Below are 144,179 nucleotides of genomic sequence, written 5' to 3' on the forward strand. Positions count from 1 at the left end.
ATTAGGCATTTATTAATAATTCTATTTACAATCTAATTGCAGGTATGAACATATTTACTTTTGCATGAAGAACACGTAATTAAGGGCTGACTTTGGTAAGTCTTCTGCATTATCAATGTTCAACATTTCCACTAGTCGTGTGCCATGTCTGTGCCTCCTCCGTAAATTCATAGCTGACGTCATTTAATTTAGCAAATATCACGACCCAAACAAAAGCCATTGAATGCAACTGCTGCTTTTGGCTGTCCGGGCATCGCCTTGGACCATAATGAAACAAGAAATGGCAGAGCCGCCTGCCACTGAATCTCGTGTAGGAGACAGCCAGTGATACAGTCTGTGCAGTGGAGAATAGAGATGGTTGTAGAGGTTGTGCAGGAGTAAGAGAGATGCAGTAGGAGACGTGCAAAGCGAGACAAATGGTGCCTGTGCATCTCCTTCAGATCTACGAGTACTTTTGTAGGTATAATTTTTTTGTTTAGGTGGGCAGGTGTCAGGCGCATGAGTCGAACCGAGCCGAGTCGAGTCGAGTCGTAGGCAATGCTGAAGTTTTCGCATAAACAAAGGCAAATATTGCGCACTTGTGCAATTTATATTGCAAAACAATTGTCATTAGAAAATGCCGCACGAACAAAAACGCCGCAGACAAAAGCGCCGGGCGACTCAGCAAAGGACCAAGGACCAAAGTAGAGACCCAGAGCCAGTACCCAAGCCAGTGCCAGAGTCTGGGGCTGCAGCAACTGCAACTGTCACATGTGAAAGCGAGGAGGCAGCTTCCAGTAGCAGCAGCAGCATTTTATGGCGCAGCTTAAGTGCTTCAAAAATTCCACGTAATGCACTCAAAGCAACGTCTGCCGGAGAGCCCTGAGAGACCCCACTGATTCCACCGGCCCTTGCCCTCGATTCCGGGGATAGCAAATAAGAAAACGTGCGGAGAAGCGGCGCAAATTAAAGTCGGATCCGGCTCTCTGACTCTTTGCTTGCTGACAGAGCAACGTGTTTCAGGGACTCCACTCTTCGGTCTATCCCATCCTGCCTCCATGCTGGTGTGTGGCATCCTGCTCTAGCCGAGTGTTGTCATCCTTTTTGCTCCTTTTTTCATCTCCGTGTGCAGTGTGCGGCATTTTCTTCATTTAGGTTTTTGCCAGTGAGATTTTCACACACTTTTTGTTCATTAGTGGATAATGAACAATTGCAGCATTATGACAGCGGCAGCAGTGGCAGTGGCAGTGGCAGCACCGGCAGCTCCAATGTGCAGCTTCAACATTAGCAGAGTCTGCATCTGGGCAGTTTTTCACCTCTTGCTTTCATCCGACACAAGCATTTTTATTAAAATTCCTTGTCGGAACCATTAATTTTACCTCTTTTCGTTTCGTTTTGTTCTCTCTGTAGGTTCTTTTTTTCCTGCCAGAGGCGAGAGATGTGCAGGAGTGTGTGTGTCGCTTTTATTGCAGTTTTTGGACACTTGCAGCAAGTAGAGTTCGCCCGAGTATTTCATCTCTCACTTGTGACAATTCATTCCCTCAAAGAGCACTCATATCGCAACCATTCTCTACTCTGAGCCTATGAGTTGGAAGTGCAGAAAACCCTTTCAGGGATGCCATTTATCGAACTGAATTCCAATTAATTCTGTCAAAAAAGGAATACCAAATCAGTCTCTATTCTTTGGGCTGGCTAGGCTCCCCCTTAATGCCACCTTTTGCCAATTAATTCCGACATGCAGGTAATATCGGATCGGCATCTATTCTTTGGGGCGGGCGAGCGAGCGAGCCATTCAATATGCAAATGGCACGGCGTTGCGTGGCTGCCATATCTCGGTGCGCAATCAGAGTTTTGTTTGGCACATTAAACCACATCTGGCAATTAATTTGGCTTAGTTTAGTTTAGTGCACTTCCGTTGCGCACGGCGGCCATTTTGTCGCACCACCGGATGGACAGCTGCAGCCGCCAGAGGCCAGATGTGGGGCTGCAGCGGAGCGGCAAACGAATTCATGACCGCTCAAAAGCAGCTTTAGTTTTTATTACCATTAAAAGTGGGTGCCGCTGCTGCCCCACAAAACAGAATGTGGCTCATAACTCAAAGGCATAAACACAACGCACAGCGCACAGCAGGCTGGGGCAGGGGTCAGGGTACTGGGACTGAGGCTGAGGCTGAGTGCATAAACGCATGAGGAGCCAACTGGGGGGTGCATCTCTGGGAGCATCTCCTGCTGCGGCGTGTGTCCGTAGCATTGTGCAGACGCCTTTGTTGGTATTGGTGGGCGGGGAGTGTATTTAACAATTTTGGCAATGCTCTTTGCCGGCTGGCATCACCTGAAATCCAGCCCAGCCCTGACCCCATTGTCCCTGGGCTTCGGTGGTGTATGGATGGGGCGTATGGGTCACAGCGCTGGCGGCTTTTGAAAGCCAAAACTGAAATCAACTAACAACATTAACATGGCAACGCAATTTTAACGAACGAGAGCGGCAGCGGCGGGTACGAGAATCGTTTGGATCCGGGTGGGGAGTCCGCAGGTCCGGAGTGTCCGGAGGTCCTCGGTCTGGACTAGGATTTTGCGTTGCTTTGTGTGCGAGTGTGTGTGTGTGTGTGTGTGTGTGTGTTGGCAGACAAAGCAGCAGACAATAAGCGAGCTCTTCCATTTGTGACGGCTTCAATGGTGGTCCTGGTGGTTATTGCATATGCACAAACCAACGTCACCAGCATTACCCCACCAACAGGCATCAGCAGGCAGGCAGCCACCAGAATACTCGTACACAGAGCACAGCCCCGGCAACAGAGTTAAATAGACAAGCACCGCATGCAGAGTGCATGTGCCAAAAAGAGAGAATGTGCGACAGGCAGGACAGGATCCTGGAGCGGCATTTAGGTACTCAAGCGTCGTTGTCATAGTCATTTGCCATGGCCTGGCTATGGGGTTTCGGGATGGTATGGTGCGGTGGGGTGTCGATGCTGCTCCCTGTTCGCTGCCAGCGATAGAACGAGGTTTAGGTGTGCGCTCTAGTCATAGTCCGGTCCTTTTGGCTTTCTATCTAACGGCGTCACATATGCTCCTAACGATAATAGTTTTCTGCGTAATTTGTTCGCAATTTCAGAGGGAAGCTTCGTGGATATCGCGCTAAAAACTTGGCCCACGCATCGCAGCCTCTAGCTCCAGCGCGCGGCGTATAATTTAGTAGCCCCAATGTCAACCCCCCTGCACCAATCCCTGTCCGAAGTGCACCGGCATAGCGGAAGAGGAGATGGCAAAGATAAATAGAAAGAGCGGGTTAGGTATAGCGAACAGGATACTGGGGACACAAGCAGATGAAGCAGACTAAAGGGCCAAACCCACTGACACTTTTCGCTTTGACTCGTTAAAATTCATTTCAATTTGTTGGCAACCACCATAGATGAAGGTAAGGTAAACTACAGCGAAGGACGGAGAGAGTGAGAGCGCGAAGGCTAGTGTTTTCTGTTAAGCTTTGAAGAGAGAGAGACAGCCGCAGAGCTGCTGCCGAAAAGAGACGACGCACGTGTCACCGATGCCGCCGCCGCCGCCGCCGCTGCCGCATCCTGCGTAGCTTTATAAACAATTTTGAATTTTGCGGTTGTGCGAAAATTAATGGATGCCTCGCTTTTGTGCGGTTTTTGGCCGCGTTCCCAGACGCGGAACTCTGCGATCTGCGACCCACGACGACCCCCCGCCGACACGCTCACGGTGCAAGTGTTGGGTAACGGCAAACATTTTGGGTAAATTTTAGCATTTTGTCATTAGCGTTTGCTCTCTGAAAACGAGATTGTTGTTTGTCGTTGTGGCGACGGTGGTAGCACCAGTCGCAGTGGCTGGGAGTGGCTGAAGGTGGTGCAAGTGGTGCTGATGATGCAGCAGCTTAATGGCCAGAGAGACTGCATCAAACATTGTTGCAAGACTATTTAAGAGACAGTGAGCGGCACAATCAATGAATGCAGCAGCCGACGCAGAGAGTCTGTTTGGCCAACACCAAAACAGACATAAAAATGTTGGCAAGAAGTTGTGGTGCAGCTGCATCCTTGTACTCTTGATTGTGTGGCTACCCCACATGTGGGTGGTGTGTGTTATGAATAAGGCAAGAAAGAAAGAAACTTCGGCTCTGGCTGGGGGTGTGCTTCCACAGCTATCGCCTCGCATCGCTTTCCATTGCCAGTTGGCAGCCACGCAGCCAGGCAGCGCCATGGAGTCATGGAGCCAGGCACGGTTAATAAAACAGACAAACACTCAAACTTTTGCCATAAAAATTGTTAGCTCCTGGGGCGGGCTGCCGTGAGAAGAAAGGAGTATTTTTTTTAAGTTGCCGGCGTTGTTTGCCTGCTAAACAAGTGCTATTAAAAGAGCATAAAAAGGTGGAAGGTGAATTGGGATTCCTTCTTTTGGGGTAGCAGTACCAAAAGAAGGAGCAGGAGTAACAGACGTACGCCTGCAGTCATCGTTAAGGCCCCTGGCTGGATAAGAGAATGGCATGGGATGGAATGGGCGATCCTGCCCAGAATAATCTACATGAAAACTCTGAACGACTGGCTCTGAATCTGGGTTTTATATTTAGGAGCTTAGGTGCACTTTTGCAGTTGTCCTTTTATGTTTTTAATGCAAGAAACAACACACAAAAAATAGACAACAACAAAAAGCAGACAAAAAACTAAAGAATACAAAAATATAGTAAAAAACGCTAATGCAGTGGATTTTTATATGCTTAGCTTTTATTGCAGAATATTTTGGTGTACACGCGAGTCAGGTACAGGTAGGAGCCTGTGCCTGTCCATCAAGTCAAGTGTACAAGAAGTACTCGCCGCTGGTTATATGAGACTCTTATGCGGAGAATAGGATGATTCGAGGGTTCTCTTCTGGTGCTCCATCAACAATTTCCGTGTGATTCATGGATTCGTGCCCCACAAAATGGGGCCCACCCCGAGCAATGGGTTTTGGTGCGACCAACCGGGCGTATGGGTAACATGTGCACTTTATGCATTTACAGGGAGTGTGTGATCGAGGGCTGGGACGGGGCCTGAGCCTGGGCTGTATTTGCTTTATTTATATTTCGTTGCTGTGCCATTTTGTGCGCGCATATTAAACAGGTTTGTGGCCATGGCAGGCAGGACCATCATGATTGCCATTCAGGCAGGACGTCAGCATGGGTACACCGAAAGGACAAGCCGGTTTCGGCAGGGCTTCACGCAGTACAGTACCGAGGCGAGGGTCCGGCAAGGATATCATAGCCCCGAGAGCAGACAGTAGCAGTGGCACCCGTCGCAGCGGCAGCGGGGTCGCAAAAGTGCAAAATGCAGTAAAATATTGAAATTGTACAGTTCCCGTTGTGCAATGAGGCACAATGCCAGCGACGTTTTTCGCTACGACCTTCCCCGCCACCCCGCCACTCGTGCAAACAAGCTGTAAAGGTGCAGTCACATATGGGAGAACCTTTTTGGCTTTTACGTGACTGGCATGGGGCTTTTTTATGCGGGGACGCTACCTTCAGTGCAGTGTAAAAAGAGAAGCTAAAAAAACGTATGGGTTGACAGGTCTAAAAACGTTGTTCTTTTCATTCTAAATTAGCCTTGGAAATGGTAAAAATAATCCTAGTATTTTGGGTAATATAAAAGTGGCGTAATTAGAGAATATTTTAGATATTATTAATCGACTTCAACAAGAGATACTTCCCTGATATCTCTCTCTATTCTGTTTTCTACGCTCTGAAGTGCCCTTTCCTTCAGTTTTTCTTAGCTTGTTCCTTAGTAAACCCTTCAGTATCATAGTTCTTCCGCTATATCTGGAGAGCTACCTCGGGTTAGGGCCATACTTCGGCAGCTGCTACCCATTCTCTATCCTCCTTAAAGTTTGAACAAAATTAGTTGACTGCAGTGGTAAAGCATTGAAAAGACTTCCCAAAAGCGCAGCAGGAATCAATTGATAAATATTTATCAATAGCGCTGCGAACTGCATTCCTTTCACACCCGAAACCATTTTGAAAGTAAGCCATTAAATGAAAACACCATGGTAATTGTTTTTTAATGTCATTTTTCGTTTTTTTGATTAACATTTTTCCATTTTATTTGATTATTTCTCTCTGGCTCGACTGCATTTCGCTTTCAGGCTGCAGCGCCTTGTTCTATGCATATATTAACGTGTTTGCTTCTATGTATGCGTTTGCTCATTCTCTGTTCGTGTGAGTGCGTGGGTGTGTGACGGTGTGATGGTGTTTGTTCATAGCTGTGAGCGTGTAAGGGTGTGTGTGTGTGCGGGGGCTTTGTTCAGTTTTGATTGAATTGGATAGGCTTTTGATAGGCGCTTAACATAATTATGGGATTTTGCTTGCACACGTTTCATAATTCTCCACTTCACATATTTTTTTCTCTGCTCGTTTTTATCCCGCTCGCAAATGCAATTATGTCTGTCTATAGCCGTAAATGTGCTTGATGCTGTATGGGGGGTTGGGCTCGGGTTTGGAATTGGATTGTAGGCTGATTCCGCTATTATGATCTAGACATATGTCGTGGCGGGAACTGATGCTGACGCTGATGCTCCCCTGCAGCTTTTGCTTTTTTGTGTGTTCTTGTTTTTCGTTTTTTTTACATTTTTATGCAAATATCAATACAGTTTTCATTTTAGTTTGTTTCCTTTGTTAATGCGCACATGGAATTCTTGTCATTATTTATATGGATTTATATATATATATATATTTATATGTACATACACAACATTGAATCATTTAATTGTATTCCTTTAGCTTACACCGTAACTATGTATACATAATTAAATATAATTATGCTAGTATATGTATATCATAGGGTATTACTGATTTTTCTCTCTCTTCACTTCGTTATCGTTTTCCATAATTTTTTACCATATTTTTTTCCAACGTTTCCAACATATGTTCAGCTACAATTTATTTGATTTTTCCATCATATTTCATTTTTTTTACGCATCCATTTTTTTTTTTGGTTTTATATTTGTAATCATATTTTAATGCATAGCTTGCTCTCGCACACAGTTTTCTTGTCTGCTCAAATAACATTTATAGTATATATATATATATGTATATATATAGGTGTATATATATAGATTTGTATATGTGTGTGTATGTAAAGGGATGCATACGCCGATACACACAGTTTGTCGTTGGCTCTCAAAAAACTCCCCACCTTCGCCGAGTTTGAAAAAATAAATCAGTTTCGTTTGTCCTCAACATCTCTCACATCACAACTTATAGAAATCAGACGCGCTTCCTATCCATCCAATTGAAAGTGTTCTAATTTTTTGATTTTATATTCTTTATATTCTTTATCATCTGAATCGTTTTCATTTTCATTTTAATTTCCATTTGGTTTTCGTTTTCGTTTGCTTGGTTTTTAGTTTCTTTGGTATGTAAAAAATAGTTTACAATTTGTATTCGTTTTTGGGTTTGTTTTTTGTTGTTGTTGTTTTTTCTTTTCATGCTTGGTTTGCCTTTGTAAATACCATAAATAATTGTGTTTAGGTTTACATTTAGTGTATAGTTTTACAGTTACACTTACGATCCTTAGCTAAACATTGACTAAATTTTGTATTTTGCTTTTGCTACACGTTTTCTTCTTCCGCTCTCATAATTCTCTTTCGTTTTTTTTTTTTTTCGCTAAATATTTCGCTAGATTTCTCCGACTGTCGTGACTGTCTGTCTGTCCCTATAGTTAGGTTTTCTCTTAATACATTTACACGTTACACAAACACAGATACATTATGAATATCTCTTATCTGAATACCTTATGAGTGTGTGTGTGTGTCAGTGTGTGCTCTGTGGTAGCCTCTGTTCTATGGATATCGTTTAGGAGTATCTGTATATAGTCATGGGTCCGTCCAAATAATCTATCTCTGCCTCGTATCCTCCTCTGTATGTCATTATGTATTCGGTGCAATTATTCTACTCGATTTGTGTGTCTTGTGGTGTGTGCTTAACTCAGTTACATATTTCTTGATATTTCTCTAGGTAATGCTGGATAAACACTCATAATTTGTGACTCAACTGATCGAAGCTGCCTATGACTACTTGCCTCCTAACCTTACGCTATGCACATCAATCGGAATGATCCTCGGAATGAAATCAATTTGGAAAAGTCAAGTTTTTTCAGGGTAGGGGACCAATATTCAAAAATTAATTTTTCAGTCAACATAACTCTGCTCTCAAAGATCTCTCATTCTACAGACTATATGTGGATTTGGTTTTCTCTGTTCCGCTTAAAGTACACTTAGATTGTAGGTATTCTGTTTTCATTTTGCATTTTGAAACGTAATTCATAGACAGCAAGCCTTTGGTTTTTGTTTTGTTTTGCTTTGGTAAATCATAACCAACGTACGTTATATGTAGCACCCACTCTATTCTTACTCTGGTATATTATGTACATACCTACATACATACATATATGTACTGTTATTTTCTTTCTTTGTTTTCTATACCTACTAAAATACATTTAGAGTTTGTTTTTACTGGATGGGCACCCACCCGCGGCTGGGTCTGTAGCTCCATCAAAAATAGACACAAATAACACACATTCATAACTTTTTATTCTTTTTCTGTATTCTGTATTTTATGGTTTCGGTTTTGGTTTTTGTTTTTTTGCTTTTGTTATCTTTGATTAGATCAATTTTAATTATGACTATTGCACTTTCTGGCCTGTCGTCTGTCTGTGTGTGTTTGTTTTTGCCATTTCAGTGCCTAATCTCTATGCAGCCATCAACAATTTGTTTAGATTTATGTTTTATTTCGGTTGGTTGTTTTGCGACTTGAGTTATGCATTCAATTCTGCTGTAGGCATTTATGGCAATCTCCTTGGGATCGGCCATGAGCAAATTGCAAATATTTTTACACTTCTGGCAGCCCATAGACTTGGGTTACTTGATTTATGCCCCCGCCTGCCGGTGGCTGCTGCTCGTTGTTTTGCACCTGCTGTTGCTGCTGCTGTTGTTGCACCCAGTGCGAGGGATAATACAGTTGGGGGACATAGTGTGGCTGCTGCTGATGGTGCTGCTGCTGCTGCTGTTGCTGTTGCTGCTGGTGATGGTGGTTCTGTGTTGGTTGTTGCTGTAGTGGCTGCATTTGGTGGTGGTGCTGCTGCTGCTGGTAATGTGGCTCCTTCACATATTCGCCGGACGTGGTCAACAGTGGCAGTTGCTGCTGATGCTGCTGCTGCTGCTGCTCTTGTGGCTGCTGTTGCTGCTGCTGTAGCTGCGGCTGCTGCTGCTGTTGTTGTGTGGGATACATGGCCACGCCTCATGGCAGCTACACGAGCAAACTAGGCGCCAGCCACTCATCCTCCGCCAGCTGCAATAGCCACAAGCACAATTCACAATCGTTAGCCATCATCGGGCCATCAATGACCACCACTCACCTGCGGACTGACCTGAAACTGTTGCATGGGATAGGCCACCACTCCGGTGGCCTGTGGCAGCCCACTGCCCACGCTCTGGGTGATCTGCGGTGCCGTGCCAGCTGCGGCGCCCGCCAACTGCGGCTGGGCCGGCACACTCTGCCAGGTGCCCGGCAGCTGTACGCCCATTCTGCAAATAAAAACATCGGAAGACGCGATTGGTTAGCCCAATGCAAAGACTTTCCTTCCCGCAGGAGTAGTCTGTGCGGTGCTCACCCCATGTATCCGGCCTGCTGATAGCCGGCGAATTGACCGTAGGTGAAGCCCTGCATGCCCTGCAGGAACTGGCCCGGCTGCAGGGCGCTGGCCGGGGCCGCTGTGGGATATGTGGGTGCCGGTGGATACCAGTAGCCGGCCACCTGCTGCCCATAGGCAGCCGCTGCAGCTGCCGCCGCTGCGGCGGAGCCAAATGGAAAGCCCTGGGCCAGGGCCTGGCCGGCAATGGCCGACATATGGTTGGGATCGCCGCTCTCCTTGCCCCACGCACACTTCACTGGCTGCTGGTTGATTTCCGTGTTGTTGACGGCCACAATGGCATGGGTGGCCGCCTCCTTGGTGGAGAAACTGCAAATCGAAATCGAAATTGGAGTCTATACTGGGGGTACACATAGTCTGAGGGGGGTTCGGGGGCTGAGTGGATAAGGATAAGGTTGCAGTAAGCAGATTGGCCTGCTTTAATTTCCGTTTAACCCAGAAGCCGAAGAGCCAGAGAGCCGGAGAGCCGCAGTAGGAGCAAAGCACAAAGTTGTGGGGTTGGAGCAGAACAAAAGCGTAAAAGTGGTACAAGCGTCTGTGGAATTGTTTTGTTGCGGGTTCCAGTGGTGGTTGCCGTTGCCGTTGCTGGATTGGTTATAATGATGCAGCAACTGCGACGGGGCAACTCTGATGCAGCAGCTACAGCTGCTGTTGCTGCCGCTGCCCCTGCTGCCGCTGCCGCTGCCCCTGCTGCCTGGGTCCACTTGTAGTCCCCGAGCTCATTATGTTACAAAATGCCAAACAATGCCTCTTCCCCCCCTGCCTCTTTCACTCTCTTTCTCTTACTTTCTCCCCGCACTGCTCGCTCTCGTTTTCTCTTGGTTTTTTGCATCACGTTTTCCAACACACAAATGAGTTTTGGAGCAGGGCACAAAAGGCGCCCATGGACATGGCCCAGCAACTGCAATGCGTTCCAGCTCCCCTGACTGTTGCACCGCCCCCTCGTGCAAGCACCCCCGTACCAGCACTATCTCAACCCCTCTTGTTGCGGTGGGTTGAACTCTGTTCGTCGTGGGCCAACGGCTGCCATTAAAACCCTATCAGCATTCGTGACGGCAGCTGCGATCTGCAAACCACCTCCTCGGCAGCAGCAGCATTTTTTTTTTTGTGGCACCGCTCAATGCAGTTGGAATACTCTGCCAAGGGGTGCTACGATTTGAGCAGAAGTTTCAGAATTAAGGTAGGAAATTAAATGGAACTTTTAAGATCAGTTTTAGGCTGCTGATCGATGTAAACTCAATCCATAGCTGGAGTAGGAATCCTTCCTTGACAAATAAATATTATCTTTCAGCAGTTCTTATACCATTTAATGGATCATCGTACTGCTAGGGTATATTGCCGTGTTGCTGCACCAAAAGTAAGCTATCCTGCACTTTTTGTTCGTCTCTCTCTTTTTTTTGTGCCATCGTTGTCGCTGTTATTGCGGTTCATTGTTCTGTTTGCAACTTCAAATTTGCCTCGTTTCGTTGTTGCTGTTGTTGGGTGTAAAAGTGTTGTTGATTTATTAACGGCGGGTGGCTGGGTTCGGGATTGGGTCTGCTTTTGCCGCTGTGGCTGGGTCTTTGGGGGTTGGGTTGGCTGTGCCACACATTGATATGGCGTGCACTCAGCGACAACGAGAACGACAACGACAATGGGAATACGACGCTGACACCACAGACCGCAATACACGCACACCGAAGAGTCGCTTTAAGTTGGTTGCAGGGAGGTAGACCAGAGGTGGAGGTGGAAAAATCACAAAAATTGTGGGGAACAAAGGGTTAATGTAGTGCACAGTTGGCGCTGCTTCGTTTTAATACCCTGGAAATGGAGGGGTGGGGTAGGTTGAATCAGTCAACAATTGCCTGATCATTGGCGTACCCCCTCTGTAGTGTGAGAAAACTTACCGAACAAATGCGTATCCTTTGTCCTTGAAGACGCGTATCTCCTGTATTGTGCCGTAGGGCGAGAAAGTCTTCTGCAGTATCTCCTCGTTGAGGAAGCCAGAGAGGGCCCCGTTGATGCCGCCACAGTAGACAGTGCAATTGGTGGGGCTGCTCTGGTTGTACACCTCGTCAAAGGTCAGCGGCTTGGCGTTCACTGTGCGGCAAGGGAGGGAAAAGCAAAAGGCGAATTGAGATGACAATGGGTTGGTGGGGTTTGGCATGGGTTGTGTAACGGCGTAATGGGGGTATACTCACTGTCTGCCTTGGTTGCCGGCGGCTTTCGTGTGGCCCAATTTGTGCGTATCGAGCGCGAGCCCAACCACTGCCCATTCATGGCAGTGATGGCGGTTTCCGCTTCCTGCAACGAGCCAAATTAAATGGAGAGCAATTAGCTAAAAGCCCAACGCCATTTGCGGGGGTTTGTCTAGCCGCCTAAGCCGCTTACTTAAGTCTCTCTCACTCTGCCAACTGCAGCAGCAGAAGGAGAAGGAGAAGGAGAAGCACTCCCTCTGACGCTGAGAGGCCAACCAAAAATGTATAAACAAACAGCTCAAAAAGTGTTAAGGAAAAGCAGCAGCCGCAGGAGCAGCAGCAGCAGCAGCAGCAGCAGCAGCAGCAACACAAAAAAATGAATAAATAAACTGAAGAGCGGGCAAAAACAATTGCGATGTTGGCGGAAAAGTTGCTCCTTGGTGGAAAACGCAGGCGACATTGTTGCTGCTGCTCGGTTGCCCTTTGATTTACTCGAAAGAAAGTACCAACTGGGTAGGAGCAGGGGGAGAGGGGAATGCCTTTCTCCGTATACGTACAATTTACAAGGCCGTGCACAAATTATAATTTCAATTTCGCATAAAAGGTAATTCGTGCGTATCAAACGTGATTCATGCCAAAATGATTGCAACTGGCAGAAGGTCCTTGCATGCAGCCAGACTACACACACATTCTAGCGCTCTCTCTCTCTCTCTGGTTGGATGTGTGTAAGTGCAGTATGGTGGGCGTTTCATAGCAATTTACTTGCGGCACACCATCAGACCTCAGACTATACAGAAGCAGAAGCAGAGCCAGAGCCAGACCAAGACCCCCGCCCGCAACGCTGCACCCAAGTCAGTGGCAGAACCGATGCTATAGCTATGCAATAATGGCATTTGCCGAGCTGCAGACGTTGCAGCTGCTCATTGCACGTTCCTTAAATGGCAACGAAGTCGGGGCTCGGAATCGGAATCGGCGTCTGTGGCTGGCAGTAACTGTAACTAGGCACACACACACACACACACACCGCCCGCCCACCTCGGGCTTTTCCGCCTTTTTTCTTTTCATTAATTTTCCTTCGCTTTGTGCACGGTTCGGGTTAGGGGTCGAGTCGGGGTCTCGTTCTGGCTGTGCTTGCTACGTGCCACGCTTGAAATCAGCGTTGACGTGCAGCGGCTGAAAAAACGGTTATGCCCCAAACCGGAAGTAGACTTGGGGGGAGGCAAACTTTTGAAGAGCTCACAAGAGTACGGATCTTGTTTGGCTAATGACTCTGTCTGAGCGGTGCGAGGGAAGGGACAGGTGCAGGGATTTTAGAGCCATAAGTGGAAAGTTTGAACATTGCCAATCTACCGAAGAGTCTGACTCTATGTGGAACTTCCAACAGGTTTTTAAAACACAACAAAACTTATATCTTTGCCGTGTCCAAGCCTCACTCTAGATGTTGTTTTCGAATGGGTTCTTATGCCCATAATTTTGCACCATTATGGCGTAGGATTTCCGACAATCATCCAATTGTTTCAATTGCTTGCCTTTGTCCTTTGTCCTGGATTGCTTGCCTGGTGGCGCCTTTAATTTTAACCACTTGAGCAAAAGTCAACAATCGAGCGGCTGCCACGTCAGCGATAAACCACGCAACTGTCGCCCAACTTTGGCTATAATTTAATGTCTGAGTGTGTGCGTGTCCGTGTGCGAGTGTGTGTGTGTGTGACATGTGGGTATGCTTGAGCCGAGGCAACGGCCATGGCAACCTCGCGTCTCGTCGCGTCAGTTTGCGTGCGTGCGCATTTTTATGCATTGCCAGTTGCAGTTTTCATATTTGCATAAACTATAAATTTTACATTTTTTAAGCGATACGCATCGTTGATTGCAACACACACACACACACACACACACACACGCACAAATAGGGCCACAGACCCCCAGTCAACTCCACACGGGAGAGGCCTCCCCTGCCGCGCACACAAATTTTATTTACATATTATAACTTTAGCTCCAAGTGATGGCACTCATTTTATATATTTCCAACTGGCAGTGCTCGCATTGCGGTTCGCAGCAGGAGACATCATTCAGGACTTAATCGAGGAACTGATGTCCAGTCAAGTGCAGGACCGAGATGTGCAGCTACCCGGATTCCTTAACCACAATTGCAATTGCAATCGCAATTCCATGTGTCAATGAAAATTGTCTTGGCAAATGGTCAGCTCCGAATGGGGTTTTATCTCTTTTCTCTTTTTCTCTCTTTGGGAGGGTTAAGTCCTGGCCAGACAAAAACTTCTTCTTTTCCTCTGCAACTGACAGTTTTGGTCGAGCAATTTTTGTTGCCTTGGACAGTCTCTGAACGTGGCAAACTTTATCAATCATTTTGGTGCTAAATTGCTTGGAAAACAGCTAAGAAGAACACACTTTAAAGGTGGAACTGAGTCCACATTTTGTACATAGCAGAAGCAAGCCAGCTGAAGACTTTATTATATCACAATTGGGAGAGTTCAAGAACCTTTAGAGTCGTTTGCCAATCCATCTTGGTCGAGTGGCAGCTTAAGCACCGCAATATGGCACCCACTACGACTTTGGCAAACTATTTATGAAACTCTTCGAAACTCAGTCCACAAATTTGGGCCCAAAACTTGGCACTGAGAATATGTAAGCTAATTGGAAATTTACTGTGGAAAAGCATTGGGTCAAGCAGCGTCAGCCGCCAGACGACAATGGAAAGCGTCTTGGGGTTTGACTGCTTGTCCTTTCCCCCCACAACCAACTGACGACAAAAGTTCTTTGTGTGTGTGTTTGTGTGTGTGTGGCTAAACTGTTTTGCAGTCGATTGTAGTTCAGGGGGGTTGGGCGGAAATTAATTAATGGTAAATGGCAAATTGGCAGCTAATAGCAGGAGCACAAAACTTGAAGCATTTTCCGCTCTGTCGCTGTGACAACCAGCAAAACAGCTGTAATGGCAGGCAGCTAACAGGCACCGCCTAGTTCCACTTCTAGTTCCAGTGCGAGTTGGTGAAATTAATTCCTCTTTGATTAAAAGTTGTCAGGCTGTTCCTGGTGGACAGTCAAAAGTTTGTTGACTGCGCGCACGACACGCGACGAACGCAATTCACTTGAAAATTTTCTAAATGACAACTTCCGCTTTTGGGATAAGTTAATTAATTTTCATGGACATGGATGGCGGGCAAAAGTTTTTGGCTGCTACACAAAATTTAAGAACATTTCTGCCGTACAGATTCAATTTGGCGGCCAAAAACTTTGAGCCGGAGACTGGGCCTTTGGTAAATATTGATTACTTGATAAGGCGCAGAATCCTTTAATGCTGGAAATAGTCCTCCCACTGCCATGGTCCAAAACGGAAATGAGTCGGGCTTGAGATGGTCATGGTGTGTGGGTGTGGGTGTGCGGGTCAGGGCTAAAGTCTTAAGAAACAAAACCAACAAAAAGGCGAAATACCTTCATTAAGCGAATGAAGAAAAGCAAAAGTAAGTTGAAGAATTTTTAAGTGGTTTAAAAGGGTTTTGTCATACTTTTCATGTGGATCTCTCGCTGGAATCGACCCAAGCAAAACCTTTCCCCAAACCCTGAAAACCCCAAGAACGAAAATTTCGCATGCCACAAAATGGGGGCATGGGATGGGATGGTGCTGGTTGTGGCTGACGTGTATACAGCCGTAAGTCGAGAGCAAGACATTTTCAATGTTTATTAAAACAATAAGGAAATGGTTTTGTGCCTAAGCGAAAAAAGGCCAACCGGAATAGGACAAACTGTAGCGAAAGAAGGTGCAAAAAAAGGACAAACCCCAACCCAAACACTCACACACAGAAAGGGGGATAATCCGACACATTTGGAGAATGTTCTTCCTTTTCTTTTTTGGGGGAGACCGTTTTGTTCTTGAAAAGGTAGCAGGAGACACCAAGCATTTAGTCCCTTTTGGGCCATTCCGACTAAAAGGTTTTTGCCTGGACGAACTGCTAAGCCGGTTTAGCTTTGTTCTTCGGTCAGATTCATTAACGTGGCTATTTAGATAAGCGTGAAAGTCGGTATCAGAGTGTACACTGCACGTCATCCCAGCTCCCCAGTTGAATATTAAAGAGAGATAAGGAAGCGCCTCCTCCTGCCCTGAGCAATTGTACGACTTCTGATGATGATTTTTTGATATTTTGAAAGTAACTCAAGTGGCAAATCGTTTGCACACTCGCATTTGTCGCATTCCAAAGAGCAGGACATTGCTGGAAATGGAGAGGCACAGACAGAGACATCGATGATGATGTGGCCAAGAAAGGCAGCGAGAATCCTGAGTCATCCAACTGACTCTCTGGTCTCTGGTCTCTTTCGGGGGAATCATGTCTGGTGCGGTCCAGTCAACGGTAAAAACTGTTTTCATTTCGCTTAGGCCAAAACGATTTTCGATTTTTGACCATTCCCCCTCTGCCCCTGAACGGTCACACATCAGCGGCACAACCAAAAATGGTGGATGGGCAGCGGCGGGCAGCAAAAATCAGTATTTCACGCTAGAACGCACTTTTGTCAAGACATAATTCCATGGGATTTATTTATGTATGTCAGTTTTTGCCCTTGTTTCCCATTCGGCATCACTCCCTCCCTCCCCCTCCCTCCATCCACTGAATGGTTTTTTATAGCTGTGTGTGGGGTGGTGTGGGTCTGTTCTGTTTTAGGGTTTCCCATGGCTTATGCGTGTGTAGGCAGTTTGTCCCTATGGCCCTAGTCCTCAAATCACTAGTTTCTGAATTATTATGGAAAGCATAAAATGAATGTCCAGGCCATTTATATTTATAACCTAACCGAGTGTTCTGTACGCTTCACAAAATTTATGGCCGGAATGTTAGAAAATAAATAAATTGAAAATCAGGAAGCGCACGGAGAGAGTCACTCTACCTTAAAGCGAAGGTTAAAGTTACGTTTGTGGTTGAGCAATAGGAATTGCCACAATAACTTGAGGAATTAACTTGAAACGAAGGGGAATAAATACATCTAACGATATGGCAAGGGTTAAACAGGGTTAAATATATGATAAATAAATTCTCAGCCAAAGTTTTTATTTGCATCCGCCAGAGGAGCGACCGACCTGAAATACTATCTATAATTTCTTGCTTGTTATCTATTTATGATGCACTTTCGATGCCAATCCAAGGAGAGGGGAGAGGAGTGTGCGCACGGGGAGGAGTGGTTCCAATTTCTCGAACTTTCTCGATTAGTTTCGATGCAAGCCCCCAAAGAGGAAGACAGAAGCACAAACACAGACACACAGACCAAATGGCAAACTCAAATATTTCAAATTAAGTTTCTCGACATGCGTTTTGCAAACACAAACACACACACACACACACACACACCAACACACACACACTTGGCTTGCCTAAGCCGATATGCCACGCCCCTACCCACAACGCCCTGTCGCTTGCAGCTGATTTAATGCAAATTTTATTTATGCGAAAAGTTTTATTAAATTTTTGTGCAAAGTTGATATTTTCTGTGGTTTTGCGGAAATTGAAAAGTTATTTTTCGAATGGCTTACTGCACACACACAAGCACACACGGAGAAAGAGTGGGGATATAATATGTATGTATGTGTGTGTGTGTGTGCGTGTGTGTGTGTGTGTGCATTGGGATTGGTAACTGAACTGCAAGCAGCGGAAAAGGAAGAAACAGTTTTCTTTCATTTTGCACTTCCGCTGCCGGCGCTTATGGCATTTTTGCCAATCGCCAAGGCTTTCCCACAAAGCCCATTCCCCCCCCCAAAATGCCAAAAGCAGCTCAAAAAAGAATCTCCAAAAATATTTAACGCAAATTGTTTGGCAACATGTTTTAAATAAACAGTGGGGCCAAAAGTATCTCTCGCGCATCTTCACATGCCATCCCATACCATCCCATACCATCCCATCCGTATGTTCCAGCAACCGTTGACGACGCATACAAATTGCCATAATTTAATAACCATCAAGGCAAGCCTGAGCTGAGCATTTGCATGAGGAGCTGCCGGCGTGTCATTAGCATCATAAATCACAGGAAAAAAAAACAGAGGAAAACAACGACAAGTACGGGCAAAAATTTGCGCAAACATTAAACGCAATAAACATGTCGATGCCAGAGAAGAGACAGCGGCGACATGAGCAGGAGCAGGAGCAACAGCAGCAGGGAGAGAGAACCAGGAACAAAAGCCTCAAAGGACATGGGAAAAAAAATAGAAGCAGGCCTCAAAGAAGACACAGAAACCACAAGCGAAGGAACTGGAGCAAGGCCCAAGAAAGCCACCGAGGAGCAACATTGGCAGGAGCAGAAACTGTAGCAGGAACGGTAGCAGGAACGGTGTAAGCTCCGCCCAAAATGCTAATGTCCTGCTGTACACACACTCGACTCTCGACTGTCGGCTTCTGCTATTGTCACACTTCCAACGAATATTAACATATTATTGCATGCCACATGCCACGTGGCCACACAGAAAACAACTCAGGCTGTTCCTGCATCTTGAGTGGTGTGGCGCCGTCGCCGCCCATGAAAGGCCCGGCTTTCCTTTCGACACAAAACTGATTTGCCCGCATTATGGAGACAAAGGCAGGCTCAGTAGCAGGACCAGCACCGGCACCAGGGCCTGAGTTGCATTTAATCGCATTACTCTCCCTGTCGCTGCCTTTTTTCCCCGTCCTCCGTTGCACTCTTCTGCCTGCCCAGACATCACACTATTACTTATTTTTCGTTGTATAATGCACTTAAATTTATTTAAAAGTTGCCACGACGCAAGCAAGAAAGAAACAGAAACAACAACAAAAACAACAACAACAGTTGGAACGACAACGAAAACGAATTGACAATGTGTGCAGCGAACAAGATATAATGTCGACTTGGCAGTGCCCCCCACAACCACCTTCAACCAGCAGATGCAGCAGTGGCAGCAGCAGTGGCAGGAGCAGTGCCAGTGGCATTGGCTTACGTACTGCATGCTGCATGCTGCCCCATTCTTTTCATCATCTTCTTGTGCGGTTCATTGTTGCATTATTATCATTTGTTGTTATTGTTGCCGTTGTTACCGTTGTTGTCGCGGCACACACACAATGCCAGTGGTTAACCCACTCGCCCCCCCACGCACACACTTGCCTCAGATGTATCTTTTATGATTCTGGTGCTGTTCCCTTCCCTGTCATGTGCATGTGCACTTAAATTAAAAAGCCTTCCACACACATTGCCCTTAATATACATCATGTTGCAGGTTGCATGGTGCATCATGCTGGTTACCGAAAAATGTATTGCAAATTTCCAACAGCCTCACGAAGTGTTTGCTATAATATTGTCTAGAAATTAATGAAAATACATTTGAAAAAATCTAATAAAAATAGATAATACATTGAGGCACATTTCCTACTCTTAAAACTTTCGATACTGTCTTCGCTGCGTGGATTTTATCTGCTGAAAATCATTAAACCCTCTGCCAGTGATAAGACACACACACATTAAGTATACGCGCCATTGGTCGGGGCTATAATTCCATCAAAAACAAGTCAGTTCCCAAACGGCTTTCGACTTTGACTTTGGCTTGAACATATACATATGCACATATTTGAATGACAGCTGCCAGCGATGGCTGCGTGGGTGTGGGTGTGGCAGCCTACTAGTGTCAGAGATTAGGTTGTATTTGCACACGACCTGGTAGCCGGGCAACCCACACCTCTGATGCTGCTGCTGCGGCTGTAGACGCTGGCACCGCCCACAAAATCCGCGCTTATCGCTGCCATTGGTCTGGCGTACAGTTTGCAGTATTAGCATGAAAATTTAATTAATAATTTTGAACATTTGCCGCCTAATTGACTTGCAGCACCTTTGGCCTTTACGCCTTCTGTCAGAGTCGAAGAGTCGCTGCCACTGACTGCAGCATTGATTTGGCTTAAGTCTTTGGCTTTTACCGCAAAGTATCTCTCAGTTTTGGCCATGTATCTGTGTATCTGTGTATCTGTGTGCGGGTCTAAGCCTTAAGCTTGCGCATTTTTTCTGCTTGACTGGCTGACACGCAATTCGTTTGGCTCTGTCTTTGATGCTGCCTCCCCCACTCACAGTCTGCGCTTTGTCGAATTTTCTACCTATTAAGCACATGAAATTCAATCACATAACACAGATACAACACACGCACAGACACGCGAAGAAAGTCTTGCCAGAGGCGGTTTGGTTTGGTTTGCTTTCCCCATTTGGACCCTTATCAGTTACGGTTTAAACATATTGAATATGATGTGTAAATGTTTACAGAATCTCTCAAGGGTTGCTCCCCGGGCCCGTAACCGTGGGATATGCTGCATCTGCGGTCATAAAAAATCAGTTTCCAATGCGTGACTCCCCTAGAAAATGGCCACAGGATCCATCCATCCTTCGTTAAATATACGAGTGTGTCCATTTGGTAGAAAATAAAATCAAATACTCGCCCGCAGGCAATCCGGGCTTAAGTCTTTTGCAAAGGTAGCAGCAAAAAACAAAAGCCACAGGTGTCTTTTGATATGTTAAGTTGCCAGGAGGCTTGTCATCCTGGCCTTGGCTGCTAGCCAAAGTTTCAGATTGTTTTAATTAAGATTTCATTTCATTGGTAAGCCAGGAGTCGGCGAGCGGAGAGCAGCTGCTTTTGTCTTTCTGGTTACTTAGAAAATTAAACTTGTGCATGTTGCGGGTTGCGGGTGGGCATGGGATGGGTTGGTGGGATTACTAATGCGAGTTTGATTGAAACATTTCTAATTGCTGTTGAAATACGTTATGCTCGGCTTTTGATGTTGCAAGGATTTGACGTTGTCTTACCGATTTCTTGACAAAGCTGACAAAGCCATATCCCTTTGATTTCAACGTCTGCGGATCACGCACCACTCTGCAGTCTCTGTGGATGAAACAGAAATGTGAAAATATATTTAATCTCGTCTCAAGGGTATGCAAAAAACAATTAAAATGCAGCTTACCATAATTTATTAATGCTATTTAAAATTATCTCCTAATGTTGATGGGCAAACATTTTGCACCCAGCCCAAGGATAATGGCCCAGAGAGCACTCCTTGAGCAAATTAAAAAAAAAAGGAAAGAAAACCCCTCCCAGAGCAGAGCGCTGGCCAAAGTAAAAGTCAAGAGGCCAAGTCGATGTGTCGACACAGAGGAAATCCAATAGAATTACGTGTGAGGAAATATGAAGCGTGGAAGAAGACACAAGCAAAAAAGAAACCTACGCTCGAAAGGGAAATCCTACTCGTAATGGAAGTGCAGATAGTGGAGGCAAAGGCAGCGGCAGCGCCTTAAAGGATGTCAGTGTGTATTTGGTGTGGTGGTGGGGCATGGTTAAGGGGATTTACCCCCTGCCAACGACCAACCAAACCACGTGTCGTGTCGTGGACGCTGCACACATTGCCTGCTGCCGGCTGATGGAGAATCGGGGCGTCAGCATTCGGCTTAAATATGTTTTCCCGTCCGGGCTAAGCCACGAAGAAATATTTTAGCCCTCCTCCGGCCAAGCTTTCAGTGTGTGTGTGCCTGTGTGTGTGTGTGTGTGTGTGGGGCAACCGCAACAGCAACAACAGGCGAATAGTGTTGGTAGTGGCTACTGGGGGAAACCAGGCCGAGTCGGGTTCGAGCCAAAGCTGTGGGCTGGGCCTGGGGCTGGGGCTGGGGCAGGCAACCCGCATGTCGACCACGGCATTTAAAAAAGGCCAACTTGATTGTAAATCACGATAAAAGTCAATTTTTAATATGAGTTTTAGTTTAGCCCGTGTCCCAACCTCCCCCCTCCCTATCCCCCTCTCACCATCTTCCCCGCTTTCATGTTAAGTGGTAGAAAAAAAAGTAGAAAAAAAACTGGAAACGTATTTTAATGGCCTTTGGCTCGTTTGGCTTTGGGTGGCGGCGGCAGCAGCAGCGGCGGCGCCTCAAGGTTGAAAATTTATGGAGCCGGCACAGGAGGAGTGTTGACCAGCAGCGAAATTGCATTGCGATTGCATTGGTGGGGATTTGGTGGGGGGTACTTTGTGCCGAGTCGCCCCACAATCGATATGCCCATAAAATGTCGAACAAAAAACATATTTAATTAAACTTTAATATTTATTAGCCAGCAAAAGGAATTGCCACTGCAAATTGCTCGGAGCGGAATGCTCAGCTGGGATTCGTTCTGATCTGGCTTTGATAGGGATTGGGCATGGGCTGACTGGCCGGGACTGGCTTTTGCCTTTGGACATGTCTGGACTGTGCTCTGGTTGAAGTCTGCCGCTGGTCTGGCTTGCACGCAAACAAACATACAAACACGGCATGCAAACACCAAAATAAACACTCGAACAAGCACACAGATACACACACACACACACACTCAAGCATCAGTTGTACGAAAGATCCCTGTCAGCAGCGCCGCCCGGGCTGCCAATGGGATTGTGCTAACAAATTAAAAGCCATGCAACCATGCAGCTGTGTGTGTGTGCTGTGTGTGTGTGTGTGTGTGTGTTGTGGGGGTGTCTCCCTTTGAGACCGACCAACTCCCTGCCCAAATCCCCAGAGCATATCATATTTCACAATCGATAAACATCACAGTTCATATTTTCATAACGTTTTTGTTTGAATATTTTAACATGCAGACGGTCGAGCAGGAGAGGAAGTTGATTGGAAGAGGGGGTGTGGCGGGTGCGGGGGGTGGTGTAGCACAATTTCCTGCTTGCATGTAAATACGAATTCGAGGATGTCTGCAAGTGCTCCAAGCTCCCTCTCTCTGCTGTCTTTTCTCCTGCATGTTGCAATAATATATTTGAACATTTAACAGAAAACAAATATAACCTTTGCCCCAAGCCACAGCCACTGCCGCAGAGCGGGAGCCGAGCGGGAGCCGAGCGGGAGAGGGGAGGGATATCCGGAAGAGCCTTCGCCTGCACTTCGCATCGATGGCTCTCAAACTGTGTGTTGCTACACAAACACACAAGCACTCACACACACACTCACACGGAGTTGTTATCATGCACGAGAAGCTACCAAAAATTTCACTACGACTACTGCTGCAGCTGCAGGAGGCGGTGAAGTGGCAGTGGGCGTGGCGGAGCTATACCCAATGTTTGCCCAAAGAATTGAGCGACGATGTGGATGCAGCCAGAGCCCAGATGCATATGAGAGGGCAGAGGCAAAAGACAAGCGACGAGCAGGAGCAGACATTCAGATATGGAATGGCAAATGCTCTTACGGGGGGCTTACCAATAAAGATTCCCAGATTATAATAGAGCGAAAGACACTCACTTTAAGTAGTTCCTCCATGTAGATTTGTCTAGTTTCCTCCTTGACTCATTCGAAACCTTTAATTCCAACTGAAAATTGGACTTATAATATGGCCCCTGGGGTGTATCTGCCTTAATGCCTGAGTGTTCAAATATACCCTTCTGCTGTGTGTGTGTGTGTGTGTTCTTCACTTCCCCTGCACTTACCCGCGCTCAGCTCAGGCCAATCAATATATTTTTTACAAATATTGGCAAAAGTTTTGCTTTTGGCTTAAGCTCTGTGCCTGATACTCGAAAATAAATTCAACTGGAGGAGTAGGAAAATATTTTGCTATCTTAAGTGCATAAAACTATAAACGTTAAACAAAATATTTTACACACACACACACACACACACACATGACGCACACAAATGCGGTTATTTATACTACGTACTCGTATTTTTTGGCTTTATTCCCAAAGCCTTTGGCCCGGGACTCCGAGTAGCTTTTGGCCCGAAACTGATGATGGTTTCGATGCCGAGGAGCAAGCAAACGAAAGGAATGGAATGGAATGTTTTGCGGCGCGCGTTGAGCGCATTAGTTGTGGAGTCGCCACCAGTTCGGTTTCTACAATTGGTTTATGCTAACAATGCCCCCACATCCCCACTGCACACACCCGCTCCCTGCCTACCCCCGGATGCATGGGTAAATTCTTTTGTATTTGAATTAAAATTGCATAGATGATTTATAGATCGAATCGAAACTTGGGATATACTCGTAAACTTATGCATGAGATTTTTGTGAAATGCATTTGGGGCGGCATTGGAAGTGCAAGCCAGCCAGCCAGTCAGCCAGCCGGCACTGATAAGTGTGCCGAGATATGGGGAGGAAATGGTTGAAAGGATTTCGATTGAGTAAGCTTTTCCCCGGACTGCCACCGAAGTGTGGCCTTTTGCCCGTATCGCACGCGCAAATATAGACATAAGGAAAAGCTAAACTATCATTTCAAATGCCAAAGAAATCAACTCGGAACACATACTTATAGACCATGCAAAGCATGTCTTGGCTAGCAATTTGCAATTTCCTGGGCACTTTAAGCTTGGCCTGGGCCCTATCGGCACTTCCATCGCACGCCTGGCCCTCCATCTATACTGACATACGGAGACATACATATAATTTGCAGAATGGATCACTCCTTGCCGCATGCTAAACACATCAACGGCAATGGCAAACACAAATTACTCAGCAAAGCAAACAAATGAAAGGCGATAACATCGCGCAGCACCATCAAAGGGGGCAGGGAATTCCCTTGATATGCATAGGAGTCAAAATCTATACCACTAAATCAATGAATTGCGGCTTGTCCTTCAATTTCCTTTCGCGTAAGTGTGCCAATGCATTTGCTTGAGCCCGGCACCCGGAACAGAGCTCATCCAGCATTCATCTGCCATCATCGTGTAATCATCATCATCATCGTCATCATCTTCATCATCCTTTGCTCAGCCATTGACTTGCGTGTTCGAAATATTGAAATATTTTTGTTGGCCCTGTTTACACATTGGTCCATTGACTGCGCACATTTTTTTTTTGCTCTTTGCTCTCCCATTTTTACAAACAAATTTTTTGGCCAGAATTTTTATTCGATTTGTGTTTGTGTGAGTGTGTCTCTTCCTCTTCGATGGTGGCCTGGCATTTTATTGGCCTGCTTCTGGTGCTGCTGCTGCTGCTGCTGCTGCTCCTCCGGAACGATGATGATTTCCATTTCTTGTTCGCCGTTGAACGATTGCTATCAGAGGAGGAGCAGGCTACAGCGGGGGCGTGGCAGCTACTTTGATCATCCCGTTCAAATACCAAATACAGTTGTAAATTCAAATGAAATGCAAGCGAGCGCATTGTTTGATTTGAGAGCCACGAAGGGAAGGGAAGGGATGAGTGCAGGAAGGGCTTTCCTGGCTTTCTGGTTAGCCAAATATTTAAAGTGGATTTCTTGAACATTTTATGAGCTTTTCACTGCGGTTTTCGTTCTTTCATTTGATTTGATTTTCCGGCCAGTGGCATCTGCTTCGCCTTGCCCAAAAGAATTAAGTAATAAATTTTCGTTGGGGAAATATGCGGTTTGCGAATCGAAATGGCAAGAAATGGGTTTCGAGACACAGAGACAGAGAGAGAGAGAGAGAGAGAGAGAGAGAGAGAAGTAGGAAGTAGAATGAATTGCTGTGAATTACAAATCCGTAAACGTCGCATCTTTGATGCTGCATGCACTCTGCGAAATGGGGCAGAGTGGAGAGCGGAGCCAATGAAATGGGCGAAAAGGAAATGCTAAAACTGGGGAACTCATCACGTTCTCGTCCTTGTCCCTGTGCCCCCGTCGCAGTCGCTGCCATCGTGACATTTATTTACACTAACATGCAAAAGTCGCATTGAGACAATTTCATGCTCATCTGCATAAAATCAATTCCATTTTGGGAGACAATTTGAAGATTGGAATACAAATTTCGAATTATCAACATGGGACCCCCGAAACAGAGCTGAACTCTATGGCCAAGAACCGGCAACCGGCAACGATCGCAATCAGCATTGAACCTCCTCCTGCCACTCCAAGGAGGGGCCATCTGTCTCCTTTTCTTGTGGCTGCTCTTGCTGCTCCTTGACTTGTGCCGACGCGTTGTCTGTTGTGGGTCCATTTTTTTGCCTCCTCTGTCCAGGCACCATTACCACCACTCATGGATGCGACAGCGCCTGGTCCACTTCCACCATCATGCATACGTAATGCGCCTGGGGATGCCGGCAGCAGCAGCGCAGCAGCGCGTCTACGACAGCCACACTAATTCCGTAGAAGCCATTACGCGTGGCCTCGCTGTCTCCCTCTGTCTGTGTGAGCCTGCGCCTGGGCACACTGCAGCTGGGAAAATTATGTGTGGTGTGTGATTTGCCCTGGACAACAGAGCTTTCAGCTTTCAGCTCTCAGCTCTCAGAGTTTTCCTCGCGTTTTGCTATTGAAATTTGCTCTTAGCCGTGGCAGAGGTGATATTTCAGCAGGGACAAGAAGAGAAACAAAAAGAGTGTACAAAAATTTGCATGCAACTCGTTACGCCTCTGGCACTTGTGTGTTAAGCCCGCTCATCCTCCAGCCACAACACACACGGCTTTCCTTTAGCCCTTTTTCCGACAAAAGGAGAAGCAATGGGAGCAGCAGCAGGAGCGCCACTCACACGTGGAAAAAACCATATCGATTTTGCAGTAAATAAAACATTCAAAGATTGAAGTTGCCGCTTTTGAGCTTAGCCGAATGGTGAGTGTGTTTCACGGTGGCCTCCTTTTTTATGGAGTGAAGTGGAATGGAATGGAATGGAATGGAATGGAACGGAGTGGTGTGGTGTGGAGTGAAGTGAAGCGTCGTGTCCTGTGCCCCACCAGACGGTGGGGAGCGCTTCCTTTTATGGCTTCCGTTTCTATAGCAGCTGCTGCTGTGGTGCGGCTGAAGGGACGCTGCCACCGCTGCCAAATTGTAAATATTTTTGTCGGCCACGTAGCGGCACAGGAGAAAATATTGCATTTCTCGCTTGGCATAATAAACGATGTGCCGACAAAAAAAAAATATACACCATCCAGCAAGGGGAAGAAGAAAAAGTGTATGTGCCACCGAAAAACCACACAAAAATACCAACAGCTGCACCGCACAAAGACCACCGCATGGACACAATGGGCATCGTGCAGTGCGAACAATGCAAGGATCTCCGTAATGGTTTTAGGGGGTAAACAATATAAAAGTCCCCCACCAACACCAACTACAAGAAGGAGGGAAAAATGCACTGACAATGACTGCTAAAAAAGTGTGACAATTGGTGAATCGATCTCAGCGTGATTTGGTGGCCCGCAGGGAAAATTAATATAAAAAAATGAAATTAAATACTCATTAAAAAATAGACATACATATCTACATACTCGTATGTGCATGAAGTAAATCTGTATTTTAATTTATAAAATATCTGACAAGCCGTTCGAGCCTTTTGGGTCTGGTACTTAAAACGTAGCATGCAGACAGTCAAGAAAAAATATAATTCAATGCTTTCTTTTGCCCTTGACACAATCGAATATTATAAAATGTCTTGCCACAGATACGAGTATGTTTTATACAATACTTTCACAATTTCCTCGCCTATATTTGTGTTGGAGTAGCAATTTGTTGGCAATTCCTTTTACTCAATTGGTATTCGCTTGGTTTGGTTTGGTTTGGTCTGGTTTCTCATCAGCTAAAATGCTTAAATGGTCAGCCCGGCTGTCACATATGGCCAGTGCGACGCCAGAGCAGCGGATAGACAAGCCATAGCCGAAATAAAAAAGAACTGGTAAAATCAAATTAAAATGGCGCCATTGCCATCCATACACGCAAATCCACCAACTTTTCTTTGTACTCTCTGGGTGTGTGCTCTGTGTTGGTGCGAGAGTGTGAGTGTGTGTGTTGTACGAGTGTGCGTTGTCCAAACTGTTCAATAAATTATATAAGATATAGCATTACGCTCTTCCTTTCGGCATTGATTTGACATGAATTATTGCTTGCCGTGGACAAAAGCAATTCCTGAAATCTTTCTCGCCCATTTCCCATTGCCCAGAGAGAGAGCTGCTCTGCTGCTGCCGCAAACTTAAAGGCTTTGAAATGTATAAATTCCATTAACTGATGCCGGCCGCAGGCTAAACGTTGAAGTGCATTTCCACCGACCAAACGAAGCGGGCGTTATTTATAACGCAACAGCCCACATCCATGCCAGTACACCCCTTTAGCCATCGCCATCCGAAGCGTCCAGCCCCCCAGTATGACCACGCCCGGACACACGTCAATAAAACTGCTGCAACTTGTCCACATTGAAGTTGGAATACCCTTATGCAGAGGGTGCCATAAATATCAGAATAAAACCCACTTTAACTTTAACCCAAAGATAAAAGCGATGCCGTTTGCAGGTTTAAAATGTCCTAAAATTATTGAATGCCGGCAAGAGTATTTCGAGCTTCGTTATGTTAACTTTCGTGCTGTTGTTGCCGTGGCTGCAGCTGGAACTGGAGCTGCGAGTTGGGAGCTGGGAGCTGATGCCGGAGCGATAAGGCTACTTTAACGCTGTCCCCGATTCCTGCATGATGCCACACACACACACGGTCCGGCCCCTTTCGTGTTTGCCCCCAATAGTGGTTGATGGCCACTGAATGGCAGGGTAGGGCAGTGGTGTAGTGTGGTGTGGTGAGGGGAATGGCGGTTTCAAACATGCAAATTGCTTGCGGTTCGCTTCGGTTCTCCTCACTTTTTCCCTCCCGCTCCACTCGCATTTTTTCGCTTTCATTGAGTGCTCCGCTTACAGTTAACTCGCCAATGCACCAGTGTGTGTGTGAGCTGCGTGATTGTATATGTTTGCTTTATATGCAACAACAAAAATCCATTTAGATTAATTAGTTTTAAAGCGAAACAACCAAGCGGCCCTGCTACTGTCCTCTCAGCTTTAAACGGGTCGCTCTCAAGCGGGTCAAACTCTACCATAATGCAGTGGGCAGTGGCAGCACCAAAGTCGTTGTGGCATAAAATGAAATCATAAAAGTTTCGTCTTTGTAGCTTTATGTTGGTTCTCCCCCTCACTCGCCCCTTCTCTGGCTCAAATGGAGCATCGTCTTTCTGCCCGACTTCACCTGGGAGAGCTCTGCTGGAATCTCAGTGCCAGTTGCAGTCGGTAATGGCAATCCCCCCCCTCCCCTCCGCCACACAAAACGTCGCTTAATGATGCCAAAGATGAGCGACGACCCAACCCGCCGTGTCAATGGACTGGACGGAGCCAGCAGCCGAAACCAAAAAGGATCCCTTACCTTACCGCCTCCTCCATGGCGGACATCTACATAGAGCTAACTAAGCGTGCCGTGTTGGCATCTCCTTTTGGTGTTAAACTTGTCGTACATGGACCACTCAAGCAAGCACAAAGCGAAAAAAAGTATGCTAAAAGTAGTGAACTAAACTTTGCTCAAAAGTTTGTTTATTACACCGACAACGGACACTCACTCACACACAGGGAAATAGAGGGAAAAAATTCGAGTGGCTGTGCCTGAAAAGATGGTGGCAGGTGGAGCTGGAGGACGGCACGGCGGCAACTTTATGTAGTCGTTGAAAATTCATCATCTTTTCAGCAGTTTATGCGCCAGTTTGCGTTTGCTGCCTACTGCCTGCTGCCTGGTGCAGATTCCTTACAGTGTGGCCTGGTCTGGTCTCTGACCAAGTCTGTTTTGGCCTGGTCTGGCCGCCCTTTTGTGTGCGGATCGAGAGTTCTTTGTTTTGCCATCGCCGTTGCCTGTTTTGCTCCATTAAAAACTTGTAACAACTTGGCTCGTTATCCATTTTTGGTATCGAACTGGCTGTCCAACCCACCCTTCCTCTTTCTTTTTGGGTTTTTGGCGAATAATTTCATTTTGGATGTGACATCGTCGGTTCATAGTTTTATTGATAGCTAAGCTCTGCCGGCAATTAAAAATGAGTGCCAAGAAAGCCAAAGACAAATTCCTCAAAAACATTTGCAAAGAGATGCAAAAGTTTGATTGCCACGAGGAAGGGACAACTTTTCTCTCTCGCTCTTAAACTGTAAGTTGTGACCAGTGGGAAAAGATAAATTCACAGAGACTGAGAACAAAAAACAACATTTTACAGCATCATTAAGGATAAGCATCACAGCTGGCGATGAGGAATTTTCTTTTGCGGCCATTTCTGGGCTTTGTGCGATTCCACTTCCTTGAGATAAGTTCCAGGGGGACAAAGCTGCTACTTAAATTTTCCTTGAATAATGTAAATGTAAACTTAAATGTGGAATTCAGCACGAAACGGTTCATTAGACTTGCAGTTGCTGCATTCGACGACTGCCCAGCCAATTAAGAAATAATTTAGAGCGCCAACAAGTTAACAAGTGTGACCTTTCAATGCACTTGCCACCTCTGTGGCAGCTGCTATTGCAGCAGTTGCATGTGAATGGCCCAAAGTTCGTAAATAAAACTTGAGATTCTAAGGCTGACCCATCCAAGCGACTCCGACATTCGAATCCCACCTCTGGCTCTGTACTCTGTGGCTCTGCCTCAGGCTTTGGTTCTGTGTCTGACTCCGGGCCGGGACGGGCACAATGTGAATCCTTGCGAAATCCTTAGAAATGTTTTATTAGCCCTACGTACGCTTGAATAAGCTAGCTTAGCGGAAGCTATCGGATTTTATGCTTTTGACTTTTGCAACGCTGAGCGGTGTCTGGAGTGGCGTGGCATGGTCCGGCATGGAATGGAATCGAGCTGACCTGGCCAGGGGATTGCCATGGGGCTGACTGTCCGTCTGTCCATCTTGACCAACTCCATCGCGGTTTAAGCTGTGTGTGTGCATTGCAGCAGCTTTTACTGAATGCTTTTGTTGCTTTTTCTTTCTTACTTGCGGAATAGTTTTGTTTTTTTTTTTTTTTTGCCGAGTGGAATGGACCTTTCTTTGGTTGCTGATTATCTGCACGTGGCTGATATTTTGGTTTGCTTTTGGCTCTGTTGCACGGCTTAACCCTTTCCTCTCGTTGTCTGCCCAATCAATAAGTTGCAGCTTTAAGGAGCAGCCCAACACCTTCCTACGGCATATGAATGCAGTTTTCCGATGGCAAACATTATTGTAGGTGGGAGAGCGGAGTGCGGAAGCCTGGCAACTGGAGTCTCTGTGCAACATATGCTGTGAAATACACGCATCCTGCCACACAACGCGACGCAAAGAGCCTGTTAATCCAGCAGCAACAATGCCCATACGGCTGCTCAATGCAACTCGAGGCAAGTCTGGGCCTGCCCTGGCTTAGTGTTCTCGTGTCTGGTGTGTCTGGCTGTCTGTCTGTCGGTCTGCTCTGTCTGTTGTCTGGTTTCTGTGTATTAGAAATATTGAACAATTTTTTTTATTGAAACAGGATATATGAATGCCAGCCAGCAGCAGGAACCTGCAAGCGCAATCCCCTGGGTTGGATTGAGCAAAGAAAACAAAACGAAAACTCAAATTCCAAAGCGAGAGGCAGCGGCAAATCAAATTCCTCAGCCCCCAAGTGCGAGTACACGTATCCTGGTGGAAATATTGTGAATATTTTGTTGTTGTTGCCCCAACAGATGTTCCTCGTTCGTAAACACATTTTTTAGAAATTGTCTCTCACATTGATTTACATAATACTCGCGAATGGTGGAACGATCCGGGGATGGAGGAGTGTCGGATGAAGCTCTTCACGCGTTATTGAGATGGGAAGTGATTCCATTTCGTCTTTCGCTTGTTTTTTTTGTCCTACGATTTCATTAAATCTATTTCAAGAGCTTTGTGTTCCCCTGTGTTTTGCATACGGGGTCGCTGCCGGAAGCTGCCATTGTCCTTGGGTCCTGGGGCGCACGATTTAATTATTCAATGGCAGGCCACCCACCATTCAACCGCACACCGCAGCAGAGCAGAGCCAGACATTTGACTGTGCGCGGTGCGGGGTTGCGGGATGTCTTCCCATGCTGCCTCCGCAGATGTTGTTGGGTTTTGTCGATGCCATAATGGAAAACAACATAAAGATACGATGTAGACAAAAATGTAACTTCCGGTGGCCATAATTGATGATGTGCTGTGCAGGACACGCACACACGGATACAGGCGTGCATGTGGGGGCTGTACAGTGGGGCAAAAGCATGCACGAAACTCTCAGAATTCATTGGGGGTTCAATGGCAAACGTTAATGGCATGTCTAGCAGTTGCTTGAGGTCAGTTTGTTCCACTGTCCATCCTCCCTTGTCGGTTGTCTGGGCAACAAAAACAGGAAGCAGCTACTCCATAGACATAAATATTCTGCAGCTAATAGCAGACACACACACAAAAGCATACACTTCCGCCTAACAGATGTAAACGTGCGGGAGAGGAGGGTGAACCTCTGATTCCTCCAGTCGGAAGACATACACACATAATCTCTATCATATTTATAAATTAAACGACATCGATACGTAGCCAGCAGGAGTGGGAGCAAGAAGACTTGCCAGACCAAAACATAAAAATGAAATATTTATCAACCTAACGCCAGAGCTCCAGCTCTCAAATGGGAACGGGAACGTGCGTTGGCATCTGCCGATTGCCGGCAATCAGCGCCCCAGAACGAGAGCTGACAAATATGTTGTTGGTTGAGAGAGAAACAGACATGACGTACCCGACCCCAGGATCGATTCAGTGAGTGGTGTGTGTGTGTTCTCCCTCTTCAAATTTGTCATCATTTTGTCGCTTTATCAGTCTCGCATTTCAGGATTGTGTCACTTTTTGGATGACTTTTACGGAAACGAAACGTGCACGTGTACGTGTACGGGTTTTGGCTTAATTTCTTTTACGATTGCCTGCAATTTGCTCCAAAAAATAAATAAAACGAGGAGGAACGTTGTGAGACGCGTCTTAAGCCGCGTCACAACTCTTATACCCGGTACTCAGTACTACATCTGCAACTTAGCGGTTATTTGTCAAATTTTACATTTTCTCTTCATCTGTCATCTACATCAACAACACTACTCACGCCAATACGCTCCTTTAGCTCGCCACCCTCCCTAGAGACACACACTGCAGAGTCAGGGCAGAGGCAGCGGCAGAGTCGTGGCAGAAGATGAGTCAGAGACGTGTCAGGGGAAGAGGCCTCTGCCACTGCGCGAAGCAGAGTGTGAATGAGAGAATGTGTAAAAGCAACAAAAGCTGCTGGACAGGGTGGGTTTAGCCACTGCAACTTAATTTCTTCATTGTGGCCATAATAATGATCCAATCGGATCCCAATTTGGTGATCAGATAGATATGGTCATTCCCTACGGAATGGCGTTTTTAGTTTTCTTTTATCTTTAAAATTGTAGATTTGGGAGGTTTTCGCCCTTTTTGGGGGCGGAAGAGGGCGTGGCTCATTTTTGAAATACACTTGTAACAGTGTGAGCATACAGAAGTCTGGATGCAAAATTTGGTGGCTCTAGCTTTTATGGTCTCTGAGATCCAGGCGCTCAACAAGACGGACGGACAGACGGACAGACGGACAGACGGACAGACAGACATGGCTCAATCGACTCGGCTATTGATGCTGATCAAGAATATATATACTTTATGGGGTCGGAGACGTTTCCTTCTGTGCGTTACATACAACCGTTATGTGCACAAATACAATATACCCTATTTACTCTTCGAGTACCGGGTATAACAAAACAAGCAAAAAGCTAAAGCCATCTAAAAGCCAGCTCTTGATGGCCATTTAATTTCTGCAACTACAATCGGGTCTGAACAAAGAATAAAATAAAATAAAAAATATAAAAGAAATAAAAAAGGAGGAAAAACATTTAAAAAATTGAAAAGTTTAATGCGAAACAACAAATTTTGCTGAAAATGGTTGGAACTTTTTTTTTAAGGCAATCAATATTACAAAGCTCTGGAGGGAGACTGAGCGACTGATGCGATGGACAAAGCAAAGAAAAAAAAAAAAACAGAACTTGTAGCAATTTGGAGTTTTGTCATAAAAAATTGAAAATGTCAAAAACAACGTGGACGTCGGGGTCGTCCGCCAGTTTGCCAACCAAAATGTATTCCATGTATGGGTGCTGCGTACAAGTCTCTGTGTGTGTGTGTGTGTGTGTGTGTGTGTGTGCGTGGAGTGTGCTTATGTGTATCCGTGCTGCTGTGCGGCTGTGTCGACGGCATGTAGTTGACATCATTGATTGATTTAGCTGTCAATTGCATAATCACTCAAGCGTTATTGTTGGACCGCTCACACGGAGCCCCATGGCTGGAGTCGGAGCCCAGCCTCTTGTGACTTCCCACCACCACCTGCCCCCACTGTTTGTCTGACTCTCGGCTGGCACTGAAGCAAACGAGCGGTGGGCCGAACTGGGCTGGCTGCCACGTCCAGTCCACGTGTGTGACAAATAAACCAGCTGCCCAGTGTCAGGCAATTGTCAGCAAGCCGCTGCCCAGTCTCTGGTCTCTCTCTCACTCTACCTTATAAAGGGTATTGAAAGGTATGAAAGCATTTCTAACACTCTTGATCAACAGTAATGTGTATCCAAGATGCAATTATATTCGAAACTATGCTCTCTGCTTTCTCTTCTTGACTAGAAATTGCAGCATATCTCCGAAAAAAAGATCCAAACTGATCGGTAAAAAGGGTATCCAAAGCTGCCGCTATCCATTTCTCCCTGCTGTACCTCTTGTAGTTGTTTTTGCCATAGTAGTTGTAGCTGCAAACCGCAACAGCGCCAGCTGTCGGTGAGATTGTTACACAAGCGTCTGAGTCCAGAGTCCTCAGCGCTGCTGCTGTCCTGCCTGGGAGAGTGTGTGTGGCTCGTGGGGGGACATTGCGTTCCGTGTTTTGTGCATGCGACTCGCATATTGGCAACAGCAATTGATGTGGCAACAAATTAACATGCCACAAATGGAAGTAATGGCCAAGTGTTAATTGTTGTGTGAGTGCCCCACACACACACACACACACACACACAGACACACACAAATGTTGGTACCCACAAAAATGGCCTCCGTTTATTGCAATTTAATAATGATGTGATTCGAAATTGATTAATTTTTTTTGGGCTGTGTCACATCCCAAAATTGACCCACAAAAAGAGAGAAAATCAAGTCGGAGAAAAATAATAAATTACCTTCAGTGAATGACCCGTGGTGAATGAATGTTGTTTGGCCAATGGCCATTGTTATTCCCATTTTGCCGAGAACCAACATAAGTCCGTGCAAATAGAAAAAGAAATGACCAAACATGCCCGAGGTGGATCTGGGCTTGGGTCTGGGTCTGGGTCTCGGTCTCGGTCGAGTCCAGAGCCCTGTCTAGGCTTGTAAAAAATGGATATGTCAACGTCCGGCATGTCAACAAGATAACTGGACAACGAAAGCGAACCATGCCCACTGCCGTTTGGCCCTCGTCAAAAAAGAAAAAAAGCCACAACAAAAATCTACCCCGAAAAAAGAAAATGCTGAACAAAAGTTCAAATCAACAAAAGCCAAGCAACAATTGTGGGTGGATTTCTGGCCGCTGATGTATTGCTTACCAACAACAACAAAAATCCAACTCAAAGTCAACCGAAAAAGGCTGTTGAAAACATCTTCTTGGCTGCTGAATGAAGTCAAGATTAAGAAGCTTTTCGCAGAGAGAGCGAGAGTTGAACCCATTTCGGATGAATGGTAGTAGATGCCTCGGAGTATCTACAATTCTTTGGCTGCCACACACACACAAGTGACGTGGCATGGCTGCAGTCCAGTGCCAAGTATCCATTTACGGTTTGGCTTGGCCATTGCATTTCGGGCAACTGCCTGCTGCCTGCTGCCGGCTGCCTGCTTGCCTGTTTGCCTGCTGCTTGCTCGTGTCATGCCGGATATCCGCTGTAGTTGCAAGTGCACGGCTAGCGCCATAAATCTTTAAGAATGGAAACAGCAAAGGAGCATGCAGCATAAAGACAAGTGGGACTCATGCAGCTCCCGATCCAGCAATCGGGGGTTGCTTTAATCATGTCACAGCACAACAGTAGCCCGTGGCCTGTCCCGCAGCAACTTTTGCCCAAATTGCAGTGTCATAAAAGTTGTTTTCTCTCTCTCTCCTTTTTTCTTATTCCTGTTCATGGCCAAAACATTTTATCGCCCGCTTTGACGGTTGATGGTCGGTGTCGGTCTCCGGGCACGGCCCGACGGAAGTGCCTAAGCAGCTCGCATTTCTCTGCTGCGCAATTTGGTGCTAAAATGTCCCAAACATTTCGTTTCGTTTGGTGTTATTTTTGTTGCGTTTTTTTCAACATGCAAAATGAGTGAGAGAGAGTTTGGCCAATGAGAGCTTGTTGCAGAAAGAAACGCGTTGCAATTGCACGTCAGTGGCATGTTTGCACTTGACAATTCATTTCATTGTTTGTAGATTGCATTTGTCGCCCACTACCATCAGCGCCCATTGCCCCCCCTCGTCGAATTGGAGGGGGCGTGGCCTTGCAGCAGCAGCTCCGAAAATTGCATTCGCAGCACGCGATGCGCGCATTTCACTTTGGAACCCCCGAAAGTCCACCCGATCCCGGTCCCGTTGCTGGCTCTGGCTCTGGCTCTGGCTCTGGACTATTCCCGACAAACACACAAAACGCTCGAGTTTATTTCTCAGCTGCCTTTTACTTTATTTTGCACTGTCGCCAGTGTCGTAGCTACCTTTTTCATGTTCTTCCGCCACCCCAAACAACCACCGAAAAGGCGAAGGAAAATGCAATTTTCTTGGCATTTTTCGGCAGCGAACTTGAGAGTTTTGTGTGGGGTTTGTGTGCTGGCCTGCAGTATGCACGTGGTCAACAGGTTATCCTGTCCGGGGTACTGGTGGTCCTTGGCTGACTGCCTGAATGCCGCCTGCCGCCTGTGCAACGTTTATTTCCGCTTTTGTACCTTTTTGGCATTTTTGTTTTCCTTGGTCTTCGGCTTGGCTGGCGTTGGGTTGGGTCCTTGGTCTTTCGTCCTTGGTGCCTTTGCCATTTTGTGCATTCTTTTTTTCCCTTTTTTGGGGTTCTGTGTGGGTTTGTTGGCTGTGTTGCATTGTGGTTTTCTCATTTATTTTGTGCTGCACTGAACACCAAAACGGCCGCAACATATTGCTTCAGTTGTTGCTGCTGCTGCAGTTGTTGTTGCTGCTGTTGTTGCAACAGGAAATGACTTCAATTTGCTGTTAACAAGTTTAAAATTTCGAAATTGCAACGGAAATACACAACATGATTTCCACCTGAGCAGGAGCAGAAGGAGCAGAAGGAGGAGCCAGGAGCAGCAGGAGCATTGGCGCACATAATTACTCAGCCGGAAAGGAGTTGAGCTTGAGGTGTGGCTGGCTCGCATTTGTGACTTGATTCAACGAGATTGCTGCTGCCGGACACCGAAAACGAACTAATCCGATGGATGGCCTTATCTTTCCCTTTCATTCGGGGTTGAATCAGCTTTCACACAGCTGCTGCTGCCTGCTCTGCTCTGCTCAGGCGATGAAAGGAACGTAGCAATCAGTTTCGTCTCAGAGCTTAACATCTTGGCCAGCACCTGGGCACTCGCTCATCCGCCTTAGCCTTAGCCACCCTCCCTCACTTGCCAGCTATCCTCTTACAGGACTCCAGAAGCTGCTGCAAGATGCCAATGAACTTTTTTCCCCTCTCATATTATTTGGCAGGGGTTGAAAATAAATTCACGCCAAGTTGGAAAAATCTTGACTACTTCATAAGCTGCACTCCAACTCAAGTTATATATTTACTTACTATATACATAAATATATATTTATGTATACATATTTATATACTGGCGCTGGCTGTGCGCAGCTTGCGTAGGTGTAAGTGCAGCTGTCTGTGATAAATCAACAGATTCATCAGACCAGCACGACAGGCATCATCTGGTGTCGGCTGCCGCTCGAGACGACACTGTTTGACTACAGAATTATACAGTCAAAGTTCTCTGGCATGTGACACCATATGCTGCTGCCACTCGACAAATACTCTAAGCAAATTATAGACGATTCTTTTTTGTGTGTCTTTAGTTATTGAAAAATAATCGAATCAGAAGAATTTCTGTAATTTTTCTCAAAGGAGTTTTTTCTTTTTCTTTTAATCAAATTTCGTGGGACACGTTCTCGTTTGCATTTTAATACTTCAAAATTATCTAATTACGCTAACACTTCGAATTAGTGGCTTTCTTTTGAGCAAATTACTTTTTTGTTGGAAAATCCAGTTATGCCCAATGAGGCTCCGTGTTAATTTTCACCACATGTGGGGTTTTGTACATTTTCGAGAATATGTTTTTCGCGGAAGGCAAACAATTAAATGGGAATCAAATTAACATTTTTAATTTACCTTTATGAAAGCGCTCTGCCTGGCTGTTGTGTGTTTGGGGCTTGTTGCCCATTCTGGGAATTGGCGGAGTTTCCACAGCTCTCCACATTATAAATTGTCAACGTTTTTATTTAATTTGTTGTGGCTTCGCGCTTCACTTTTTCTATTTGGTTTAATTAATTTGAGCGCGACTCACGACGAGTCCGCTCTCCTGATGACAGCTAGACAAGAGGCAGGCAAACACATACGCACACACACTCCCACTCCCACTCCCCACTCCTTTTTCCACTCACACATGCACATTTTTATTACCTATTTTAATCATAAAAAGCGCGTGGCCATGTGGCACAGACAAATTGGCATTATCATGACAAGGGATACACGCCCACTCCTGGCCATGCACGGGCATAGGAATACCCTTTCAGACAGCGGAAATAGTGACTTTTTGTTGTTGTTTGCCACAGCATTTATTTGTTTTTTCTTTCTTTATAATTTCAGGAATGAAAGTGTCTCCTAAAGGGTATCTAAATCTTCGACGCGGTAAGTTGTAATTACCTTATTGTCATTTATATTTCAGTGCAGATGCGTAAGTTGATTATTAGCTGGTGTAGGGGAGGTGTGGGTGCATTGGGTGTGAGTGGGTGCGCTTTATGTTGTTGCTATAATTACGTGCCGTACCCTCAGATCCTTAGAGCCCAAGAGCCGACTTTTGCGCATGGTTCATGCCCAGTTAAATACAGACATTAGGCATGCAGAGCTATTTAGCTGTACAAACACATCTCTGTAGCCCCTACCACATTAGGGGCTACGCTACACCTCCTTGCCCCACGCCCACTGAATGCCATTTGTAACTGGTGATTTCATTAGAGCGCTTGCGCTTGAGGATTTTGCCGCTGCGGCGGCGGCGGCTAAATTATAATTCCGTTTCATGGCAGACCCCGAATCGTCGTAATGTCCTTCGTGCGTTGTGCAATAACAACAAAGAAATGAAATTAGCTCAAAGGACAAATTAAGCGTGTCTCTGTGTGAGTGTCTCTGTGTGTGTGCGTGCGTGTGGAGCGGATAATCTAACGCAATTAATCGACTCGTCACTGTTTCGTCCCCACACCACCCGCACACACACATGTCACTCGCTCTCTGGGCCAACCGTGACAGGCGTCTAATATGCAAATTAATGTGAAATTACAGTGCATCGCATAGGCGGTACAGCCGCGGCCCACCTTTGACCCCAAACCTTTTGTCTAAGGAGCAAAAGGAGTGGCTGCTGTTCATACGTTTTAATTAATTTTAATTGCGAAATGAAACTGCGGCTTTTGAGCCACAAAAAAGATTAATTTGAAATGCATTCAATACAGAGAGAGAGAGAGAGAGAGAGAGAGAGGGTTCCTGTGGTACCCCTCCCGCACCCAAAAACAAAAAGCAAATCAAATAGACATTATGCAAATTGTGCTTGCCCCCAGAAAACACATTAAATTGATATCAATCTACTGGAAAATAATTTAAATATTAAATATGTACGCCACAAGCGATCCCAGGCTACCAGAACTCCATCCAAGGCCCAAAAAGACCAAAGGGAAACCCCACCTAAAGCCCCAGACAAATTCAATCAATCAAACAAGGAGCGAGCCGAAGCGAGCCGACCCGTGCCGAGCAAATGCCAATGCTGCCGTTACGCTGCCCCGTAATGAAGTCCTGTCCAAATTTGCCTTTTTCTAAATTAGCACAAATGTTCTTTTTACGACGATGAAAGCGGACAGGAACAGGGACACAATGGCTTCTGGCCGCTGCTCTGTGGACCTGACTCTGGCCCCGGCCGTAGGTCCGACTTTATCTATGGCTCTGCCTCTCCACGTTCCTGTCCATGCCACTGGCTCTTGGTCTGGCATTGTCTCTAATTTCTCATTAATTTGCAAGCGAAATCAGTGAGCACGGCGCTACCTCGCTGCCAACTGCCACTGAAATGACAACGAGAAAAGCGTACGGCATGGGGCGTCGAGCATTACGGCGGGACAAAAATGTAACGACAAAACGAAGCGAGGCAACAGGGCGTATGAGCACTCAATGTAAACAGCGGTTGTGGATGGGGCGTGAAAGACATAGAGAGAGAGTGAGAAAGAGCAGATGGAAGGCAGGTGGCATTCGACTGAATGCTCGTCAGGTGTTTGCGGTGGTTTTTCGAGTATTTTGCCAGAGACCAGACCAGACCAGACCAGAACGTCCAGCCCGCTGTCCTGTCAGCGCCACTGACAAAGTCAATAGGAGACGAGACGTGGCGTTGTTTCTGGTTCTGCTCCTACTTCTGCTGACGCTCCTTCTCCTACTCCTCCTTCTGCTGCTGCTGCTGCTCCACTTTCGACTTAATTGAAAGGCGTTTATTTGGCTTTAAAAACGTAAATCAAATTCATTTAATTCTCTCTTTCTCTCCCTCTCTCTCTGGCTTTCTACTTTGTCCGGCAATTACATGCCACTCGACACCTGCCAGACTGGAGACTTCAGACAGCCCGCGCAGCACTCGAGTGCGGCAGATCTCCCCCAGCTCGTATCCACATCCGGCAGCTCATTTTATAGCTTGTATTTTAAATAAATGTTACCACTCGCCCAGCCATCCCAGCCATCCCAGCCAGTCCATCCCTCACTGCTCTGGCCAAGCAAATTTCCGCGCTTACGCTACTTTTGGCAAACAAAAGGCGCTTGACATTGCCCGTCATTCGCTTTTGTTGGATTAGCTTTGATTAGATTTCTCTTGTTTGCAGCTCCACTCTGGCCCAGCCACAGCCACAGTGGCAGTGGCAGTGGCAGTGGGGCAAACGGGCAGCCCGCAGAGTGTCACTCAAGGGAGAGCAGCAAGCAGCAAGCACCACCTGACCAGACCAGACCAGAGCAGACCAGCTGCACCGTTGACTTTATTGGTCCCTGATTATATTATTTTGTGCGTCCTCTTTGCGCGCCTCTGCTAATTTTGTTCGACACCAACTTGGGCAGGGGCACCACTCCGCCGAAGAGAGGTCGTTGAGTACTTTAAAATTACATTTCCGTGTGGAAATTGCACCTGTGACAGAGGGCGGAGTGTGGGTAGGGACTATGGGGACCCCATCATAAAATGGGGCCACTCAATCTGTGTGACTCATTTTGTCAAATTATTTTGGGGGATTTATGCGTTGGCAGCCATTTTTTATTCGCTTACTTTAATGGCAGTCAATTTATTGCCAATAAATTTGTAGCCAAAAAGTTTAGAGCAAGGCCGAACCGAACCGCCAAGAGTGGAGTGGAGCGGAGCGGGGAAGCAAATTTTTATTTTCCCAAGTGATAAACTTTCAACATATGTGCGGGTCTGGGTCTGGCCCTGTGCCTCCGCCTGGGTCGGCTCCAAGTTGTTTCTGAGCCGCTTTTTGGCAGCAGCTCAACTTGGAGTGGGGAATGGGCCACAGACCCGAGCCCGAGCCAGAGCCCAAGAAGAGGCCCGAAAAACTGCAGTTAAATTCAATTTGTGCCGCGCTGCCTGCAAATGACAGGCAGCCAAAGTGCCATTTTAAACGGCAGCCAAAAATTGTCGCCCCGAATCCGCGCCACTTTTCCAGGCGCCCCCCTCCGCATCAGCGGCACATCCAAGTCCAGGACTCGACGCTTCGTCGACTCCTTGTCGTTGTCGTCTTCATTGCAGCATAATTTCTGGCGCGGCTTTGTTGGCGCGATAAAAAAAGTTGCCTGTCCCTGTCCCTGTGCCTGGTCCCTGTCTCTGGGCCTTATCCCTGGTTGTCCCTTTTATTTCCGTTGATTTAATTTTAAAAGGCGCCGCCTTGCCCCTGCTCAGAAGAGAAGAGAAGAGAGCACTTTTATTTATATACATTTAGCCACTGCGGGGCGCCGTTTTGCAAATTGTTTGGCTTGCCAACAGAGCGCCGTTTAGTTGGCCCCAAAACGCAGGACATTGTCTGTGAGTCGGCCCAGTCATTCAGTCCAAAAGTTAGCCAGTCCTTCAGGCTGGCAGTCATTCAGTTCCTCATTCAGAGACTAGGGCAGTCATTCAGTCTTGCAGTCTAAGAGTTGGGCAGTCATTTAGCTCAAGAGTCCGGGCATTTAGTCATTCAGTTTGTTCTCTCCAAGACGCTGTCATTCAGTCTCGCCAAGAAGCTGTCATTCAGACACACAGCCAGAGGCAGATTTGTTGCCCAAACGTCAGTGAGTCCAATTGTTTGTCGCTTAGTCGTATCGAGTGTTTGGTCGTCATTGAGTTTCAGAGTCTCAGAGTCTGGAAATCACTCAGTCGAAGAGTCAGTGGCATTTGACAACGCCACTAGCTGCCCCACCAGCCAGGCCTTGCTGGCAGTCCACTTGTGTTTTTGCCTTTTGTCCATTTTAATGAATTAATGCGTATTTTATGTGAAAAGTTGCCGCAGCGCAGCCGTGGCCAAGGTGTCAGGCGGCACCCAAAAAAGTTGCCACCCAGCAGAAAAGTAAATTAAATAAATTTATGCCCAAGGCCTGGCCGCTGCTCCACTGTCTATTATCTAAACATTAAACCTGTGCCTGGGTTATGGTTATTGATACAAAGTCTGTACAAATTGAAAATGAAAATTGTTTACCAATTTAATGATTGTGCAAACTTTGCAGCGCTTCAACCCCCATTAAAATTATATTAGAAAGTCTAAACAGATTCGAGCCATTTACCATTTTGCTTTAATTTGCATGCAGCTGTGTGGAGAGTTTGGCTTTAAAGACGAATTCTTGGCAATGATTTCGATACGCAACTTTCGCCTTGGACAACTTTTGACACTTTGCCACAAATATAAATTGTCGCAGGCGGAATAAGAAACACCAAAAAAAAGAGTGTCGAGGCTCTTGCGGCTGCAAAACCCAAAGCTGGCTGGCAACACTCATTTTTCACACAACCCGGCAGCAGCCAGCAGCCAGAAGGGAAAGGGCGAACAGAAGATGAGGATTAGGAGCAGGCAAGGATTCGATGCAGCCGTGGAGCCGTGGAGATGCTTGACTGATTGTGCCCGCGTTTTGGGGGTAAAAGTTTTTCGCATTAACTTCCGCTGCACGCCGCGTCGCATTTGAATGCGATTTTGATTTGTCATTCGCCGCCTTGCAACAAAAGCCGACGCCTACTTGGAGCTCCAAGCTGCACTCCAACTTTTTCCACCATTTCCGTTGCAGCAGTGAGTCAGGCGCCCACTTGTCGCCGATCATTGGTTTCCGTTGCCACTGCTGCTGCACTTGCTCCAAGTCCCAGTCTCCAAGTCGAAGTCAAAGTCGAACTGGAGACGTGCAGAAGCGCATTTGGAAGTTTATGAAAAGGCCGCGGCAAAAGGGACAGAAGGAGCCGGCACACAGGACTCGGGCCAGAAGCTGAGCCAACTTTCTGAATAGATTAAGTTGAAAGTTTTGCTCATTTTCAGCATCGCCCCAATCGAGGAACAAAATTATATGCCCCTCCATCCGCCAGAAAAATCAACGTAATGATGTCGCCGACAGGGACAGCAGACAGCAGCCAGCAAACCAAAATCAAAACTTTCTCAAGTGTCGTTAAAAGTAAACCCGAAAAAAAGGAGTCGAGAGTGGTATAGGGTTTATTTCCATTCCACTACTTACTATCAACTATTATCTTGTTGATTTGCTTTCGCGCAAATGGACTTTTCTCTCTCTTTCGTACCTAAGTTTCCGCTCAGAGGTTGGGTCAAAGTTAGCTACAAAGGCCTAGTTAATCCTTTTGTTGTGCACAATGTAAAGATGCCAATTACTGAGTGAATGCCACGGCTCATGACTCACATAAATCACATGAATTTGAAGCAAGAATATCATGAGTAACCGCACCAATCATCATATCGAATATTGGCCGAACGTGTCCATGTGCTCTGATGGGGATAGAGCTCGTCGTTGCCATGGCCTTTCCAATCAAATTGCCCATTGTCCGGGTGCTGCTTTGTTTTATCTTTCACTTTATTTATTTATGAATAAGGATACGTAGGATAACGCATAGCTAGCGAGCAGCCAGCACCCCAGCACATTGCATGTAATTAATCAGAGGAGCGGCACTGGAACGAGTCTATTGGGTTTGGTTTGGTGGCAACTGCAGCAACAAACGGACGCAATTGGAGCCGGAGCACCGCAGCCGGCTAATTGAATTTCCATAACCGAGAAGTAGGAGGAGGCACTTGGCCACTCCCTTTATGGTCTCGGTCCTTCTGGGTGCTGCAATCGATGGGCTTCGACGAATTTCACTAATTGGGCCGGCAGACAGAAGAGGTACTGCTGCTGTTAGCATGGTGTCGGGCCCCTTGACTTGGATTTTATGTTGATCCTTTGACCAGCCAAATAATTAATTAGCTGCATTAAAACAAGCACAGAGACCGAGCTCTGGAATCGTAGCCCAGAGGCAAAAGAGACTCGGAGATGTGCCAGTGATTGGGCCATGTGTTTTATGGCCATTACAAGAATGCCAGCTGCAGAGCAGGAGCACGAGGAGCATATCGAATGCCGTCTCATTATATTGCCTAATCGGATTGTGGGCTCACCATTAAACCGAATAGAACTTGGTGTGTGGTGGGCATAGATATTATATGAATGCTCCTCAAAGGGTAAAGCAATATGTGGGAGGGCCAGCCATTCATTGATCCAATCCGCTGATGGGAAATTGTACAAGTGTGTGCCTCCTGGATTCGGTTAGTGGAAGTTGCGGCCCAGCGGGGCAAGATATGATTAAGTAGTCGGCCTCTGCCCCCGTTGAGGTGTTGATTGATTTGGAAACTCAAAGGAACCTCATTATTTTGAGGGGATTATGATTTCTATGGCCAGAGGTATACAATTAATTGAAGGATTACATTTCCTTTTGTTCCATGTGCCACACCCCCACTCATGTTTCGACTTTTATAATGAGTTTCCCCTCGATATGGAACAAAGAAAAACCACACAAACTTTGGGCACACACATACACAGACGTATATTTATATAAATCACAAGATATAACCAAACCACTTGCATTTCATGTAAAACTTTTGTTGTGTTGCTTGAAAAGTTAAGTCGGTTAATTAAAACCGAGAAGGAAGGGAGGCGATCCGAGGCTCAGGGCAAAATTGTTGTATAAATTTATGCTCCTTATGCAGGACTAAATGAAAACTCACCCACGAGAGCTGTTAACCTGATGATGAAAAGTAGGTAAGAGGAGGAAGAGGGAGAGGAAGAGGCGCCAGCAACGACGACGACAACATATTTGCGATTATTTCCCACGCGGGCACTCAAAAAATAAGGAGCAATAAATTAAAAGGCAAAAGACGAGGCAAGACGACGACAAACATCGACGGCGTCCTCCTTCCTTCTTCCTGCTGGCAGAATGGCAATCTTTGAAGCTTCGTTTCGTACCTAAACCCCAAGGCAAAACAGCAAGTAAAGCGGCAGCCACTTCAGGTGTAAATGAAAAATGTAATTATTTCGTAGATTTGCGCTTTGGCCATAAAATAAACATGCGGAAGGAAGGAACATTCCACTATTTGCCCATGGAGAGCCGCAGGGACAAAACGCGCACAAAAATCCGGCGACAGGGAGCAACAGAGAGAGAGGAACATCAAAAGGGCAAGCCCTCGAAAATGTTGAATGTACATTTTGGTCCCCTGCACTCGAATAAATAGTTTCTGGCGAAATGAGTTCAACGTTTTGAGCCAGCTGAAAGTCTCCAAGAAATGAGAGCAAACAACGTTGATGGAGGGAGGATGGCAGGCCTGAAGGTAGAGCCAGAGCCGCGCTCTCAGCGGCAGATGAAGGAAAGCCATGGGAAAAGGCAGAACAGAATCACAGGTAGATACAGTGGGCAGAGGGGGGCGGAGGGAAATGCCAGCTAAAGGTTGGAGCCAGTCGCCCAGTCTGATGCTCATTAATTAAGAAAGTGGCAAATGAAAAGCCTGCGAAACAAGCTCCCAATTCCAGCGACGAGGGGTGGGATGTCTCTTTCGGTTACTGACCTGAGCCGCACATACATACATATAAATATGTACACACATACATACATATATATGTATATACTCGTACAAAATCCGTTTTATTTGCTTTCACTTGTTCTGCTCTAATATTTTTTTGGGGCATTCGTTGGGCGTTTTTGTTTGCCCCCGACAAACCCCTCGTCGACAGCTGCTTGCGGCTTGCCACAGCTCCCCATTGCATTTGAATGTTGTTGGTGGTAGCTCCCCCTGCCCCTGCCCCTGCCCCTACCCCTGCCTTTAGCTCAAACAAAAAAGTCGAAAATTAAATTATTAATTTATTGCCCGTTGCTCAGGGCACCCGGACGGACGCCCGGACTACCCTCCAACCGGTTTCTATGGTCCATTCACTGGTGTATTTTTGGAAAAGCAAAAAAGAAATCATTTTCGTTGCTGTGTTCGCGGTTTCCTTCGACTCGCTAATTATTCATAAATTAAGCGCAGATAGGCTGCTGCTGCCGCTGGGTCAGGCAGGACTTCACTTCTCCATTTGCTTGTTTATTTAACAATTTGCGCTGTTTTGGGGCAGCAGCACAAGTGTGCCAAAATGCTCTTTGATTGAAGTTAATGTGTTAGTGGGAATGCGAATCGATATTGAGGGTGGACAAACGGTAGAGGGAAGCCATAATTAAGTTGAATGTGTGTTAGGGAAGACCAAAAAGTAGGCCTAAACCCATTCCCGATCGTGGCTTGAACTTCTATAAACTACAATGATCCCATCGGATTTGCTTTTCTTGTCATACAAAACTGTACGATTATTTGGAGTTTCATTAGTTCAAAGAATTATTTTTTGTAATTTGATTTTTACCATGCCGCCGCCAGCGAATGAAGAACCCAACCCGGAGGGACCCCCGCGACGTATGCGGTACAAGTGGATTCTGATTATCCGTGTGGCAGCATTGGTTCTGACTGTTCTGACTGCGGCGCTCATCATTGTACACATTTACTTGAGTCACAAATGAAGCAAGCACAAAGGAAAGCAATCCACAGCGGACTTCAATCCAGAATGGAGCTCAGCTCAAAGAATTATTTGTTAATTACTTAACCCCACTTAAAGCCAAAACTTAAACATTAATTATAATAATTGTTGTTGTCTCTACTTACGATATTTCTCCAAATGGGGTGAATGCATCTTTCAATTGCTGTGTCTCAATTTCGGCACTCAAGTCGCCCACGAAAATGTGAAACTGTTCTGTAAAGACAAAAGAAACGAAAAAGATCACAAATTTGCAGGCAATTAAAAAGTGTTTGAAAGCTTAACCCAAAGCCGCTGATGGCTCAGACAGACAGCTACTTGAGATCATGCCCATGTGTGTGCCTGGCTGCCTCAAGAGGCAACTGACTGAAATCGCAACGTGCAATTTCCTTCCCGTTCCGTTCCGCCCCCGCACCAGCCCACGACTCGGTTTGCAGTTGGGTTCGGTCAGCGGCATTTGGCTCGTCGGCGTGGTCGGTGTCTGTTGCTGATTTGGGGCTTGACATTATCAAATGCCGCCTGTCACAGGGCTGCTCCAGTACCAGTACCAGTCCCACTCCTCCCCTTGCCAGTGCCTGTGCCTGGGCCTGTCTGCTTGGCTGTGCTTGTCACTCTCGTTGCCACTTTGGTTGCCGCCGCACTGACGCTGGCTATGGGCTATGACTATTTTCGGAACACCCAACCCAACCCATGCCCTGTGCCCAATACCAATGGCATTCCCTGGCCGGGAATTGGTGCTCCTGCTGCTGCTCCGGCTCAGATTGCAGTGTGACAACAGCTGAGCGCAGGTGGACATGAGTGGGGCATCTATGGCCAGGCACAAGTGCCGGCAACGTGTCATGTTTGTATGCACGCGCTGAGACCAACTATCTATTGCCCACTCATTGCCAGGATGTGTGTCTCTCTGGTGGAAGGTCCTATTCCAGGCGCAGGCCCAGGCCCAGGCCCAGGGAGTGTTGCTGCTTTTCGGCTCGCGTCCGTGCCAAAATGACATAGTTTCGCATTACAAGGAAATTGCACTTGAATGTGCCAGTCGGTGGTGGGCGTGGTTGGTGGCTGTCCATGAACTACCACCTCCCAATCTCCTCCCCCGACCCTGGCCCTGTCCCTATCCCTCATCATGTGTGCAGTGGAAACTGAGTTGACAAATATGCCAAAAAAGAAAAACCCCCCGCTCGGGCAACATGAATTACAATTCTGAAGAGGGATAAGGAGAAGGGTTTTGCAGCTACTTCAGCACTCCCCTGCTCCCATGGCCACGTTTCAGCTGCGCGTCGTCCCGTAGCTGTCCGTGCTGTCCGTTCGTCTGTCTGTCTGTCCTTACGGAGCGACAGGAAGTTGTGCTAAGCGTCATTTCCGTTGTTTTGAGTGATTGCAATTGAGATACGGTTTTTGTGGTTTTCTTTTTCGGTGTAACTCCAGGAGGGATCGAGTACCAGGGCGGGAGGGGAATGGTCTGTGTCCGGCCAGAAGCACGTGTTCTGCTCGCAGCTCGTTTTCTCACTTAAGCGGGTTTAAATTGCGAATGATTTTGATGTGTGGCCTAATGTGCTGTAAATTGTGACCTTAAAGTAAAGGATTACGTGGGGGAAATGCACAAAAAACTAGGTTGGGCCCTCGCGCATGGCCTGCCATGGGAATGTTGCCATTTTGATGTTGACACTCGAATGCCTTTATCGCGGCGGTAATAAATTGTATTGCAAATCCCCCAAATCAATCGTTGGCCAATTTATTTTATGCAATCTCTGCATCTGACAAATTCTCTCTGCCCCCAAACCCACAGCCAAACCCAAAAGCAACAATAACAATTTATTGCCCTAACTAACAAAACTGCAGCTGCAATCGGGAGCTGCATTTACGGAACTCCCCGCAAAAAAGGAAACAAAACCCCACCAAAACCCATTCCATCCACATCCAACAATAGCCCCATTAAATCTGTCCGTTACAAATTGTTGTTGTTTGGTCAGTCGCAAAACAATTTGAACGGAGCATTTTATTTGCCGGCGGCGGCAGATATTTTTTGGTTTATTTTATTTTTGCCAGTTTTGGGGCCAGCTATGAGCTGAAGCCGAACCGGAGTGGGCCGTACCCAATGGTCCGGCCCAATTAAGTTCCAGTCCATAAAATTTGCATCAAAAGGCGACCATTGACCTTTGGGCGTGTCTATAATTAAGAGAGCACCCTCCCCCGCCCCACCCCCCGTGCAGTAGGGAAGCCCCTGCAGCTCAGAGTCCTTGGAGTCTCAGTGGCAAAGGCATTACGCATCGGGGCGCTCCACAATTAAAGAGCCGATCCATTAAAAATTTCGGGCTAACAGCGGGCAGCCAAAAGCTAATGGCCAAAGGAAATTCGCAGCCAAACACCAGGGCTTGAAAATGAGCGAACATCAAAAACAGGAAGAGCAGGAGAGCGGCGGGCGGTGAGGGGAGTTACAGGAGCATAAGCAGGAACTGGAGCTGGGAAATGTAATTCGACATAAAAATATCGTAAATCTTAAATTAGAAATTTCGCACATTAAAAACTTGGAAATTGCATTTGGCTTTCGGATTCAAGTTTTGGTGTGTCGGCGGCGGCCCTCGGTTCTCATTCATGAAATCTGAAGGCAAAAGGCGAAAAATCCCAGAGAAAAACACCAAAGGTGGACCCTCTGTTTTTGTTGGAAGTTGAATGAAGGATCCCCTCCGGCTCTGCTTTTTGGGCTCGTACGGCCTGCATAAAGTCAGTCCATTGGCGCACATTTTTAATGAGTTGGACATAAAAAAGTTTTAGCTTTTCAAAAGCTGGTGCCGAAATGAAGCCAATGAAAGCTTCACAGAAAGAGCGAGCAAAGAATAAAGTAACCAGCGAGAACGAGAGAGTCGACAGCCAGAGACACCGAGAGGAAGACAGATAGAATCTTCGTCTGTGGGCCATTGTCTCTGTGGGGATTTGAGTGTTGTCCTGCTTGTCGTCTGCTGTTTTATTGCATAATCGTGAGTCAATCAGCGACCTCGGGGTAGCCGGGAGCCTCCCTTATTGTGGCACGGAATGGTATTGGGGGGTGGGGGAGTGTGACGAGTTGCGTCGCATTCGTTCGACCTTCATCAATGCACGTCAGCTAATAAATACGTGCTGCATTCCGTCCTGCCTGACCTCCCCCAGAGAGACACACACACACACACCGAGGACACCGAGGGAGTGCCGCTCTGATGCCCCCCATGCAATTAAATTTCACTTCAGCATTTCCAGTTTCGCTTTAATTTGGACAAATTGAATTGAATTTTGAGAGCATCAAAATTGCGCATACGCCATGTCCCGGCCTGTGCCCCCAGCGCTGCCCCTGCCCTTTGCCCCGCGCATACCAAACATAGAAAAATGTGTCCGGAAAATCCAATTGATTTGCGATAAAAATTGTGTGCACTAATTTCGTTGGAAATTATAGATTTGTATGGTAATTCGCATCAATTTGGCGGCATTCCTAATGCACTCGATCATCAAACAAATGCAAATGCTGGCCAGCTATTGAGTGTGTGTTGGGTGGTTGGTTGTTTGGTTGCCGCTCGAATTCCAAAAAGGTTGTAAAATAATTTTGAATGTTGTGGCATTAGCTGCAGCAGTCTGCGTTGGGGCTCTCATTAGAGACCATAAATTAGCGATTGGAGCAGCGATAAAGCATAGCGATAAATACGAGTATATCAATATCGTGACAGTGTGTGTGTGTGTGTGTGAGGAATGTGCGGCATTATAAATAGTTTTCAGCTTGAGTCAGAAGAACCCGACCAGTGTCGCCACTCAACCATGCAACCACTTGAACACTTTTTGTTTGGTTCCTGCCCTTTTTTTTGGCGCTTGTCCAATGCGCGAACTGAAACCGGAGTGACTACAAATGTGGTGGATATGTACGCGAAAAGCGGCAGACCGCAAAAGTAGCTGAACAAACACAAATGTGCCGGGGCCAAATGGACAGACAAAGCGGGGAGCACAAAGCTGAGCTACAAATAATATGCAGACTGTGAGGATACCCTTCAGTCAGAGTGCAGGATGGAGACTACATTTCTAGTGTGGAATTTATTTAAATTTATATTCAAAGAGTAATTCTGATCAGTGGTATCAGAAGCACAACATTCCCCTGAGTACCCCTAGATGTGGGAATAAAAATCATCAGTAAGGTGGCAGCAGGGCACGGGGGTGTTTGTGGAGCAGAGGTAAACACTAATACATGGGCGTCCGACAAATGTGACGGACAGGGACATGTGTGCCCCTCTGTTACACGCTCTCTCTCTCTCACACTCTTATAAATATATATGTATGCACGAGTGTACGTGTGTGTGTGTGGCAGAAAATGCAAAATGCAAATACAAATACAAACACAGATGCTAACTAACCACAGCAACATGGCTGCACTTCTATAAGCACACAGCTGTATGTCTGTGTGTGTGCTGTGTGTGTGTGTGTTGGGGCCACTCATCGTTTAGACTGCTATGCAAACATATGAAAATGGAGATTTTCCAGGATGGTCCATTTTGATGTATTTTGTACGGAAATTATGTTACAATGCCACTCCACTCCACTCACTTTTGCATTGGCCCCAAACAAGCCAGCAATTACGATGCTCTCCCCCTCTCCCCCTCTCTCTCTGTCTCTGTCTCACACACCGCCACTTGTCATGGCAAAGCGATGAAAAAAGATGAAGGATAATAGCGTCGGATTGCCCGAGAATTTTTCACATGAAACACTTGACGGTGAAAAATGCATTGCCTCTTGAATTAAATCAACAGCAACTCGAGCTGAAAATGCCTTGTACAAAAGCACCAAGCACCAAGCACCACCTCATATTCAGCTACGAGTGGCCCAGGCCACATTATTGCCATTGGCAACGCATCCGCTTGGCCAGCAGAGCACTCATTGTTGTCGAAATATAATTCATGGCATGGTCAGATGGGTCTCCCCGGTTGCATCTGCAGGAAAATTGTGTGCAGCTCAGCGCAGGCCAAGCGGACCGATGGACTGTAGAAATACGAGCATAAGTATTTGATTTTCGAAATAAATGTGTTGTGGTGTGGTTAGAGAGATTATTCTGGGTAAAGTAGGTTGAAGAAGGCTTTAAAATTGTGATGGGTATTTTCTAATAAATTGAGAAGAGAGCGAATGAAATAAGAAATCTTCTGTAAGCCATACAGGTATCTGGTATTTAAGTAGTTAACTATTAAAGCTTCGCTCTCACTTTATAGTGGAACTAGTGGGATTGATAAAAATACATGTCATGTAGCCATAAATCTAAACCGAATAGTAGCTATCTTTGTGGGAATTATAATATGCCAAATAGTTTTTAGTAAAACGTTTTTTTTTCCTATTCAAAACACTTCCATAACAACATAGCCAACATGGTTGGGTTTCATAGTTTTTTGGGCGGGGGTCTGTTGAGCTGCTCTTTGTAGTTTAGATTGTCAAATGGATTTTCGGTGACGCCGGCAGCGCCGTTAAAAGCGAAGCGGAAAAGTGCCACAAAGTTAAAAGCGTTGCAGGTGCGCAGGAAAGCGGTGCAGAGCTGGTGGTAGATCCTGAAAGCGAATGGATTAAAACACGTGAAGCACGCGACCTCAAAGCGCATTATTTGTTGTAAAAAAGTATTACACACACACACACACACAGAGAGAGAGAGAGTGCAACCAAATGGCATACGTACAGTGAGCAAAAGGGGGAGAGCTAAAGGGAAAACCTAATAAGCTTTTGTGCAATTGCAAGCCATTGTGTTGCCGCTTTTGCCCCGGCCAACCCACAGAAAGCTAATTCAAACACCTGCCACAAAAGGTATATATAGGGGAAAAAAAACCCTCGCGTTGAGAATATGCAAACGTCGAATGCGGCACGGGGCACAGCCACAGCGCTCGACACAATGCAACAGAGAAAACAGCAGAGGGGAAAAAAAAGCGAAAGGATTTTCCCAGCCGCAAATGCATCCAGCGCGTAACATTTAGCCTGTGGCAGGGCTCTAGAATGTGGTTGTGGCCATGCAGGGTGGGGGTTGTGGTGGTGGTGCATTAACACATGCGCCAATAAGTATGCAATGCGCTGTGACATTTTTAACGCGTCCAACAAAGGCAACACCAACGGAAAACAACAACGCCCTGGCCTGGCTATAGTATCTACCGCTCTGCATCTGTCTCTCTCTCTCTCTCTCTCTCTGAGTCTCTGAGTGACTGCCAGGCTGGATTTTGCCGCATCTCTGACACCGTCTGTTGCACAGGAAATCACGATTACAGTGAGTCAAAAGCACACCACCAGCAAAAGCGCCACAGGGAAGGAGCAACAGCAGCAGCATCAACTGCAGAGGAGTGTTCGCGTAGACATGTCGTTGTTTGTTGGGTGACAAAATTAGATTTAAATACGAGTTTTCCGCGCCTGCTCGCCCAGCGAAACGCTTCCAGCGAAATGTCACCGCATGTCCTGCTGGGGTTGCTGCTGCTGCTGCTGCTGCTGCTGCTGCTGGTGCTGCGGCTCCATGCTCCAGCACCTGCTCTCGGAACGCTTGCCTCCTGCTGTGGATGCTTGCGCCTGATGAGCATGATGAAAATGAGCTGTCGCCTTCTTGTCAGCATTGTATTAGTTGGCATTCGAGTATGTACATACATATGTACACGTCTGACTCGAGCGTTCAAGCATTTGTTTTTTTCTGTAATACGTATGACAGCGTTATAGGAGCATGCCCCGTCAATCTGAATAATATCACAAACGTTCCTTTATGAAAATCAATTTCAAAGCGTATTTTCTTTTATGAGAAGTTTTTGAAGTAGCAAACTGCAGACAATCGAAAGGGATTATAGTTTTATAGCAATCAACTGATAATTCCCATAAATAGTAAGAGTTCCTATGGAGAATATGCAATAATCCTTTTAGCATTTGTTTATTTTCTTTTTTATTTTATTCTGTTTGATTCGTTCGTAAAGCTATCGATCCGATTAAGCGACTACTCTCATTAAAAAACATTTTGTCTCAGTTGCACAGCACAGTTTTGTTGCTGTTCTTCTCTTTTCTGAGAGCTTCGACTTCCATTTCCGCCCATTGTCTGTCAATCGAGAGGGTTCGCTTTCCCTTTTCCTGCTCCCCTTTCCCTTTCCTCTTCCTTTTCAGTTTGAGCTTTCTTCAGTTACACAGTGCCACTGTCTTTGTCATTATGAAACGTAAAACGAAAACGATTTACAGTAATGCCAACACTTTGCCACCCAGGCAGTGTCTGCGCTCTGCCTGTGTGTATGTCTTTGCACCTCCTCTGCGCTGTCGCTGTACCCTACATTGTTGTTAAATGAAGAAAGTATTTTTCAAATGCGAATTTCCGTTATGCTCCTCGCTCCCTGAACATGAAGACATTTTTGACTATTGTCTGTGCGGAGTGGAGCGAGGGCAAACCTGAAGCTGGAGCCGAAGCCAAGAACGGCAACAAAGTCGTGGGCGAAACTATTGCCAATGACAACGAAGACGAAGACGACGAGGATGGGGATGGAGCGCGACGTTGATGATGGCAAGCGTTTCCGCTTTTGCTGTTGTCAATGCTGGCATACACTACCGGGGGGCATAGCGACAATTGCACGATGAAATGTGCCGTGTCCACCTCTATTTCTAGCCAAGCTCAACCTCTTAGTCTTTTAAGGCAATCAAGCTTGAAATAGATCATTCTCTATCATACATTTCGGGCATAAGAATGATCATTAAATAAAGGTTTCTGTCTATAGCCAAAGTCTGTCTGATCTGCAAGGGTATCTGCACCCTCGGCACCCGAATCTTTGCCTTCCATTCTCATTCTCACTGTTGTTGTCATTGTTGCTGTGCGCGCGAGAGACACACAAAACATTGAATGACATTATCCTTTATTGCTTATCCGACGCTTTGCGCTCTATTCTTCGTGTTCTGGTGCTCTGCAGCAAGCGGACCTCGTCAGCAGCTGCGCCTTCGCCACCCAACACATTGGCACGCAAATGGTGGGGTAAGAGCGGTCTCGGGGCTCGGGTCTAGGAGAAAAGTCAAAAGGGCAGACGCGGCGTATGCGTAATATTAACTAGGACCAACGGGACGACAAGTGGTGCGAGGGCACAGGGCACTGTCAGCCGCATTGTGTCCACCAGGACAAACTTTTTCATTTCCCCGCGGAAAAATTTTCAAAAATTTCATTTCTCAACTGAAGGAAAAACTTTGTGCCAAAGACATAGAAACTAGTTAGAAGTGTGGATAGCGGAGAGGGGTATGGGGAGGGGGCGGGGATGTGGAGGACAAGCATTGGGGCCAACAAAGCTGAAAAAGTCATGTCGTTCGTTTTCTAGATGCTCCTCCCTCGCACTCTTTTTTTTCCACCCCGCCTTAGACAATCTTCCACTCTATCTCTATTTTTCCCCTCACCCACTGTCTATGAACCTCTCTTCCACACACACAAACGCATTTTTACGAAATAAAGTATTCAAATAAAATATGCTAAAATCTTTGAAGTACTTCAAATAGCAAAAAGTTGAAAAAAAGGCAACCCAAAAGAAAACGCCACAGAGAAACAGTCAAAAAGTTTTTGCCTCACAGAATGAGAGCGAAAGAGAGAGAGCGAGAGAGAGAGAGCGAGAGAGAGCAATGCTAAAAGCAAAACTCCGCATAAAAGGCATCGAAAGAAATAAAGAAATGGCAGCCGGAATGGCAATAGCAAAGGCAAAGGCACAAAAAAGTAAATATCGTTTATGTTGTCATAACGCGCAATGCCCTGCAACCAGCCAGCGGCAACCAGCCAGCCAGCCAGCCACCAGCCAGTCAGCCCACCAGCCAGCCACCCACACAGATTGCTGGGCAAACTCTTATCATTTGAATTTCCTTCGACGTGTTTGTCGAGCTGGAGCCGATAAAGATGCGATAAAGTGAGAACAAGTTTTCAGGGGACGAGTGAGTCGACGGGCAAAAGTTTTGACCGAATTTTGACTTTTGCGTCGCCCCCGACTTTGACGGACATTATTCGGCAAGCAAAATTGCCAATTTGTGTAAATTATTGCCACAACTTGTCCTTGTCCGTTGTCCCTTGTCCCCTGTCCAGAGTCCCAATGTCCAATATGTCCTGTAGAGTGAAAGGACCAGTCAAACTTTGTCGGTTGCCTGCTTTCCGTTGGCTTTGAGAGAGCGTGAGCGAGAGTGAGAGCGAGAGCGGAAGAGCAGACAGTTGGCGTCTGGCTTTGTGCCTCTTGGTCAAATGAATATGATGTAATTTAATTTAATTTGATTATTCCCATCGTTTCCCGACAATCTCTTTTACTTTTGCATGCGTGGGAGCGTGTATTGCAACACGCCCCCTTTTAGCATACTTAATTAAGCAGAAACATTTCACAGAAGTCGGCAGCGCAGAACAAAAGTTGATCGCAAATTGTATTAAAAATTCATATTTGCCTCGAAAATTGTGTTCTAACCGGAGAGAGAGCGAGAGCGAGAGCAGGACACACATGTAACACTCACAGCTGTTAGATTTAATTTGACTGCAAATAATGTATAAGGCGTTCTGGTTGCTGGTCCCTAGTATTTGTCTTGTGCGGGTATGTTTTGCCATTGTTTGCTTTCGGCTGCCGGGACAAACTCTCGGGCGCAACTCAAACACTCGACACTTTCGTGTTTGGCCCAGAAAATTGTTAACGAAAATTGTGTAATGCCCGGCAGGCAGCAGGCGGCCACAATTTATGCATTTTAAATGATATGTGAACATTTTGAGTGCAGCTACAGCTACAGCAACATACACATAGAAATATTCATATGTAGAAATATTTGCCATTCGTGGAGGATGTTTGCATTTTGCCAGCCAACTTTTTAGGCGCAAATTGTCGCCAGATTATATTGTCGGTTATAAATGTTGATGTGCGCGGCGCTAATGCTGCGGCAGAGTCTGCAGGAAATTATCCACATGCCAGACGAGTTTCCCTCTGCCATTCCGCACCCTCTCTGACAGATCCTGATAGTTGGTTTTAATATATATTTGCTGTGCTTTTTTTCCCCGCTTTCAATTATGATTGTTCTGATTATTTTAATGTTTTGCGCAGACATTTAGGGGTTCCGAAAAGGGTTTTGTGGACTCATCCGCAACTGATTTCTATTGTTTTGTCTGATGCTGTTTGTTAGCTGCTTTTGTTTGAATATTATTTATGGTTTTTGCACAGTTTTGAAGCTCCGACATTCATTGATTACACTTCATTGTCGTTCATTGCGTGAACAATCATTTGGTGGCACAGAATCAATGTGCACACACAGAGACTGAAGTGCAGATAAACAATTAAATGAAAACAATGGATTAAAAATATCACACAAATATTGATTGGACGTTGTTTGGTTAGTTGAATCTGTGAGATACACAAAATATGTTGCAAATCCCATTCATTAGCAATTGGAGGACTCATCTCATATCAGGCAAAAGTTAACGAATAAAAAGGGTTTTCAATTCCTAATCTAATTCTGTGTTTGAATGAAGTACTTGCCCTGCTTTTTCTATAGTTATTTCTATTGCCTTTTTCCGCCTCTGATTGTGGACGGCTTAAACGTGGTTAATATGATCTATCGCTGTCAGCTTTTCGTTGTCTTTGTTTTTGGTGTTCCAACTAAATTGTGTAAAATTGTCATATCCTGTTCCTGGTCACGTTTATTGACCCATCGAAGCAATAACGTTCAATTGGCAAGAACCAGCGACTGGAACAATATCTCAAAGCTGAAGGTACTGAGAGCCACTGAGGCAAGGAGAACAACAGAAGTGCCACACAGAATGACTGCCAGTTCGCCAGGCAGTCTTTCTAGGCAATTAGAACGACAAGATTGTGCGATAGAAGAAGGCTTTTGCCAATGGGTTTTCCGCATGAAAACTGCAATATTTTTGCATATTGCTGGGAAGTTGCTAACCCTTAACCTTTGCACCCCCCTCTGATGGCCATCGTTTTCTCGTACTGCTGCCATGCCACACACATGTATGCAACGATACGGTCTGGCCACGCCCTCGTTTGAGTCAACTTAAGGAGCAGCAGAGCCAAGGCAAGCCACATTTATTGATGTCTCAATTTCCTTTGCCAAATCACCTATTACAAATCGACAGCCAGTTCGATGGGTGCCATTGCTGCTTCTGGTAGCTCTTGGAATGGCTTTGTTGGTTTTTACAACTGATGGTGCTGCTGCCTCGGCTGCTGCGCTGCCACTCTGCTGCAATTCGTACAAATTTGGCTGGCAAATAAAGCGCCTGGAAAAGCTGCAAAGTAAAAATTACCCTTCCAACTGGTAATGGCTGGCAATTTGTTTGGCTCTCGCTCTCACTTGGCTGTTGCCATTTTGCCATTGCACAAACTGCAGATACGTGTGTGTTGTCCCACTCCCACTCCCCCTCTCTCTCTCTCTCTCTCGGCACTCTTCCTCTTCAATTTGAATGGGTTGTTTGAGGTGGATTGATAAGAGTGGGTGACGGTGGTGCAGGGTGCAAAAGAGGTGTGCCTTTTATGCCTCATTGCCTCAGCCCTGGTGCCCGATCCCCGCACAATGTTGCCGAGCAGCTCTCACTGATGGCAGTTTGATCATTCCATTACAAGTTGGCCCGGCCACATTGCAGCTTCAAGCAATTTGCCACAAATTTCAATCAAACGTGCTCGCTAAAAAGTTGCCATAAGTTGCACCACCCACCAGGCAACCACCCACCAGCCAACCACAACACAAACACACACACACACACACACAGGTAGAGGTAGTGCCCGGGGCCCGAGCCCCTCCTCCCACTTACGGCTAACAAACTTTTACATTAAGACATTAGCGGAAAAGTTCCTTTTTTTGCAGCTTTCCTTTTTCACATTTTGCCCCGCCGTTTGCCATTTTCCTTCCATTCGGCGGCAGTGCAGCGGCAGCTGCAGCTGCAACAACTTGGCATCAACTAATTTCTTATTTGTTTGGCTCTTGCGGTGCGGCAGCAGCAGCAGCAGCAGCAGGATTGCACATGGCCAGAACTATGCACTGGGCACTGGGCACTGACTGGACCAGGACTGGTCCGGCAAATGGAGTGCTCCATTTTCATTTGCTTTCGCCTCGCAGTTTTCGTTTTTCGCTGTTCGCGCTTCGGGATGGGCGGCGGGGGGATGTGGCACATGAAAAACTTTTCGTATTTCCATTGGCTTTGATTCGGTTTTGCAAATGGCTTGGCATTGTTAAAGAGTCGAGAGTTAAGAGCTGATTGGATGATCTTTGATGGCAAGGAAAGTGCCGGAGGAGAGAGAGCGATATAATGGCGAATAATGCTAATGAGAAGAGCTTTCAAAGGAGGAATTCAATTAAAGTTTTTCCATCCCCTATGGGGATGTGAGTGGATTATGCTCTACCAGATACAATTATCTCTCAGCGGCTTTGATAACTCATAACACAGATCAAGCTGAATCTCCTCTAAGCTGCTCCACGATAATCCCAGATATAATTTCCTCTCCATTTCCCCATACCACACAGACATGACACCAACACCAACACCACTCCTCCACCATTACCACGCGTTAAAAATGCAAAACACGTTAATGACAGCCCGACAGCACCTGTGCCACAGCCTTGCTATGGGTCGTGTCCATGCTACGGCTCGCTGCCTTTTGCTGCCACCACTGCAACGCAACGCACTTGGCTGCGCTACGCAATTTCCGTTTCCGGTTGCGCAGCACCAAAGGCAAAGGCAGACAACTGCAGGATAACATCCCTGGTGCCCTGGGCCCATCTTTGTCCACCATCCTTTTTGCAGCCATTTGGCGCACAAACAAACCGTTAACACTTTTGCTCTGCTCTGCTTTGGCTCCTCTCGGAGCTCTCCCGGAGCTGCTGCTACCACTGCTGCTGCTGCCGCTGCTACTCTGTATTATGCTGGCACTATCCCTAGTCCCCTGCATCCACCTGCTACTGCTGCTCCTTCATGTCCATTGCAACTTTGTGGCGCTTGTTTCGGGTTTCCCTGACTGCTGTTAGTCCTGCTCCTGCTCCTGCTGCCCCTGTCGTTGACGCGACTTCAGGTAGTAAATTTCCATTAAATGTACATTTTTGTACAAGTTTTTGAATTAAACTTTTTCAGCTCGCCCATAGCTCAGCGGCTAAGAAGCAGAAGTAGAAGCCAACATAGTGGCTCTCTGGTGTTTGGCTTCGTTATCCTGCCGAGCTTTTAGCGGCCACCGCCTTGAAATGTGGCAATCTTGTCTCACCGTTTGAGCGCAAAGTTTTACGCAAAACTGAAACAACTTCGTTTTCCGAGTGCGTCATTATTTTTGTACACAGAATTTGGATCTATTGGAGCCAGTGGGATTCCCGTGAAGTAAGCGCTGCATTTACCAGGAAATCCATAATGAGGAACCCTAACCCTAGCCGGTATCTGTTTCCAGGAATCCGTAATAATATCTGCCAAAGGGCAAATCCTACTTAGCAATTATATTAGTCTCATTTTGCTGGGATTTGTTAAGCTTTTCGCTGTCTGTTGCGGGCAGGCAAAACGTTATAATTTGTATGGCACAAGCTGAGCCAACCTCCTGCCACTTGCCACACCATATGCTGCATCTGTCGTGGCCGCCAAGTCATAAAAATCAAGCCGAAGGGGTCAGCCAAGTGGGGCTCCACCCACTTGACCGGACGACGCTCAGGGACGGAGCTGCTGGCTGCTGGCTGATTCCCAGTGCTATTATTTTTAGAATATGACCAAAACATGCAAAAGATTTTTCCCTCTCGCCAGCAGTTTTCTTTTTGCCAGACAATGCAGCCATAGTTTGACACTGAAAAATGTGAAAATTATGCAGCAAACATTAAAGAAACTATGTAAATTGGCTGCTGCTGGTGGTGGTGCTGCTGCTGCGGCTGAAACTGCGGGACTCCCTTCCTCGCACTCACCCATATCAGATCTTAGCTGCTGCTGCCACCCCTCTGGCCCATCCAATTTGATTCTCTGGCTAAGTTTCACTCACGCCTAATGGTTTTAAGTTTGACTCACGCCTAATGGTTTTAATTAAGCGACTGCAGCCCTGAGACTGAGACTGAGCCTGAGCCCTGAGTCGGAGACTGAGTTTGAGTCGTGCCTTGCATGTCATGCGTGAAATTCATTAGGTTCCACCGACGTCTGCTTAGCGTCGCCAGCGTTCACTCCAAGTCGGAGTCTGAGTCGGGAGTCGCGCTTTTGCCAGCTTCCTTTGATATACTTATACTTACAATTTTCTTAAGCAAAAACTTTTGCTGGCAACTAAAACCAAACTTGACATAGTTTTTCGGCAAAAATTGCAGCTAAAAACTTACTTAATTTCTACCAACTGCACTTACTCTGCGCCAACTGTCGCCAAAAGGGGCGGTGGTGGTGCTATTTCCTACTTGTGGTGGTGATGCCACACACACACACACACACACACCCATACACACATGCCACTCCTATTTGCATAGTTAGTCAAGTTTTCTTTGGGGCTGGGCATATGGGGAATCGAGTAGGCAAGACAGTTGTCACTTCTCCCTGTCTCTCTGTCTCTCTCTCAATTCCCGCATGTGAAGAGTCCACTCAGTTTGACACTATTTCAACAGGCAAATAAATACTTTGGCCTGAAAGACCTAGGGTTGAGTGCGGCTGCGGCAGGGTAGCGAGTTTTATTTATCTTTGGCACTTGCTAATTTTTCGTCGAGTTGTTGATGAAAATATTTTCCCCGGCAAGTGTCAACTTCCTAAGTTGTTTAGCAACCAAATATAGAGCACAGTTCAGCTTAAGCACGACTGATTCTGCCACGTCACGTCACTCACTTATGCAACACAAATTAGCAAGTCTAAAAAGTATCACTTCAAAGGAAATGCCATGGATTCCCCTTGCCATACTGGGGGTAGGCTTTCAACATATATTTATGGCGAAACGTTCAATGCCCCTTACGGATGAAATGATGCTGAAATCTGTGCAACGGTCTAATGATTGTTCATGTCAACAATTTGCAAAACTAAATGAACACATTTCGAAATCATAAATTATGCAAACTCCGACGACTGTGGCAGCAATAACTACAACAAGGACAAGCGGCAGCAACGGTCCAGGAGCCATCAGCCCAGGAGCCAGGAGCCATTGACTGCAAACATTTCCTTCACATGTGAGAAGATGGAGTGGGGCAGGAGGCGTGTGGCAGGTGGCATGGCAGGCAGGCAGGCAGGCAGGCAACTTGTTAGCCAAACTGCCAACGCAACTATGAGACTCTTCTGTCCGTAAAATAGTATTAGCAGAGCAGAACCAGAGCTGTGGAGGGTGGGGCACAGCGTGTTGAGGCCAACATGGCATACTGACAACATGTGTTTTGAGGTGAAGCTTATAAATAAATTATTGATAAGCATCTGGCATAGAGGAAACGTCAAAAGTTGTATGCTAAAATAAGCACAGAACGGCCAACAAATGAAGTGGATGGGGGGCGGAGGAAGACAGAGTGGCAGAACCCATATGTGGGACACAGGCCTTCAACTTGTTGTTTCCACGACTAGCTTTTGCATTTTTAAATTCATTCAAATTACTGGCAACACAAGAAAAATGGTAGAATAGGTAGGGGAAAACCCAAGAGCAAGGGGAGCAAAGGCGAGAGCAAAGTTTTTCGCAAGTTTGTTGCGCATTTTTAATTAATTTTCTTGCTTGGCCCCAGAACAACGCTTACCGGCAACACTTTTCCTCCCCTCCATCCATCCTTCTGGCTGCTTGCATAAGAACTGTGCCTATGGCATAGAATTTCTCGGGGTAAAACCCATATTTATATGCACGTAACGGCGTGCGCTGCGGTGCATTGACATGTCAATAAGAAATGAAAGTAGTGTGCGCTGCCCGCTTGCCTGCCATCATCGACGGCGCTGCGTTGCAATTAAAATTTTAAGACAAATTAAAAACCAGAAAGCGAAGGCTGCACGCACAGAACGAAGCCATAAATACCCTTTCCCTTTTTAACTGGGGTACTCTGTGTAAAAGTGTTGTGGAAATCACACTACCCTCTGGGCAGGATATGCAAGTTCATGCGCAACACTTACAAATGAGGAAGGATTATGTACACAGCAGGGTAAGTCAGTGCAGGAGCAGGGCAAGATCGGAGCTAGTGAAAAGATTTGCACTTGGCTGATGATTGGAATGCCGGGAATGCCAGCACTTCGTGTCCTCAATTTGACATTTATGCGAGCGCAGGCAGGCGTGCAATAATCGAAGAAGCAGCAACGAGAAGCTGCCTTTCTCTTGGCAATTGTACAATGTACACGGGGTTACCTGTTCCTTGTTCCCTGTTCCCCCCTTTAGATCGAGACAAGTTGCTTGTCGTCGTCCTGCTAGTGCCTTGGAAACTTTTAATTAATTTATTTTCTCGCAACTTTTGCGTGTGTGTGTGTCTGCGTGCGCCTCAATAAATGTTTCTGCTCTGACCATAAATGATTTATATGTTATTTATGCGTGCCATGTTGGACAAGTGCTGCGGGGGAGGGGGCGTACTGCTACCCTGGCACCCTGCCACCCAGAGCTCGAGGACAATCAGACCCAGAGTCAAACAACTTTATTTAATGTCAAAGTAAACACGTTGTCACTGCTGCAATGGAATGAAATGAAATGCTGTTTGCTGGTTCCACAGTTCTGCGGCGTCTGCACCACTCTGTCACCTGGCAATTCCGCTTAATTTCTCCACACCACCCAGCCCCGCCACCACAGAGCCATCCTGCATGCTGCATTCTGCATTCTGCATTCCTTCATCCTGCATTGTGCATTCAGCAGCCAGCAGCTGCTGCAGCTGCGTTTTTAATTTGCACATTGCGGCCGTCGGGGTGGGGCCGAAGCGCGGTGCGGCGCTGGGTCTCCGCTCATTTAAACGATTTTCGGTTAATTATACGCAGTTACATAATGACATTTGCGCAGGGCCACGCCCACAGTGCGCCCACGTGCCCACGCGCCAGTTGGCAGCGTTCATCAGGCCGTTAACCGAGCTTCCGTGTCCGTCGTCGTCTCCGTGTCTGAATCATGCTATGCCATGCATTCGTTTCAAGTGTCACGCATTGTTATACCCTAACAGAGGGTACCATAGGGCGTGCATTCCTGTATTCCACCTATAGAACTAATTCTTCCGAAGAGTATCTTGAGGTACGGCCTGCGGATCTTTTGTTTCTTGCCTTATTGTTTGTTCTGCCGATGCTCTCTGTCGCTGACTCTCTGGTTTGCATTCCTCGCGGTTTCATTACCCTTGCCACACAGTTGCCGTTGACAGTTACCGTTACCCCCGCGCATTCCGCCACATAAACACAAACACACACACGCACACACACACAGATACAGAGTTCATAAATAGTTGCATACTCTTTGGCGCATCGGCATGCGGCCCTGCGACAGCCCACCAGAGAAGCCAGAAAAGACAATCGCTGGGAATGAAATGCATATGGCAGATTGAACCAAATGCCACAGCAGTCTGCCATGAAGTAAATTAATGCATTTAAATGCGAAATCTAGAGAAAGAGGCAATGCCATGGAACGGATTGCTGTCTGTCTGTCTCAGTCCCCTCCCTTTGTAATCGAATTATTCTCTTTTTTTTCCAGTTTGCAAATTGTATAATTATTACATGGTCGCGGTTTGGCGGTGCTACAAAAAAATATGTATATAATGGATGCATTTCTTTGTTGGCACACGAACACGACCGCAGCAACCATAAAACTAACAATAATTCAAGTTAAATACAATTTAAATGGGACTGTACAAAAAAAGCAGAGAAAATATTGCCTGCAGCTAACAAAATTGTATATTGGTTCATTCTTATCAATTTTTTTCTTGCTCTGTGCCCCGCCATCGTGTAAACGAATACAGAAATCTACTGTTACACTGTGTGCTATGAAAAAGTGGATATATTTTAAATTAAAAATCCAAAATAAACAAAAGCAAAGACAATACCTTTTTCCAATTTTTACAGTTGAACAAAAAAGGGTTGGAAATGCGAGATTGAGGGTAGGGAAGAGTCCTGTAAGGGATGGGCATGTAGCGGATGTAGCCCAGCAGCGAATGCTGTATTTATGTATTTAAATTCAATTAATAATTAAGGTGTAAATGCATTTGCATGCTGGTTAATTAAATTTGTGCGGCTTTATTAAAGGAAATTACGTATTTTAATGCGACCACCGCAGTGAAACAACAACCACGTGGGCGGTAGGCGGTAGGCCGGAGGGAGTGACACAAGTGGGATAATGTAAATTCCGAACGGATAGTTATCCCCCGTAGCCGGACCCTGCCCCGGACCCTGGCCGCAGTTTGCCAGCGGGCTTAAAGCCAGTTCGAGTAAACACTTAAAGCACCGAGTGAATGGATGGATGGATGGATGGATGGATGGATGATGGGAGGGATACACGAGTACATCTATAAATATTTCATGCGTTGCATTGCAGTCATTATGGCATTCATTAAATATAGAGTGCATGACATCCATACAGCATGCAGCCTGCAGCAAGCCGCACATTCTCACAGATAAAGCCACACAGATGCACTCACACTGATACACTCCACACACAGATCCAGATCCAGATCCACCCACACGCAGCCGCACATCTACGGATAGGCCACCAATAGAAGAGAGAAGCGCTTCGCATCCATAAATCTCTGGCCGGCCCCCAGCTTCCTTTTACAGATGATGGGAGGGACAAGGGTGGTGTGCCCGCCGCCATGGTCATGCCACCACTTTTGTCCGTAGTTATTCATATAAATACAGAGCGTGGGTTGCAGAGAGACAATGGGACAAACATCATGGTGTTAGTGTATTTCTGATTTGTGGTCTGACAGCTTAACCGAAAAACTGCATGCATGGAAATTTATTTTGCGCTCATTTTTGTGCCCGGCCACCCAGCCCCCTCTGGCTGGGTTTGTTGCTGCCACGCTTACATATGTCAAAATATTCAATTTATGCAACGGAAGAAGCAAAATGAGCCCAGCATGACGTCAAGGCCCACAGAATGCGAGATACATACAAAAGGGCAGAGGGACAAAGGGAAAGAAATAGAGACAGAGTGAACACAAAATGTCCTCTAAAAACCAAAATACACACTCGAATGTGCATTTGAAACGTTTTAAACTTGAATTGTTCATGCAAAGAATATGGAATGAATTTGATGATTTATAGATACAAAAATTCCCGATCACTGTGCGGATAACCTAAGCAATTATCTCTACTTATTATATTTTTTGTTTAGTTTAAAACTAATTAAGCATCCTTTTGGGAGCTAAATCAATCTGGAATTAGGTCTGTTGTCAGTGGATGGGACTTGTAAATTATATTTATATTTACAAATAAAAATGAACTGAAATTTCATATCTATTCTGCTGTTAGTTGGTTGGCAAATCAAACACTTCCCTTCACGCGTACAGCAGCCTGAACTTTCCACTCTCTATTTTTCTGTGCCCATTTCAAACCGATGCGTGTGCTGCATGTGTGACATTTATATGCTGACAATGGGTTGGGGTTACCTGATGCATTTGCGCTGTGGCAACGTGTATGGCTCTTTTCTGACGCTACCAGGTACACTCCGAGCTCCTAAATGGATTGCATTGTTGCAGCTTCATTAGGTGTGGCACCTTCTGCTCATTCGAAGATCATTTGGATGTTGAATTTTAATAAAGAGAACAAAATTGACCTTCGACTTCGGTTTCTGTTTCTGTTCCTGTTCTAGTTCCAATGTCATGCTCGGTTTATTTGTTGTTGTTCTCTCACTCTATTTGAGGCGCCACTCTTTTATAGTGGCCATATCTTTTTATGGATTTTTTCCTTGTGCATTATTAAAAAGGCCAGCGAAGAATGACGGAAAAACAGCCGGCAGAGAAGCGGGGCAACAAAAGCAAGTTGAAAACCTAACGTGCTGCTTTATTTGCAACTTATTCACTCCCGTTCCGGCTCCCCGAGCCGGGGCTGTGTGGATGTACTCGCAGTTATTATTTGAAATTTCATAATACTTTTACAACTTTATGCAACTGTTTCGCCTGCTGGCCTGCCGGCGTTGCCTTAACGCGGAATTCATGCTTTATTTTTCTGCGGTCCTTCCTTCCCTCCAGCAGCAGTTTATCCAATACTCCCCTTCCAGATGGGGTGTATGTTTGTAGTATATCCACCTCCTTCCAGTAGTTTACTTTTGCAATTTTCAACGCTCCAACTGCATGCCATTTATTTTAGCCTTCTTGCCGCTCTCCTCGCTCTGTCTCTCTCGCTCTCCCTCGCTCTCTGCTGTTTATTTAGCCGTGCTTTTGCTGCTGACTCTGGCTCCCACTCTTTACTTCTTCCACCTTTGTTTCTCTTCTCTCCTCTCCTCTTTTCTTACTTATTTCTTCTTTGTTGCTGCTTGGCTCCATTTTTATGTAAAACATATTTTTCTTAAATAATTTATTTTTGGTTTTTGTTTTCCCGCCGCATCTCCCTCCCCTCGTTCTTTCTCTCACTTTTCTGCTGCTTGAGCAAACTAAAAATGAAGCTTTTATTGAGTTCAGGTGCGCTGTCCTGCCCCTGCTACCCCGCTCCCCGCACCACACTACTGCCTCGCGCTTCCCTTTGGGGCAACTTTTGATTTTGCCTCTTGCGCCCGGCTCTGCATGCTTCTTTTTCAATTTGTGGCCACATTAACGTTAGAAAGAAAGCAAGAAAAAAATATGAATGCACACGAAAAGTGTAAAGAAATGGTCTGGTGGGGTCGTGTGGGGTTGCGGCTGCCCTCGGCGTGCTCGGGAACTGCATTTGCCGCAAGTCTGGGCATGGGTTTTGGTGGGGGTTTCAGGTGGGTTAGAGTGGGTAACAGGGCTGTGCCCGGAGCTTTCGCGTGCACGGAAACGTTTAGCCGCCGCATATTGCTGGGGGTCTGCTGTGGAGCTGTTCTGCCTGGGCCAAAAGCGTCTGTTTTTATTTTAAGAAAATATTGGCACTATTTTTTTTGCAGCCACTACCCCTTACCCTGCCGCACAGGTTCTTGAGATTTAGTTTACATTTACCTCACAAGTACATGTACGCTACTTAAGCTGGGAGTCGTCTTCAGCATTGTTCGTCCTGCCCCAGTGAGGGGGGAAGGAAAATGTGTATGGCGGCTAATGGCTTCGGCAATGGATTGAGAACTTACCTGCAAGAATGGAGCACAAGAGAAATGAAAATTAATTAGAGCTCGCTTTTGGGTTTTCTCTTATTTATTCCTGCAATCCACTGGCAGATCGAGTGAATTATCCCCCAACAGGTTCACTTATCTCACATGCTCAGCCTCTGTGGAGAACAACGGCAGCTTGGAGCTGGCGAAAACTTAATTTATTATTTCGTGCTTATGCAAACACATCAATTTGTCGCAAGTAAACACTTCAAGCGCTTTTCGTTATCTTTGGCCAAACACTGACAGCCGCAAGGCTTCGGGCTGGACCCAGCCGGGCGGAGTGTGGGAAGTGTGGGGACTCTGGGCCTGGTAAAATTCATTAGAAATCCAATAGCAAATAGACAAGAAAATACAGTGAAAAAATATAGATATGTTTCGGCTGGCCAAATGTTTATTTAGGATGGTCGATGGAACGGGCCTGAAATAACTTCTTGACTGGACAGCGCAGACCCAAGCCGTTTGGGCCACCTGACCGGCAGCACTTTTCATAATTTTTCAATAAATTCCAGGACTGTTAAGGGGCCACAGTCTTTTCGATCGATCTAAAGGGGCTTCGTTTTCAATAATGTTCGCATTACATTTGACCGACCGGCGAGGGGCAACCCAAACTGTCAGAGCACTGGTCCGGTCTGCCCTGCTAGCTGCTGGCTGCTTGATTGCTCCTGTCCCGCAGCCACTTTGCCACTTTTCTACTTGGCTGCTGTTTAACCGCAATTGAAATTACGCGCTGGCTTCCGTAACGACGAAGACGTCGACGACAGCACGAGGCCGGGCACCAAATTTATGCAAATTGCGTCACGTGCCCCAATGATTTCTTTGCCTTTGAGAAACGCAGAGGGAAATGAGTAGAGAAGACAGCAACCGGGGCTACCTTTTGGTGGCACTCCTTTCGTGTCGTTTCTGCCAAGTGAATCATTATTTAATTTAATGTAAAATAATTAGCCCGAGCCCTGGCTTGGCTTGGCTCTCCTCTTCTCTGTTGTGGTTGTGGTTGTGCTGCCACTCCGCCTCTGACATTGATGTACTATGCTGTACATAAGCTCTCTCTCTCTCTCCTCCACACTCAACCCCTAAAACGGCAGACACTTTTTTTGCAGTTCTTTTTTCATACTGTGCAGATTCCCATTTGCGGTCAGTCGATGATATATTACACAGCCACACTTGCGATTACAATTGAAGTCCCTCTCAGCAGCTGCCACACAAACACACTCACACTCACACACACACGCACACTTGTCTCATTCTTGGGGAAAAGAAACTTTTTCCGCTGTTAACATAATTTCCGCAGTTGATTGATTCACTCGGATCGAGGAGGGCCCGAGAATATCCATCCGGTACGAGCACTTAGTGCCGCGTCCCTCGTCCCTCGTCCTCTCATCCTCATCCTCATCCTCGATGTTGGCGCTTAGACAAATTGTACTTTAATGTAATTTTATTGCAAAACTTTTCGATTTGCATATTAAAAGACGGAGAAGCGTACACAATAAAAATTTCATAAGCGGTCGGCAAAGACTTTGACACGTGCCAGGATGTGGAATATAAGTATATGTATGTAAAATATTTATAAGAATCGATTTGTGCGTACTTTCTGTTGCCTAAACGTTTGGTTGGTGAGACGCATTAGCAGTGGCTTAAGTAGCGTAAATAGAAATCAATTTATTTAAGTGATTAAAACGAAAATAAACTAATTGAGTGTTTACTTTCTCTTGCAGCTGGACAAGCGACCATTGCGAGCAGGTAAATACCAACTAAAAATATAACTAGACATAATACAAATACATAGATAAATATATCCAAGGTCTGTCAGCCCTAAGTAACGCATTTACACTGCGTGTATCTGCAGGGGGAACAGGGGGGGAAAAAGGTCAGGCCACTCACAAAATTGATGCCAGGAAGACAACCTTTGGGTCAACGAGACGATTGCTTAACAAAGCTCAACTTTTTGGCATTAGCTCAAATTGGCAAAAAGAGAGAAAAAAAAGGCCAGAAGGAGGGAGTTTGAGTGGGAGACCCTTGAGTGGTAGTTGAAGGGAAAGGGTCCTCATTTTTTATTCATAAACATTCATATTTTCTCCATATTCGAGCAACAGCTGCTGCTCCCTTTTGCCTTTGTCCTGTCTCTCTGCCTGTGTGTGTGTGTGCTTGTGTCCCCTGTTGTATTATTCCTTTTGCTGATTTCATATCCTCAATTTGTGTTGATTGATAAGCAATAAGTTTTGGGTAGGATTGCTCCAAGCTGGAGCAGGCAGCACAGCCAAATGGCAGGCGCTTCAATTATGTTATTGGATGACAGACGTAGCCGCAACTTTGCTAATTAAATGCATATATGCATGCCATGTGTCTGCAAAACTATCTTACTATCCACAGTTTTCTTAGGCCTTGCCCCACCCCTAATCGGTGTTAATTGTGTGTGTGCCTGGCCTCTTGCTTCTGTGTGGCATTCATTGGCATTGTTGCAGCGACAACTTCAACTTACACGCCTCGTTGGCCGCTCGCTTTGTTTCGAGGCAGAGTCTCGCTGGATGCTGCTCTCTGCCTCTCTTGTTGTGCGCCAGTAGCTCTATATAATTAGTGCCAGCATATACATATATATTTGTGGGTTACCTCCCTTACACACACAAATACGCAGCGCAGAGGAAGCCTTCGCCAATAGACATTTTCATAAATTGTTAACAATTATTGCCATGTGGCAACAAAGCGAGAGTCCGCTTGTGTCTAGCCAGGGTAAGGTTCCAGCTCCTCCTCTCAGCTGTTCAGGAATGTTCAAAGCCACAACTAGAACCTCCTTCAGCTCCTGTTTCTGCTGCTCCTCCTCCTCCTCCTGTCTGCCTAATATAATTTCAATATTTGCCAGTGCCAACATGCCGTACACATACGTTACACGATTATGCCGCAGTTGCTGTTGCACTCATGTCTGATTAAATTACATTTACAATTCATACGTCTGCGCTCTCCGTAATGACCGTGTTCGGTAGGAGGAAGGAGACAGGAGGCAGGAGGCAGCAGGCAGAGAGGGAGCGGTGTAAGGTAGAGCAGATGACAATATTTCTGTGGCTGCTGCTGCTGCTATTGTTTAATTGTTGGCTTCCTTTTCACGACTCTCAGACGTTGCACGTAATTAGAGGTGGCGTTGAGACACCAAAAGTGCCTTCCAATTTGCATAATTATTGAGGGGGAGGGACCTCTGCACATAGATCGAACATCAATTGAATGGCGGTGCGATTTTTCATGTATTTAATGTCAACGTCTGTGCTTTTCCCCATCAATCTAATCTCCTCACATGTTCGTAATGTGCTGTAAAGTCAATTTATAAGTGGAAGACTTCAGCGCCAGTTGGCCACTTGGCCAATATCACTTGAATTGCCACAGCAAAAACTTCTGCCCCACTTCTGGCCACACTCGGAATACATGTCCGAGTGCACCCTCCCGCTCCGTCCCGCTGTGGCAAGCAAATAGCAGTGAGAAAATGCTGGTGAAACTAATACAACAAAAACTAATGGTCAAACATTAGTAAGAACACGCTTTGCATTTGCCAGGGCCACAACAGAGACTTCCCCCAGTCCCGCAGCCCGTCCCCGAGCCAGTCCCCGTCCCCGTCCCAGTCCCAGGCACTGGCAGCGCATAATTGCATTTGCGTTAAAACGCAAGCAAACAATTCACTTAAAGTGCAAATAAGTGAGGAAATCCAGCAGCTCTGTTTCTCTCTGTCTCTGTCTCTGACTCTCTGTGTCTTCTCATCTAGCTGATGCCATTACACTCATCTCTCTCTCTTCCACACTCTCTCTATGTGTGTAAGGCTGTGGCTTTGTGTGTCTGTGTGTGTGGGAAGAGGCAAAACCAAAATGGCCAAGCTGACAAACGTAGACAACGGAAGTCAATCAGACGCACACGACAGACTTTGATACGCAAGCGCAGCGGAAGTTCAATTGCAATGAGCCGGCGACAAGCCCCGACCAAGGGACGGGACATCCCCGACCAAGACAGACACGACAGAACAAATGTCCTGGTGACAGGCGGTTAGTGACAGGCCAACAACAGCTGGCGATTAGATAAAGGAGACCCAACCCAGCAGTGTGGTGGAGAGCGGGCAGGGGCTGCCTGTACCCACCACGACAAACGCTGTTTAACTTAATTCAATAATCATTGGCAATTGCAATTTGCGGTCGGGCGACGTCCGGGCGACATTTGTGCAAATACAGAAATTATAATAATGACGGACTGTCGGCCGAGGACTTGGACTTTAGCTTGCGACTGAGACTGAGACTGAAACTGCTGAGAAGCCAAGGGCAAATCCGTGGTGTGGTGCGGTGTGGTGTGGTGTGGTGTGGCCGACATGTGCAACGGACCGTAGCCGTCCAAAACGGAATGGTGGGGTGTGGGGATGCAAACAGCATTAAGTGGCTGCAAAGTCAGGCAAATCGATCCAGTGACGCATTTTGCAGTACGAACACGAGCACCCAAGACCCAAGTGTGCGAGTTTTTGTGGTACGATTCGAACCAGGCATTACCAGGCAACGGTTTCGGCAATGGCAACGGCTAGAGAATGGTGTGTCCAAGACCCGACACTGACATTTGATGGAAGACGACAACATCGATGGGTACGTGACATTTGGACCAAAACAAATTTTGCCTCATTGCCCGATAATGTTCGGTGCTTAAATTAAATAACCATTTGAGTAATTTCAATTTATTGGCAGCACCAGGCGACAGCCAGAGCGAATGGGGTTTGGGTTCGATGCTCTAATTGAAGCGAAGTAGCCACACAGAGCATGTGTCAGGGCGGCAGGGCGGCAGGGCGGGGTGTCGGAGCATTAGAGATGCACAACCACAATATTGAATTGAAATTTCATTAGAGTATTTGTGTGCATGCAGCCACGCATGGACGCACAGGTATAGAAGGGGAATCCATAGTAACAAATGCATTTGAGGATTTTGTTAGTTATTACAGTGAAACTTTCTCAATTTTGAATTTAAACTCATACAAAATTATGAATCAATGCTTGAAGGTCCAGGAATTTGAGAGGGTTGCCATTTTTCTATGGAATTCAAGTCAATATGTGTAATGGACCGTAAGAACAATTTTTGACCTCATTGCGACCATTTGTTCATTTACATCGTTAAAACAAAGAAAGACCTTTGGTAGCACCTATGAAAAAGGGTTCCCTAAATAGTCTTCGCATTTTCATTACTATTTTCTTTCGATCTGACTGCAGTAAGGGTCTGTCTGGCTCTGGGCTATCCTCTCCCTCTCGCCTCATATGTAAGTGTATAATTAAAATAATAGCAGCAAAAGCCTAGTTTTATTATTAATTATGCAAGAGCCCACAAAACACACACACACAGAGACACACAGACAGACAGACATGCTCTCACGCCCATTCATTAATAAAACATGGACCCGCCACGGCCCCCGCCCTCGCCATTAGGAGCAGAATATGAGGTAACCACGACGGCGCATGGCATACGCTGGCATACGATATTCAATATGGAACTTTTATGCATGGATTTGTTTTCGCTGCGTTGTTTTTGCTGCTCCACAGTTACTTTTGTATTTGTGTGTGTTTGGCTTTTAATGCCAATTAATTACATAATATTTAATACACATGTTACGCCGTGCATTGTCTTGCTGCTGCTGCTGCCGCGATAATTTGTAGCTAATTTATGCATGACTTGTTTATTAGTTGAGCCTAGTTAAGATCCTGTTGCGTAGGTCGCACTTTTGTGTGGAATTCCACTTGGTTTATCTTTCCCGCATTTAATTTTCTGTCAGCAAAACAATCTACCAACGGCTTTTGCAAATAAAAATTGAGAAAAATATGTTTTTTTGCAATTTCAAATGGTGGCAGAGGCAGAACTAATGCCAGCAGCTTTCGTTGACCCATCAAAGACCCACCAGGCCGACACTCAACTCGAGAAGCTCCATGGCAGCATATTTTTCTTTTTGCATTTCTTTGCGGGACAACTTTAACAATAAATTTATGAGCGATTTTTAATGCTTTAAAAATGAAAATGAAAATCTCTGCAGGGGCGGAGGCAAACAACACGAGCAAAAAATCCCCCAAGAAGTGAGAAGGAGAGAAAGAAATCCGGGGGTCCATCGGCCGGAGCGCAATAAAACTGCGTCATTTTGGGCGGCATAAAAAATCGTTTCTGGTCCCTGACAGTGAATCATCAGCAACTGGGACAAAGATGGCGATGCTCAGTGAGGCCTCAGAGAGTCGGAGACAGGGCGCAAAAAATCATGTCATGTCATTGTCGGCATCGTAAAAATGTTATCAGCCATAATAACGAGCCACGATTTTGGGAGGGCGCCCAGACCCTGCCTCAGCCACAGCCCTAGTGTACAATGTTGTTTGGGTCCTGCCATGGGGCGTACGAGTCCCTGTTATGGGATGTACGGGGGCCTGTGTCGCCGGCGCTAATGGTGCGCGGCTAATGACTCCAGAGAGAGAGAGAGAGGGAGAGCGAGTGTCCGTTTGCTTTCGATGATATAGTGCTGGCTAGGAGCAGGGGGGAGGCTTTAAATTTCAATACGAGTACTCGATAGAGTACGTCTGGGTGGCTGGGTGGGTCTCCCTATTAAACTGCCGCATTCGCAGTTCACAGCATTCTGCCAACTTACGCTTAATGGTAATAAAAAGTAAATCAAATCAGTGTCCTTAATCCTCGAATTGATGTGGGGCTTCCTCGATTGCGACACAGACTCCGACTTGGCCTGTGCTACGGCAACTGTGACTACGACTACGACTCGCTCTCGCTCGCTGGCTTGCTTTTCTCTTCTTTTTTTTTATATTTGTTTCCCCTCCATTTTGTGTCGTATTTATGCGAAGGCATTTCTTTTGCCGTCTCTGTGCCTTACTTACAATTCAATTTCTGAACAGTCCTCGACTGCGGCCACATCGTTGGCTGTCAGGGAAGGCGGTAGGGAGGCGGCGAAGCCCTTTGTTTGACCTTAAAGTCTCCGGGACCACTATTGCAGATGCATTGGCTCTCAGCGCTGCCTAGGCCCAACAGTGCGTATACTTAATGGGCGGGCTGTTTACAGCGTTTTAATGGGTCGTTGATGGTCGCTCGGTTCGAAGTTGTCTGCTCCACATCCATAATTAATTTTTCCTGTGTTTGTGTCATAACTTTTGCCAACAACTTTGCTTTCATTTGATGGCAAGTTTATTATTATCAACTAAAAGGCCTTGGCTCTGCTGGCTTGCGGCATTCCGCTAATCGATGATGGCGTAATTGTGCCAATCGACTTTGGGGGCTAATGCTGCGTATGCGCAATATTCCCAGCGCAGCCATAAACGAACTGCCAGAGCGCTTTTCACTCATTAATCAAATGTTAAGGAAGAGCGAAACAACTACAACTACAACTGCAGCATTACCAAAAATAAATAAAATAAGAGAAGATTTTAGCAGGATTGAGTTGAGAGCGTGTGTATGAGTGGGTTGGTACAAGCTGAAAATGCATTTAAAATATACACAAAAATCCGCAAACGAGAAGCTAAGTGAAAAAGCAGCACCAGCCACCACGACCATAGCGAGGGTGCGAAAAAGACAGAGATAGTAGTCAGCGGGCGAAAGAGAGAGGAACTTGAGGAGGCGCCTGGGCATTGTGTTTCATGCTATTTGCATTTTCTCTTGCCTTTCATCCTTTTTTGTTGTTTTTATTCATTTTTTTCTCTCCTTTTTTGGCAAGGCAAATAGCAGCACCAAGTACATAAAAAACAAGTTGAGAGAGGGCAGTGCACACACACACACACCAGCACAAACAGCGGAGCACACAGACACCCATTGTGGGCCTAAGAGAGAGACAGAGAGGGATATAAATAATAAGTCTGTGGGCAAGTCACTCTGTGTGTTTGTGTGTGTGAGTATAGGGCGTGCCAGCCCTCCAAAAAAGGGAACCCAAAAAAAAGCAGTGCAAGAAGGGCCTGCTCTGTGGGTCGCAGCGGGAAGTACCCTAAGAGATCTACCGATGTTCCGATATTACGTAAAATGCATTGGTATTATCATCTATGTATCTTCATATGTTTCAGTCAAATTTACATCGTAGAGTCTGTGGAACTGGCAAAATCAGTAGAGAAACTTCATAAGACACCAACTCATGCCATCTCTCATTTAATATTCCTAAAACCCGCTGCAAGGGTATCAAATGGGCAAGAAAAATGCTGCAAAAAAATGCATTTTATATGCAGATGCATGGCGTAAATTGTAGTTACGTACTAAATAAGTAAAATAGCGCTGAGTATTTTTCACTTAAAATGCAGTAGAGGGCAAAAAAGCAGAGGGCAGCAGCAGTCCGGACAGAGCGGAGCACATGAGCTGGGGCAGTGGCAGTGGCAGTGGCAGGAGTGTGGCCAGGCGGGACAAACCTCTTAATTGGATGCATGCAGGCAAAATAACATGCGAGGCGTGCGCAAATTGTTCGGGAGCACTATGGAGCGGGGCTACTGGGGTTGAATCAAAGTGGAGGCTAAGTTAACTAGCCGACGGCTAATTAAAACCTGAAAAGTTGGCCACACTTGAATATCCAACTTGGGTGTACTTCCTCTTCTTCTCTCTGCCAGCAGTGTGGCTGTGTGTGTGAATGGCATTTGCATTGGGAATTGGACTAAGACAAGAGCTGGGGCTTTTGTGAAAGTTGCTAAAGTCGAATTGGCTCCGAGACTGAGAAGAGCCAAGAGAGAGATCTCTCTACCTCTCCATTCCCCTCTCTCTTCACTTATTTTGCTCGTACATTAACAGATGCTCAATGGGAATCGGAATGGAAATGGGAATGTAGATGGAAATGGAAATGTCGCTTGTGCTCTCATTTTCCGCACACGCACACACCCGAAACAGCTTTATTTGCATAAGCATTTTGTGTCTCTAACGCTGTACACATGTTGGTAATAAAGCCGGCAACAACTACAACAGCTACAACAGCAACAGCAGTAACCACAAGAGCGTCAAAATTAAACACAATCAGAGCAGAAACTCATTTAAGGCGCTAAGCATTCGCAACAATTTCGCCAACAACGAGAGTAGAGCAGAGAGTAGAGCAGAGAAGAGAGTGGAGCAGGGCAGAGGACAAACTCCAGCCACATAAATTACAATTTCCTCTCTGTCGAAAAAGAAAACCCGAACTGAAATTGCCGAAACGCCTCTAATGAAAGGATTAGCCCGAGCATGGGAACGGATATAATTTTGGGTTGGTTGTCTCAGTCTCAGGTCCTTCCCCACACCACTGATTGCCATCAAAATATGAAAATTTATTCCAGCTGGAATCCTGCTTTTTATTATGATACTCGCTGGGATCCACGCAGGATCTAAGGGAAATCCTTTTTTGGGCTGAACATCTTTGACTTGAATGAAACTTGGCGGGGTTCTGCCTTCGCTCAGAGTTGTTTCCCTCTGTTGGTTTTTTTAATTTCATGATGAAGGACACGCCTCGGACTCTCGCTCTCTCTCTGTCTTCGTTCATTTTGTCAAGTTAATGGAGAATAATAAAGCGCAAAAGTAAATAAGTAAACAGAGCAGAGACGGCCAAACTACAACAATAAAAGGCAGCAGCAGAAAAGCTGAGACGGCAAACGGCCGGCAAATAAAAGCGGACGACCGAAAGCCCAGCCCAGCCCAGCCCCAAGTAAAATCAGCAGGAGGAGCCAAATCCCTACCCCAAGAGCCAGCACAGCGAGGCATCTTTTTGTTTTATGCAAAATGCACTAAAAATATATTTAAATTTATTTCATTTCGGCTCAAATGAACTGCGCAGGACATGGCCAAAGTGCAGCTAAGCGGGAAATGAGGCATGGGGATGGGATCCACGGGGGACGGCACCCATGGGGTGGGGCTGCCATGACGCCAGCCAGGCGACAAGGACGTCCCCCTCTCCCTCTCGCTCTCCCTCTCTCTATAGTTCGGACTCCTCTCTGTGTTGTAATAAACTTGATTGCGCATCTCCTATGTTTTTATTTTTTGTTTTTTAAATAAAAATTTTATGAAATTTTTTGGCAATTGAACTCAAGTTTTAATGGAACGCCATAAATTAGTGGGTTGTCCTCTTTGCCGTTCAGTCGTGGTGGCAGCCACTTGAGTCCCGCTGCGAAACTGGATACAAGGGCTTAATAAAGCACTCGAAAGGGACCGGCTGTACCCTCGAGTCAATCGGTCAGCACTGACCATGCCGCCGCTCCAGCTCTCCAATTCTCATCCATTTCAAGTGCCGCTTGGCAACGCGACATCCATTCATTTGGTTCGCAATTGAATTGCTCTTCTCCAGACTTTCCAATATGAATCCGTGGCCAAAGGAGGACTGTCCTCCAGTGGCCAGTGGCATACACAGGACCTGCTCTCTCGCAGCCTTATCATGAATGTATTTCGCTCTCAAAACTTTTCAAATTCATTCACAGGCAATGGATGTATGGACAAATCAAAGCGCCAACTAAAAACTATATCCACCAAAAAAAAAACCATCCCAATGGGTGCAAAAAATTGAAATTCTAATTAGTTTAACTGCGCTGCGTTTTTTGTTAGAATTTGATTTTATTTTTCATTTGTGTTGTTGTTTTGGCACTTGGATTGAGCACTCCGCTGCGTGTGCCCTGATGTTCCATTAGTTCAACTGCAAAGCGAAGGGAAAGTTTGCGGTTTGTTGTCCCCCTTTTCCCCCTCTTTTTACCACCTCTCTCTCGAGTTGTGCAATATATTTCAGCTGTTGGATCTGCTGGGGCAGTTGTAAAGTTTGTCTTGCAGTTTGTCCGGCAATGGATTGTGATGGGTGCCAAAAGGGGAAGCAGCAGCAGCAGCAGTGACTGGTTGGTCATTGCCCAAACGCGTTGATGTGTAATTGAGAGCAAGGCAGGCATTGGGCGGTAGATTTATGAGAGAGTTTTATATGGAAACTTTGCTTAGATATCTCCATTGTACAAAATCCACATCGAAAATGCATTTTTTGAAGCACAAAATGTAACTTTCATTTTCTTTTTGTTGGCCGAACAATAATTACGAGCAGAATCTGATTTTTACTTAAATTAAATCGAAGTGCCAAGGCAGAGTGTGGATACTTGCAAAATTTCTGCTTTAAAAATCTCTTTAATGTGACATGTTTAACATTTTTCAAAGGACATCGCTCGCTGTCCTGTCCGTGCAGCACGCAATCGCCTGCTCCAGAGCGCAGTGGGCTGTGGAGAGAAGAGGACCAGGGAAGTGGTGCCACTCCACTCCACTGCAGCATTCGAGCATTCTGTGTTCCCCCATGTTCCATGTGGCAGACGTGACTGAAAAGTTGCTGCTATCATTTTTAGTCGCAATAGTTTTTGCTGCTGGCAATTAATTTATGTGACAAACTGTTTAAAAAGTTAAAGCCGCTCTCTGCCCAAGCAGCCGGAACTGTATTCAACTAAATCTGGCTGCTCTCTCGCTCTGGCCACTTATGCCGTCGTGGAGGATGCTCCAGCTCCAACTCCAGCCAAATAGTTGAAAGTCAAATAAAAACGGCGATGAAATAATCATATTACGGCTCAAATATATTTACAAGGGGTCAGGTCCAGCTATGAAAACAGTTTTGCAGGCGTAAAAGTTTTTGGCCAGCTTTAGAAATGTGAAGCAATCAACAATGATGAAATTTATTATAACTTGAGTTCACTGCAAACTTTGCACAATCAAGAGAGACAACAACAGCAGGAGGAACAGGAGGAACAACCAGATATAGCCGTCTGATAATGGAAGACAAAGAAATGCGGCCGGGCTGGCTGGCTGGCTGCTAAGAAGGGAACAGAAAAGAGAATAAGGCGAGGCTAAATTACGGAATCCTTCTTGCATTATCCGGCTGCTAGATTAAAATGAACTATTGCATGACAACAACACCACAAAACAGCAACTGAAACAGAGACAGAGACAGAAACAGCAACAACCAGCAGAGAGCAACACCATCAACGAAAGACGAAGAACGAAGAACGAAGAAGGAACAATGGCAATGGCAATAATAATACAAGCAAACGATAAGCAACACGAACGTGAATGAAGAGCGCAGATGGGCAGAGAGACAAGTGCTAAAGAATGAATGAAAAAAAGCAGTGAAGCTTCGAGTTTGAGAGGTTCGAATTTAAAATACCCTAAAAGGTCCATTATTTCAACGATAAAATTAGATTAGATTTAATTCTAGACTAGATTTTTTTAGCACAGAAAAGTTTTTCCAGATATGTAGGGAATTATCTTGCAGCGACAGGGCATACCCTCTCGTAGGGTATCTCCAAAAGAAGCTCCGCAATGAAAGACGGCTAAAGAAATCTGTGAAAGACGCCGGAGAAGCAGCAGCAGCAGCAACAGCAATAATAATGGCAGGGATAATAATAAGAATTAAGCAAGAAAACACATCACAGACATGGATAGGACAAGCCAGCCATTGCCGGGGATTGAGTTTTGGGACTCGGACTCGGATTCGGATTCGGTTTGGGTTTAGGTTACGTTGGGTTTGGGGCTTCTGGGGCCCGGGGTCTGTGAACAGCAAGAACACAACACACGGCTTCCGTTTCCGCAGCCATTTTCGTGGGGATTTATTAGTTTTTGCTCGTTAGAACTGCGCACAGCTGCCGGCACGGCCTGGGACGGAGCCAGAAGGAGTGCAGAAGAAGTGTTTAAGCACGGGCAGCAGCAGTGGGAGTAGCTTTGCAGAGCAGCGGAGCAGGGAAGACGACTTCATGAACCAACAAAAATTAACACCCAGTGCAAAAAGCAGAAAACGAACGACTGAAACACACATAAGCTGCTTGTTTATAGTTACAGCTTATGCTGCCACGCAAGCTCCTGCTGCCAGGACCTCTCTCCCTTTGCAGCAGGACCAGCACAGTCCGCTTTTCCTTCATCCTGACCGTGACCAAGCCATTTCGCCTATGAGCCATTTTCTTTGGCTAAAACTGCAGTCGAGGCAACGAGGCAGCTTCTGTTGCTGATGTGCATCAAAGTGAGAATGATTGATTCAATTTTAAAGTTGTTGCTGTGTGTGTGTGGGTGTGTATCTGTGAGGCGTATATGGTAGGGCAGCGTACTCTAAGGGCAAAAGGGTATATTGGGTTTGTGGAAATGTTTGACACGACAGAGGGGCGATCCCAGTAAGCCTTAATGCTCGATCAGTGTAGGTCTTATAGGGTATCTTAGGGTGCTGTCTGGCTGTGGGGTATATGGTTTCTAAGCACAGTTGGCTGCTCAGTTGATCAGCTTTAGCAAATAATCTCGCTGCCGTCCATTTGCTAAGGATGGAAGGGGAGGGCAAAGAGGTTGCTGCCCTGCCCAATGGATAGATGGTTGTCCCACTCCTTGGAGGAGCATGATGGAGCTCGGTCGGAGCTAGTTGTTCAGCAGTTTGCTGACTCTTCTCCTCCTGGTTACCTCAGCTACTAATACCAGAAATAATTACAAAAGTGAATTTATGTTGCTGCGGCGATAACAAATGCTTTTTAGCACCCTACCCGAGACCCAAAGCAAACACACTAAAGTCGAAGATTTATATTTTTTTCTCTCTGAAAAGGGGTTTGCCAGGGGTCTGTGTCAGGGCTCTGGCACTGCCACTGTGACTGGGGGCTTTGGAAGATGCGCGTAACTTTTCCCAATGACGCACAGGAATTTTGCAGCCAGAGCAGAGTAGAGCAGAGCAGAGAGCAGATGTATGAATTGCCATAGATGGCTGGGGATTGGGTTGTCAGAGTGAGCTATGGCCTGCAAAGTGCAGCACAGCACAGCACAGCAGTGCCGTTCCCCTCGTCACAGTCATCTGGGTGTGCGGCATCCATCTAAGCATGTGGCACACAACATACACACACCCCGTATGGGGAATGAAGTCTGAACTTTCTTTATCAAGTTTTGGCAACATCACAGATTAAAATTTGGCTTTCTGACACTGCCATGGTGAGACAGACGACTGCTCGGGAATTAGTTCTCCAGTTGCTGGGTGTTGTGTGTGGCTGTGGGCGTGGCAGCGCTTCGAATTAAGCCGAGTGACTCTCAAATGAGTAGATCCGCAGTGAAGTTCATTAGGAAAAGTCAAAAGTTGCTTGATTGACGCCACAGCATTGACTGAAACTCGAGTCGAAGTTGCAGCTGCATGATTTTTGGCTTGACGTTGCACTTCGCCACAGCTGCTCCTCATTCTGACAGTTTCCTTTTGGCCAAAGAAATGTGTGGGAACGAAACTAGACGCTTGCCTGACACCTTTCAAAAGATTCTTCAAGCTTCCCTTAGCTTGAGGCTCCTTTCTTGTTCGAATGAAATATATTTTGCCATTTGCATAATTCGTGTTCTATCAACTTGGCCAGAAAGCAATCACTTAAGTGGCGCTTAAAAATTATCTAACGAAATTATTTGAGGCGCAAAAACCCAGCCAAAGCGGAGGAGCCACAGAAAAAGTGGGCAACAATCGATGCAGAATGCTCGGATAATTGGCGCTTATTGATACTTGAGCGCCACATAATCGTCTTAATTACTTTGCAAACTAACTTTAATTGCCCAAACGGTAGATGCGATAAAAGGGCCAATTACAGTGCCTGGCCAAGATTCCCGCAGCTGATTGCATGTCTGCCTGCCATTCCGCAGAGCAAGAGCCAGAGCCGAGCACAACTTCAGGCGCCCACAAAAGCAGCAAAGAAAGGAAAAATCTAAAAAGGAGAAAAGAAAGAAAAGAAATGAACGGAAAAAAGGCAAAAGATGCCACCGTTCATTATCCGCTCGACGACCTTCGCCCTTTTCCCTTGGCAACCCAACACTCAAGCGCGGGGCATCTCAATAAATAATATAATCATAATCCAATCATATCGCTACATCCGCGACTGCCAGCGACCAGTCATCAGCTATAGATGCAGTAGCCTGCATCCAGCATCGAGCAGCTGTGGATGTGGATGTGGAAGAGAGCTGTGGAGCCACCGAGCTGTCCGGATCAAGCTACTTTGTTCTTGCGCTTCCGCTGTGATGCTTCCGTCGCCTGTCCGGCCAGGGGAAGGGCTTCCAGGACATTTAAGACCCAACACAGAGACAGACAGACTGAGCGACGGGCAGGCAGCTAATATGCGTCCCGACGGCGCAGCGGAAATTGCAACACAAGCCAAACGAGCGCTTTCAAATGGATGGTGCGGCACGGGCTGCGGCTGCTGCTGGGGCACCCAATACAGCAGGGCGGGGGGAGGGGAGTTGGCGGCTAAGCAGCTTAAAGTCGCATCATCGATGCCAGCGCTTCAAGCTGAAGATTTATTGTGCTGGTTCTGGTTCTGGTTCTGGTCTGGTTTTTATGGTTGGGGTTACTCCCTGCTCTGACAGACAGGTTGCTTTTAATTTGCTGCCAGCCCGATGTTGCAGCAAGACTCTGTCAGCTGGCGCCTTTGATTGAATTCTCGGTCTGTCCGCAATTGTTTAGGCCAATCAGCAGGTTGTGCCACATTAATTTGGGTCATTTGCAGTTGCCTTACGCACACTTGCGGTCTCTGTGTCTGGCCACAGTTTGTGGCGCCCCTCAAATGAGTTTTGATTGTTGCAAATTTCAGATTGCGATCAGTTTTGGGCCTACTCAGTCGTACGCATATTTATGTGAATGGGAAATGTCAGATTTACTGCACAGCTCAGACCAAACCCAACAGCAGCAGCCTCGGTTTCAACTTCATCCATTATCATCAGCATCAGCGAAGCATTACGGGCCTCATCCCAGTACTCCCCACCCGGATCCCAGCTGAGCTGCCTTTAATGTCATTTGGAAGGCGCCGCTGATTTGTCAGCTCTCGGAAACCCCAGACCCCAGATCCCAGATCCCAGACCCACCTCCCATCCAATCCCATTCCCCACTCCACCAAGCCACATTCTTAATAATGGTCTCCAGCTCTCAACGATTTCCTTCCCACGATTCTATTTCTTTTTGTGTGTTGCTGCTGGTTGGTGCTCGCCTTCGGAGAGGCAAGGTGAAAATTGCAAATTACAGCCGAGCAAATAAAGCAGGGCGACATAGACCTAGGAATCTGGGAAGAAGTTGTGGAAATTACCAAAGAAATAGGGCGGCTCGGCTGCTCCTTAAACCAAATTGAATTCAGTGCTTTGATGGCAGACGACATGCCCCGGCCTCCACACCGCCAAATCCCCTCCACTTGGCTCCATCATCTCTTTGCTGTCGTTCATTTCCTGAACTGGAGGCGGAGGGGCATTTTTTAGCAGTGGCATTTCAAAGAAATTGTCATGACAAATTGAAACAATTTCTTTGGCTTTTGTGGCTTTTCAGGCATAGAAGGGAAAACCCGAAAACATTTTATGCAATAAATTAAAAAATTTGCGTACAAACCTCGAGGGCGGATTTCAACATTTGTTTGCCGTTTAATGGAGCGTACAGAGCCCGACCGACCCGAAGGCAGACTCGTAGGAGCGGAGCGGAGCGGAGAGGCCAATACAACACACAAAAATTTCAAATTGAGTGATTTTTGATGGGGCGAAAGACCAGTGGGGTGATTGCGCTTAATTGCATTTGTTTCCACTGCCATTGAGTTTGACTAATGCATGGGCTTGACATTCCCCGAATTGGACCAAATAAATTTGCAATCTAAGCACATGGCAATTCGGGAATTCCAAGGAATATTTCGACCCCCTCAGGAGTCTGAGTGCTGAGTGAAAATATCTTATTTCCACTTCAGGGAAATTGTCCACGCAAATGTCTCAACTTCAGCTCTGTCCTGTCCGACTGCTCGTTCGCTTCTCTTCTGTCTCTCTCCCTCCCTTTGTGTCACTTTCGCTTTTTCGGACAATGCCCAGAATGTCTCAGGAATGTCGCCCCGTAGACAGGGCCAAGACATTGGCAAAAGGGCAACAAAACTCAGCAAAATATCGTACAAATGTGAAGGCGAAGCAAAACAAAGAAAGCGAAAAGAAGGAGGGAAAACCAAAGCAGGCAATGGTCATGGCAAAACATTTAATGTAAACGTTTTGTCGGCAAATGTCAAATGGCCACTCCTCAAGGACAGTCGTCTGTGGGGGAAGGCGCTGTGTGCGCGGTGGGACAAATGCTCGGTCTGGGAACACCTGAAATTAATTCGATTTAATGCCCGACTCGATTCGAGACGGTCAGGCCAGATTAAGCAACAAAATCAATGATAATTTGCCCAGGCAATACCCAATGAGCACAAAAGAACAAAAGGTCTCGCCATCTCCACATCTTCATACCGCCATCAGCTGGCTAACAAGTTCATTTCATTACGGAAATGAAAATGGCATAATTAAATGTTAATTCTCTTGTAGTCAGGCCTTGTTCTGGCCCCGGGTGCATCCATGTGCCACGTGCCCAAAAATAAATCAACTTTTGCCACGAATTTACCCCAGAATGCGTATCCGTAAGAGAGTCTTGGATGGTTGCCCCCTGGCGGCCTTCTAAACGACTTCCAATCATAATTTCCTCTACTGTGAAGGCTGCTCGAGACGCTTGGCTTACCTGCAAATAAAAAGAAGAAGCGAAAAGGAGACGAGATGAGCATTAAATGTTGTTTAAAAAAGTAATAATAAAAAGTGCGGGTGGCAGAGGTTTATTAGCCGACATTCATAGGACATTAAAACTGACGGCGGGATATCAATTTTTGTGTTCACTCTGGCCCAGACACGAGACCCATTAACACACACATAGAACCGTACACACATATCTAAAGGTATCCCTGGCTAAATAGAAAATATGAAGAACGAAAATTAAAAAAGGCAGCAACGCCTTCTCCTGCCTTCATTTTCTTGGTGCGGCTGCCATTAAAGTGTAAATCCTGCGACGGCATCGAAAATGAAGAGATTCCCAGCGGTTGGTTGCCTCTTGCAAGACGTCTTGCAACATTATGATCACACACACATACGTGTGCATTATGGCATGGTTGTGTGTGTGTGCTGAAATAATTTTTATGATTATTTCTTCCTTCCGTTGGCCCATTCCCAAGCTAACAGCTAGCAGCTCCGCCAGTCTCAGCCAGGACTTTTAGCTTCAGCTCAGTTCGGCTTCAGCTCCGCTCAGCTGCTAAAAGTCTGCGCACGCCTTGTACTTTTTCTCTGCTCTATTTTTCTGGTGTGCCATTTAAGTGTGCCAGAGCCAGAGCCAGAGCCAGGGACAGCCCCTGTGACTCTGTCCAGATATCTACTCGTAAGCACAGTGGAAATAAACATTACGAGAGTGTTCGCCAGGGTATTACAATAGAGGAGTAGGATGGGTTTTCCATGCCAGATTATGCACTGATCGCCCAGGCATTAGCCAAGAGGGGGAAGAGCATGGACAGTGGCTAGGGCAGAGCTAATTCAGCGCTGATTAAACGTTGCTTTGAGTGAGTTTAAGAAAGAGTTCCAAGTGGGTTACACAGGTGTAATTTCTCTGTAGAAGTGAAATATTTGTACCCTTCTTTTGGGTATTTTTGCAGGGTGTTTTAATAGTTATTTTTACCCTGCCAGACATCTGGCTTTGCTTCACGGTGCGAAATGGCAGCCTGCCGCTGCTGCTGGCTTTCCCTTCCACCCACTGACTATGGTATGGAATTTCTTGGATTAAATGTTATGTTGGCATTATATTTCTTTCTCTTTACGCCCACCAATGTCTGCCCAGGCCCCCTTGTGTGTGTGTTTGGTAACGTAACGCATGCTGGGTCTTAATGTCTTCATCCTCTGAGAGCGAGAGAGGTCTGGCTTTGGCATTGTTGCTGTTTTGTCGCCGCTTGCTGCTGCCTCGGCTGGCGTCGCTGCGGCACTAATAGCTGCGGCATGGCCTGGTCTGGCTAGGTCTGGCAGTAGACTTGGCTTTTTGGAGCGGCTAAAATAGAGCAGAGCCGAGTTAAGTAAATAATGCCAACACATGTAATACATCAAGGCGCCCATGGGCGTGTGTACGTGTGTGCATGTGTGTGTGCGTTTATTTATGATGGCATGTGGCATGTGGCAAACAGCAGTGAGGGGACCTGGCAATCCTTAAAGAATTCCAGCATTCAATTTGTATGGCCTTTTGTGGTGTCTCTGCTCCAAAGATATTTCATTTCATTTAGTTTAATTTGATTATGGCTGCAGCCACAGTCCAAAAAGAAACAGCAGCAGCAGCAGCCCAAGCCCAAGCCCTTGCACGCTGCTGCAAGAAAATATAATAATATTAAAGCGTTTTTTTGCGACATAGAACTAAGCACTTGTAAATCCCCATAGAGGATGTGCCATCAAGTTAGTCTCAAATACAAACACACACACACGCACGCACAGCACACACACGCACACACACTTACATACAGAGGCAGAGACGGAGTCACACTGGGGCACATATGTCGTACCATCCTCCAGCGAGTCCTTCCTCTCTCGTTGCACTTATCCACATGCAAACATGAGTGAGCTTGCACCCATCCTGGAACTGGCTATGGATCCACATACGTGTATGAGTGTGTGTGTTGGGGTAGGGGTAGGGGGGGCCAACTCATAGGAACTTATGCATAAGTGACATTAAGAAAAAGCTCTTCAAATGCAAGAGAAACACTTTGGCAGGACGCTGCCGCCAAGCCACAGCGCCGACAAGGAAAATAGGAAAAACCAAGTAAAAGTTTTCTCAGCTGAGAGCATAGCAAAAAAAAAAGAGCACAGAAGAGCAGAAACAAATAGCAAACCAGCTGCGAGTACTGAATATTCAGATACCCTTCCCGAATCCATGGGATTCGTTTTTGGATGAACTTTTGCCGAGTAAAAATGGAAAAATATCTTCAGGACAGGCACTGGATTTTCACTTCTTTGATACATATTTTTGCTGTAGCTGCTCTACCCTCTGGCAGGGTATTGGAGAGCAAAAAAATAAAAAGAAATGCAGCAGCCAAATGAACGCAAACTTTCGGCGGCATTAGGGATATGGCAGCGTCTCCGTTCCCATGCCCAGACGAAGGATATGCAATCATCATGCGGATTTCCATAAGCAGCCAGCAAGAGCCAGAGAGCCAGAGCCAGAGAGCCTGGGATTCAGGGAGCTAGGGAGCCAGGGAGCTGGCGATTCGAAGGCAAATAGAAAACCAACAGAGCACATGGCCACCCTCCCACACACTCGCAGAGATACGGAGACAGCGGAGACTGCTCCTGCTGCTGCTGCTGCTGCTCCTTCGTGTAAGCCCCTGCGCGCAACTGGCTTAGCTCAATATCCTTTTTGGTGCAACTTTAAACTATTTTCAATGGCATTTCCGACTGCATCTCCGCTTCGTTTTGACTTGCGCTCTCTCTCTCTCTCAAGCCAAATGTTTGTACAGTCGGTGTGTCTCCCCTTTGTCCACCTCTCCCCTGTGCCATGTAGCCATTTGGGTTTGGGTTTGGGTGCAAGAAAAAATTGATAAGTTGCCCGGGATGCTTTGCGTGCGTGCTCATTGACATATCTAACTCCGGTTCTCCGCTTCTGGCTTGTGCGCTGAAAAGTGCGATGGAAATTTGTTAAAGTTTTCTTTTCTTTTGTGGGGGATAAGAGGGAGAAAGACGAGTGGAGCGTCGGAGGAGGGACAAAAGCCACCGCAGATCCGTACTCGCAAAAGTTTGCAAATTGTTTTCTGCGGCTTCTCTTCAACTCTTTGGCAGCTCTGAATGCGAAATGGTCATGGCTTCTGATATGTATAATTAGAGAAACTTTTTCCCCCAGCCATGACAAAGCGCTTTCGTACGAGTGGCAACTTTTTTCTTTGCCCCCTCGCCCCATGCCCTCAATCCCCTGCTGATGTTTCAGTTGTGATTCCTCGACCTGCACCATCAATTGATCCTCAGCGGAGCTGCACGACTGTGTTTTTCCTTTTGGCCAGAAGCAAAGCGCTTTACATTTGCCATATGCAGTGGAACCGCAGTACCCCCTGCCCGTGTAAACGCAGACAGTGGCTCGCAAAAAGCGCTTTTCAGAGGCAACAAAAAACAGACTGCCAGTGCCTACCAGTGTCAGCGGCTAACGAATGCCAGTATGCAAAATAACAGCGGGACACGCATCGCAGCTAACGATGGGCGAGAGACGGGGCACGAGCACGCGTGACCATCACTAGAGCTAACTCTACTTTCCCCCAACTTATCTGGAGAGCTACTTCCTTCAGTTATCATTCTGCCAGTCCAAAGCTTCGTGTTGCAGATATTTCACGAGACACTCGCACGCGAAATGCAGCTCAGGTCCTGCCCGAAGGCGATGGCTGGCGTTGTGCTTTTTCGCATCGTACTGCCAATTGGCAGTAGTTAGCGGTACACAAATAGATCCCCGCTGACACGCACACACAGACACAACACCCATACAGCGGTACCTTCACAATACAGACGCACTTGTCGCCGTTTATTGATTCAATCATTGGAAATGTGTTAAGGTTTTTAAAGCGGAGCAGGAGCGCCACGAATTGCTTCAAGTTTTTTTTTGTTTTTTTACCCCAGATGGGGAAGCTCACCACACCCCCTGGAACGCCTAGTCGAACCTTGGCCCCGCACCCTTTTTGAGTTGCCTTTTTGGCATTTTTTTTCTGTTTGCATTTTGTGCCGTTTGCGTCGAGTTCTCTCCGACTCTGAATCCCGGGACTTTCGACTGTGTTTGCTTTGCGTTGCTTCAACGCTATTTTTGTCCAGTTCTCGGCTCGGTTCTTTTCAGTTTCTGGTTTTGTTTTGTTAAGCACTTTTGTACAGTTTGTTGCTGACTGACCCACCGTCAGTCCTCGTCCCGTAAGCTCCCAACCAAGCCAAAAAAAAATACACCAACTCCACCCCATCGTTGATTTTGGCCCCCACCTCTTCCGACCCTCTTCCTTTTCTATTTTTTTTTTGGGCCGTAAATTTATGCTAACAGCTCTCCATTGAAAATGCATAAATTTATGTGTTTACACTATGTGCAGGCATTTGCTTTGCGGGTGCGGAAATGCTGAGGGGCAGAGCGGTAAAGGGGAGTGCAGGACAGCACTCGTCCTGCCTGCCACATGTGTTTACTTAGCACTTTTTATGGCCAAAAGCGAGCCATGGTGTAGTCTGTGGACCATGCGCATGTTTTATTTACCTAAAGTTTGTTTTATTTATACAAATTGTTGTTTTCATTTTGTAGCTTAACATTTTCGTGGGACAAGAACTATGCGAAATTTTGTAATTTTATTTGTCTGTACTCGTACTCGGAGTACTCGTACGAGTATTTGCTAGCATTTCAGCAAATGAGACCAAAGTCAAACAGCGGCCACTCGCACGCACAGCTCATAAAATTTAGCTCAGGACTAAACACTCTTCCTTTTCGCTCTCGTTTTGTTTTTTCTTTCACTTTATATGGCCTGCACTGCGATCATCGGCGGGGGGAGGGAGAGTAAAGGAGTCTGCTCAAAAATTCCATCAACGCCCCAAATGACTTTATGCAAAAGTTTTGGAAAAGGCATAAAAACGAACCGACAAAAAAGCCCGAACCGAGTAAGAGGAGAATGCCAAACGAGCAAAACAATGCGAGTGGCAGCAGAGGCAGTATAGGGTTAAGGCAGAGCCCCCGCGCACACGTAGAGCCTTAGTCCTGCTGTGGCCAATGCATTAAAACGTGCCAAAGTCAGCCCTGCGGCTGGGACGGGTAACCCACCAAAGATTGAGGATGAGTGCAGGACAGGACCCGGACAGGGCCAAGTCTGGGACAGGGCGGGCACATAAATGCGAAATAAAAACCATTTGAATGGCAGGCGACACTCAAAATCGATACGAACTGAAAGAGAAAGAGTGCAAGATATAGACTTTATATATTTCTGGGTGGGGTGGTGGGATTTTCGGTGGCTTGTGGGATAGTGGGCAAAATGTAAATGGGCCTCGGCCCTCTCGTGCTCAAGTGCTGCTGCCGCTGCTGCTGCTGCTGTGCCTCTCGTATATATGGCACTGCAGCAGTAAAATAGATGGGCATTTAAGATGAGGATCTCTCCGTACAGTGCCCCCTCCAAACGGGGCATGTCCCTGCGTCGTTGGGTAATGGAGGAGGCCGGACCAAGTCGAGTGGTCGCCTCTTTTTCAGAGTTAATGAAAAATGCATGAAATTTAAATTGCGCCAAAGTGTTGACCAGTGCCAGTGGCCCCCGGTAGTGGGTGCACCCAATCGGATTTAGGTATGAGCCATTTGTTATATATGTGGCACCCTCTCGCCGCAGCACACCATGCAACAAGCGAACGATCTGCAGACACTTTTATTACACGGCCAGAGCAAAACAAGGCACAAAAAAAAAAACACAAATCTAAAAAAAAACTCAGACAAAGAGCGAGCAAAGCGATGAAAACAACAAGGAGGCCGTTGTCAATTGTCGGCATTTTCAAAACAAGAAACAAAAATTCGACACAATGCCGGAGACTGTGGTGCAAAATAGAGGGGGAAAAAAACCTGGCAAGGAGCACTAGAACTAGAACTGTGAACCTCATTTTCTATGCCGTTGCCTCTGTCGCTCTGTCTATGGCGCTGCCAAATGTCAAATGTCGAATTGAGCAATGAAATGTAAACTTTTCATTTGCTGCCGCCAACAGGAAACAACAAAAAAACCGACAGAAAATGCAGGGCAAAAAATAGACACAGGCATAAAAGGGACGGTCAAAAATGTTACAAATCAAATGAAATGAAATCAAAGCAAAGAGAAATGACGCCCAGAACATATTAGGTTTCAACTGTAGAGGCTCTCTGAGGGTTATTTATAAATTCTGATCACTAATGATTTGATATTCAATATTATTGAGAGAGATTTGGTGTTTCTCAACAAGTTTAAAGCTTTGTTCTTTCGCTAAACATATCATTGAATCTCCTCAATTTCTGTTAAACACAACGAAAATCCATTGGCAAGACGATGCTGGCTGTCCCATACCTCACACAGCTACGGAAGCATGGTTAAAGCTACTCAATTGTAATGGCCGCTGGCATAAAATAAAGCTGCAAGACCAGAACGAGAGCGACCAGCGCCGAAGGACAGAGAGCGGGGCCAGTGCCCACGCCCACAAGGCCAGCCAACACCTTTTTTATGCGTTTTCATTTGCGAAAAGCGTAGGAAATATCTTGCCCACGGGGCGTATTAAAATCAATTCATTTAATTTTGATCAAAGCGAAATAAATCTTTGCGCTTTTTGCTTAATTTCCTTCGCTCTTCGTTTCTGTTTGCCGTCCGTCCGTCTGTCCGTCCGTTCGCCCTCCTTACCGTTGCCGTTGCCAGTGAAGAGGAAAAGCGTTGGGGGCAAAATGAGGGAAAATCCACAACAACGTCAGTGAGTAATTTGGCCTCAGTTCCCCCAGCCCAGATGGGTGGCTGGGTGGCACTGTTTCCCTGCAGGATACACTAGGGTGTGGGTGTGTGTGTGTCGGTGTAGCTGTAAAACGCAGAGTAAGACAAAAAGCACAAATACTTGCAGCAGAAGAGAAATACCGTAAGCGAAATGAGAAATCATTAGTAAGTAAAAAGCTTTGCCAGTGTGTGAGTAAGTGCAAACACACTCCCACACACACACATACACTCTATCAGCAGCAGGAGCCAGAGCGAGAGAGAGAGAGAGAGAGAGAGCGTTAAGATAAAGACACATAAAATGAAAGCGGCGTGTAAAAGTTTTTCCTGCTCGGCTTCTCCTTATCAATGCCAGAGCGACGGCAACTGAATTAATTTTTCAATTCGCCAAACGAATTCATTGACTTTTTGTGCTCCACCCGCACCACCCACAGCCAAGCATATAGCCAGCCAGCCAGCCATTCAACCATCCAACCTGCCAACCAGCCAGCCAGTCAGCCACCAACCAACCAGTTCGATTCCTTACACAGACTCCACCACGTTCTGGCCGTGGTATTAAAATCCTTTAAACAGATTTCATTTCGAACGCTTTGCGGTCGATAAATGCATTTCACTTTAGTGGTTTTTTACCCACACATGTACACACGAGGAAGCATGTGCACACATGTGTGTGTTTACACTAGAAAAAAGTTACAGAAATTTGAGCTGTGAAAATTTATTCGAACTCCATTCCATGTCTGACTTGAAAGTTAATATTTTTCAAATGAAGCAGCGAATATGCGATAATTAATATGCGATATTCTCGGTACTCTTTTTTTTTCTCCGAGTGTACACATCTATGGCTGTGTGCATGAGTGTATCGCAATCGGCATTGCATACTTTTTGGGCTGCTCCTTCCATGTCCTGAAGCTTGGGAGGAGTCGTGCAGTCGACTCTTTCCAATGATTTGCTGGCAAATTACTTTGAGGTGTTGCCTGGCTGTCTCTTGCCTCCGTTTTGCCACTCACAGGGGGGATTGCTCCCACTCCAGTGCATCCCCAAGGCTCATCCCAGTTCCAATTCCACCAGCACCTCCCGCAGTGCAGTACAAAAATTGCCAAATTCATTTCCAAAACAAACATTAAGTATGTATGTGACTGTTAGCGGGTGGCTGTGTGTGCCTGTGTGTGTGTGTGTAAGCTGCAAGTGTTGCCAACCAATTTAAAAGTTTTGCTGTCGCCGTCGCCTGAGCGAAAGTAAAGCGCGCTCCTCGTACTCCCAGTTTACTGGGTAGTTCTTCTTCCAATTGACGGCAAAGAAAAACAGCCAAGTGCAGAAAGAGAGCGAGAGAGACAGAGGCAGGCAGCGTCGGCCAGAGCAGATAATAGTGCCACGGTGTACAGTGGGAATTGGCTGCAAAGGATTATACTCAAATTTCAGCAGAGCTCCAAAGAATTACCGAAAGGGTTAGGCAACTTTCTAGAACAATTCGTAGAGCCATGAAATGGATAATAAATCAAATAATTGAATGCAGGAAAGTATCAGTCATAAGCAAGAAGATTTGCCATGAGCAGAATAATCCAAAATTTCTGCGGAACTAATTTACGGGCTTCGAACTATTTAAAAACTGATTGAGACTTCCCGGAATGAAGCCTCAGAGGCTTACCCAGACTTCTGGGAATTAAAAACGAGTCTCAAAATGATGCAAATTGCAGCAAAGAATCCTCCAATCTTTATGCAGAAACTGCCTTTAGCTGAAACTGTAATGGAACTGGCACTGTAGTTGGCAATTATTGTTGTTGTAGTGGCAGTTGGTGTTGTTGGGTCTCTTTCCACGGCACAGCCTCCGCCCACGACTGTGGCACTTGTTGGCTTGGCTGCTGCAAGTTCTGCCGGTACTGTTGCTGCTGCTAGTGCTGCTGTTGCGACACTTCACAAACTCGCAGTCGCTGTTTGTTTTTGCAGCGGCATGTAGGTGTAACCTGCCACTGCCTCTGCATCTCCAGCTCCCTCGCTCTCTGTGTGTAGAAGTGCTGCTCGAAAGTTCATGCACCGTGTGCCACTGCCTCTACTGCTGGGGGTGCCTCTGCACTAGTCTGGTGGCTGCGACTGAATACACACACACACACACACACACATACATATACAAAATTGATATGCATGTGTCTGTTTTGCCGGCAGCTTTTGCGCCGTCTCTGCGTGGCGTGGCGTGGCGTGGCGCGGCTTGGCTTGGCGTTTTCCCCCATTTGAATTGGAAATTCAGCGGCGTGCTTAATTTTCAATTTGCAATCATTTGGCCTGGTAATCAATGTTTGCTTTTCTTTGTGCACCCATCGACTTTTTTCCCAACTCTGCTAATTAGTAACTAAGTGGTCTCATCTCCAAGTCAATTGTCCTCGACTTGCTACCATATCATTTCCATTTCCATTTCCCTTTCCCTGCCTAACCAACTCGGTTTTTCTGGCCAACATTTGGTCTTCGCATTAAGCCAACTTACACAATGCTCAGACCAGGCGGAGACTGGCAGACTGGCAGACACTTCACTTTCACCCCGTCTGAGGCTGGTTGGGGGTTGTCGGTTTTCTTATTTATGCCTCGCCTTGTGTTGCGTCTAGTAATTTTCTCACACTTTTCACGCTCATCAACGGCTTGGGCCTCGGCCTAGTCTTGGTCTCGGCATCAACCAATCTGCAACCCATTCCGACCACTTCCTGGGGCAAAGGCAAACTTCTCAGACTCAAGTGTGGAAATTTTCACTTTTTTGCCATAATTAAATTCATTTTCAAGTTGCGCTCTTGCCTTCCTTTTTGAGAAAGACAACGACAAATAGACAGACAGACACACAGCCACACAGATAAACACACACACCCACACAAATACCAACACAACACTCAAGTTTCCACTATTTTTAGTAGTCATTTTCCATTTTTCATTACAGTCTAAAGTCAGTAGACGGAGGCGGAGGCGGAGTCTCCCTCCGCCCGCTCATCTCGTTGCCAACGTTTCATTTTCATGCAGCTTCCTGTGCCGTTGCTTCCGGTTTTATGCCTGCCAGTGTCTATTTCTGTATAGTTTCTGCCATTAGCAACCGTAGTCACGACGTGGCAGGACGAGGCAGAAGCTGTAGCTGGTGCTGGAGAGGCTCCCTGGATCTGTGGCAGGCCTAGCATTTGGAGAAAAGCCTCTGCACTGGTCCTTGCCCTGCTTCTGCTCGCTTTTTGTTTCCAAGTTTCGGCTTAAGTTGTTTTTAAGTTGTAAATCTCTTCGACTATGCAATTTCCTTGCTTTGTCCTAGTCCCAGTGCCCAGTGGCAGTCTCAGTCCCAGTCCCTTTGCCAGTGCCACTGCCAGAGGCAGTCCCCAATCCCATTCCAATCTCTGTGCGAGGCTGTATCAAATTTTTCATTTGTGGTTAAAAATATGAAAATTGTAACTGATATTTATGCTTGTAATGCCTCCGCTTGACATTTGGGGCTTTCTCCTCTGACCTACCGACTGTGGCAGGTAGGAGGGAGCCCTGCCAGCCTGTCCACAATAATTCATCTTGGAAATGCGTGTTCGAATTTTGTTATTTTCGGATTACGTGTACGAATTTTGGTCATTCGCTTGGCATTGGCCGGAGCTGTGCTTGAGGCTTCCTCCTCCTCCAGCATTGAGAATTTTCCCCCATTCAAAATTTATCCGAAAGTAATACTATTTCTCTGCAAATTTCGCTTTATTGGAATTCTAAAAATCTCCTACGACCCTAAGGGGAAAAGACAATTAATTGAATGTGTTGCCTAGATGATTTCGCCCTGCGACGCATACAAATTTCTATAAATATGATAGGCTTTTCCCCCACAGATACAGTGCCTTCAGGTGTTTCTGTCTGTGCAAATGTAATTGCTTTGTCATTGTTGGGACATGGGTTTGAATACTTAAGCTCCTGTCTACACACATATATGGCCTGTGTGGTATTCCTTTTTTAATTGTTTGCCAGTCAAAGGTCGACTATTATAGTTTAGACATTGCACAGAATGGCTTTTGATTGCAAAATCTTGTGTGTGTGTGTGAGTGGACTGAATTATTTGTCTGAGTGTCTTTATTTTAATACGAAATACCTTCCAGAATTTATTTTCTGTCAATGCTGTCAAATTTCAGAGTGTATACATAATTAAAGGATGGTCGGTCTGTCTCTGAGTTTTGCTTGAAAAGAGTAAGTGACATTTTTGTTGACATTTTTATGATTTTTGAAATCTTTCCAATATATGAAAAGTCTTAATTTTGTATCCATTTTAAAGTTAACAATTCCCTCATTTATTTATGAACCTTAAACCAGAAATTCATTCTGTATTTTATTTTGGCTGAAATCATTCACTAATTATTCACTCAAAAGAAACAATTTCATCCACTTCAAACTGGAGTTCAGTTTCCCAGAACCGAACGCAATCATTGTCAGCATCGAACAGGGGACATTCGAGACATTCATTTTCGAATTTGAAATGGAAACGAAATTTCTCAATTTATGCAACACCCAACAACCGGAGGCGACCATTGCTATGCCAGCCAAAGGACATTCCCCCCTTAAAAAAAAACAAAAGCTCACCTGGCTTGGAGTTGCTGCCAACCATCTGCTGATGCTGCTGCTGCTGCTGTTGTTGCACGGCCGACTGTTGTTGCGACATTTGCTGCTGCTGCTGCTGCTGCTGTTGGGAATGTTGCTGCTGGCCATTGTGCTGCAGATGAGCAGCTGTCACCGTTTGCTGCTGCTGCTGCTGCTGTTGCTGCTGCTGGGCTTGGGCTGCGGCAGCAGCTGCTGCTGCTGGATGGATGGCCAGGAGCTTCGTTTCCGGCGGCTTGTGGGGGCCCATTGTGATCTGCGGTGCACCCATGGCTATAGTCGGGGCTGGCATCATCAGAGTGGACATGGTCAGCATAATTTGCGAGTGAATTTTGGTTGCTTTCTACGGGTGTTCTATATCCAGGCGGCCTTAGGGCTTTTGCGCGCTCTGTCTCTCTGGCGATTCTCTATTGATTCGCTGACCTCTCCTTGCAGCTGCCTGAACTCTGTGCCAAAGGTCGCGTGGGGTTCGCCTTTGTCGCCACCGTCTCACATATGCGATGACTGTGGCACTGGCACTGGCACTGGCACGGGCTCTGCCTCTAGCGTTGGCTAGTTCTCCGGTTTGCTTTCTCTTGGCTCGCACCCGGCTATGTACTTCTATATATATATAATATTTATATATATAAATCGCTTTATATACAAGCAAGCGAGTGTTGCTGCTGTAAACTTATGAAATATGCTCGCTGTTGGGTGCTTGGCTGCTTGGCTGCTGCTGCTTGGCTGCTGCTGCTGGTTGGTGGCCACCGACTCTATGTATTTTCACTTTTCGAGCTTTTCGCTGTGGCCTTTGGCTTTGCCTTTGCCTTTGCCTTTGCCTTATGCTGATGGCTGCTCTGCTCCGTTCTGGCTGCGTTTCGGCTGCTCGTCCTGGCCGTGTTCGTCTCGCATGTGCTGCTCTGACTTATTACGAGTATTTTTATAATTCTCGTTCGCCTTTCTTTCCTTTCTTTCTTTTATGTGTTTCGCTTATGTGTTTGTTCAACCGGAAATACACGAACTCAAGCGCACTTGGCTTGTAATTTCTTTTGGCCCGTTTTCGTTTATGTTGGATATCGTTTTCATGGATTTCTTCGTCTGCCTTCGTCTGCCTGCCAGTAATCGCAAATTATATCTACCACTCCCATACGATTATATATCCCCAGTTGATGTTGTGTGTCTGCAGACTCAGACACAGACACAGGCCCTAGCGGAAATTATAAATATTCCTGCCGTACATTTGTTTATGTCTGTTATTCGGAATGTCATGCATAAAGTGGAGTGGAAATGTAAGGAACAACAAGCTAAACTCTAATAGGGGTATGGGATTGGGTTTCTAAAGTTTTCAGAAGAGGAATCGCTGGCAATTATTTAGCCGGCAGCTTCCACAAATGAGTTTCGTCGCGCGCAAATCTGCAGCTGCAACTTTACAAGTCACTGACTGACTGACTGAGGGAAAATCATCTGAAAACATTTGTCAAAGTTTAATGAAAGTCGTCGAAAAGTTTTGTGGCTGGAAGAGCACCAACAGAAGAAGGATCAGGACAAGTATAGAAGAGTGAGGCCTCTCATGATCTTTCAGTAGATCAGGGAGCACTCTTTCCCCCTCGAAAACAAAAAAAAAAGGCGACTTTAGGCAGATCTCAGTTTGGGAAGTTTCAGTTTCTTTTGTGTTTAACGCACCGGAACCAAAAAGAGACGAGATCAACGCACACACACACTATCGCTGGTTCGCTTTAGATACGTCGTCTATACGGTAATACGGAGGTGGAACCCAAAGAACAGGAAGAACACAAAGCGTTCGGTATACGTTCGTACTAGACCGCTGGGCGACGCTTTTCTTACTGAACGCCAGCAGCACACGCATTGGCCAAAAATTCAGAGGCGCTGCTGCCACAGCCACAGCCACTGCCACTGCAACGGCAACGACAACGACAGCGGCAGCAGGAGCAAACAGCGACGACGGTGGCGGTGGCAAAACGGTTGAAGACCCAGCACCAGGCTATTTTCCTTCTGCCGACGATGATAATGACGACGACAGCGGCAACGACGGCGACGTCGGCGACAACGACAACGACAGGATGCGTTTCCCTACATTTTTCTCTCCGAGGACGAGTACGACGAGTACGAGGACGAGTCGCCAGCGCCGTCGACATCGACATCGCCGCCATTGCCATCGTTTTGGAATAGCATTTGCGACCGAATACCGTTATTCTCGTCGCTCCGTGACGCGTTCGTTCATGAAATATTCACGAATTGCTCGCTCTCATTCTCACCAGTGTCCCGCTCGTACGTGCTGCTGCTGCTGCTCCTGCTGCCACCGCCACTGCTGCTGCTGCCGCAGCTGTCTCGTGCGGCTGGCTCTCTGTCCCTCCTCGTCGGATTCATCACATCGCCAGCGTTGCGCTCCGGGCGCCATTCACAACGCCTGTCGTGCTCTGCGGTCGCCTTCGTGTTGCTCGTCCACTTTCGGCTCGGTTTCGATATCAAATTCGAAACAAGGCACAGAATCCGAGTGGGTTTGGCCCAAGGAATTTCCGCAATTCCCAGCCAAATTTGAATTTTAACAGAAAATCTGTACTCCATTTGGTGTCTCAGTAGAAAAAATTGTATTAAAAATGTAAAGAAGAGTTTGTAGATTAAAACTCGAAAATATTTCTGAAATAATTCCATCAAAATTCCATATACAATCTCATAAATTGAATTTTATACTCTAATTTTCCTTTGCCGCTACAAGTTTGTCGCAGAATTTCCTTTATGCCGTTTAGCTGCAGAGTTCCCAGTATTTTTATGGGCAGTTGCTGTAAACTGTTATACCCATGCCTGTTATTAACAGAATGTCCTCTCACTGGCTCAAGCTTGCCTCTGTCGCAGCTCTTGGGCTATAATTAACCCTTCAAGTTCTCAGTCAATCAGCTTTGAACACAAATCCAACTCTAACCGCACAAAAAATTTGACTAGCATAATGAAAACATAATTGGGAACATGTTATTTGTAAAGTTAGAGAAACCCAAAAGCATTGGTGGCGTATGTCAGACGCGAGACAGTCAAATGTCAGTGAATGTGAGGGGTTTCCATGCCGAGTGGAAATATCTCTTGTATCCTTCAACCACATCTGTACCTGGAACCACACCACTACCCCTTTTAGCAATTTCCAAGCCATAATTATATCCAGGGATAACAAATGGGCAAGATGCAGTTGCCAGTTGCTACTGCAACCTGGTACTCCGCCAGCACCATACGCGCTCTCTCTTTTATGTGTAATTTTGTTGGTGTTGTTGCTGTTGCTATTAACATACTGTTGGCGTTGACAGCGGTGACAGGGCGTTGAGGTAATGTTTCAAGGGGAGTGGGTAGCAGGGAGAGCGAATGGGGAAAAGTCAGCAGAAAAATAGAAGGAAAAATACATAATTGCATGTAATTTAGCATGCGACATTATCATTGTTCTTCTGCTCGTATTTTTCAAAAAAGTACGAAGAAAAATAATATAAAAAGTGCTTCGACTGGGAGGTACCCATTAGTCAGAGTCATCTGCATGCTTAGATCCTACTTGCATTTTTTTTAGAGGTTTAATTTTGATCATTTTTTGTGATCTGGTAAGCAAATCTTTCAGTTACTCGCTTACAATATACCCTTTGGAGACTTTTATGGCTGGGTATAATCAGCGTTGCACACACACACACACACACACATGGTCCTTGTCCGTGTCCTGCCTTGCGAGAGTGAGAGATCGAGTCGAGTCGAGTCGAGTGAGTTTGTGTATGTGAAAGGGGCAACGAATTGCGAGGACAGCGGACAACGGGCTTTGAGTGTCTTTTGTACCCTTTTCCTTACACACATATTGCATGTGTCTGTGTGTGTGTGCTGCATGTGTTTAAATGCAGAACCAACAATTGCAACAACAACAAAGGGATGGGGGGCAACAAGAACCGTAGCAACAAAAGTGACGTTAACAATAAGAAGCAATGTTCCCCTTTAGAGCGATGCAAAAGGCGAGCCGAGAGCTCTCTCTCCCCCTCCCTCCCTCTCTCTTTCTGCTCCTCTTTCTCTGATGGACAAGGGCTGATTCTTCGTGTGTGTGTGTGTGTGTGTCCTGACAATTGCCCTTTGAATTTTTTAAATCACTTTAAATGAAAACAACAACAGGATTCCCTTTTCCATCGCGTTGCCTTTTGCCTTTTGTTCTTCGAGTTGCGCTTGTTAGGTAAATCAGCGCCTGTTTTACTTATATCTGTGTGACTGCGGCGGTGTGTGTGTGTGTGTGTGTGCATGAGTGTATGAGTGCTTGGCAGAAAAAACAACCTCATCAGGGAGGGGGAAAGTTATAACGTGCTTAAGCGTCTTTAGCTGAAATGAGGCTAAAAATATTTGCTTATAATGGAGTGCACGACTGTGTGTGTGTGAGAGTGTGACCTGTGACCATGCACACAAGTGTATGGTGTGTGTGTGTGTGTGTGTGTGTGAGAATCCGTGTGAGGGACGACAGAACAATAGCGCATTGGGTACTATTGTTGTTGTGCTCCCCAGCACTTGTCTGCCCCCTCAAACATATAAGCAGAAAATTAAGGCATTGTTAAAGCCAATTAAGGTATTTAGTGAAGGGCCGCACCCGTCGCGGAGTCGTTGTGGACACAACAGAACGTAAACTTGATATTTCGTGGAGGATGACAGGCACCAGAGTTGCTGAGAGAGCGAACTTAAGGGTGCTGCAGGCAAGAAATTAGGGTAGTTGCTGTACAAGGAAGCGATTTAATCAGAACTTAGCTTAAATATTAAGCAGCAACATTCAGATCATTCGGAATCCATCAATTATCTATCGGTGCTTCCAGGAACTCCAGCGTTGATGCAGGTGGTTAGTTCAAGAGTGATTACTTTGCATTGATCCCTTTTCAAACCTTTCATATTAATAGTTCAGGAGTGACCAGCATGCCTAATTGATGTCTTCCCAAACCAATAATCCCATTGTTATTGTAGCTTACCCTGCAAAGCTCTGTTAATCAACCTTAATTTCGGGCAAAATCTAATCAGATTCGAGCCCCAATCAAACGCTGGAAAGAGGGCAAACCACAGCAAAACATACCACTTCTCGACAAAACACAGGCAGTCAGACGGGAGACCCTTTAAAGATTTTAACTGCCGCAAACAAAGGACGGACAACAGGCAAAGAAAAGCGACACAGAGAGAGAAGGTGAAGAAGGATGGGGGAGAATCGGACAACACCCAATGGCTGACAGTTTTGAGCGGCTCCTGGGACGACTTTGCCGGGCACATTGATGGCTCAGCCTCGATGGGGAATCTTCTTGGGGGAATTTGCAAATTTTCTGGGTCTGGCCCAGAAACTGCCACTAAATAAATTCATGTTCGCATGCTCAAGGCGACCCCGGACCGCACCGGACCGGACCAGACGCTTGTCCAAAAAACAACCCACTAAAAAGCTAAATAAGTAAATTATTTATGCATGTTCGGGTGTGCTGCCTGCTGCCTGCTGCCTTCTGCCTTCTGCCTGCTTTTAGGTGCCACCTAATGGGGGTCACACTTGGAGACTTAAATTTTTAAATAGGTGTGTCAGATAATGAAAATAAGTACCCGACTGGGGAGTGCAGCAGCAGCTTACAGCTTCTCCAGTAAAGTTTCCACATGCTGCGCGGGGAGGGGAGAGGACTGCTGTAAATTGTATGGACCAACATTTTTTTTGGGCTGCGGTGTGTCACAGTTTTTGTTTTCCTTGCTCTCCAGCCTGGCCGCTGGTCTGTCTGTTGGGCTGTTGGTCTGTTGGGGCTGCAGTGTGGCACTCACTCTCTTTTCTTTTTCCCTGATGTGGACATGGCTTGTAGGCCGCTGTTGATGCCACTGCCACTGCCACAGCCATTTGCCTTTTAACTTGGCTAACGATAATTTGTTTGGCAACTGCCGTCGCTGTTTTGCCACCGCCGCTGCGTAATGAATTTTTATGCTCCTTTAATGTACTTTACGCAGATATGAAATTATGCGACCAAAGCGACCGAATCCCCCTGCCCCAGCACCCCACTCACCGATACACTCAGCCATCGCTTTGAGGCCCGGCCTCTGTTTGCTCTGTTAATTATTAATATTTTTTAATTAAAATGTGCACTAGTCACAAAAACACAAACACGCCTCTTAGGCAAACACAAATGGGTGCTAAAACAGTTCACCAAAAAAAGGTTCACAGAGCTCTCTGAAATCACACAAAATCCAAACGAAAAGATAGAATATTCCGAATTCAAAATAGGCAAACACCAAATCAGTCGGAACGGACAGCTTTATTTTGGGAAAAAGCCGAAATGTCGCATTTAAATTGTGGAAATATATTCAGAGATGGAGAATGAGTTGGAGAGTGAGATGAAGTGGTCGTCAGTCAGATAAATCTGCACTGAAGATGGCCAAGGAAAGGCACGCATGATTTATCACATTCGAATGAAGCCAGCCAGGCCTGTCCCTCACGCTCTCTCTTTATTTTGTGCACCCCTTTTCCTATAGCAAAAGTGTCCCTTGTGCGAGTTTAACCAACTTAATGTAGCGCGAAATAACTCGAATAATTCAAATGTGCGACTGTAACGCTCTTTGCCAGCGGATGCATGACCAAATTATGACTGCCAATAATCAGCAGAGAAGGCGCGAACATTTGCAGCAGCCAAACGATTTTATTCACATTCTTAAATCATGAATAGCAGAAAAGATTCAAGACTTGTGCAGAGTTTTCTGACACCTTTTTGAATCAAACTAAAGTATATTCTCTCAACCAATTGGTTGGATAGTTTCCCATGTTGTAGCGACAATTTATAGTTAAATTTCCAACTCGTTTATTCTCGATTTCTGTGGGCACCGCTTATGGGGCTATTACAACTGGCCTTGGCCATTCGATGGCCGCGTGCGCGCCTGCAGCCGGAAGTGCGCGTTCCATCGATTTGTCTCTGTCTTGGGCTACCAGTCAAAGCTGTAGCTTTTGGCACAATTTACTGTTTAAGTAATATTTCGGTGCGGACATTAGTGGCGTGGAGGGTTGAATGGAGCAAGTGCAGATCGAGACTGAGACTGAGAGACTGAGAGAGAGAGAGTTACACTTACTGCACATAACTCTGTAATTTATATTGGCCATTTCGCCTTTGAGTCTCGCACACCCAAAGTGCTTTTGCGACAAAGTAAATTGTAAAATGTCACCCATAAAGCGTAAATTGTAACAAAAAGCACTCGAGGCCACGGCAGTGATTTAAATTTTCTGTAGTCTGTAGGCTTCTCCAGCTGCAAAGTTATGTGTATCCTGTAGCTGTGTAGCTGGAGCTCTGCTCCATCATACTCCGTTTGCCCGTTTCATTTCCAGCTCCTCACCACCCAAGGCAAAACGCAGCTGGCAAGGGAATCGGAATCTGCCCTTGGTCTGGGACCTGTTCCGTACTGGTTTTGGAACCATTTCTCTGGTCTGGGGCCAGCACGCCACTTGGCAGCATTGGCGACAAGTTTTTGTGTGCCCCGCGCTGGCAAACCAACTTGCTGGCTTTTCCACGCACACTCAGACAGAGAGACAGCCGGACAGACAGACACGCAGTCAATGTCCACAATTTACACAATTCATAATTCATGCAAAAATATTGTTCATACAATATATAGAACGTTGCGATGGCGATGGCGATTGCGAATGGCGAATGGCTCTTGCTCTGGCGACGTCGGCGCATATAAATTTCTGCATTTGGTAGCCGGCGGCAGCCGCAGCCGCCGCAGCTGCAGTTGTAAACTTTAATTATATCAATGTAAGTGTAAGTACAGCTGTAGCAGTGTCTGTGTCTGGCTCTATGCATGTGTGTGAGTGTGCGTGTGTTTGCGTTTGTTTTAATTGAGTTTTGGTATGCAAAACACTGGGCCAAAAGTGACAAATTGATTATCAATTCTCATGCCTTATGCAAGGCGCGTTCGTCCCTTTAAATATGATGCAAACTATTAAATATGGAAAACTACAGAAAATGCACAGAAACTGCTGTGAATATTAGAACCTTTACTGCGAAAATTCCTTGGCAAATGCCTCGGAAAACTGATCCACATTTGCTTTGCTGTTGCAACCTTTAGACTGCTGCGCGAATTCTTAAGGTACAGCAAACACTGTCAGCAATTTGTGGGGTTCTTTTGCCATTGCATATTTTGTGTTTAAACTGCCGGCTGCCATTTACTTGGATTTCGAAATTTAAAACCTTAAAACTGATGCCAGGAATCCCTTCTTCGCCCCCCCCCCCAACTGTGTGGCCTGCCTGCCTGATGCCAAATTAAAAACGGAAACAATTTATTTCACGCACTATTGAACTTTAGAATGAACGATTTTTCTTTGCCGCAATTTGAGCAAATATTAATTTTTTTTTTGCCGCTCTCCAGCTGCCGGGTAGACTCTCGTCGCCGTTGCCTTTGCCGTCTCTGGGTAAACCACCGCTCCCCGTGCCGCTCTCCCGCCTCTGTCGTATTCATGAACCTGTCCGCAATGTCTGGGAATTTCGTTTTCTCTTACAACTGTGCGACTGTGTCGGCAGAGTTTTCTCTTTGGTTCCCACCCTCTCGTTTCTCGTTTTTTCTTCGTTTTGTTCCACACGACGTGGACGACGACAATCAATTTTTCTTCATCACAAAATTGCATTCTTCAAACAGACTGAGCGTGAGAGAAAGCGCACTGGGGGCGAGAACAAGAGGACAAGAACCAGAAACAGAAACAGAAAGAGAACCAAGAACACAAAAATTCGCACTTTATTCATTTCCGTCCGGACCCGGACCCGTACCAGTGGCCCCGGGCACATAAAATGCTGTCTGTCTGTCTGTCATTTGGCTGGCCACGGATCCAGAGCCAGACTCCTCCTACCCGGACATCGAGTGCTACTCCGGCTCGTGACCAGCTCGTTTCCCATCTCCTGAGCCCTGAGCTCTCCTCTCATCATTCCGCATGCTGTATTTTGAATTCATTAATCAACTTTCAAATCTTACCACAACAAACAAAACGAAAAGCTCGCTCCAAGAGCGGAGTGTTCGTGGAGCAGGGGCTGGCTGTGTGGAGTCGGAGGCCCCACTGTCCGGGTGGCACTTTGCACTAATTTGCGGTTGCTGCGCTGGCTGCCATTGACTGACAGTCGCAACAAGCTGCCGCACTCCGCACCACCGCCACCCCCGTTTGTATCATTTACGGGCCGTGAATCGAGTCACCTCTCGCGCACGGCGGTTGCGTGTGGCTCCCATCACTCACTTACTCGGCGGTCGATGGTCGGGGGGCAGGACAGAGTCCCAGTTATCGGGCGTCAGCTTTCATCTGCGTCAATTGTTTGTGCGACTGGTTAAAGTGTGACGCCGAGAAGTGGAAAACTGTAGATACTTCCTGCACAGTTAATGTTCGAGTTCCGTTTTGGATGCTTGAGCATATTAGTCGGCCCAATTCCGAATTCCGAATCCCAATCCGATCCCACGCCCACACCCACAGCAACACTCGTCGACTCGGCGGCAGTCATTAACAACCGGAGATGAGTTTGGTTTAATGCGGTTGCCGTTTACAAATGGAATTTTTTAGTGGCCCCAGCAAGCAGTCAAAATGCCAGCCAACCAGAGACCAAAGATCTGCAGCAGCCAGCAGCTTGCAGGATTTTGGGCAACGGAAGTCACTCGAAAGGGGTTGATGTTGGTGGCCCCCCGGGGCCGCAGTTGAGAGCTCGTCTTGGCAGCTGAAATTGTGCATTTCTCAAATTTAATACTTCTCTCGTTGGACGCCAAGGCAATAAAGTTTCAACCAGTCATAGTCATCAGGCAGTAGCAGCAGCAGCAGCAGCACACAAAAACATCTCAAACTCGTAGTTACTTTCAGATTATTCCATTTGCTTGGACTCAAGCTCGTGTGTGGTCAAGGTGCAGCTGCGATTGCATCGTTGCAGTGGAGAGAGTGGGGCAAACATTGAAATCTCTAATGCTTCTCGGTCGTTTTTCCATGGCTCACTCGCATTTAATCCATCTCCATCAAAACGAATGAATCTCCGAATCATATTATGTGCCCAGACCCCCCCACAACCCAACCCGAACGACTGCCATTGCTGTTCATAAAGCTGCTTATGATTGTTTGTGTGTGTGTGTGCTGTGTGAGTGTGGCTCTGTTGATTTTATCAGAAGGCTTAATTCCTCAACCAGGGTTATTTTTTCCTGCTCAGTTCTTCGTATTTACCCCACTGGAATCAGTTTTGCACTGCAGAAACTGTACCAAAAATAGCCTAAAATTCGGTGTAAATTTGAAACTTCATTTCAAAAATTCCTGCAAATTAGGAAACCCACACAAATGGGCAACTATCTCTGGCAGTCTACGCTCTGATTGATTATTGTATTCCGTGAGTTCAGGTTGTGTGCGTTCGGGGAGACTCTTCTCTGTCGTAAGCAATTATTGCGTTGAAGGTAGAGCAGGATATGAGATTATGTCTCAAGCTCTGCTTTGAGCATCTTGAAAAGTATCGAAATACTTTGCCATTGCCATAAGTGAACCTTTTAACAACTTTCGATTGATTAAAACGTTGCCAGACAGCATTTGTAAGACTCAAAGATTCATTCGTACATTCACTCGTACATGTGTCAAGTGAAAAACCGAAAAACTAATTAAAAATCTTGTGCATTTTCGTCTTTTATGCATTCTGAATAGCTCGAGGAGGGATCTGGGATCTGGGGCTGAAGTGCTGCAGCAGCAGCAGCTTTGGACTTGGCTTACCCGCTGGGCAAACTTTTCATTAGCCACATTGGGGTGGAAAAGTTTGGTGAGGGATGTGGGGGCTGGCGAATCTTTTACACTTGCATGCCAGGCATCGTCGCCTACTTATGCGAACATTTCTCGACAACTATTTATGCAGTGAAAACTTTATGCGTCTCTTATGCGAGAGACGTATACGAGCCCGAGCTGAACCCACCTCCGGCCTGCCCCGCCCAGTCATTCGAGTCCGAGTCGAAGAGAGAGTCCGAGAACCGCGTCGAGTGCTCAACTATTTATGTTCGAGCTGCAAAGCGTAGCCGAAACCAATGAAATTTCCTCAAATACTTAGGACAACGCGCAAAGTGCACTCCACAATCCTTGTCCTGCACCCATGAGTGGTGTGCTGTGGGCGGCCTATGGCTAGTGGGTGTGGGTGTGGGTGTGGCTGTGGGCCACACACTTTGACTTTACCCAGTTGGCTTTTACTTTTACCTTGGCCAGCAATGGCCAGCAATAGTTGCCTGTGATTTTAGCCAGCTCTCAGGCAGCATATTTTTCCCAGTTCCAAGCCGAGACGAAGCCAAAGCCACTTGGCCTTTTCCTTATGATTTGGCGTGGGTGAAAGGGGACCCGGGACAGGTGTTTGGGAGTGGGAGTGGGAATAGGAATCCCGTGTATGCGCATATATTAGAGGAGTTAAGCTGCAGCGCAGTGTGGGTGTAGATGGCTCCGCGAGTAACTAAATGCCCCACGGCGAGGTGGGGGAGCAGTAAGCGAAAGTTCCGAGTTGTCGAGCTCCCCGAGTTTATGGGCTAAGTCGATGGTCAATTTGTTTGAGATTTGAGAATCGGGTGCTGCCCCGGGGACTTGGCCTAATTAAAATTGCATTAAAGCCGCTGGATACACAGAAGGAGCCACGCTTTAAGGGCACGCGTGTGGCCTTCGCCTCAGATCTGCTCTGCTCGCTGCTGCGCTGCTCTCTTCGGTCTAACCAAGCGAGACGGGGACCGTGCTCCATACAAATTGCAGTCAACATGGCGCGTAAGTCAACCGGAACTGGCAAAAGCAAAATGAAATACACATGGGCTTCAGCAGGAGGCGGCATTAGGACAGGCCCAGGCCCAGGCCAGGCCCGGCTGTGACAAATAAACAGTGACAGAAGGCAAACAAACGACAGGACAAACGGAGGAGGGCTCCCCAAGCCCCAAGCCCCAAGCCCCAAGCAGATGGAGATGCTGATGGTGATGAAGATGAAGGAGGAGACGAAGACGAAGACGTCGACGAGGACAATTCGTCGTCATCAGGAGCCTCATTTTGGACTTAATATAATACGCAGCGAGGCGTCAAGGGATGTGCTGCTGCCGGTCTGGCCTGGTGATGGTAGCTGGTAGCTGGAAAGGCGTACAAAATCATTGCAGACATATGAAATATTAAATATGTATGGCCACAAAAACAGTGAGAGAAAACGAGAGACACACACACAAACATAAATAACAACTAGGAATTTTAGAGGTGAGAAAACGACTAAAGGATACCTCGGCATGCGGGAAGAAATTATCAAAGTGAAGCTCATTTTAGGCAGATGAAAATATCTATAAAATGGATGAAATTATCAGTGGAAAATGGAAACCAAACATGTAGCATAGATCCCTGCCTGCCCAAAGGGTATACAAAGAGAGAGGCACACACATAAACAATCGTTTGGCCCCAAAAGTCTGTCTGGAAATGTTGTGTAGTGAAGCAGAGCGCTAGGAAATGGCAGGCTGATGATCCCATTTCCGAGAGGTAAGTGATGCCAGTCAGCAGCACATCCATGGAGCCAGAGTGCCATGGAGCGGCGCTCGAGTGGGGCTGTGGAGTGGCGTCCAAGCAGGAGTAAAATGTGCGGAACACTCACCACAAACGAGGAGAACGGAGAACGGAGAACGGAGCGACAGGCAACCTTCAATGAGACAAAATCGACTTGTGCATTCGCTGCTCTCTCTCACTGGGCGCTCGCTGCACGGAGCCAAAAGAAAGCACAGCTCTAGGGCAAAATAAGGTTACACAGAGAGAACACAGATGTGGCACTGTGTGTGTGCGGCAGAGTCCTTTTCATTATAATTTAAGCATGGCAACATGACAACGTGGTTAACTTTTGCTTTTTTTTCTTTGCTGCTGCCCTCCGCCCCACATCTTGTTGCTTTGTTGCTGTTGCTGTTGCTGTGACTGTGATCGGTGACAGGGAGAGGAGGAGGCGTGCGGAGAGGGGAGAGACTTGTGCTGCTTTTGGGTGAAATGAAATTGCCTCAAAATGTTTGCCACTTTTATTTTCCTCCTCTACTTTTTGTGGCCTTTGACGGGCCCTCGTGTGTGTGTGTGTGTGTGTGTGTGTGTGTGTGTGGGCGTACACAGCAAAGGTTGAAGTATTTAATGAGCTAAAATTTGGAACGTGTGTCCTTGTGCCGCAGGAGGAGCAGACGAGCATGACGAGGCTAAGGATGGGCTTGGCAGAAAAGAAATCTGTTGCAGAAATTGTGACACACTAATGAGGAATACTTACAGAGCAGGAGCTGCTGGGGCATGCCGCACGCAGGGGCGGATGTGGATGCGCCCCAATGCATTCAATTAAATTGCTTAATCACGCATTGCCAAATGGCGTTGCACCACTGTAAACATGCTAATTAAAAGGAGAGAGAAAGAGAGGCCGAAGGAGCGGAGAGAGAATTGCAAATTGCAAATTTGCATACAATCAAATTTAAGAACCGACACTCGAGGCAACCGCAAGAAAATCCGCTTTTCCGCTCTCTCTCTCTCTCTGTGGGCAGGGAGGAAGGCTCTCGAGCCGGTCAAACATATCTCAATGCCTGACATGTGCTCTGCAGCCATTTGTATGCGTAAACCAAAGACACACAGACGTATGTGTGTGTCGCATTATTATTTATTTTTATGCTTTACAGTATTTATGCTTTTTGTCAGCGCACAGCATACGAAAAAGCCGCCTCCTCCAGCCTCCTCCCGCTCCCTCGATGGACAACGCATTTAATTAATGAAGAAACCGCTGGACAAACGCAGCCCCAAAAGTGGGGTGTAGGCTGTGGATTTTAATAAAGCTGAGCAAATAGGCAGAATGAGGAGGCAGAGGGGCATGGCCATGAGCACAATGAAACGCATTAAGCCTTTGACATGCGCCAATCGTAAATCTTGACCAACATACATATCTGAGCCATGTTTGCGCCATGTCCAGTGGGAAGAGGCCTCGGACCTGGCCCGGGGCGGCACAACCACACATACAGCACCGAAAAAAATGAACGACGGCGTCGCTTTGTCCGCTCACACGCTGATATCCCCCCCAAAAACCATTGGAGCAACGGACCAACTGACCAACAACGACCAGCCAGCCAGTCAGCCATCCAGCCAGCAGCATTGACAAGGCCGCCTATGCAAATATTTAGTAAATGAATCAGCGCTTTGCGACTGTTATCATTTATGTTCCAGCCCAGTTCCACCCACACACACACACACACACACACACAAACAGCAACCGAACAGCAACCAGCCCTCTGACACAAAGAGAATGTCCTGGTGCTGGCCGGGATTTCCCCAGAGAAAGAGTGAGAAGAAACTGTGACAGGCGACAGCGAATTTGTCAATTTGTAGCAATGACTGTAAACAGACTGGGGATCGGTGCGGTGGTTCGGGGCCTGCTCTGTCCGGGTTGTGGCTCCCGCTCCTGCTTGTTGTCTCTCTCCTTTGACCCTGGGTCGCTGAGCCTGCACATGCGGGCACCCCTCTTGCGAAATTTATGGCCCAGCTCGTGACGCACTTGTCCGGCTCCAATCGCAGCGGAGCCATAGCCCTAGTCCTAGTTCGCTGTAGTTGGAGCTTTAGTATCTGAAGCTGGGAACTGGGAACTGGGAGCTGTGACTGCCAACGGCTATGCATACAAAACGCTGCGGCAATTATCTCAAATGCAAATGCTTTGCTTTGCTTTTGCTTTTGCTCTGCTTTATCCCAGGGGGAGACAATACTCAAAGAGAGGGAGACAGAGAGAGAGAGTAAGCGTTTTGGCCATGGCTAAGCGTGTAATGAATTGTCTTTTTCGGTCATTCGATAAATTTGCAACTCTATGAAGTTGCCCATCTGCAGTTTCAGTTTCAGTTTCGGCTACAGTCGGGGCAGCAGCATTAGAGCCAGTGCCAGATACGGATACAGCAGCAGATTCAGGGCAGGGGCCCAGCAATCGGAATTGCAATCCTCTGGCCCCTGCAGGGCGCCGTAAAGTATGCAACGTTTTATGGTGCCAGAGGGGCATAGGGCGTGGATCGGGGGGCGTAATTAAAAATCATAAGAAATGGAATACAAACAGAAATAAACATGCCATAGCCGAGAGCATAAAAGCAGCTCCCCACCCGTCACACTGCAGCTGCAGCAGCGGCAACGGCAGCGGCAACGGCAGCGGCAGCGGCAGCGACTCTCCAACTGTATCTGTGTCTTTGCCAGCAGTCAGTAACCGTATATGTGTGAGTGTGTGTGTGTGTGTGTGTGAGTGCCATAAAAATATGCCAAAAGGAAAGCGAGGCAAAAGCGAAAAAGGAAATAAAAATAAAAGCGCTGAAATAAAATAAATTGCACTCAAAAATCCTTTTTCCGTGCCTGCAACTCATTACAAATTTTATTACAGATACTTGCCCAGCACTCACCCAACACCGGGGAGGGGTGCTGCTGCGGGGGAGGGCAGCGAATAGGCACACACACTCACACACAGAGAGATAAAGATAGATATAGAGCTGCACATAAGCACAGAACTGACATTTAATACAACACTTGATGTCGCTCATTAAGAAGAATTCAGCGCACGAGCGCCGCTTCTGGCCAGCTCAGGCGTCCAAAAAAAAGGAGGAACGAACAGAAGAGAAAACAGCAAAGGGAAGTGTAGATGCAGAAACCGAAGGCTTAGATACACTAACAGCGGCAGCAAGGGTATGGTGTGCCATGGCATGACATCATCTGGTGCCTCAGATGATATGGCTATAGCTTCTGTTAGGGAAACAAAAACACACTCCACCTTGTGGGTAGAGGGAACGGAACTTGTTGCCGAATAAACAGCTGCCATTACACACACACAAACACGCACACACACGCAACCATCCAGGCAGTACTTGCAGTACAGCTCTTACACGCACACCCCACACCCACACACCGCACTCACACTTTTACGGACATAATGAGCATATAGAACCCAAGACAAGGAAAGACAAGACAACGCAGTGCCAGTGGCAGTCCTGGCAGTGCCTGGCAGGCTACAAGCGAAAGCATGTGTGATTGCGCCCCTCAAGCATGCCACTGCTGCTGCTGCTGCTGCTGCTGCTGATGGTGCCCCTTGTGCCAGCTGGGATTCTTGGTGGCGTGGCGGAGATTCTGCTGCCTATGGCATTGTGACGTTGTCACCTGCCGCCGGCAACGCCAGCCAGCCAGTCACTCAGCCAGGCAGGCGGCAGGGAGTCAGTGCCAGTGAGCCAGCCAGTGAGCAATGGATGCCAACATGACGACAAGTTGTCTACATTTCGTCTTCGTGTCTGCAGCTGCATGTATTTAGACTGTAGCTCTACTCAGACATATGTAAGAGACTGTAGTTGTCATCCTGGCTGGTGTCATTTGATACACTTTTGCCACTTACTTAACGCATTTCATGGAGATTCCAACGTCTGCACTGAGAGAGCGAAACCGACAACTTATCTCTCGCCCATAAATGGCAGAAACTAGTCGACCAGCTCCACCACAGTGATTATGCACATTCTGATATCGTCTGCCATTTACCCATTTATGGAATGGAATAAAATGGAATGCCTTTGGCCCTGTCATGTGTCCAACTTATCATTCTTATTGTGCTGCGCACTACAAAAGTTTTTATTCATATTTTATATATGTGGCCCTTTATGTGGCAATCAAAGCCTATACAAACAGGCTAAAGTCAAGTGATACAACAGACCGAGAGAGCGAGAGGCAGAGATACTCATGCAGGGCGTGGTGGGAGGAAAAACCCAAGTATGTCAAATTAACAATGTCATCAAAGCGATTTAACATGTTGGCGCGCCATGTCCTGCCACTCCAACCCATCGTATGCCCCGTGCCTGTGTCCTGCCGGTCCCCTCTTCCGCATGCGATTACATGGCAAATCTTTTCAAAGCTTTTAACAAACACGCTCAACCGCACGCAAAATGGCGAACGCAAACACATAAGCAGGCGGTCCGGCGAAGGGTAGAGGGTTCAGTCCTCCCACCCCTCCGTTCCCGCACAAAAGACAAGCCAAAAACTTTGAATTAAAATGCGTTTATTTGAGCGCTTTACACGCTTTGCCTGTGGGTCGCTTCATGGCCCAGAAGCCGACAAACTGCCAATTGAATCGGGTGACACATACACATACACATATACCACGAATACATATACATTTATGCGGGGATGGGTGACGAAAAAAATCTTAACCCAAATATCTTGGTTGAAACTATTCAAAACATTTACTTAATATTCGCATCTCGGGCAGCGCCTGGCGCCTGGCGACGCCTGGCAAATGAAAGCATTTTGTAATCCTTTGTTATCTTGATCCCCATTCGGTCACACACACACACACAGTGCGCTCCTTGCTCCTTGTGCCTTGGTGATGTTTAATATTAAATCATATTAAAATATTCAAAAGGCTACGCAGAGAGTCTGAACACTCGGAGCATTTATAAACATTAGCACGCCAACATGGACGCGACACCAGAAAACACGTTGGCAAACATGGTCTCTGGCTGAAGCCATTCCGACGCGCTCAAGAGCCTCTGCGCCTAAATGTATGCAATGCCAGCCAGTTTCAGTCCCAAAAAGTACACATCTAGGCCAAGGAGCAGGCAGGAGGGAGACGGAAAACGGCTCGACTCTGTCCCAGTTCTACGAAAATTGTTTGCAAGAATTTTAGAATAATTTTTTGCTTCCTTCAAAGTGAGTTGGCGATTATGTGAGCGGGTTTTGTCTACACATACATGTATGTAAATATGTACTACATGTGTGTAGATATGTACTACATGTATGTATGTTTATTTTTCGCCACAAACTCTTTTTTTGGGGAGCATAAACTGCATGAGTTGTGCTTAGAGAGTGTTTAGAGGCAGCTTAAATATTTATCAACAGCATGACAAGTGTGGCCGCAAGGCGTCTCCAGCTCCGAACAGAGCTGTGGCGCCACTGGGCCCGAAAATGCTTTCGCATCGGCATCAGCATCGTTATTCAAGCATTTTTATGTTTATTGATTTCGGAATGGTTTGCTCCACTGGCAACTCTTTTGGCGAAACTCATTCAAAGACAAATAGTTTCGTTTTGTCAAAGCATATTTAAGCCAGGGATCCAGAGACCAAGCCAGACCAGCAGGTGGAGAAGCTGGGGAACAGCTCGGAATTTTGTAGGGCGGAGGCTTGTCAAGTTATTTCAGTCGATGACTGGGAAAAGACAGCAAAGTGTCATGGCACCGATAAGCGGCACCAAACGGGTCAGGATTGAGGGGGAAAAAGTGTGTGTTCTACCTTGATATGGTTTAAGTTGACAAAAGTTGCGTGGAGTCGGGTTTCCGCCTTGATTTGATGCTTCGACGACATTAAAAGTTTTTTACAAAATACTTGCTTCCTCTCTGTGTGTTGTCAGTGGTAGTGGAAGTGGAACTGGAACTGCTACAATTAGCTGAACATTTCTTTGTGTGTGCTGCAGAGTCTCAAATTTATAGCTGAGCTGAAAGAATGGGCCATCCAGGAACATGGCTCGAGGCAATGCAGAGCACATTTAACACATTCCGAATGAGAACAAGCAGCATAAATTTACGGCCAGTGACTGCAGCAAAAGTTGCTGTTGCTGTTGGAGACACGCAGTAGCAGTGGCAGTGGTAGTGGCTGTAGAGCAGCATCAGGTGCGGCAACAAAGACGGGCGCCATGAGGCAGTAAACGGGTAGAGAAAAGCAGAATGCCCCATCAGACAGGCAGACACACAGACAGTTGGACAGACAGACAGAGAGAAAGAAAGCAGCGCAAGATGCATTTAATTAAACTTAAACATTTTCATTGTCAAGCGAAAAATAATTAGTTGTGTGTGTGTGTGTGTGTGTGCGGCAAAGAGTGGAGGAAACAGGCAGCGGAACATTTGGCGTATACGTAACGTGCACCGGAAGTAATATGGATCTCGCACACAGAGAAGACACAGAGCAGGCCCGGTGCTGAGCCCATATGTGTTTGTGTGTGTGTGCGTGTGTGTGTGCTCTGGGGAAGTACAAGTTTCAAAATTAAAATGAATGCACGACAGTCGAGGCGAGAGGAGCTAAAAAGGATACAAGACTTTTGCACCAACAGACATTTACAAGCGCCAGCGAAGAAACACACACACACAGACAGACACCGTCAGGGAGAGAGCGAGGAGACAGTGAAGAAGCGACAGCCAGGAGACGCCAATACATGTGCACAGCGGATGGCAGTTATAAACGACAAAGTCACATGCATGAGCTTGTCAAAAAACCTAGTTAGTCCTCCTGGCAGCGACAGGAACACAGCGACAGAGCACCAGAGGAGGAGCGAAGAGAGAAGGCAGCCAAAGAAAACTGCCAAGCGAAACTACGTTGCCGAAAAAAAGTATCCAAGATTGTTGCTGGAGTGTGCGCAGGCTGTCGAAATAATGTGCAGCATTAACTAACTGCGCCTGGAAGCGACACCACGATACCCAAGACAAGCCGGGGACAGCCAGCCTAGAGCAGACCAAACCAGAAGCGCAGCAGCAGCGCAAGTTTTGCCAAGGATCGAGGCCAACATTATACATTTAGTTGAGGTATTAGCAGCAGCTACATCAATATCAGGGAACGGTAGAGAGAGAGTTACACCAGCAAACCCAACGATGAGGCTGAAATCACAAGGGCTAATTCTTTGGCATCCACAAAAGGTTAACCCTGAGCCTAAAGGCAACAGTCAGTGCTAAATTGCTGCTACATTTTCTGGGAATGCCATAATGAGATTATTTCACCTATTGTAAGAAGCTACAACAAGTTAGTAAGGAACTAAATATAACCGAAACAATGGAAATTTCTTGGAATCCGAAACTGATTTCCCACGAAACCTGTAGCCCAGTGTAGCCCGCGCCAGCAAGCAGCTCAAGGTTTTGCCAAATACGCTTGCATGGATTAATTAAATTAGGGCCATGTCAAGCAGCTCCCGCCATCACCCTCCACCACTCCTTACAACCATACAACCCAGAACCCGACAGCGACACTTTGCGCAGATTTTCTTGACGCACAGTCGATGGACTGCAATCGATGGATTTAACACGCTTTGGCACCGGATGTACTCGTGCTGGTATCTGGGAAGCTGCTGGCTGCCGGGGTTCAGGCTAATAAATTAAGGCTAATTATGTTTTCAATTAGGCCAAACAATGGCCAATTTAATATTTTACACAGCCGCTTGTTTCGCCGTGGCCATTGGCCCCTGATTGATGTGCGACGCAATTTTTCGCGCGATTTGCAAATTGCAAAAGCCCCACAATACAGGGATGCACACACTGGGAAGGTCCTCGGGCTTAACGTGGTCAGGGATGCGTCGCCGCTTCTAATGGCAAATGCCTGTAAAGTTTCCCACTTCCCCAGCCCTCAGCCCAGCCATTTTTTTCTACGCTCTAACGCTGTGCGTATCGTGTATCGGTCGACGGTCGCCTTGCTTTTGGGAGGAAAATTTAATGGAAATTCTCGACATAGCGCCTGGGCATCAAATCAATATGCCATGAGGAAGCCGGCAGGCGCTCATGCCGCTGACGCTGCGGCAACAACGACGACGACGAGAAGCAGCAACAAGAACAACAACAATACGACAGGCTGATGTGTTGACGGTGTGACCCCTGCCCGTGTGTGTGCGTATACGCAATGTTGTATATGCCACACAAATGATCAATGGTCGAGGTAGATGCAACCACACGAATGCGCTGCACATGGAAACCAAAGAGATAATACGTGAGAGCAGAAGATCGGCTTGGGCTCCAAAATTCGTCCAAGATGCTGCAGGGAAGATCTGCCAACCCAAAGCTTTTATAATTTTCCATAATTTTCCATGGCCTATAGGGTATTTCCTATGCCCACACCCTGCGCCCTAGCAGGCCTAAAAATGTCAAATGGCGAAAAGAGAGAGAGAGAGAGAGAGAGGAAAAAAATGGTTAAAAAATGCCTTGCTCGCTGCATGTGCGCCTAAATCGTTGATTTACGATTCACGCCACACTGAGGAGCCGCTGAATCAGTACAGTGGCAACAACAACAGTGTGCAAGAGTATGTGTGTGCCCTCTGTGTGTGGCAGTGGCACGCATGACAGACGCGCAGGCAGCCGTGCAAACCACTTTGGCGGCAATGCGTTGGCCTGTCCCCACCACCGCACTCCCCAACCCGTTCCCGCTCCCGCTCTCGCTCCTGCTCTCCCTTCCACTGCAACGCATAATAAAAAATTTTAAAATTTATTACATGTCTCCAGCCAATATTTCACTTTGACATGCAATGTCGCGAAATGAAGCTGTCCAGTTGTGGCGGCCAGTCAGCTGGCTGGCACTCCTCCTCGGGGCCGTTTCGCTACTGCTGCCAGAAGTAAATTTGCTTGCACTTGCCAGCCGGAAATGAAGTGAGGAACATTTTTGCGTCCGCAGCTGCTTCGACTGCCAATTAAAATTACCGAAGCCGCAGCCACAGCCACAGCCGCGGCTCAATGGCAGAAGCGAGTGCCGTGTGCCGTGTGCCCTGTGCAGACGATTAATATTTCCGATCGTTGCATTTAATTAATTGCATGCATTGGACACGGAATGCCTGAGACAGCTGTGGCACAGCGACGAAAGCGGTGCATTAGCCCAGAGAAGAGCCCAGTCCGAGTCCGAGTCGGAGTTTCCGACTCTTCGAAAGGATTTTTCATCTTGGAGTGTGTCGCTGGGTTGAGTCTAATTTGATGCGTGCGCAAAATGAAAAGGAAATGTTATCGTTTAATTTTATTTCCGCCATTGGGCTGCGTTGTATAATAACTGCGGGCTGAAGAGAAGGAGAACAGAGAATGAGGACAATGCTCCGGCTGCAGCTCCATCGCCGACTCGGAACGCACATAAGTAGGTCCTGGACGGCGCAAAAATGGCATCGCGTCCAAACATAATTAAAGACAAACAACTGCACGCAGCCTCGGCGATGTGCCTCGTCATGTTGCTGTTGCTGTTGCCGTTGCCCATGCCTCTGCCGTTGCCGTTGCCATGACAGGGGCAACGATAAACGCACGAAAGCAAATAAAGGCAATGGACGGATCGAAGCACACACACATAACTCACACACACACACACAGAAACTCGTGCTGAGGGATAAGTATGCCCTCGTAGATGAGATTTTCATGCCGTTCCACACACTCACACACACGCACACGCAACGAACACACTCTTGACGTTGCACTGCCAGCGACAGTATCCTTGGCAGCCATGCAGCAGCATGGTGGCATGAGGGCCAGGCACCGTCCGGCGCACCGCCTCAAAATATGGTTAAATAAAAGCCGAAAAACGAAAAAGAAAAACGGTAACCAAAAGTGTTGCGGCGTATTTTTATGTAATTAATTTTCCTGAGGCCAGGAGCCAGGAGCCAGGAGCACAGCGAAGCAGAGGCATGAGGTTCAATTAAGAGTTGCAGCAGTTCCGCCACTCTTCTCCCAGCAGCTACAGTAGAGGGCAGAGACGGAGTGCAAGGATACAAGATCATTAAGCGAATATTTTACATATAAATATAAAGGTTTTCCCTTTCGGATCTCCTCTAGGATCTGCTTCGGTCACAACTCTGATTTATTTCTAAAATAGAATTTAGATATTTCGGCAGAAAAAAAGCACCAGCACACCTGTGTGGAATTTACACCTACGAGTGGGTTTCGACCTCGGTCCACACACATTAATGACGTCGAGAATGTGTGACGCTGCTGCCGCTGCTGCTGCTGCTGCTAAGGCACAAGTTGCCAGCTCTCCTGCTGCTTTCTCATTGGACCAGCGGGTGCAAAAATTTTGTACATCATTTTACTTTCATTATGGCTTAACCTTGCAGTTTGATAGCCGCCTGCAGTCTGCCCTCCCCCCTAGATGTGCTTGTGTGTGCAGCAAAGGAAAACATTGCGTGGGCCTGGACTGTGGCTGTGTGGCCCACTGTGCACTGTGGCAGGGCGGCAGGTAGTGTGGACTTCCGCTCGCTCGGGCAGCAAAACGAGCAGAAGTTGTTGTTCAATTTTCCATTTTCCATTTTCCATTTTTAGCTGCCGTCGTTACCGTTGCCTTTGCCAGAAAGAGAAAGAGGGAGAGAGCTAGAGCGAGCAGAAAAAGTGCTGAGGAGAGCGCCCAGCGCCATGTAAGATAATGGCAAACATCGAGCAGAGAATGAGCTACCGTGTGAGGGAGTACGAGTATGTGTGTGTGTGTGTGTGTGTCTGCTGAAAGCCATGCAAAAACTGTAAGCAAACAGAATGCGGCTAAACACAAACACCTTTGAGGCGATGCACACACGCACGAGAGGCAAACCGTGGCGAGTCGTTGGGGGTGAGGCAACGGAGGGCGAGAGAGAAAGAGGGAGATAGATCTATTGCATTGGGGCATGTGCGAGTGTGTGTGTGTGTTTATAAAAGTCAGGTACAGGTATAGGTACACATTACACCCGTCCGCCCGCCCGCTCATTCACCCACACAGAAAAAACACTTTGCGCGCCCCCAATACACAGCCCGAACTTGTGAATCCCCCAACGGCCGCGCCGCGCCAAGCCTCCGCCGTCCCAGAGCGCCCAACGCAAAACGCTCAAAGAGGAAACAAGTGAGAGAAATAAAGTCGGCGTAAAGACTACAAGATACCCGCTAAGCAAAAAATCATTCAGCAATATGATGAACAGATTACAAATTAAGCGATTGCAAAGTTTTCTGCCATGGAAATATATTTTATATGGTAAATAGTTCCTTAATTTAAATCCAAGTATCTTTGGTGACTCCTTTCGTATACCAATCCATCTCAGAAACTCTTCCAAATACATTCCCCCTTCGAATACTGTGTAGAAATATCCATGCGACTTGTCCTCCTTATCCCTTGCTGCCCACCTTTCAGCGCCTCCGCTCCTGCCTTTGGCCAAACCATCCGCCCTGCCGCATTTCCCTCTTGTGGAACTGTGCCAGCAAAACATAATTAATATGCAATTTTTTTTTTGCATTTTTTTCCCCCTGCTTTTACATTTCTTTTGCAAACATTTTGCTCTTGCTCTGTTTCATAGTTTGAATTTGCAAAGGTTCCGCCCCCCATCCCACCACAGCCACATCCATTCTGCTTTCGCTTTGTCGGCCATCTTGATGATGCATTTGTGTGTGTGAGTGCGGGTGTGGGTGGCAGGGGTGAGTGTTTTCTGTTTGTGTTTATGTTTATGCTACAATGCATTCAGCATAACTCAAACATGCTTAAAAAAAAGTTCGAGAGTTTGGTTTGATTTTCAATCAATTCCTGGCCCAGTAAGAGAAAGGAATGCTGCTGCTGGAGATGGGGGCACAGAGTCGGAAAAAAGAGAGATGAAGAGGCCAGCAGAAAGTGTGAGAGGGATCGCTGTGGGAGGTGGAAAATCCATAATGCAATGTGGATGCTTTCCTTATTACCCAACCGACTCCTTGCCGATGATAACTAATAATTTGTTAAAATAGCAAAAAGTACTTGCAATGTTGTTGCTTTGACATTGGCAGAGAGGATACAAAATGGGAAATAGGAGACACAGTTAAAAGCCATAAAGCTAGCTCTTAAAGGTACTCCGAGTGTTTTAAATTTCTCAGGAAAAGCTTCTTAAATCATTGAACACTGAATTTATGATGGCTTTTCCTACCATTGGCCTGTGCCTCCCATTGTACGCTGCAAACAGAGAAAACCAAAAAGAAATCGCTGCATTCGCCAAGGCGGTGAACGCAAATTAAAGGCAAACATAAAGCGCTTTGTATGGGCGATGCTGCTGCCCCCGATGCTGCTGCTGCCGCTGTCGGTGGAGGTTGCATGTGGACGTAGGCTGCATAAGCGCTGCAAACATACGCGCACAACAAAGTCAACAGCAGCAGGCCATGTTGCAGATGCAGATGCAGATGCAGATGAAGCTGCAGCGCCAGTCGCAACAGCAGCGACAACAACAACAGGCAGGCAGGCAGGGCAACACGGCAGCAACAACAAGAGAAACAAACATTGGCGGTTGGACGTGTGGTTCCGAGTGGATCCCAATACCAACAGCGACCATGGAGGGGCGGAACGGGATGTGCAAATAAAGTTGCAAACACCCCAGCAACGTCAGCATTGTCAGCGTCAACAGTGGCAGCAAACGCAACAACAACAGCAGCAACAACGGACTGACCTTTGCACTTTGGTGCACACAGCAGCAGCAGCAGCAGTAGCAGTTGCAGCATCTACAGAACCATCAGTTGAGGAACAACTATAACAATAATTTATAATTTTTATTGATAAAGCCATAAATAAAGAGAGAGAGCAGAAATCGATAAAGGAACAGGCGACAGCGACAGCGACAGCGACTGGGCGACGACTGACAGAAAGAAGTTCGAGATGCCACCCATATGCTGCGTATGTCGTACATAATCAAAAGATTAGAAACTGCTGCTGCTGTCTGAGCGAAAGGAAGGGAGGGGAAGGGAATGGACTGCTTCGAGTGGGGTTGCCAACTTGCTGGCCATAAAATGTGCCACACGAACACAAAAAAAAACGAACAAGAAACAGCGCTCCACTTGGACAGGCATCAAGAAAAATGCAAAAGGAAGCTCCTACTGCTATTGCTGCTCCCTCGGAGCGGCGTGTGCGTCAGCGTCTGCGTCTGCCACAAACTGATGCAGCAATAAAATTTGAAACAATAAAAGATGCAGCTCCGGCCAAAGAGCCACAGAGAGTGCAGAGCCAGGGAGCAGGAGTTGGCCAAAAGTTAGCAAAGCAGCAAGTGGAAATTGCTGAATGAAGACGCAAAGTGGGACAGAGGCAAAGGCAGAGCCGAAGATGAGGCAAGCTGAGAATGTGACAGCAGCAGGGTGCCCCAAAGGCAATGCCAGAGCATCTCCTGCGTGGCTTTCCCCTAAGCAAGACATTACACACACTCACACAGAGAGACACAGGGAAGCGACACCAATACACGTGCAGCAGCAGCCACTTTTCCGGTTTCCATGGAAGGCGCTGCCAAATGTTGCATTTATTTTGTGAGTTTCCGCTTGCTTGACTGCCAGCCGAACTACCCCCTGACTGGACTGCCTGCCACTGCCACCAGACGGAACAAAGGAAAGGCATTGCTTACATGGCTGTAAAAGCCCAGCCACATGGTGCCCCACTCTGACCAACACTTGCACTTGGCCCCCGGAGTTAGTTATGGTGCCCAAGTGTGGCACACAAAACTCCTCCAATAGCTGCCCCCGCCCGACCAGATGCCGGCGCTGCAGCTGCATTTCGGTAAGTTCATAAGCGAACTGAGAGGACTCTAGAAATATGAATGAATTTACTTGAAATACGGAATCGAAAACCCAAGCTTTTGATTGAAGAAAAGCAATGAAAGTCCCCTTTGCTGACTGCGGAAATGGCTGAAAGAAAAGTCATCATTGAGTTCTGCCAACTAGTTGACTGTTCTCCCAACTTTTCACTTGACACAGTCAGCCAAAGGAAGCACAGACAGCGACAGCGACAACAGCCAGAACGCAGCAATTGTTTGGCCACGTGTCCGCCCAGATAAGTAAATAGCTGGGGGCGCCCCTCCCCCTGTTGCCAAAGTCTGGTTAGATTTTGGCGCAGCTCAACTTACGCAGCATATTGTGTGGCAAAGTTATGCTGATGGCCGCTGGCTCCTGCTAGTTTGCCCCAATCTAAGTACTCTTTCCACAAGTTCATCAAATGCTGCGCCTTGACCCTGAGTATGACTGCGACACTTGACGACTCCTTTCGAGCGACCCCTCCACAGTCCACCATCCACACTCCACACACTTGGTCTGTAATCGCTTTCTGCACTTAATTTGCGCCGCCTTAGCTCCCTGCTGGGGCAGAGACAATTACAGTAAGTGTCCGAAATGCGTTGTGGGACGCACACACAGGCAGAGGGAGAGTGGGTTGAGTGGGTTGTGTGTGGCCCTGTCCCTGGCTGCCTCCCTTAAGTAGCACAAATTCTGCCCAAATTCCAGGCCGCCGGCTTAACCCTTCGCTCCCCCAGCTCCCCACTTCAGACGCCTCAACCACATGTGTTTTGCTTTGGCAAAGAGCTGAACCAACTTTCTCCACTCCCCCAAGAGCTGCTCCTTTTTCGGGAGCACCAAACTGAGTTTCGTAGCTCTCACTAACTTAACTGGCAGCATCTGGACCAAATGACTTTGTTAAGAGTTTTCGTTGCGCAATTTTCTTGATTTTTCTACCACCATCCCAACCTTCCCCTTTCCGGACAATGGCTCGCAGCATGACGAATAAAAGTGTCACTTTCTATGGCAATTTCATAATTGCATAAGTGTGCAAATGGTCAAGTGTCTTTGCAATAGTTTGCGTGTCTCTGTGTGTCTCTGTGTGTGTGTTTGTGTGTTTCCCCCGCCACCACATCTCTTGGACGACGTGTGTCGCCCAGCATAAATTTTTATTTAGTAGCGCACTTGCTAGACTTTTGCCCGAAAAGTTACTGACAAAGTGAAGTTTTAGCTGCAGCCAGGAGCAGCCAGGACCACTCACATGTAGAACCGGACTCTCACTAACACATTTTGTGGTCAATGCCATAAATTCTCTGTGCTGCCATTCGGGTATCCTGCCATCCCCTACCATTACCCCGCAGACTCCAGACCAGCCATACACACACACACGATTGTATCCTTAAGTTTTTGTCCCGACTATGAGCCATCTTTCAAGGCGGAGGCAGGGGCATTCGGCAGGCAAAGTGCTCGAAACTTTGCATGTGCGAAGGTGAGTTTTTCTCATTTTACGGGTCTGTGTGGGTGCCTTGGGTGTCGCAAAAGTTGTCTACAATTATTATGCCTTTTCCTGCGACGGTTTTTCAATTAACCCCAAGTCGGATGGAGACTCGCACTCGTATATCCCTGGCAATTAAGCAAATGGCAAAGTCCCAGCCAAGCTTCAGGGCAGCTTCCATCCAGTCATTGGCTCTTGGCCATTCGGTGTCAAACAGTTTGTCGCTTTGCATTAATTGCCAATGGCAGGAGACTCCGCAATCAAAGATGAAAACGCGACATTAATTGATCCCTTTTTGGCCAACACTTATGAAATATTTCTGGGCCAAAAATCCATTTGAAAATGCAAACAGTTTTCCGTAAAAATGTCCACGAACCGAAACGCAAGTCAAATTGCAATTAACACTGTTTCTCTTCGCTCTTCGCTCTTCTCTCTTCTTTCTGTCTCTCTCTATGTGTGCTTTTTTTTCTGCTCCACCCGAAACTTCAAAAGTGTCCACTCATCGTCAAAGGACTTTGAGTCCTCGCGCTCTGGCGCCTGTTAACGCTGAAAGCGATAAGGCAATTAGAAAATACATCGCTGACGCCACGCAGTTGCAGCAACCTCCCCCCAAAAAAAAGATGGTTTGGCACCAACAACAGCAACAACAAGAGTCAGTCCAGGTGGCTGCAACGTCGCGTAGCCTTTACATCAGTTGTCGCTGGCGCTGGCGCTGGTGTCAATTATTTGGAATTTTTTTTTGGCCAATATGCCGCAGCGTGGCATGACGGCCAGGAGGCGACCGCCTAATGGGCCACTTCCAACAGATAGAGATGGGGCACCCATTGCTCCTCTCTACTCTGGTCATGGCCATGTTGGCCATTAAACTTTGCTCCTTCCTGCCGCTGCTGCTGCCGCTTTCTTCTTTCAAATGTTTATTTTATTTTTTCATGCCGTTTGCCGTTTGTCTTTCCCGGAAAAGTTGGTGTTTTGTTTAGAGATGAATATGCAAATATTTTGCTGAAAGAAAAACCCAACAGCCACCAGGGGGGTGGTGGCAGGGGGCGTAGGAGGCACAGCCATTTTGTGGCCAGGATGTGATGCCGCAGGACGCGCATCATTTCCGCTTAAAATGCAGCACAATTTGCCGTAAAAAGGTTTCTCCCGCAGTACCCCACCGAATTGCAAAAGAGAGAGAAAAAATGAAGAAACTAAGCTGGACCCGCGCTCTGGGAGCCGTCGCTCAAACATAATGACAACTACAACAGGGAGGGGGAGTGGGCTGAAGTCTTCCCGGGAGCGAAGGGAACCAGTAATGGGCCTGGACATGGACTTGCTGCATTGGCCATTTAATATGCAGCGCATCATGAAACCGAAAATCAATAGGATTGCAAAATATTTCAATTCGGTTGGACTTCGTCTTCGGAAAAGGAGTTTCAGTTTCAGTTTCCAGTTTCGAGTTCCAATTGCAGTCCACGGCCTGCGACTCGTGTGCTTTTATGACCTCCAGAATTGAAGTGCTGACCAAGCGACAGGGAACAGCGGGCTGCGGCACCTTCTGCTCAAGTTTTGCTCCTCCTGCTGCTCCAGCTCGTAGCTGTTGGCGGGCGAATTAGATGGGCGCTTTGAATTTTTTACGATGCGCACTAAAAATCCAATTTAATGAACATTTAAGAGACACACACTCAGCGGACGCGACGCGACGAGACGTCCTGTAGCGGCAGGAGCAGCACGTAAGCAGGCATTACGCTTACGTATACGTAACGTGAGCGGGAGGCAGCAGCTAGAGAATGTTCGTTCGTCTCCTTGCAAGCAGCCAGCCAGCAAAAAGGGCTGCCACAACCATATCCTTTTTAATGTAATTGCTTTTTTAAGAAGTGCGGCGGTTGCCGTTGCTCTTGGCGTTGCTTCTGATGATGATGCTGCCATCTAAGACACACAAACAGACACACACATGCACCCCCTAGAAGGCCGTTTAAATCAGACACACATACACATGCATGCATGGAAAGACAACAACTGAAGGAATGTCAGGGGAAGTAGCGACTAAAAGTGTACCTCTTGCTCAAGCAGCCAGCCATTACGCTCGGCAAACCTTTGACAGTTGAAAAGTTAACTCAATTTTTGAAGTACATCCAAACCGATTCATATATTCATTGAACAATTACCAATGTGGCAACTATTGTGCATATCCATGAGTCCATTTTGAGTGGCACCAAAATACCATCAGAGCAAACTTTTGATAATGATAATGGAAATGGAAATGGAAATGAATGGTCGAAACGGGGTCACGCGGAAGCCGCTCCACTCCTGCAGCAGCAGCAATTGCAGGCAGTTAGCAGCTGCTCCTTAGAAGTTTTCCCCTGGCATGTGAGCGATGCTGACGTCACGCCCAATAATTATGGGCCGAGTTGGCGCTCAAATTATCAGTGAATGAGTTGCCATTGGCAATTAGGTGACAAAGCTGCAGCTTCCAGTTGCCATTTGACATTTGAAAAGTTGTGCACTTTGCGTGCGGTCCAATTATGTAGGCAACCGTAACCGAAACAAATGCAACCGCAAATTGTATTTGTCCAGCCCATTGTGTTGGAGTGGTTGAGAGGTGCAGGATATGTGTTACTTGGTAAAGTCAAAGGTCGGACTGTAGGCCAGTCAATTAACAGTTGCCCGTTGCCCACTGCCAGTCAGCTCACCTGTAACTAGAAGCCAGCTTCCGAAATAAGATAGAATGAAACGCAAATTGCGACTTTGTCAGAGAAAACCTGCCGCTGCAGCTGTAGTCCTGAATGTCCTGAATGCAATTGCATGCAAATATGCAAAGCCTTCGAAAAGGGATTAAGGGAAGAAAGGCTGAGAGGAGAAAGCTGTTGAGCAAACGGCATCTCTGTGTGTACCTTTCACGGTTGTCAATGTGCTTACTTGAACGAAATTAAAGCTTAAGTCGGACACCTGCCAGACACACTGAAGGCTGGGATCCAAGGGCTCTGAGGTCGAGTCGTTGGTTGCAGATAACAGCCCATAATAGGCGAGGTTTCTGTGCATCATCAGCGCTCAGAATTTAGTTGTGTTCTTTCAATACAATTTACAATTCCACTCCACTTAACCATTAGACATTATCTGTGGCTCGGGTGCCGCTTTATAATTTACACAAAAAGCCCCACACCGAGACACAGGCACAAATGGATGGCCACCCCCTCGTGTCTATCATAGTAACAATGGCGAAATTAGCATGAGTTACTTTGTATATCCTTTGCGCAAATTTTGACACGTGCAGCCGCCAATCCCAGAGTTGCCATTGATACAACACCCCGCAGGATTCGCTTTTGCGGAACCTCTGTAACACCCAGAACACCCCAACCCCAACCCATTTCATTCCATTACCATCAGCAGTATCAACACACACACTGGCACACACACGTGACGACTGATGCCAAGACGAAGACAAGAAAGGAGAGGAAAGGCCGTAGAAGTCGAGACTTTTGATACACTTTCAGAGCTGTTGTTTGGGTACAATTATAGCGGATATATTGGCATGGATTTATGATTTATTAAGCTTCAGCTATAGCTTGCAAGCAGCCTGAGGAACTCTGCAGATAGCTTCAAAGCTGAGCCTCATGCACTTGTTTATACCTTCCAAATATAATTCCCAACTTCTTCTGCTCTGCGTTTGCCAAAATCGTGTTACCCTTTCCAATAGCCTTTCCATGACGCGAGTAGCAGGCCACCACATATCCTTGCGGTTCTTTCTCTCTCTCTTGCACACACACGCGCGCTCTTTGTACTTTCCTTTGTGTGGCTGTAACCCTGTGTCACTGTGTGTGTGCCCATGTGTGTGCCCATGTGTGTGTGTGCTTGTGTAATTTAAAACTTCGTAATGTACACTTTTGCCGGAGGCATTCTACTCGTACTCACCATACACATGTAAACAGCGCACAGGCACAGGGCTTGTGGCTCCCCCCCACCCATTTTGGTGGCAGGTGGATAGGCATATGCCCCGCCCCACTGCCCTCCCCGCCTCACCCCACTGTATACAAAGTGTCAGCTAACGGTTAAGCTTTGCTTACCGAAAAATGAGAGACAGCTCAGACACAGACAGACAGACAGAGCGAGGCAGCTCCGAACAGGGGCCAAAAGTAAACTGTACAGATTTCACCTCTTTATCATCGAGCACTTGGCAGGTCCTTGCACACTGCGAGAAAAGGGACACATTCCCATAAGCCAGAGCCACGTTTGAGCTGTGCTAAGCTAACCTTTTTTTTGGGGCAGTGTTGTGAACCCTTCGCTGAAAGCTTCTTCAGCGTTTGCATGCTGGAAAAGTGTCGATTTCATTGACTGCGCCTCCCTGACGCTTAGTCAAACACTGGCAGCGACATCGACATCGACATCGACACCCAAAACCAATCCTTCCCCCATCACCGCAGGCTCAGCTTCGTCCTGAAAGCTAAGTGACGGCAAATATTCAAATATGTTTTTGATGTGATTTGTTGCCTTTCCCACTCAATTTGCAGCGACACTTTCGGGCCGCTCTCAGCCGGGAACCAGGAACCAGCCACTGCCACTGCCGCTTCCAGTTCCAGTTTCCAGTCTGCCGTGTCGTATTCGACTTTATTGTGGCACTGTCGTCAGCGGCAACACTCCAACCACCGCAACGCCATTAGCGGGTTGCAGCAACCACAACACGAAACATGGCGCATGGAGAGCACTTTGAAATCGAAGACATTTTGCTGGCCCTCCGGCCATCGGTGAGTGTTGCTTTTCGCTTTTCACTTTTCACTTTTCGCCAGCTAACAGCTAACCGTAAATTGCCAACAGGATGTGCGGCGGTTCGCCCTCGTTTTATTATTATATGTACTTCTATTTTTTATTTGTCCATCGATGCCCCACTCCTGCTCCCAGCTACAACAACAGACTCGGTTTCTGTTTCTGTTTCTGCTCCTGTCATTGCCTGCCTCGCTTTTTTGTGGTTTTTATTTGCTGTTTTTCTTCTTGTTTCAAAGTGTTTGTTTTCTACAACTTTTTCGTAGGAGAAGCAACCGCTCCGCTCTGCTCCGCTTTACTCCGTTCGCTGGCTGGCTTTTAATTTGCACGCCACAATTGCCATGGCCACCCTGAAATGCAGCGGCCGCAATTAATTACGGCGCTGATATCATGCCACACTGCCGCAGTAGTCGCAGGGTGCAGGGTGCAGGGGCAGGGGCAGGGCTTGGGCCGCTGCTGCGATAAAACTTTGGCGAATGTAATTTTAACAAAACCGCATCGCCGCCTGCTCAAGACAAGACAGTCAACGCGAGGAGCCCAAAGACCCGAAAACCCACAAGCCGACCCCAATGTAACATCTTGGCTAAATCAGCGCTAGTTAGTTTTAATTATAGCAATCGGGGAACATGCAATTTCCGGCCAAATGCAATTCGATTCATGTCGATCCAAATGGGCCAAAAGCGGGCCACGGCAGCGGGGCTTAGTTCTGAGCCAAAAGGGATTGAATGCAAGGATGAATGCTGCGATGAATGGTTGTGGCAGAGACAGACAGAGAGTATTCTAAAAACCCAATGACAAAGCTTTTGTGTGCGTGCATGCGGTCGAGCGGCGTTAAATATGGATTACAGATTGTGGATAAAACAAAAGGAAATCGGGGGGGGATACATTTGAATGGAATTGTGTTTAAAACATGTGTGAGCACTGATTCGCATAACCATTTTAAGCTGCTGTCCAACTTAAAATGTTCTGTTGGCAGCTCTAAGTCGATTCGGAGCGGAGAGCTGGAGAGCTTCAGCTGCCATCAATTTCAATTCACGCGCCACGCCAGAGTGTGGCAGCTCCTGGCAACGCGATTTGACAGCCGAGCTGAAATCCTTTTTGGCACGTCAATATGCCAGCAATGCGATTTGTGGCTTCTGCACTGAGTGCAGAGTGTGTGTGTGGTCAACACACACAGAGCCCAGATTGGGCTTAAAGCACGGCCAGCTAATACACCTTTACAATACTTTATGACCGGGACTTAGAGTCCCAGAGCTGGGCTCTCTCTCTGGAGTTGAGCTCCACTCTGGGTTCGGCTTCCCCACTAATGGAGGAGAAGGTCTGTGGCTTAATGTGCTTGCAGCTCCAGTTGCCGTTTTGCAGTTTATGTATTTATTAGTGCCGTTTCACAATGCCGCCAGTAAATCCATCTACGTGCTGCTGGCAGGGGGGAGAAACAGGCAATCCGTAATAATCGTAATAATGGAAACACTTTTAGCTTTTAACTTATTATTAGCTTTATTTTACAGTTGTCAGCCAAAGCAACGCCCCTGGTATTTACAAGGACTTGTGCATGTCCCATTTGGCCCCGACTTTGCGCTCGGACTGGCGCAGGGACAGGGACAGGGACAGGGACTTGTACTGGGATCTAATATTGAAGTACCTCGTGGTACACACCTGGTCGAAGGAGGAGGAAGGTGTGTTTTGTTGTGTCTGTGCGGTTGTGTGGACTGTGGGGCACGCCCACTTTTTACTGCATTTAATTCTCCAGTGAAGTATTTAATTTTATGACACGAGATCCCTCTGTGTGTGTGTGTGTGTGTGTGCGTAGCCTTAGCCAGGAACAGGACACAGAGAGAGAGAGAAACCCTTGGAGTACAACAAATATGAAATGACTGTCATTCCTTGCATTTAGGGGCACTTTGGGGAGTACTTTGCAGCATGTAACACCCAATACTTACCCACACACACAAGCACACACCTGGTACACACCTTTGCCATGAGTGTGCTGTTGTTGTTGTTGTTCTGGTGGCATCATTAGCGTTAACGTTATGTAGCGTTATGTTATGCTCTGTTCATCTTAGTTCAGTTGGGTTGAGGGCTCCGTTCGGCCACCCAAAAGGGAGCAAGGGAAACGCATAGAAAATAGAACAAGAACGAGTACTTCTTCCCCTCACATAAGCAAGGGTTATCGCATAATTATGCAGCATATTAATGTGTTCTTTCTTGCCACCTAAAGACCCAGCCCCTTTATTATCATTCATATGCAAAGTTTCATAACAATGTGGCAGCCGCTTCAAGCCTCCATCCACACCCATCGGCACCGTCTTCCATTTCCATTTTCCAACTCCTTCATTTCACTTTGCCTTTCGCTGCTTCGCTCATTAGCTGCTCACACGGTACTCTGCTCTCTGCTCCGGAATCTGCTGTGGGTTCTGCTTCAAGGTCTCGGATTGGTGGGGAACTGACTTCTTCCATTTCCTTGCCATAATTTGTTTCAAGCTCGTAAATTTATTTCAATAATTGCCGGCTGCTTGTGAGCTTCATGGAGGTGCAAATAATGTTACTTACAGCAAAGCATTACCAGACACTCGCCCGCTCTTACCCCTCCCTCTTCCCTCTTGCCGTATTCCAGTGCTGGGCGCCGGCGAACAAAATGTGTGAAAATATTAAAATAATAGTTGTAATTTATAACCAAATTGCCAAGAACATTAAAACTGCTACCCCATCCGCATCGCAGCCATTAAAAATGTTTGCTAATTAAGTTTTCGCACACTGATCTGGGCTGGGGAGGAGGAAGATGCTAGATGCCAGATAGATCCCACAGATACTTAGATACATCACTCTCAACCCAAATAGTTCAGATATAATGGTGTGGAATTAAATTTTCATTCTCATCTCAGATCTCTTGGCTGAAAAATACAAAAAATGAAATGCTGCGGCACACTCTTCTAATTTGCACTTAATTAAAACTTGAAACGGAAAGGGCGAAGAAAAAAAAGACCAAGGAGATCCACTCAAACGAAAACTGAAACGGGTGCAAATAGAATTTCATTGCACTTGGCCGCCATCCAATAGAGTGGCGAAGGCTCCTGGCCAGTCCGGCACTCCCCGCTCCTCTGTTGTTTGGTCCAGCTCTGCTCTGGTCCGTCGGCCCGCCTTCCGTCATAAATATTTATGCGAAATCTCTGCCAAATGCAATGACAGCAGGACGCAAGCGAACAGTACTCCAGTGGACCAGAGGCCGACAGGAGCCGGAAACGTAAATGAAACTAAAATCAATTTGGTGGCTGCCGATAGCAATCATTTGGATTGAGATTAAAGCATCGTTCTGCCGGCCAAAAACAATGAAATTTCATAAGCCAAATATTTGCCAAGACGAGTCCAGGGGAGGAGAGTCTGATTACAAATCCTACAATGACTCTGCAGCCGCGTGAAAATGAAAACCTGCAAAAACAGAACAACAAAAAGTTGCCACTCCAGCCAGAGGGAAATGGAAGCAGGAGGGGACCTATTTTTTGTGCCACCAGCCAAGAGATAATGCATAAAATTATGTAAATATTCCGAAATTATCATTTAATTTCTAAAATTGTTTATGTTTATGCGCGGTAATAAGCAACCTACGAAAGCAGCGCCGCCAGCAGAGCCACTCTATGTCGAAGGACCAAAGACCATTGCTAGAGCTAGGCCCACACCCTGCGAACGCACTTTTAGGGCACTTCAACTTAATTAAAAATTACTTTACAGACGCCAAATACTTTTAATTATTTTGGGTTCAGCGGTTGAATGGGGAAACGAGGCAGCCAGCAGCCAGCAGAGCCATTGGGAGGGTAATCTACCCCCAATTGGAAGCAGCCAAAAGCATTGTTGGTTTTTGCATAAAGAACCCGATGCCAATGGGGGCGATGGCGATGATGCCCCATGCAGACCAATTAAAAGCGTTTTGGGGAAAACGTTTCCGAATAAAAGTAATGCGAGTGCTGCATTACCAGCAGCAGCAGCAAGTCCAAGCCTTTTGCTTTTTTTTTTCGGCCATGTCGATGTCGGAATTTATGCAAACCGCGACTGACGACGACAACCCATCCTACCCAACCCATGCTCCCAGCCTCTTCCCCCTCGGAACGGTATTGATGGCCTGGCTTCATTGATTTTCCATTTGATTTTACTCATTCGTTTTTATGATTTGCCTGCGAATCGAGTCGAATCGAATGGAAACCGAAATACTCAACTGGAATCGCGTTCGGTAATGGTTGATTGTGCGATAGGGCGCCGTGCTCTTTGCACTCCTTGTACTCCATCCAGTTCCCGCTGTGCGAGTCCTGCGAGTGTATATTGTGGAAGAGCGGGCCGCGTGATTCGCATTATTTGCAATTTTTGGGTTTTTACGCGGGGAGCAGCTCATAAAGTGTGGGGCTGCGAAAAGGTTAACAATACAAAATTGTTTTTATTTTAACCACAGAATCAGTTCAGCGAGATCCGAGTTGATATATGGCTTTGGGTTTTCTATTTCTATTGTGTTTGTTTGAATCTTTCAATGCATTCTAGTCTCCATTGTTTGTTTGCACAATTCTTAGGCGAAATGAAGAAAATGTCACAACAATTTTCCCACAAAAGGTTCAACGAGTCATGGCCATTCCACTGATGGTCCATTTATTGATGAGTTTCTTCCGCTAAACTTTTGATTTATCTTCCATCTGCCAGCAGCTTGCAATGTTTCTCTTTCTTGACTTTTGTATTTACGCCGGGCCAAGTGTTGAGGTGTTTGTTCTAGCTCATGTTTCCGAGCACTTGACCGTTTTTCTGTGATTGCAATTGAATTGCTTGCTGCTCTTAGATTAAATACATTTGATAAGTATATAAAAGTGGAGCCATGTTGCCATAGAGCATCTTTTTGCGACTTGGCAGCTGTCTAACAATAAGTGCTGGCCATCGGCTTTAACCCCTTACAGACTGCTTCCTGCTTGCTCTCCACTGCTCCAAATGGAAAACACTTCACACCTAGCTGCCAAAAGAGTGGAAAAGCCACATAGAGAGACACACACAAACACACAGAAAGAAAGACAGGCTGAAAGCCCGGCACTCAACTTGCTGGCCAAAAATGTTGTGCGCTTTTAATTAAAAGTAATGTCATACAATTCCATTACATTCGGCCCGAAATGTGTGTTTGTGTGTGCCACACACATTTACATATCAAACTGGCAGGGACAGGGGCAGGGGCAGGGGAGGGCAGGGTTACCAAGGAGCCCAGCAGCCAGCAACCAGCCACCAGAAGGACGTCCACAGTACCGTTCCTCATTCCATCTGTGTCTGTCTCTGCAGCTGTCCCAAGCCAAAGCCCAATCCCTGGTACTGGCTTCAGCTCTACACTTGAAGAAATTGGGAAACATTTTAAGTATCAAAGAATTAATTGGAATATATGAAAACCGAATGCAAAAATACTTCAGGAATAATTGTAAAAATTACTTTGAAATTATCCCAAATGTTGACCCATTTTTCTCCGTGCAGCTCTGGCGTCTACGTCTCTTTCTCTGCCACATGGCCGGCCTACACCACACCCCCTTCACCCCTCTCTGGCCCTCTGCCTCCTTCGCTGGCTTGTCATTTGGTACGGAGTATTTGTTTTATTTTCGTGCCGGCAGCGCACTTCCAATGTGGCCCACTGGCAAAGTGACAACAAAAGTAAATTAATGTGCGTACATGTGTCCCCTTACCCTTTCCCTTACCCTTTCCCTTACCCATTCCCTGCCGCCATTCGACCCTCCCCACTCCTGAATGTTGGGGGGGAAAGTGTGTGGTTTTTGTCGTTGCCTTTACAGGTAATTTATTGCATTCAAACATAATGGAAAATATTTTTGTGCTACCCTTCCATTAGACCAAAACAGTCTGCGAGAAGCGCTGCTGGGACAGACAACGATGACGAGGACGACCGTAAGGACGACGAGGAGCACACGACATTAGCATTAAGTTTATTTCCACACATCAACTGTCGTCGGGCTGATGGGCTGATGGGCTGATCACCTGACCTGGTCCCAGCTGGTTGGGGCCATATTGGGTCTATTAGTTGGCCCAAATATAGACAAATTGCCTGGCCCATACGTTTTCATTTCATTTGATGCGTTTCGTTGTTAGCAGAGTCAGAGTCAGAGCCCCGAACAGCCTTGTGACCTGGACAGAGGCTCGAGCTTGTGCTCCTGTTCGTCCTCGTTGTCGTTGTCCTGGTATCGATATCTTACTTAAAAACGAATTGACATTAATTGAAGGCATGCCAACGGCAAACAAAACTAAATAAATAACAACGACTGGCCAAGGAATGTGCTGTGCGGCATGTGGCATGCTGCATGCTCCTTTCTGGCTCCGGCCTGGGGTCCCATCTCAGGCTCCTGCTCCTGGACATGGGCATGTTCGAAGGAGCTTTTGTTGGGTTCGATATTGTGGTGGCGGCCGACCAAGTTTTCAACATGGCAAATTCAATTGTCGTTTGATGCGGCGACAGGCCAAGCCGCAGCAAGCCAAAGTCAGCCACATCAAGAAGGGAGAGCAGCAAGGAGCAGGGACGGAGTGGTAGTGCGAGTGGAGCAGCATATTTGCGCAATGCTTTGGCATTCACCTGATGAATTTATCACAGCTGGGAATGAGAGGACTCAACTTGAATCCACGCCCAGAGCCAGCGCCAGAGAAAGGACCGAGCTACCACTCGCCACAACAGTTGTCGTTGTCTGCTAAATTGGTTTTCTTTTTGTCAATTGGGGATTTCGATTGTTGCAAAAGGCCAAAGCGACGACATTGGCATCGGGACTGTGCCCCGGACTGCTCTGTGCTCTGAAGAAAGTAAAAAAATGCCAACATAAGTATTAAGTAAAATAAAATAAGAAGAAAAACTGCCTGGCAGGCATCGGCATTGCCATCGCCATCGCCATCGCCATCGTAATGGCAACAAGCAGCAGCACAGCCGGAACAGAGGCCCGCTGAGACAAACTGCCGGCAAGAAGTTAAGCGCACAAACATCAATGGGGTCAGCTAATGCCTCCGCTGCTGCTGCTGCTGCTTTCAGGACCAGTCCCACGCCGAAGGGCCACAGCCAGAGCCTCCTTCCGTCTCAATTGAGTATTGATAAAGTCGAAAGGCAAGGAAAAATTCTAGACTCTTTCCTTTCCTTCCTGCTTCACAAGCAAGCGCCCCAAGGCAATGAGCAAACAATGACATAATGACAAGTGGCGGAGAGTTTAAGTGATAAATAATTAATTGATTTTTGTTGCAACAAAAGCAAAGATAGCGCCAAAGGCAGCCATTCCAAGAGAGAGCGAAGCTGCTGCTCTGCTCTGTCCGTTCTGGCCATAAGAAAAGAAGTTGAAACCCAGCAACGAGATAAGTTAAAAGGTAGATTAAGATAAATGGCGTCTCGTTCTATGGCTGCTTGCTGTCGCAGCTGGCCCCTCAATGCTCACTGTACTGCCACGCCCACGCCCAGACGCCCTGCACGCCCCCCAATCGACTCTTGTTGCTATTTTTTTAAACACGAATTTGCTGGCATTCCTCTTGTTTGTTCCTTCGCTTGTTTCGCATAATAAAACAACACTCGGGCGGGCATCGAGTCCCCGACCCAGCGCCAGACTCTGGGGGACGTTTGGCCAGTTGTGTCCTTTTTATTGGCCCATCAGCATCAGCGGCCCGGCCCAATGTCCGGAAGTTGTGCTGTCTATTTCCGCCAGCGTTTGATTTTGGAACTGTTATTTTTATGAGTTCCCCCCACTGCCACTCCCGCTCCCACTCCCAGTCCAGCATCAGCTCTCAGCCATTACTCTTTGGGTTTAGACCAATTTTGATGTTGGTGATCGGCGGGAATCCGTGATCGGACGTTGATTGGACCGCGTTCTGTTCAACCCCTTGAACCGTTACCATTTCCTTTGTCATGTATTTATGTACCCATTCACGTCGATATATTGATTGAGGCATTATCAGCAGATCTGACCATGTGCTCTGGCATACAGCGGCCAAGAGGCTTTCAATGGCCACGCTGCGTATGCATAATGCCTCTAAAAAGTACGCTGATGCTTATCACAGTGTCAGCGAGAGGCTACAAAAAGTGCTCAGAGTGGGAGCAGGAAAATCGAATATTACAACAAAAAGCAAACACAAATGGCAATGTCAGCGATGGCAGCGGCAGTGGCTGGTGGCGGCGGCTTTTCATTAATTTTCGGCACGCAGCGCAGGGACCCAAGGAGCACATATAAGGAGTCCGCCCAAGCCAATGGGCTCATGTAATCCAGGCAAAACCTACACGTGTTTGGGTCTCTCTCTCACTCTCTCTCTCTGGCTGCATGTTTGCCAAAGACGGCTGAAGTGTGCTCCCAAGTGAATAATTTGTTATCAGCCATAATCAACGAGACAGCCACAACACACACACACACACACACAGAGTCGTTCCACAGTGGGGGCTACTGGGTCACCGTCACCCATGGACCTGGGTACAGGCCTACTGGCGTGGGGTAAAGGTGAGCCGCTCCTGACCGTTTCACTTAACGCTGGCACACATTTGGGCACACATATTTCTGTGTTTCTGAGTGTGCGTAAAAAGGTTGCCGCCATCAAAATAATTACGATACAAGGCACCAACCGCCGCATGCAGGGCCTGGCCTTACCCGTCCCGGCCCGGGCCATGTGTGTGTTTGCTGCCTGCCGCACTCTGAGTGCGTTTGTGTGTAGCAATGCGTGTGCACAACAACAAAAAGTCATTTAGTTAAAAACCTGACTTTTTATTTGCGCCGCGGGCTGCCTCATGCCTGCCCCATGCCCCATGCCCCATACTATTCGCCATTCGCTTACCTCGCGCAGCACCATGCCCCCGTGGAGCCAGCCAGGCGTTGAACACTTCATCAACTCATCAGAGCGCGCCCTTTTTGCATGTCCTTAACCGTTTAACGGCGCCCCCACCCCGGAGCCAGCAGCAGTCAGCATTTGTTGCTGTGGTTCTTTTCCCTTTCATACACATTTTTGTTTGTTTGTCTTTGCCTGGCGTTTGCCACCCACACTCCAACACACACACACACACACACACACTCATCAAACATAAAATACACAAAATTACTCTTATGAAAATTAATAAGTTAACTTTTTTCTACGCGCGAGTTTTCCCCAGTAATCGTGCATATTTTTTTACGACTTTCATGTGGAAAAGTGCGAGGAGTACTCTCCTCACATGTCTCCGCACTCTCCTCGTGTGTATATCCCCTGAAATATATTTATATTTATGTAGCTATATTTTTATTTCATATTTTTTTGCTTTTGCCCTGGACTCCTCGTTGCCTGTTTTGCTTCATTTGAACGCATTTGCCTCGTGTAATGAAAGTAATTGAAATTAAAAGTAAAGAAACGTGTTCCTCGCACAGGTAGGAGGTCCCTTCGCCCTGTATGGAAATACCTTTGGGTGGATGTGTGTGTGTCTGTGCACTTTGCGGGCTGCTCCAAATTAATCCCTAAAGTAATTAGAAAAAAAAAGAATTTTCCAAATGAGTTCGAGTAGCTTTGCTGCTGGCAACACGAACGAGCTGTGTCGAGGGTCGGATAGGGTTGGAAGGGTTCGTGCCGACTGCATATTTTGCACGCGTTTTCTAAACTTAAACACCAAGGCAACCCCGGAGATAATGGCAAGGGTCGGGGTGCTGCCGGTGGTGGTTGTTGCTGCCCAAAAGGTGTCGGGGAGTGGCTGGCAAAGTGTAATTTTTGAAATATGTGTGTCAGACCCAACGTCTGAAATATCAAAGAAAAGTAGCAGCTACTTGGAAGTTTTCAATTAAAAATAATTAAATATATTCCCTTTCGAAAAACAAAAAAAATATGGGATTAAAAGTGGAGTAAGCAATTAGCTTTGTTTTTATTTATTACTTTAAAACGTTTCCATGGTTCGTTCCTTTTGTTTTTATCAAGTGTTTTTTGCTTGTTCTACTTTCCCTACTTAACATTGCAGTTCGTTGCGTATCCAGGTTACAAATTGATGAAGGATTGTTCTACTATTTATAAATATTTTGAATGTAGAATAGTGGCTACAACCCTGGCAAAGTCAGTGGGCCAACGGTTGGCAACCCTGGGGGCAATTTTCAGCGTTTGTGTGTGGCCGCATGTTTCCGGTTTGCTTCATGTCCGCGGCCAATCCAAAGTTCAACTTGCAGCGAAAGTTCCTCCACTACAGCTTCTGTTTTGGCCAGCCTCTCGGAGTGTCATCGCTTCTGGCATGCGCGAAACTTTATTTGCACCCAGCAAAAAAAAGAGGGGAAGAAGAAAAAATATACAGAGGGGGAAGTGGGGTAAAAGTTGGGACTGCCAGCGGAAGCGGAAACATTTTGGCAGCGTGTGAAACGAACGACGAGCCGAAAACTAAAAATGTCGCGCTCCAAAAAGTTATCTCTTTCCTTGCTGCAAACCCAAGCTCTGGTCTCGCGAAAGTCGAGCTCATTATAATTCAATTTCCTTCATCCATTCTACGGGCTGGACATGGTGTGTGCGTCTTTAATTTCCCGGCCCCCTCCCCACCGACTGGGCACACACACACACACTGGACTCGCAGCTGAAGCCACGCGCTGTGACAAATAACCAAAGATTTTCATAGCATTTGGCAGTGTTTATCTGCTGCATTAGCACACGCCTACATCGAGGTCCCATCCTTAGTCCCAGTCGCAGTCCCTGTCCCTGTCCCTGCCCGTCCCTTATGCAAAGCCGTATGCCTGGCACAATGAGCCGTACAATGCAAGTGCCCGAGATGCCAGGCTCGCACCCCTTTCCCCTTGCTAATATCCATTTCTGGGCTTCCACCGTGGCGTGGCATGGCGTGGATTCCGCTGCCATTCAGCGATGGCTCCCATATTTGCGTATTGACGGCCTCTTGGTTTGGTTACTGCGTTGCCACGCAGAGAGGGTTGGATTGGGTTGTCCATTGGGCGGTTGCTGGTTGCTTCCGCACAACATTTATCATATTTGGGCGCGGCTCGGTGCTGGAGCGAGTCGAGAGAACGTTACGCGCCAGTTCAAAGTCCAGCATTAAGTTCCAGGTATTTGCAACTTTTCGACAAAGGATTTTTGGCTGCAATCGTGGCCATAAATTATCCTCCTCTGGCCCGGCCGCTGCTGTAGTTACGGTGTCTACTTAGCGCATAATTAGCTGCATGAAGTTTGACAGAGGGGCACGACGTCCACGAGGTGCCTAAATTAGTGTTCAAGCCGAAAATGTTGCAATGATGAATGTGGAAATAATGTTCTCCAGCGAAGGCCTTGGCCATCCTCTTTTTCCAAGCCTAATAGAGCTCAAAGCAGAGCCCAGCCAAAGCCTGAAAGTACCTTTAAATGAGGGAAGACAGACCTCTGCATGGAACCCTCTTGCAAAAAGAAATAAAGAAAGAATAAATAAATCAAAAATCGTTGAGTAAATAAATAAAAGATCATTTAAGTAAATATAAATCAGAGTGGGGTAGGAAATCGCAGAGGAAAACGAAATGGAAAAGGAAAATGTCATCAGTGCGGCGGGGCCTTTTGTGGCTGTCATTCGTGCTGTGTCTGTCTGTGTGTATCTGTGTGCTTGTGCGTATCTGCTGTGTGTGTGTGTGTGTGTGTATCGTTTTGGTTTGTTTGCACTTGAAGGCATTAAAAAGTTTTTCCCCTGAATAAACGTGAATGAAGTCGTGTGAAATCAATTGTAAACAGGGTATCAATACCCCATACAGGCATGTGTGTGAGCAATGCAAACACCCACAAAAACACACATACAAACAGTATATATATGGGTTAAAGAGGAGATAATCATAATCAGCTTGCCATATAGATGAATTCATACACAAATATACGACCAATGGAGCTATATGGGAAGCTGTGCACCTGCCATCAGGCAAAGCCGTGGAATGCAATTGCCAAGCGAATTCGGAATAATAAATAAAACGCATGCAGCTATAACTTTAAAAGACAAAGGCCAGGGCCACACACGGCCTCCCAGGGAAAGGGGGAGCTAGCCAAAGAGATACAGTACAGTGCGACACACTAATATTGTAATCATAAATTCTCATAAACAATTTCGTTCGCCTGCAGTCCGGCGCTGGCACTGGCGCTGGCTCTGACTTGGGCTCTGTCGCTGGCGCTGGCGCTGGGCTATGTTGGTGGTACGGTTTCTGGTTTTGTAGCCGGGAGACCACGACATTTATAATAATTAATTGTGCGCAAATATATGCCCGCAAATGGTCAGCGGAGGCAGGGGCCAAAGTCAGTTCCAGTTCCGTCTAATGAAAGGCGCCCGAGCGACGACCCAGCAGCAGCACTGCAAACTCTGAGTTATTTGTGTCGCCTCACACGCTCCCTGACACACTCACACACACACACACTCTGCTTCTCGTTCTGCCTCTTGGCACATTGCAATGAAATTTACAGCCCTCGTTTGGGGTCGGCGCCCCGGACGACCCCCGACCCCGAGCGGTCAGCAAAGGTGCGCGCATAAAGTCGCAGCGGATGGGGTGAGAGAGGCTGAATAAAAAAAAATGGAAGCGTACTTTTGTGCGTAGGGATGGGCCATGGCATGGCAGGAAGCGGAAGTGGGGTCTATCTAGCGGCAGCCATCTTCCTTCGGGCAGGCCGCGCATAGCAAAAGCCAACAAATTGCAACATTTATTCTGCAAGATGAATGGTCGCTTGACAATTTATATGTGTGGCCATAATTTTGGGTCTGCCCTGGGTACTCCGAGGGTCCTCCGGGCAGCGTTCTGGGATCTCGATCTCTCCTTACGGCCTGCCTCTCATAATAGCCAAAAATTAAAAACATTAACCACCACAAGACATACCGTCGACCGGGGAAATGCCAGGCAGTGCGGAGTGTGTGAAATAAATTGCTAAATAAAATAAACGAGCAAACACACGGCGACAAATGAAGCAGCAGCCGGGCGGGGCAGGAGGAACAGAAAGACCAGAAAGGGAGTTGCCAAAGAGTCGCAGCAAAGACACAAAGACAAATAAAACGGAGTTAAAAGCGATAAAAGCAAACGGAAGTGAATTTAATGGAGATACAAACCATAATAAGTGGAGGAACTACCAAAGTTTTGATCGCTTTTGTTCTCAGTGGAACTGCTGGCACACTTCTCCAAAGCCAAGTACCTGTTTGTTCCACTAATTCTGTACAATATATTACAATTTCTCTCCCGTTTATCGTTTACTAGCAAGTCTTGAGTGTAACACAAAGGACTCTCCATGCACAGTATCTGCTGTAGTATCGATCAGCTTTGGTTTCCCCCTCTTGTTAGGGGCGAGTGGCAAAGTCGCACTTCCTCTTCGCTTTTCCTTTTTCGGGACTCTTTGCTTTTATTTATGCCTTCGCCTGCTCCATTTTATTATGCGTTACTTTGGCCACTGTTTTTCCACCTCCGGCACTGAGCTGCGGCCATTTGGACAGTACATTCTGAATTGTCACTGAGCACGTTAGTGACAGAGACTGCCGCAGCAGGGAGCAGGGAGCCGGCAGTTCGAGCTGGGAGTTGGGGAGTCTCGGCTTGGGGCTTAAGGTTCGCGATGGAGTTCATTATTATCGCCGTGTTATGCACATTCCCCGACAATTAACACGCGAGCCACTTGAGCAAACAGCGGCGACGATGGCGACGATGGCGATGGCGACGACCAAGTGGCTGCATAAGCGATAAAACGTTCGATACACAATGTCCTGCTGCCGGTCAAGTCCGGCTACTTATGGCCAAGTGGTGCTGGGGTGGTGCGTGTGCTTTGGTGGGGCGGGGATACTGCCTGTCCGGCCCCCAATTTGATTTATTTGGTTTTTTGCTGTTGTTTGGTTTGTTGTTTTGTTTTCTCTTTGTTGGCTAAGCCAGCTCTGTAAACCTGAACACCTGTTGTTGTTCTTAGCCCGCGTCCTGTCCCGTGTCCCATGTCCTGTGTCGACTTTATTCGGCCTGGAATTTAATTGCCCTTTGTTGTCGCTTTCCTCAGCGTCGTCGTCGTCGTCGTTGTCGTTTGTACGGCTCATTTATTCACATTTTGTTAACATAAACAATGCGTAAAAGTTCGATGGCATTGCCCAGACGGGACGGGTGGGGTGGGGTGTTGGATTGGTCCTGGGTGTGGTACTGTTCGGGATAATTTTGATTGCCTGTGCTTTTTGCTGTACCGTGCCGTAGCGTGCGTGCGTGCCTGCGTGTTGGCCTGTTAATAAGCTGCTCAACTATGGTCGCTATCGCCCCCGGCTCTGATGGCTGATGGCTGATGGCTGCCCATTGGCGACTGCCCAATGGCCACTAGCCACTAGCCGCTGGTCAGCGGCTGGCTCTCGACTCGGACTCGGAAATTGGCCATTGTGGTGCCTAATGCGTGTGCCTAAATGTGTAGATAATTTATGCGTGGCATGTAAATATTGACATGCCCCACGCAGCCCGCCCCCGAGTTCAGCGAAAGTCAATTAAAATTAATTTTCATTGAATGCCAAACGAGCGGCGCGAATGTGGGCATGGCTTTAAAGGTGCCACAAACAGCGGGGTGTGTGGGGGGATTGGAATTGAGAGTCGATTCGAAAATCGTTCAGGGAACGAAGCAATATAATGCCCAGTGAGCCGTGATTCCGGTTGTCTGTGCTGTGCTGTCGCCTTCTTCGGTCCATCGAAGACAAAGGCGAAAATGTGCCAAAAGGAAAATGCACAAAAATTGTGAATTCCACAAATTTGTGCGGTGTGAAAACATCTAGAAAATTGCGCAATTTCCTGCGCCTGCAGACAGTCAACGCCAAATTTATGCACAATACTTTTTGGCACATTCATTAAAAGTCCTAGGGTGCCGCTCTCTGTGTTTGCAGCACTGAATCGAGTCTCTGTGATGGGAGGGATCCCCTGGGAAATGGTCAGCAGCTTAACAAAACGAAAACTAAACATGGCAGCAGCTTCGCCCCTTGGCCCTGGCCAATTTAAAGTTATTTGTAAATGCAACTAATTTTGCCAAAGACAAAGGGGACCTCGTCAGGCCTTAATTATCAGCTTGTCGTGTTCGTGCTCCCAAGAACCCCTTCCGCCAGAATAATGCTTTTAATTAACATGCAACTGGATCATGGAGACAGAGTTTTGAATTTCGTTTGAAAGGAGAGTGGAGGGTGAAGTGGAGTGGAAGTGGAGTGGAATGTGGAGTGGAGCA

The 144,179-nt window shown here is 46.7% G+C and overlaps 1 protein-coding gene across 2 annotated transcripts; it reads right to left on the reverse strand.

The window, feature by feature from the left end:
• Nucleotides 1-9,141: 9,141 nt before the first annotated feature.
• On the reverse strand, nucleotides 9,142-97,278 carry LOC117897446 (nucleolysin TIA-1). 2 transcript variants are annotated; one of them, XM_034806289.1, is made up of 8 exons: nucleotides 96,654-97,278; nucleotides 46,945-47,032; nucleotides 20,623-20,698; nucleotides 11,845-11,947; nucleotides 11,551-11,743; nucleotides 9,626-9,973; nucleotides 9,383-9,539; nucleotides 9,142-9,303 (listed from the first exon to the last, which is right to left on the reverse strand). In XM_034806289.1, the coding sequence occupies exons 1-8, from the start codon at nucleotides 96,982-96,984 to the stop codon at nucleotides 9,262-9,264; spliced, it is 1,338 nt and encodes a 445-aa protein (XP_034662180.1). In that variant the 5' UTR covers nucleotides 96,985-97,278; the 3' UTR covers nucleotides 9,142-9,261. The 2 variants fall into 2 exon arrangements, with proteins under 2 accessions (XP_034662180.1, XP_034662179.1); XM_034806288.1 differs by having other exon boundaries at nucleotides 9,143-9,303; nucleotides 9,371-9,539; nucleotides 96,654-97,277.
• Between the last annotated feature and the right edge of the window lie 46,901 nt (nucleotides 97,279-144,179).

This window comes from Drosophila subobscura, chromosome O (assembly GCF_008121235.1).
Source record: "Drosophila subobscura isolate 14011-0131.10 chromosome O, UCBerk_Dsub_1.0, whole genome shotgun sequence".
Taxonomy (NCBI): Eukaryota; Metazoa; Arthropoda; class Insecta; order Diptera; family Drosophilidae; genus Drosophila; species Drosophila subobscura.

Excerpts from the sequence above, each read along its gene's own strand:
- LOC117897446 (XM_034806288.1), bottom strand. The coding sequence starts at position 96,984 with ATGCTGACCATGTCCACTCTGATGATGCCAGCCCCGACTATAGCCATG. Across the intron at positions 20,699-46,944 it reads ACCCCATTTGGAGAAATATC|AGACTGCAGAGTGGTGCGTG; the intron begins GTAAGTAGAGAC and ends TTTCATCCACAG. Across the intron at positions 11,948-20,622 it reads TCAGCTTTGTCAAGAAATCG|GAAGCGGAAACCGCCATCAC; the intron begins GTAAGACAACGT and ends GGCTCGTTGCAG.